Source organism: Manacus vitellinus, unplaced genomic scaffold (genome assembly GCF_001715985.3).
Source record: "Manacus vitellinus isolate BGI_N305 unplaced genomic scaffold, ASM171598v3 scaffold_24_pilon, whole genome shotgun sequence".
Classification (NCBI taxonomy): domain Eukaryota; kingdom Metazoa; phylum Chordata; class Aves; order Passeriformes; family Pipridae; genus Manacus; species Manacus vitellinus.
The window spans coordinates 3,047,571-3,191,000 of record NW_021939798.1 but is presented as its reverse complement, the minus strand read 5'-3'; the positions used below and the strand labels follow the sequence as shown (position 1 = coordinate 3,191,000).

At 45.2% G+C, this 143,430-nt stretch overlaps 2 protein-coding genes across 2 annotated transcripts in view; both read left to right on the top strand.

The window, feature by feature from the left end:
- Positions 1-25,052: 25,052 nt before the first annotated feature.
- Positions 25,053-128,806, top strand: LOC103755234 (protoheme IX farnesyltransferase, mitochondrial). Its single transcript, XM_029960064.1, has 7 exons — positions 25,053-25,104; positions 27,166-27,290; positions 28,927-29,245; positions 36,851-36,975; positions 93,832-93,902; positions 112,895-113,127; positions 126,507-128,806. Exons 1-7 carry the CDS (start codon positions 25,053-25,055, stop codon positions 126,953-126,955), a joined length of 1,374 nt encoding a protein of 457 aa, XP_029815924.1. The 3' UTR covers positions 126,956-128,806.
- A 12,352-nt stretch (positions 128,807-141,158) lies between these two features.
- Positions 141,159-143,430, top strand: part of LOC103755235 (heparan sulfate glucosamine 3-O-sulfotransferase 3B1) — a 26,706-nt gene continuing 24,434 nt past the window's right edge. Inside the window, 5 exon segments of the mRNA XM_018073407.2 lie at positions 141,159-141,188; positions 141,190-141,327; positions 141,330-141,372; positions 141,375-141,439; positions 141,441-141,523. Of these exon segments, the coding sequence (XP_017928896.2) occupies positions 141,159-141,188; positions 141,190-141,327; positions 141,330-141,372; positions 141,375-141,439; positions 141,441-141,523 (359 nt within the window).

The following is a 143,430-nucleotide window of genomic DNA, read 5'->3' as shown; positions in this document are numbered from 1 at the left end:
ATTTATTAGAGTTACTTTGCCCAGAGTGTTTTTCTCTGGGCACAGAGGGAAAGGAGAGATGTTGATCTGTGCAGGTGTCCCCGGGGGTGGCTTTCCTCACAGTCCTGCAGTACAGTGAAGGGGATGAGAAGGCTGTTTATCATCTCTAAGCCAGACCTTTTGCTGGGTAATGCTGCCTCCAATTTGAAAATGAAGTCAGAGATAAGGCAACCAGGGTCCTAGCCATACCCAGGTTTCATGGTGGTGTGTTTCTATGTCCTTGGTCCGTGCAAGAGCAGCTGCCCTGAAGCTCGGGGCTGTATCATCTCTGCTTCAGCTGAAAACTAACAACAGAGACCTCAAGACTTCACTGAAATATCCATCAGCCCCTGCCATGGGCTCTCAGGCTGCTCTTCACTTGGGGGCATGTAGGCACACGGGTCAAGAGAAGGTTCTCCCACCTGCAGCTGCACCTCAGAGCTGCCGCCGCCCCTTTCATCTTTTAAGTCCTGTAATGAAAATAAATATCCCCAGGTTTATAATAATGGCACGGAATGGGCTGTTTTGATGATATTAATTGCTCAGGCTGTTGCAGCACAGGTTCACAAATCAGTGTTTCCCCAGTGAGTGGCTCAGCCTCCCTGTGCACGTCTAAACAGATGTGACCTTGATGAGCACAGATACGGGGGGCTCCAGGAGAGCCTGCAAGACAAATGGATGTGCCCTGGCAGATTTATGAGAACTTATTCCTCAGTGTAGAAAAGTCTATCTGCTTTCACCTACCTGCTCCTCCAAAAGTGACTTTTCCTGTGCACAAAGCACGAGCAATCTGCAGAGCTGGTGACAGTGTCAAGAGGTCTTTAAGGAAAAATGTTTCCATGGGGCTGGAGCAAAGTGGAAACAGAGGTGTGATTCATGCAGAACAAGGTGTTCTCATTCATTTATAGCAGCCTGCTCTCCCTGTAAATGATATCCTGCTCAGACAATGTGGGTACTTTCTCTTAATCTGTCCCTGCATCAGAGGAGATCTTGGATCTCTTCCTGTGCAACTGAGACTCTTTCATTCCATGTCACCTTCTGTCATGCCAAGAAAACCCACAGGTTGAAAGGGGTGTCTGTAAACACGTGTTTATTGAACCTACTGGTAAGCCAGCCCCTGAGTCATCCCCTCCTGCAGCTCTGTGTTTCAATTCTTCTTACTCTCAGGCAACAACATCAAGCTTTCACCAGTTCCTGATGAAATTAGGGACTCTAGAAACCCAAAGACTGTGGGTATGTGTGAGGGAGAGCAAGATAGGAGGTCTGCTTGGGGCTGAGAAGAAAATGCTTTGCCTCTTTAACCCCCTGAAAAGAAAGAGCTGAAGTAAATCCATAAAAGCCAATGACAGATAGGCCTAAGAACAAGAGGCTTGTTGGCACATTTAAAAATTCTAATTAGCATCACTGCTGCTGGCATGTGGGTTTTCCAGGAGCCCATCTGGTCCCAAGGGTCTGGAGATAGCCTAAATGAGCTATGAAGGTCCAAGTACTGAACAGGACATGTTCTTCTGCCACGTGTCCCCTGGAGTCCCTGTCTCTGGGAGCCTCCTGCAGCAGCACCTCACAACTTCAGAGCCCATCTCCTGGATTCAAATGCAGAGTGGTACATCCTCCTCATGGTCAGTACTGACGTGGTCTCATAAACATTAAGGGACCATTATGATTATCCAGGACTTCTCTGGACTCATTCCTGTTTGAACCACAGCATGGAAAAGCATTCCCTCAAAAATTCCTGCAATGGAAAAATCTACCTTAACTTTCAAAAATTCTTTCAATAATTAATTATGGCCACTGCTAGGGATTAAAAAGGAAAAAAAAAAAGAATGCATCTTGGGTTTAGTCTTCATTTTTTTTAGTTTCAGCTCTCAGACCATCTGAGGAGAGCATTGATAAATGGCTCAGGATAACTGTGGTTGAGTGGATTTTCCACCGCTACCAGGACAGAGAGGTTGGTCAGGTAACCCTCACTTGAGAGGCCTAATTAGGGTGATGGATGGGGTTATAAAAGGTTAAGTCTCAGCAGGAGGAGGTAGTGCTCCTGGAGAGGGAAGAGGGGATTTCCTGGCTTGTGGGACTCTGACACACAGCTTTGGATGGAGGGTGGCTGAGGTGTGGTTGTCACGGAGGAAGGGGTGAGATTGGCCATCTCTGAGAGGGGACACAGCCAGGGCTCGTGCTGGTGTGCTGTGTGTTGGGAGAGAGAGGAGCTGAGGAGATTGGGCTGGGGTTCAGCAGACTGGGCTGCCTTTCCAGGGTGGCTGTGCTCCCAGCTCGTGGTGAGTCCTGCCCGCAGTGCTGAGCGAAGGTGTTTCCATCTCGGCACCTGAAAGTAGCTGAAGGACCTTCTCTGCTCCCCACCCCAGCTGAGCCCTGCAGGGACACCAAGGGCTTCAGGAAGCACCAGAGAGGGATGTGAGAACACAGGGAGGGGCCAGGTTGTTGATCACAGAGATGCAGAGAACTCCCAAGGTTTGTAAACTGGGAATAAGACTGGAAAGAGCTGCACTGGTCTCACAAGGCAGGTGGGAGGAGCAGCTTCCCATTGCACACAGTTTCTGTGGACTCTCAGCACACACCCACAGTACCTGAGCACTTGCCTCTGCTGGGCTGACCCCAACCTTGCTCTGCCAAGGCACAGTAGCAAAGGTAAGAGCAGGAAGGGAACTTCTTGCACCTCATCTTCCATGCAAAATAGCCCTGGATCCTATGATGGTGCAAGCATGGGTTCTGCCTGCCATGGCTGCATCCAGAAACATTTCTCTAATTTGTTGATGTATGCGTTGCCTCTGTAGCAAAAATCATCCCTTCTAAATCCATGTTTTCTATATTTTTTACTGTAATATCTGTGGCTGATGTTAATTCACCCCACCCTTGATTTGAATCCTGGGCAGTTCATTCTCTTGTGGAAGAATTCTCCATGTACTAATTCCACCATGTTGTCCTTACTCATTGTAAAAACCAGCTGGTTCTGACTGCTGCAACAAGTAGCCCAGCAAGAGTCAAAACAGGGCAGGACTTCAGGCTGGATAATTTCCTTAATTCCCCCTTTTTGTCTTTAAACTGAAAATATCCCTAATTAACACTTTTCCACTCATGAAGAATATTTAATCCCCAACAGGCTGCAAGTTCATCAAGCGAGGATAGAGACAGAGCCCTTCCTTACAACCACTGTGCCTTCCATTTGTGAAAGTTTAATTATCAAAACAATCATTTGTCCAGTGTTGAAAAGCTGTGAGGAAAGAAAGAAAAGTCAATACATTTGACCTCACTTCTGGGAGAGAAGCTCCTGGGAGTCATTACAAGTCAACTGTGAAAGTAGCAACACACTGATTTTAATGGATGAGTCTGAAACAAATTCTTTTCGAGAGCCAACATTCTTCTGTCCTTCAACCCACACCTGAAGGAGCAGGGAATGGGGGTCATCTTCCACAGCAAAAGTCCTCTGCTTCCTTGGGTACCTGAGGAGAGAGCAGAAGGATAAGTGGAAAATAATTCATCAGACCTGCAGGGAAACGAAGTTCGCCAGGATTTCCTCCCAGTTGCAAAGGCAGCAGCAATATATTCAAATGTGGTTAAATGACACACTCATTTTTCTCACTTAGGTTGTGGTTCTGGAAAACATCTTGGAAAAGCACTTCAGCATGTGCTGACGCTTAAACCTGGGTGTGAACCCCGTGCAGGCTTGTGAAACTCAAGCACGTGCTTGCAGATAAGCAGGGATCCACTCAAGTGTTGTCCTGATTAGGGCTTGTGTTTAAGTGGCTCCTTGAGCTGGAGCCTCTGGCTTTGAACAGGCTCTCCTATTCTTTGTGTGCTGCACAGAGAGAACTAACTAAATACTGGCTTGTTTTCTCTAGCGCTGACCAGAACCACCCCAAGCACCAGGGCAGCAGACATAGGCAGGAAAATTGACTCTGATCATCCCTGGGGTCATTTAACTAAAACACACATTTCAGTGGAGCCAAGTGTTCACCAGTGCTTTTCAACTCCCATGGTGTCAAAACAATTAGCAGATCACAGCAGCACCGAGTCATTGGTGCTCCAAGGAAAGCATCTGGCCAACACATGGAGATTTAACACAGGCACAGAATAAACCCCTCCACGGTGCCTGCAGGACAGCACAGCTTGGATGATTCCTGTGTCACAGTGCAGGTTGTGCCATTCAACTTAACCTTTTGAAAAGAGATCACCGCAGAATCCAAATTATGTATTGATATAATAAACCTGCTTTCCGTATTACTCCTGTTAAAATTCACAGAATACAGAATATTCTGCATTGGAAGGGACCCATGGGGATCATTGAGTCCAATTGATTTAACAAGCCGGGGTTTTTTAGATTTAAATTGGATATTAGGAAGAAATTCTTCCCTGTGAGGGTGGGGAGGCCCTGGCACAGGATGCCCAGAGAAGCTGTGGCTGCCCCATCCCTGGAAGTGTCCAAGGCCAGGTTGGATAAACTTGGAGGAACCTGGGCTGGTGAAAGGTGTCCCTGCCCATGGCAGGGGGTGGAACTGGATGGTCTGTAAGATCTCTTCCAACCCAACCATTCTGTGATGGTTCTAAATCCAAGCCCATTTCCTGGTAGTCGCATCCTTACCTCGGCAACTTCAGTAACTATTATTTGATATAAAGGAATTAACACTCTTGAAGGTTGGTGGAGGAAATCGTGGTTGTCAGATTGGGAATGTGATAGAACACGATCATTTAAAAGGCACAGGCAGGGAAGCAGTGTCTGTGTGGATTAAAAGTTAGCTTTGGAACATGGTCATGCATCTGACATTACCACATGGAAACAGAAAAAAATGGGGGTGTGGGTGATGCTTGGTGTGCTTTTAGGCTCTTTTGTTAGGGAGGACTACAAACCCCTGTGGTAGCAGGGTCAGTGTGTCTCCAGTTAACCTGCTTGTCCCTGTTGGAGGCCTTGCAATGGATTCATCAGAGAGATCCAAGGACCCCAGTGCTGCTACAAACAGGGGTGTTGCCCCAGAGTTCCCTGTGACTGCAGCAAAAAGTGTCAGACTGGGTAAATGGCAGCACCAAAAGCACTCTGTGAGTGGTTCTGGAAATACTATTTCCTCATAATGAAAAGAAAAAGTTATCTCATTATTTTGCTGTAGTGTGTTCTTCTCTTGATGCTCAAAAGATGTGCATCCATGAGTGGAGGGAGCCTCTGTGCTCACCTTGCATCACCTGGGTGACTTCCCATGTTGTTCCCATCTCCAAAGGGGAGGAAAGGCTACAAGTGACCTCCAGCATCTCCCACCAAGCCATTTACAGAAAAGGCCAAGCAGAGAGCACATCTTGTGAGATATATCCTAAAAAACTTGCCCATCAAGAATAGGACACAGATGGATTGTCAGTTGACTATAAAAGTCCCATTCAGTCAGAAATGGATTTCAATAATCAAGTGCATTTTTGACGCAGTTTTGGACCTGGCTGAAAAATGTTCCTTTTTATTTTATTATATGGCATTTATTAACACAGCTCTTAGCTATGTTAATGCAACCCCAGTGGTATTTGCATGGACTCCTAACAGACACTTCTTGTGAACTCCACACAGCAAATGTGACCAGGAGGAATCTGACCCAACCAACCTTTCCTTTGCAATCAGCTTGGGATCCAAACCAAACCTCTGGTGCTCCCAGCATTGCTGCCCAAGGAACCAGGCATCCTCCAAATAAATACTGAATTGCAAATCTGTGGCAAGTTGGGAATAAATCTGCCTCACCTGAAGTGGAAGAGAAGGCAGAGTTCAAGGCTGCCACTGAACTGGTGGCCAAATGCCAATCCCATTCAGTTCAGGGCAGTATAAAATGATTCATCTGACAGGCTGACCCACTAGGTTGGGAAAATAAGGCCATATAACTCTTTCCTAAGTCTCACAGCAGCAGTTCTGTGCCCTGCTGAATGGCATCCATCTCCCTCCATGGGCCATTCACTCATGCAGAGCCTGTGCAGGACCTCAGCCACACTTCCAAAGTGCTGCTGCTATTCACTGTTGCTGGTGGTTTTTATTTCCACACCTCTTCTCCACGTACCTCCTAGAGCCCCTCATTTGCAGTCTCCGAGCTTCCTTGCTCACCTTCCCCATTTACATATTTGGCTTCGCTCAGATGCTTTCCAGACTGCTTTGGGGTTGGGTTTTCCCCTTCCTCCTCTCCCTGTGTGAGCAGTAGCACACCTTTCCCAGCCCCATGGCAGCAGCCTGTGCCCATGAGCAGCAAACGAACAAGGACGTAAAACATGCGTGGGGAGGAAAGTCATTACGAGATCACACACCAAAACATTTCAGATCTGGATTTTTTTTTAAAAAAAGCCACACATGCTTATTTCCTCACTCCTAAATCCTCCTTCTTGTGTGCATTAGGGGTGCACAGCAGGCAGTCCTGCTCTTTGGAGGAGCTGGTGCCCACGGGTGAGTGGCAGCAGCACCGTGCAGTGCCCGATGCTCCCGCGGCCACAGCGCCGTGGTGGCACATTGTTGTGGGTCCCTGCAAGAGAAGCACAGGGATGGCTGGGCACAAATATCTCCTGAGCCTTCTGGGAGCTGTGCTTGAACAGCTCCCTCTCCCATCCCAGGCCCTTGTACTGTTGTTGATGCCCTATTGCATCCCACTGCTGCCAACAGAGCCCATCCCTCTGCAGCTCCTGGGGCCTGCTGTGCTGATTTCATCATTTCACCTCTGAAATCCAGATTTTGACACTCTCACTCTACACTACAACTCCCTTCTGCTTCTGCATCTGCCTGTAAAGCTGAAGGCTTTGCTGTTTATTTTTTTGCGGGCACCAGGGCAGATTTATCCCTGACAGAAGGCGCCTGTTCCCGGTCTGTCCTCAGGACTCCTCTGTGCCCTGCCTGTCTGCAGGACTTTACCTTGCTGTTTTCCAAAAGTGCAAATGCTACTATGTTGGATCAGACTGGGATCTGTCTAGCCCAGCATCCTGTCTGGCACCAAAGGCTTTGGAGTCACAAGAAACCCCAAATCAACATTTATGGGCCAGCAGCCCCGTCCCCCAGTCTCGCCAGCGATGAGAACATTCGGTGGCCCTGTCCTGCTCCACTGCTATTTTTGCTCTGCAGTTCACACTGGAACCAGTGCAATTTTAAATTCTAATCCTTGGATACTAAGGATGCAGTAGTTCTCTTTGAAAAGATTTACTACTAATCTCTCTGGTGCCTGTGACAAAGGATGGTTTCTCAGCATTACCTCGAATGTTAAAATATTAATGAGGGAAGAGTTTGGTAGCTGGCAAAGGCTGCCTGTGCAAGCACTGGAGATGGACTTAATGATCTCTGTGCCTTTGCTACTGCAAAATGAACATCTTACACAGGAGAGATTAGACAGACCTGACACCTTTAATAAAATATGGCCTGTATTTCTACAGATGTATTTAAAGTCATTTAAATCCTTTAATGTTTTATGAAATAGCAAAGCTTTGTGTGAATCTATTTAGAATAGTCTTTAAGCACTGCAGTAGGTTTTATTTTGACCCAGCTCCCATTTGTAATGTGCTCACTCTTTATATCATGTTTATATATATATAATTTTTTTCCGCCCAGATGACTTTTTGAAATGAATAAAATGCCTATAAAAGGTGCCTGGTTGATAGTGCTACAGACTATAGCCAAGAGTTTCCAAATGGGCTGCCTGTGGGAATCTTAAATCTCCACTTATGGGCTGAAACAAGCAGCCTGGTTTTCCTCTACTCTTGGCATCAGTGTTCCCACCAAGCCCTGTCTCTCCCAGGTGTCACCTTGTACCAGGACACGGCCACTGTGAGCACAGATGTCTTTGAAGAGAGACTGGCAACCCCCAGGCAGGGCTTGGTGGCCACTCTCAGCCTGAGTCAGTACCAAAGGTGGTCCCTAGGAGAGCCTGGGGGTCTTCCCTGAGTATCTGCTTTGGCTTCCCCTGGTTTGGGATGAGGACAAAGCTGCTGTTCTTGAAAACTCTGAACACCCCATCTGTTTGTCCCCAGTGCTCAAAGGGGGGAGGCAAAGAAAAGAAAACTCCAAGTTCCTTCCAGCATCTCCCTGCTGCCCCAGGACTCAGGACATGCTTTTGGTGGCACTGTGCTGCTTCTGTTTGTGCTGCAGCGTGAGATGCCAGGGAGGTGCATCCCTGCCCCTTGGGGAACGCTGGCAACCTGTTCCTGAGCAGAACACAAACCTTTCAGCTGCTCCCAGAGAAAATTATGGCTCTGAAATGTCCCGACATGCAAAGGAGGGCCTGGAGCAGAGGAGCTGCTGAGCTCAGCAGGATGCTGAAGGCAGCAGAGGAGCCCTCCTTGCCACAGGCATGACCAGCCCCAGCTCAGCCACCTCCACAGGTCACCATCACCCCTGGGCTGTGGCAGGAGAGCAGAGAGGGTGCTGATGAGAAGGGTGCTCACCTGAGCTCTCTGAGATCGCTGCAGAGGCCACAGCTGTTTAGTTCAAGGGTTTGCTGCTGGGGTCTTGGTACAGTTTTGAACTGCAGGAGTGGAAAGCCTTGTGCTTTGGGACAGGGACTGGAAGGGGAGAGGAGAGGCAAGAGTGAGCCCCTTGCCCTGGAGATGGCTTGACCCCCCACTCGAGGAGGCAGGGGCTGTGCTGTCCCCACAGTGCCCTGCCCAGGCACCCAGGGCTCAGCTCCATGGTCTGGCCTTGGTGACAAACCACTGACTGAGCAGCTCCATGCTGATCACCAGGGCTGTGGGTCCTCACCCCTCCTCACCCCTCTGCCCATGCAATACTGGGCCAGGTGGACATCAGTGAATAACTGATCTTTTAGTGCACTGGTTATTCTACAAAAAGCCCTACAAAAGCTCCGTGGGTTCAACTGTGTTCCCAGAACTCAAACATTTCTGTTTAGAAAAGGAATGTAATGTGCTCTAAAAGCTACGTGAAGGATGGGGAATCTCCCATTTCCCTGCAGCAGGTCAGGAACGTGGGAGATGAGGTTCAGTTCCCACGACTGCCTGGTTACAATCTGAACCCTTTTCTCCCACAGAAGGACTCCAACAAGCAGACCATTATAGTGCATGCTCAGGCAAGCTCCATCCCATCATGGCACCAGTTCCACTTAGTGCAAAGTATTTACCTGGTCTCTGAGACAAGGGGCAAAAGGATGTGACTGATCCTGTGGGTCTCTAGTTCTGAACTGTCCTAGGAGGAGATTACACAGTCCAGGTGTCCCCCTGGCACACAGGACACCTGAGCTGGGGCTGCCCACATCCCTTGTGAGCAGTCCAAACCCTTGAGATGCTGGTAAACCAGCTCTCTGTTTCCCACACTCCTTTGAAGCCAGATTTGCATTTAACTTGCTTTTGTTACAGTGCCTAAAATGAGCCCTTTTTTTTTTTTTTTCCAAGAGGGAGCTGAACGGAGCATTGCACAGCCACACAGTTTTGGTGGATTGGCTCAGGAGAGCAAGCTCTAAACTCAGGCTTTAGTTACCTCTGGCCAAGAGGTGCATTTCCAGTGCTGTGAGCTGCCTGTAGCCATATGGGCATGTGGAGCTCTGGGCTCCAGGACTAGAAAGAAGTGAGGTCCCCCTTGCATGTGAATGGGTCAAACATTCAGTTTTTTCCTCCAAAAGAATCACAGAATGGTTTGGATTGGAAAGGACCTTAAAGACCTTCTCATTCCAACCTCCTTGCCATGGGCAGGGACACCTCCCACTAGCCCAGTTTGCTCCAAGCCCCGTCCAACCTGGCCTTGGACACTTCCAGAGATCCAGGGGCAGCCACAGCTTCTCTGGGCAACCTGTGCCAGGGCCTCCCCACCCTCATAGGAAATAATTCCTCCCTAATAGCTTATCCAAATTTTCCTCTTTTAGTTTAAAACTGTTCCCCCTTGCCCTATCAGTAAAGCACAAGTGACATCCGATCTGCAAACACAGATGACTTTAATAAAAAGAGAGGCTCCTGCCAGTAATACCACTCTTGTTTCTGCAGCTTGTTGCAACATCTTAGGATAAAAATAAATATATTTATTTGCAGCTGAGCTTATAGAGGGCTGCTTTATGTAGGAACAGCCTCGGTCTTGCAGGCCAGTTATGGCACAGTCGGTGTGTTGTAAACGCCAGGGCAGTGGGTTAACAGCTCTGCCCATAAAACCAGCTCAAAGCCTTTCCCTGTTGCTGTGCTTTTAATTTCCCCATTCAGAGGCTGGGGAGAGCAAAGGCAACCTGCATATGGAAACTTTTAATTAAACTACTAATATAGACTCGAGTCATTTCTGGTGGAGCTTTAAGTAGTCTGTGGGAGAAGTGCTGAGTTGTGGGAGAGGAAGGCAGCGTTTGTCTCCAGCCCTGGAATTTGTCCATTCATCAGTCGTCCCAGGAGTTGAAGCTGATCCAATTGCATGTCAACAACATTGGCCATGCCTCATTAGAAATCAGTTGTAAAAAGTTTTTTAAAAGAGCATTAATTCATCTTGTTTCTTTTTTTTCCCCCTCCTTTGCTGTGGATTTTCGTCACCCGTAGTGAGAATTTTAGGGGAAATTGTTTTGGAATGGCTATTTTCCAGGGCGGACAATTTCTTTTTTTCTCTGGTAGAAATTTGGGCCAGTCTTTTTAAAAATGAGTATCTAAAGTCAGGCTTCCAAACTGACAGTCTGATTTGCAAGTTGAACAACGAAAGGACATCAAAGGAGCTCAGCTGGTCGGAATATCACCCACTTCCCGAGGTGCATTGCCATGAACTCTGGAGTTCCCTGTTTTTATAGCTCAGCTCAGCCTCGGTGATGCAATAAACCCCTGATAAATGGCTCCAGCCAGATTTCCTGAATTTTCTTTGTGACACTGACTCCACTGCAGAGACAGTGTATCAGGTTACTGCTTAGGGTCGGTGCTGGTTTACTTTATCTTCCTTACACAGGTATAAATGGATCCACCAACCCTAAGGAAATAAAAGGGTGCATTTGCAGGGCAATCTTTCACACACCTTCTCATCTCTGTGCAAATGACCATGATGGGCTTTTTGCTGGTGGCTTTTCTCCACTGAAGCTCCATTTAACTAAGCAAAAAGGGCTTCTAATTTACACTATGGGATCAGACCCAGCCTTAATTCACTGGCATTTTATACTTCTGTTAGTTGCTCATATTCATCCAAGGGCACCTGAGTCCTCCTTGTACATGAGGAGGCCAGAACCAGACACTCCCCAAGTCAGGGGGCTGGGAGTTCCTGCGAGCAGCAGTTGGCTTTCCCAGCACTTTTCGATGTTCTGAATGTATATTCCTCATACTGGCATGCAATGGAAGCTTTCCTGATGCCTTGTGTGGAAGTGGGAGCCATCCTCACCCCAGCCTGGGGAGAGGAGGGAGCAGTCCCTCTCTGCCACACAGCATGGGAGTTTTCCAGGTAGCAGGCAGGACCCCTTATCTATCTCCCATAGACACAACACCACAAAAAAATCTCTTTCACAAAGACATGGAAGAAATCAAATGTCACCCAGAGCATACATCCCAGAGCTGGCTCCTGGCCGTAGGCACTCACGTGGGACGTGCCGTGCGAGACTGTGAGTGCTGCTGAGGCACTTCCCTACAGCTGGGAGAAAGTGAACCATTATTTACCATTCTTTGTTCCTGTTTACATTCAAAAACCCCAGGGAATTATTTTGTTAAATGAGTAGTTGCTGCTCCTCAAAGAAAATATTTAAGTTTCTATAGCAAGTGTGTGCTCCTTACACACCCAGCCCGTCTGGTCACACCCCCACGTGTTTGAACCCATTTTCACTCAGCTAAGAAACAACCTTCTGTTCCTTCTGGAGCAGGTATTAATATTCTCTGGCTCTGGCTTACAGCTTATCTTTGCACAGCAAAGAGGAATTCAGCAACTATCAGTTTGCTACTGGGATTTCTGAGCAGCCACGGGACACCTTGGCCTAATAGAAGGTCATCGCACTGAAAGGCAATTTGTTTAGGAAGGAACAAAATAATTCAGCAGGATGGGGAGTGGATTCAGGAGAGAAATCTAAAACTTTAGCAACCTGAAGCTTCCCTGGCATTTCAGAAATTCACAGTGCAGAAACAAAAGGCTGGGTCTGATGTGAGGGGCAGGGCTGGCAGAGGGGAGCAGAGGTGGGCACGAGGGCTCTGCCAGCCCCTCTGTGACCTGGGCAACTCACCCAAGGAGGATTAACAAAAGCAATGCCGTGAACTTGGCTCTGCGTGGGAGCTCAGCCATTAGAGGTGATTTTGAACTCCCCCATGAGACTCTTCTTGCCTTACCTCCACTGGAATAATGGGAAAAAAGATATTTCCCTTCTGGCTCATCTGAGGCTGTAAATGCTTTGGGACAGGCACTGTCTCCTGCTGTGCCTGTGCCACCCACATCAGATCTGGGCCACCACCGGGTCCATCAGGACCGAACTAAATTACAGGAAGGCTAATTAATACTAAATGACTGCAACAGTTACAATACTGTGATACAGGAGGAGAGAATTAGGTTTCAGACAGGTAGTTTGGGGAGTCTGGTGAGCACAGTGTGCTGGGAAGGACAAACTTTTCAAGGGAAGGGGTGAGTGATGGTCCAGGAGAAAGTAGGACAGATGCAGAGCTGCTGTCTGTTAGCCCAAATCCTGCAAGGGGAGGGGGATACACCTCTTTGTGCCAGTCTGTTCCCATCCTTAGGGATGTTTTTACATGGAAAGAGGAAAATATGACGACCAAGGAGTGGCAAAACAGGGAGACTGTGGGGAAGTCGGAAGGAGCACGAAGTTTTCCAGCAGGAAGGAGGATGCCTTGCCAAGCAGGGGAGGCTTTCAGGGAGATGGCAAGGGCAGCTGGATGAGTGACTGCTCCCGGAGGCATCGGGAAGGCTTTTAGACATCTATCATGGGGACACAAGAGGCAAGAGGGAAAGTAGCTCCATCAATAAATAAGGAGGAAGATTAAATTAATGGGGGCTCTGAAATGGCTGAGCAGCTGAACTCCCTTCTTAAAAACCAGTCGTTAACAAGAAAAATAAGGGAAAGCAGTGCTGTGTGGACTCTGACTGATGTGAGCAGCCCCTGCAAAACCTCACTGAGGTGGAGGAAACTTGTCCTCTGTGCTCAGGCTCCTATGTGTGGTGCCTGAAGTTAATTAGTGTGAACACTCCATTCTCTGTGCCCTTGCTCCCCGTCTGTAAAGGGGCGATAACAGCACTTCCCTCTTCCCTTGGTTTTATCTGCTTGATTTTACTTATCTATGGCCTGGGCTGCATCTTACGCTGTATTTATGAAGCACTCAGTGCCATGTGATCCTGATCTTGGCTAGAGAGCTTAATTCAGGTAGTTTGTAGTGAGAATGGAAAAAAAAAGCCCTGGCCAAAATCAGGACGTTCCCTCCCGGACACAGCCCACAGACACCAAAGCTGGATTTGTGGTGCATTTCACGAGTGCTGAACTGTATTTTAAAACACTGTCATGAAATAGGCTGAAATAAGTTCAGAGGGTTTTTTTTTTTTTTTATTTAGGAAGGGAAAGTTTATGATAAAAAGCTGAATTTATGGCGTAGTTCTGAAAGGAACATTTACGAGGATTTAAAAAACTCAGAAAGCTTCCTTAATGCCGTAGTAATGAAGGTGCCTTAAGGGATTTAAACTATGCAGTAGCCAAATTCAGGTCAGATAAAGTTGCTGTTAATGATGCAACTCCTTCAAGTTTCCCCATGTAACAAAATTAGGCTTGAACTTCACTCATTTTTGAAGAACTAAGAAAGAATTGGTTGGAAAATACCAAAGACAAACTGCTTGGACTGCACGGAAAATTACAAAGGTCTCCTGAAGGTGAACGTGTGACCAAAAAGACCTGGGCAACCACCACATATAAATAAGTCATGTTGGCCTGTTTTGAAAACAAACAGTGCCTTGACAACCCAATGCAGGACTGGCTAATGAGTGGTGATGGCCAGACCAGTTTTACTCAGTCTCCCTATTTGCTACAAATAAGTGGAAAATAGCTTTTCCTTTACAAAAATCTTTCTCTCTGTTGCTCCAGCTCTTACCTGGGTGATGTCCCTCTGTGAAGTGTGGCTGTCCCCTCCCTGTTTCTCTCTCAGAGGTCCAGATAGGGCAGCTTGGTGATTATTAGTTCTTAAAACCAGGGTAGTTATAAATGGTCTAATGGGCAGAGCACTGAGGGGTTTTCATGGTATTTTATGTGAATCTGAGCCCTCTCTGTGACAGGGCTGATGACACTGAACTGAGAGCTCTGAGACTCATGTGCTACACAGAGGTTGCTTTTCTTGTTACACAGTCACCAATCTCTCCACACCATCAGGTACCACATCATGATGTGGTCACACCCAAAATCAGTTCTGGTTTCAGCAGGTTTGTCTCATTCCAGTTTTAATGGACACTAAACATATTTGCAACCAAGCTTCATTTTGATTCAAATGACCAACAAAACTCTGATTTTTTTTTTTTACCTCTTTTCCTTTTTATTTTTTTTTCCTCTCTTACATTTAGAAGGGATGGAGGAGACTTCTGAGGCATCTTCAGTAGCTTCCTGTGCTGCTGTGCAGTTCTCCTCAACCCAGACATTGTGTTTCATATTTCATGTAGCTCAGCACAGTGGCTGCAAACCAATACTGTGAAAACTTTGTGATCCACCAAGCTGATGAGGTCGGGTCCATCAACTCCCTCCCTCCAGAATGTGCATAATGAGTTACTCTGAGAAAGCAGCTCTCAAGAAGCAATTTTTGCAGGCTTTACTTTGTTTCAGTGACCCACAAAGCTACCAACCCCTTGTTCAGACGGGGATTTGGTGAGTCCCAGGAACTGGACATCCAATATTGCTTGTCACAGCACAAAACACAGCTCTTTGCACCTTAAAAGAAATTTTAATTATGGATTGATAGACCAGGCAGGGAAGAAATGTCAGCCTCTCTCAGTGAATCAAAGCATTCAGCTGCACTCACTGTCTTGCGTTGCTTTCCACCAGGCTGGGCCAAGCAAAGCCACTGCTAATCAGCTGAGAGAACTGCAAATGTTTTGAAATACTGTGGATTGGGAAAAGCCCATGATTTGGGCAGACATGAAATATTGTGTGTAGATATAAATAAATATTGTTCCCAGCTCAGCCTCTGGCTCGTCTCCAACATGCCACAAATTCATCAAAACCTGAATGGGGCAGTGTGTTAACAAGTGCCTGACAGACTATGAAAACTGCCCGGGGGGTGCACATGCTGTACTTGACCAGCTCCCCTTGTTTGCCAAAATTAACCCTTGGAATATGGCAGCCCTGAGCAGAGCCAGCCCCCGGAAAACGAGGCAGGATTTGCTGTGAGCTCGGGCTCGTCGCTTCGGCGGCGTGCGGGAGATGGAGGGTGGGGGTGAGTTACATTGAGCTTCTCTCAATATCGATGTGAGAGCTGCCAGAGGGAAATAAAGAGCCCTGGGTGGAAGAGAGCTCTCACCCTGATCAGAACAGCCCACCTTGTTATCTGCAGAGCAGCAGGGACAGATCTGCGATAGCTAAAACTTGACTTTTAAAACCCGTGTTCTGAATTACTGAGGATCTCAAAATGGCTTATCTGTAGGCTGCCTCTTTCATCTCTTGCTATTTTTAATAGCCCATTATGAATCATTTTGATATGTTCATAAATGTTATCCTTTCTCCACGTTCTTTGCTGTGGTTGTCAGCTGCCGAGTCTAATACAGGCATGGTTAGTTGGGCTGGGATGTGAGAGTTGCAAAAAATGATGGTTGGGCTGCATGATTTATAACAATCCTGACTGCCCTAAATGTACACAAATGAGGAGAAAGTGTATTCTGCTTTTCTATAATCAAGACATCTCCAGTATGCTTTCTTTTAGGACGAGGGAGGTGCTCAGGTCCTGGTTTGTCTCTCAGGTAGATGTTCCCCATGGGCTCCAGCTGGAGTCAACAGCACCCCCACACCTGTTTTGGGACAGGCAGGAACCCAAACAGGCAGCCTCTGAATAACTTGCCTGGTACATAAGCCCCCTCCCCTGTTGAGGGGTTTCTGCACAGTCTGCCAACATCTCCATGAGACATTCTTCCATGGGGGCTCAAAGCCAACAAGGAAGATTTCCAGCACCACTCTCCTCCCTGGAGCAGGGCCACTCAACCTGTACCCTGCAGCCTTCCCCCATGTGTTATTCCAACCACAGGCTCTCCCTTTCCTGAGGATCTGATGGGAACAGTCTGCAGGCAGATGAATTGTCCTGACCTTGACAGCCTTCTCCTGGTATCAGCTTGCTTAGGGCCTTGGATCTGCAGCCTGTGGGCCACAAACAGCTTGTAGAGTTTGCAGTCGATAGGGCACATATGGTATTTCTCTAAAAAAAGAGACTTGCTGTGTCTTGGATGTATTTTGTGACGTAGAGATCGACTGAAAACAAAAGCAAGGCATTGATTTCCTTTGCCCATGTAGCATCCCAGGCTGCAAGGTGCTGGGGAAGGACACAGATTACAGCCAAGAGCACTAGGACTGAGGGGCCTCTCCTGCACCTCCAGTTGCCGACTCTGATGTGTTTCTCTTATGTGACATTTTTTTCCTCGGAAATTAAATTGATTCTCTCACAAATCAGAAAATAGAAAACATTCCTCCCTTCGCAGTGAGAGGAAACACTGGAGTTTCTCACTCTTCTCCCACGAGAGACTCATCTAGCTTAGCACCCAGGAGCAGGAGGGAAGCCAGACACCCTCCATGTCCCATCTCCCACCTCCCATTTGGGAAGGCTGTGCTCACTGGTGAGGTAGGTGTAAAGAAATCATTGCAAGGAAGTGCTGCTTCCTAGGGCTTAACCAGGCAGCAACTAACCAGCCAGGAAGGGAAGGCATAAGGGGAATAAGATGATGAGTGGTTACAACCTCAATTATGTTCCACAGCTGAAATGCAAATCTTCCCCTCACACCATGCCCTCATACCCTGCTTGGGCACAGGCACTGATTCACAGGAGAAGTGCCAGTGTCTGAGTCACCAGGACCACTTCTTGCAGTGCTGTGGGTTTTCCCCAGGTATCAACCCAAGTAATAACATGAACAAATTTTGCTTCACTGGTGCAAACCTTGCTCAACTCTTTTCTTACCTGGTGAGAGGCTGGCAGCCCCAGGGGGTAAGGAGAAGCTTGCCCACCTGCCATGTGCTGCAGGGCAGTGTGGGGATAAAGCCTGAGCAGCCCTTGCCTGCAGCACTCCCTGTGTCACCAGTGCCACTGTCCCCTCCTTCTGTGAGCCCTTCAGTCTCACACTGCTGAGAAGCTGCAGGGGCTACATTAACTGCACCAGGATCTTCCATCATTGCACTCAGGCCTTTCTGAGGTGAGGATGAGGTAGGCAGAGGAGCAGAAGAAATCCTGCATGGCCATGGGGCAGCTGGGCTTTCCCTAAGAGCAAAGCTGCTCCACAGGGTCACAAAACAAAACAGTGCCCTTTCAGCATGGAAAATGGGCATTAAAGCTCTCCCTAATCTGACTTTGGGTGTTTTGCTCAGAGCTGTAACAGAAATAATTTATGAAATCCTCACATCAATTATATAATGGCATAATTGCAAAGCTCAGGAGTGTTGTTACCCTTGCAAGCCCGTGATTTGCACCTATGTGTCTGGTGCTGCTATGACAGCAGAAGGGTTTTTTTGCTGAATTCAAGAAACCCTGGTGCTGAACAACTGTCCAAACAACCTGGAGCTAAGGGGCTTGTGATGCTTCTTACATAAAGGCTCGGAATAGTACAGAGCAGGAGGAAGTAACAGGGACCAGGAAATGTGCTGGAAAGCTGTGAAGTCTGTGAGACAAATAACTGAGGGTGCTGAGGAAGCTGAGCTGATGTTCCAGGCACGGCTGGCACAGGAGAGGACACGTCTCACACACCCCAAGTGGAGCAAGAACAGGGTTGCCAGCGGGGCTGCAGTCACAGCTGTCACTGGGGTGGCTGAACAGCTCCTCTTCCCTCACCTCAATGACAAGTGGACAGTTAATTAGGGATGTGTGAGTGTTACCAGTGGATCTGGTTCCATTTGCATTTAAGTCAACAGAAGCATTTATTGATTGGCTTCAGTAAGAGAGGGTTTGGGGTTTAGGTTTCAGGATGAAGTGTATGGATGTGCAGAAACTGGACAAGAGGAAACGGCCTCAAGTTGCAGCAGGGGAGGTTTAGATTGGATATCAGGAGAAAATTCTTCACTGAAAGGGTGGTCAAGCATTATAATAGGCTGCCCAAGGAAGGGGTGAAATCACTCTCCCTGAAGTGTTCAGAAATCCAGAGTAGGGTTGTGTGGCTTTCTCACACACTTTGGGCAGTAATTCAGACACTGCAAATTGTCCTTTCCTGACTGGGGTCAAGACCTGCACTGGTGGGAAGGCTTAGAGAGCTGGCAAAGGTGCCTTAGGACAACCATGGTCTTCCACCATTGGGTAAGGAGGAGCAGGCTCCAGTGGGCAGAAGGACAGGATTCACAGCCACTGTCATGGATCATTTCTCAGAGCCATGCTCCTCTTACAGTGTCCATCTCCATTCCCAGCCCTCCAGGCTCACAACATCCTTGAAAGCCTGGTTGGGATGGCAACAAACATGGAGAAAAACTTCACACAAGCAGCTGCAGGGGACAGAGGCTGTGCTGAGATACAGGGGACAAAATCTGTTTGCTCCCTCTTTATTTCATTTTGGAGAAAGGGTAGGAGAAAGAAGCTATGAAGATTTGTGAAGAGTCACCCATGAAAGAAAGCATAAGTGAAGGAACTCCGTCAGTGGAAGTAGAAGTGAAAGAGCAGTGCCATACTTGGACACACCAAAGGAAAAGCAGGGAGATGCCTGCTGAAGATTAATGGGGGCCTGATGGATCTACTCAGTCCAAAATTTACATTCAAGGATCGGAGACAAAGTCATTCAAATGAGGGCAGCACAGAGTAAGAATTGCTTCCAGGAGCTGGAGCCCACAACAACTGAATCAGGACTGTTTGGGCATCATTTGAAGGGAGGAGGAAGCTGAAGCTGTTTCCTGGAGCTTGGCACAGGAGACTTCATCATGCTCAGTCAGCCCCTGCAGAGGGATGGGAGACAGGGACTGAGCAGGTGGGTCCTGCAGGTGCTGCTGCTGCCAAATTCTGCTCAACTGGGCAAAAACACCACCAAGGGAGAAGAAAAATGAGGCAGAAGAGCACTCCTGCCAACCTGGGTGCTGCAGGGGGGTTACACCTCACCAGAGCAGGGTGGTGGGCTGATGGGGACAGCAAGAGGTGGCCTGAGGGTGGGCGGACAAGAGTGATGGGGCAGAGGGAGGAGAGGAAGGAAGGGCCATCCTGTAGGACTCAGCACCCACACATGGCTCCCACTGAGAGCTGGGGTGGGCAAACCCAGCTGTGCTGGGGGATCCTGGGCTGTGGGCCTTGAGGAGCCTTGGTGCCTCAATCCCCTCTGTCGCTGCTGGGGGAGATCTCAGAGCTGTAGGCAAAGGAGTGAGCAGGGGGTTATAGCAACACACAGCTTTGCACCTGGTGTGAGAAGCTGCAGGCACTGCTGGGCTTTGACCACTAATGGCCATGTCTGTGGAGAAGACAAGCCTGCTGCCAGCCTTTCCCAGGATCAGGCTGGAGGGCACTTCCCCAAAACAGTTAATGTGTGTGCACCAAGCACTTCCTGAGCAGTTGCTGAGTACAGGAGATCAGTTATGCAAGCTGTTTCTTCAGTTTTAATCTGATTTCCTCCCTCTGCTCTTAATAAATCTTATTTTTATTAGATCTTCTGAGTCCTAAGCAGCTTGGGAATTTCACATAGATTTTTCCAGGAAAAGAAAGACCTCTGAAAGGAGGCATGAAAAAAAATACAGAAAGGGGCTCTGGAGATATTCAGGCAGCATTTCTCAGCTGAAAGAGCACAGGACACAGGTCCTTTTCTTCAGAAAGTAATTTTAAGGGCAAAGGGCTGCTGGAAATAGCTATTGTTGATTCTGGCTGAGAACTTTAAGGGATATGAGGTATCCCTGCTTGTCAGAACCAGCAATGCTAGTGAGAGTTAAAGAGGGATTGCTGATGTGATGGGGAACTGCAGGTTAAGGAGTTCCTTGGTGGACCTGTGTGTCTGTTTGCTGCTACCCTAAAGCAGGTTTTGCCATTTATTAGGGGTGATTCCCCTCATGCTGCCTTCAGTAAGGTTCACCCCCAGTTACCTGGCCCCATCACCTACATGTTTGCACCAGATTTTACATCGACTCCAAATCTGATCACAGCTGAATTTACACCAGACCTCTGCAAAGCTCTACCTAAGGAAAGGCTGGAAGTTTTTAACTTGAAGTGAGAGATTACAGCTCACAGTCCATTGCAGGTGGTGAACAAGCAACACAGGGTTTGCCAAAAAATGGCATCCCCCAGGGTCAGCACAAGGGCACCTTGGACAGCTGGGAAGAGGCAGCAGTTTCTAACTTCTGCTGATTTCCTATGGTATATTTGAACTCCACTTTGGGAAAGGAATCAGTCTGGCACAGCACTTCAGAAAGGCTACTGAACCCTGATCTACCAGGAATGCTATTTCATTTATTCTTGAAAGCTTTAGCTGCTCCAAAACACTGGAATCAGGATGGTGGAAAGGGTTTGGGAGTTTTGATGTGGGATTTTTTTTACCTGCTACTTTCCACTCAGTTATTTGCTGAGGACAAGTATTTAAACCATGGAATAAGCATGTTTCAGGCTCTCAGTTGGTACCAGTAGATTTTGCTCCTGGTTGTAAAATGTTTTTTATATAAGACTAAACTTATAGATATAGAATCTCAGACTCACAGAAGGGCCTAGTTGGAAGGGACCATAAGGATCATCTTGTTCCACCCCCCTGCCATGGGCAGGGACACCTTCCACTAGCCCAGGTTGCTCCAAGCCCCATCCAACCTGGCCTTGGACACTTCCTATGCTTCAGTCTTGCATTAATATACAGCTTGTGCCTCACAATGCTGAAAATCCCAGAAAACCCCAAATCCATGGCACTACAAGTGACTCAAAGAAGTACTTAACTGGTCATCAGGATCACTGGGAGTTTCTCAGTCACTGAAGCTGGGACAAGCCCTGACTCAAGGAGATGTAGCTGAGGTGTTGAGCAGAGATCTTTGGCTCAATACAGAGGCCTTAAGCAGTTAATCAACTTTCTACCATCACAGCCTGGCCTTTAATACTTTCTTAGATCTTTTTATCTGTTATTTCTCTGTTTCTGTTATGTCCCAGTGCCCTTCACATTGGACACTATTTCTTCCTTTACATCCTGGGCCCTCAAAAAGCAAACAGAGTTGGGCTCTAACTGACCAATTGCTCCAAGCTCCAGCTTCCCCCATGGTGTACTACTAAACTACACCCCAGCCACTGTTCTGAAATGATCTGCAAAGGTTACCACAATAACAGCAGGATGCCATCTTATTTATTTTTCTCTTGGCTTTTAAAGTTCCCTATCTGAAAGTACATCAAGTCTCTGTGGAGCTCTAACATCAATGCCATATTCTATGAAGCAAGGAAAATATAATATTTTTACAGTCGGTCTTTAAATCATTTTCTGACAACAAATCAATCTTACAAGAAGCCTTGTTGGTGTTATGAGTAAGAGAAGGAGAGATTTTGAGATTAAAGTAGAATAATAGTTTGCTGTCTCCACAAATTTATCCTTTCGTGTATCAAACCATTGCATTCCGCTGCTGAGCTCTAATTAAGCCCCACCAATCAGATTTATGATAGTGCTAATAGGAAAAAGGATCGTATAACGCTGTTAATATGTGCTCTATAATTAACATTAATGGCAGTCGTGTGGTTAAATGCCCCTCGCATCACCCTGAGAGCAGACCTGTAGGGGCAGGGTTTATAACCAAGGGAAGCACCACAGATACTGAGGAACTGCCCCTCTTGGCAGTCAGCAAAAAGTTAGAGATGCTGCAGGAATTGTTCTGCCCCACAATGGTGACCTGGTGACAGGAGATGAGTGTCCTGCAACCCCACAGCCCCCCACGTGGTCCTGTGACGTTGGTACCAGGGCTTTTATGAGCTCAGTGGTGGCAGCTGAGCAGGGAAGGTGCTGGGAGCTCCCTGGGAGGGCTGGGCTCCCCTTCCATCATCTGTAATCCCTGGTGCTTCCCAGAGCATCTGGTGGTGCCAGCTCCTGTGGAACCAGCGCTGTGCAGAGCTGAACCTTCAGGAATGAGATCCAAAGCTCCTGGAGCCCTTCTAGGCTGAAATACAGCTTTGACATTTGGACACTTGTGTCCACTAAAAATCCTAAGATTACTTTTTTTCTCTCTAGGAGCAGTTCTAGTGGCTAAACCCAAACGGGTATGTGACATTCCGTGCTCCTTAAATCATCATTATTGTTTCAAGAGGAGGTATTGCTCTGTCTCGAGGCCCATGGATAACATTCTCCTTGATTAGAAAAGTAGTGTTATACCCCCTCTCTCCAGGGGTGCAATTTATTGCCCAAGTGAAAGGCAATGAAAATCATTAAACCTTAAATCTCAGCCCTGACAGAGAACACTCGACTCCCTCAACCTTTTCCTCTCTGACCCAAACTGCCCTAAAACCAACCATCAATTCCAGCCCTCTATGCAACCATTGTGTGTGTTTGCTGTGTGATGTTTGTTTTATTTTTGCAGGTGTAAATTTGAGGGCAAATCTGGGGAAGTCACAAAAAGTAGAGACACAAACAGGAACTGTGAAGTGATATATGCTCAGTGGTGAGAACTCCGAGTAAAACAGGATATTAACTGTAAGAAATGTGAAGTCCTAATTTCTCCCCAGCTCCCCAAATAGAAGGAGAGTGGAAATAAATGCTTCAAAGTAGGATATTCTTGGTGAATTAGAGTGAGTGTTTTCATTTTATCTTCCTAATAATGATTTAAGATGACTTTTGCATGAATTTAAGCACTATAAAGAAATGAAAGCCTGGGAGGAAGATGGTTCTGAGGAAGATTTCCATGATAAAATATGGAGAATGAATTTCAAAAGCATTTAAGTGACTTATAGCCTACATCTCCTGAACTTAAACTCTTAAGAGAAAACATTTTAAAGATGCCTGGGGGTGCAATTATGCTTTACAGCTGGAGCAGACCTAACCATTCCCTTCCCTTTTTGTTCAGACTCCAGTCCAAGGCCCTTCCTCTGTGCCCTACTCCAGCTTTCAACCTGTCAGCCCCTGTGCAGGGCGAGTACAAACAGTTTAACCAGCAAAATTAGCAATTTGTCCTCTGCAGATCAGCAATTTGAGTCAGTTTAGCACAGGATCCAGAACCCCCAGAACGTGTCTGAGGGCAGGATGAGGTGACAGCTGGGTCAGTTCTTCAGCATGACCCCCCTGCAATGTGTATTTTCAACCAAGGAGTATAGAAATCAAACTTTCGTCTTCCAAAATTACTTTACTAACCAAATACAGATTTGATTTGATTTTTTTTTTACCAAGTGTTTGGCTATTTAAAGCTCGGATCCTTTTGGGAACGAGACTCCATAGAATGAATTTATTTTTTCTTAGCCCTCCCTTGGCTTTTTTACAAGCATGTCTCGATGCCCCCACGCACTTCTGGTCACCCTCTCGCTGTGTCACGGACACCACATCCATCTGATGGGGATACCAAGTCCTGCCTGGGGCTGTTCCCTGGGGATGAGCCCAGGGATGCAGCAGAGGGAACTGTCTCAGTGCCTGGCAGAGGCCCTGAGGATGCTCCAAGCAGGGCTCCAGGTGTTTCCTCATTGCAAAGGTGTCCGAGGTCTCCTGTCTGGACCCAGTTCCCACCTGAACGCTGTCACCTGTCCCTGTATCCCAAGTCCAACCCCCAGGGTCACTGATCGGTTCACTGGGTGGGAAGCTACTCTGGGACTTGCTCTGCAGGACCAACCTCACCCACATCCCCCCCAAAGAACTGCTGTTCTTTGCCATAACAACTTGTTATAATAAAAGTCCTGAATTCAGTTTACTTTTGGAAACTTTTTGTTTTACATTGTCTACGTTTTCACTGTTTGTTCCTCCATGGAAAAACTGTGCTGACCACACAGAATGTAGAATGGTCATTTACATTTTCATCTCAGTGTTGATGAGACATCTCACGTTTTGGACTTGGCACAACTGGTTTTGTTGCATATCCATAATTTTCTTCTTCATTATGTGCAGTGCTGTGTCCAGTTCCGGGCAAGAGAGACAAGGAGCTACAGGAGAGAGTCCAGAGGAGCCCATAAAGGTGATGAGGTGTCTGGAGCATTTTTGATGAGGAGAGACTGCAGGAGCTGGGCTTGGTTAATCTGGAGAAGATGGAGAGGGGATCCCATCAATCCATACAAATATCTCCAAGGAGTGTCAGAGGACGGTGTCAGACTTTCCAGTGCTGCTCAGTGACAGGAGCAATGGCCATAAATTAAAACGCAGGAAGCTCCACCTCAACATGAGCAAGAACTGCTCTCCATGGAGGTGGCAGAGCCCTGGAACAGCTGCCCGGGGAGGGTGTGGAGTCTCCTCTCTGGACACATTCCAGCCCCACCTGGATGTGTTCCTGTGTCACCTGCTCCAGGTGACCCTGCCTGGGCAGGGGGCTGGACTGGGGGAGCCCTGGGGGCCCCTCCCGACCCAAACAATCCCGCGATTATTTAAAAACAAACAAACAAAACCCCCAAAGCAAAACCAGGGCATTTATTTCGCGCCGGAAAAAGAGCCGGATGAGACGAAAGGAGCATGTCTTTGGCTACTCTGCCGTGCCACTTTCACGTGGGAGTTTCAAATTTAGGTGTGTAAAACTCTCTGTAGCCCAGGGGCACGGCCGCCCCTGACAGCAGGGACAACCCCGGGACAGCCGATCCTCACGGTAAGGACAGCCCCGGACAGCGCCCCTCACGATAGGGACAGCCCGGGACAGCCGCCCCTCACGGTAAGGACAGCCCCGGGACAGCGATCCTCAAGGGCCGGACAGCCCCGGGACAGCCGCCCTCACAATAGGGACAGCCGTCCCTCACGGTAAGGACAGCCCCGTCCCAGCCCCGGCCGGCCCCAGCAATGGCCGCTCCGCCTCTTCCGCGCTGACCCGGAAGGCGTCTGGGGGTCACGCGGCAAAGATGGCGGCGCCCAGGCGCTGAGGGAGGCCGGCGGAGCAGCCGCGGCCATGAGCGCCGCCCGCGCCCGCCCGGGCGCTCGCAGGTACCGCGGGGATGGCGGTGGGGGGCCGGTGGAGCGGGCAGGGCTGGGGACACCCTGGGGCTGCTCTGGAGAGTCATACCCGGAGCGTGCATGTCCCTGTGAGTGCCGTGCGTGGGGCATCCATGTGTGACCTTCTGTGCGGGGATACCTGTGTGTGTCCTGTATGGAGCATCCATGTGTGTCCTTCTGTATGGGAATACCTGTGTGTATCCTGTATGGAGCATCCATGTGTGTCCTTCTGTATGGGAATACCTGTGTGTATCCTGTGTGGGGCATCCATGTGTGCCCTTCTGTATGAGGATACTTGTGTGTATCCTGTATGGAGATCCTGTGTGTGTCCTTCTGTATGGGAATACCTGTGTGTATCCTGTATGGGGGATGTGTGTGTGTCCTTTTGTAATAGGGGTACTTGTGTATGTTCTTCTGTATGAGGATACTTGTGTGTGTGTCCTGTATGGAGATCCCTGTGTAAGCTCTTCTGTATGGGGATAGCTGTGTGTGTCCTGTATGGGGGATCCATGTGTCCTTCTGTAGGGGGGATCCTTGTGTGTGTCTCTCTGTATATGGGATCCCTGTGTGTATCCCTTTGTATAGGGGATCCTTGTGTGCCCTTCTGTATGGAGGATCCTTGTGTATGTCCTGTATGGAGATCCCTGTGTGTATCCTTCTGTATGGGGGATCCCTGTGCACGTTCCTCTATGGGGGATCCCTGTGTGTGTCCTGTATGGAGGTCCCTGTGGGTATCCCTGTGGGTATCCCTCTGTTTGAGGGATCCCTGTGTATGTCCTGTATGGGGGTCCCTGTTTGTATCCCTCTATATAGGAGATCCCTGTGTGTGTCCTTCAATATAGGGATCTTTGTATGTGTCCTGTATAGGGGTCCCTTGTGTGTGTATCTCTCTTTATGGGGAATCTCTGTGTGTGTCCTTATGTATGGGGGATGCTTGTGTGTGTCCTTCTTTATGGGGAGTCTTTATGTGTGTCCCTCTATGGGGGATCCCTGTGTGTGTCCCTCTTTATGGGGGATCCCTGTGTATATGGGGGAATCTCTGTATACGTCCCTACATATGGAGGATTCCTGAGTGCCACACTGGACTCTATCCTCTATGTGCTGTCCCATGGCAGCTTCTTCCTCTCAGTGCTGCTTTGCCAAGATAATTTTGTCAGTAGTATATAGAGATAGTAGTGGAATAATGCTGCTATTCTACAGTCCTACAGCCCCAAGGCTGACAGAGCTCGAGGAGTGTTGGGACAATGCTCTCAGGCACATGATGGGATTCTTGGGGATGTCCTTTGCAGGGCCAGGAGTTGGGCTCTGTTATCCTTGTGGGTGCTTTCCAATTCCACCTATTCTGTGACTCTGTGAAAATACATCTCAGGGAGCTGAGAGATTTGGAAGAAAACACAAAACGTCATTAGGGCATGCTTACAGTTTGGTTTGGGGCCTGTTGTGAGAAGAAGGACATTGAGGGGCTGGAGTGGGTTCAGAGAAGGGAACAGAGCTGGGGAAGGGGCTGGAGCACCAGGAGTAGCTGAGGGAGCTGGGGGGGCTCAGCCTGGAGAAAAGGAGGCTCAGGAGGGACCTTCTGGCTCTGCAACCCCCTGACAGGAGGGGGGAGCCAGGTGGGGGTCAGGCTCTGCTCCCAGGTACAGGATGAGAGGAAACAGCCTCAAGTTGTTCCAGAGGAGATTTACATTGGATATTAGGGAGGATGACTTCAAGGAAGGGTGGGCAGGCACTGGCAACAGGCTGCCCAGGGCACTGGTGGAATCACCGTCCCTGGAGGAGTTCAGAAAACGTGTGAATGTGGTGCTTAGGGACATGGGCTCGTGATGGTTGGACTTATGATCTTAGGAGTCTTTTCCCTCCCTAATGATTCCATGATTCTGTGATTCTCCACTTTCAAGTCTTTACCCTACAGCAGTGAAAGTTTCTCCCCTCCCGACCTACCCTGAGTCCCATTTGTTGGGGTGTCCTGTGTCACAGCTGAGAGCAGACACTGAATTAGGAGCAAACTCAGTGGCAGAGGATAAATGTGAATCTAATGTCATCTTTTTTTCCTTTTCTCCTTTAAATAGGACTGTTTGTGTGGCGTCTGAAGGGCGCTGGCACAGGGCACATCCCGTGCCCGTTCCTGCACCTCTGCCGGGCAGCCAGCGACAGGTTGATTACATTTCAGTACTTTAACTTTCTCAAACGAATGGTAAGTCAGGGAGGGGATTTATCCCGTGTTTCTCATTCATCCCAGGTCAAAATGGAGAGTAGTTGATAAAAGCAGTATTTTTCTTACCAACCCAACTCAGGTGATTCCAAGCGTCTCATTTTCTCACTGAATGGGATTTAAGGGCTTGGTATCTAAAATCCCTGAGGCTGGACAGTTCCTTGTGCTACAGAGTCTCCTCTGCTTGACACGAATCTTCCTGTGCCTTTGCAGCAGGACACTCATCTCCTGCTGAAAAACATGAACTGCAATTGTTTTTAAACTGTTATTTATAGAAATGCTAATAAGAAGGTCACATCTTGGCCAGCAGTCCTACAAGTGGTAGATGGGACTCACTTGTGGAGGAGGTGTGTTGTGAGTTAATCAGTTAATTTAAATCAAAACTCCTGAGCTCGTTAAGTTAATGGGTTTCATTTACAGTGTGCTGTTAGTTTTAGGTATTAAAAACCGCTGTAATTATCATTCAGACCTTTGAAATTGCATCTTCTCCTTTGACCAGTTGCATCACATGTAAGTGGATGGTAGTAAAAGACTTATTTTTTTCTTCCCTGAGTTGTGGTCTCTTTGTTGCACTTTGGAGCTTCATCTATGACATGTGGGTAAGACTTAAGTCTTACAGTGACTGCTTTGCCTGTAAGGAGCTTGTACAGCTGTGAATCAATAAATGGGGATCTTTCCAGGCTTCTGGGGTTACCACCACTTCTCAAATACTTATTTGTGCTGCTGATTTGATCTGTATTCACATCACTCATTCAGAGTTTCATATCCCTCTTACTCATTATAATTAATGTGCACTCTAAACCAGGATTAGTTGAAAGCTCTGTCTTTTTATGCCTCTTGTGCTTGAAATATAGAGAATATTTTGGGGAAGAAAATGGAAAGGAGAAGCTAAATGGTATTTTTCTTATTCTGTATGTATTCTGAGACCTTTAAATGAGAGGAAACAACTGTCTCCTAACTTTATGTTCAAAGTATGTTCATTTGAACTCCTGTTGAAATTTGCTGTCTAGTTAATTAACATAAAGCTTGGCATAAGTAGTAATAGAGTAATGTGGGAGATGATTTTATACCATGGCAGGTAGATGGTATTTTCTGGCACTTTTCTGATTTCTTTTTCATCTCTTAAAGATGCAAAAATCAAGTGCCTGTATGGGAGACTGGAATTGTTATGGGCACTTGTGTATCTCCCTATTTAAAGGTGAATTTTATTTGATCACAGGTTGGATCTGAGGATCTTGGAGGTCTTTTCCAACCTTAAAGATTCTATGAATTGACCAGTTGTAAATCAAATGGTATTACCTGGTGGTTTTGAATATGAACAAAGGGTTTGCTATTGAGGCTGGGGGGGGTAAGTAAATTTAACCAGAAGCAATTATCCAAGTTTAAGTAAACATTATTGATGCAGTTGTGAGTTGTAAATCTGCTTTTGTGATATTGTGACCAACTTCAGAAGCCTTTTTGCTTACGAAGTAAGTGTTTGAAATTCAGGCTCGCATCATGGGAAATAATTCTCTTAAAAATGAGAATATTCCAGCAATAATATTGGTGGTGTTAACAGTGTGAAATGGGTGGAAATATCTTCTTACCTATTCATTTGAATATCTGTCACTGTATTTAGTATGTAACCCAGCACAACAGAGACCTCAGCCAACGAGCCAAACCCAAGTCGGACCCGGTTGTGACTCCTTTTCACGAGCTTCAGCAGCTGGATCAGGACAAAAAGGTTATCCACAAGATTAGCCCCGTTTCACCTGCTCATCAGCCTTGGCCTGAGCCATCAGGGAGACATGAGCTGAGAGAAGTGAAGTCACCTGCAGAAACTGAGGCCACAGCAGTGAGAGCAGAGCCCAGAGAGGACAGACAGTGGAAGGAGATGAAGCTGCGGCTGGATGAGCTGCCAGGAATTTTGGCACGCCTGTCCAAAATCAAGCTCACAGGTATCATTTTTTTTTATCACTTCTGTGCATCCTGTGTGATAGCAGAGTTCTTAAGCACGTTACTGGTACAGTGTGGCTTTTCCTGTGATAATTCCCACCTTCCTGATACAAAATTCCATCTAATGTGTGCTGGGAAAATTGTTTTGTGGAAGCATTTGATAGTTTTCCCATTAAATTTTAAAGATAATGAGGAGGAGCTTGCATCCTGTGTCAGCTAGCTTTTGGAAGTCATAAACAAACAGGTATTGGTACAAAAACTACAGTGAAACTAGGTCAGGAAGTGAATTTACAAATATTGTATTCAGTGTTTAAAGTTGTCTTATTTAAGTTTACCAATATTCCGTCTTATTTACATACCTTTCACTTTCGTACTGCTTGTTGTGAGATGAGTATTAAAAGTCCCAACGAAAGATAATCCAAATAGTTTCCTGTATTACAAAGAAAAATGTTTGAGTCTGACCAATTGAATTTTATAAAATAAGATATAATTTACTTTTCAATCAGTACTAGTGTTGTCTCTTCCAACCAGCAGTTTGTTCAGCAGTTGCTTTGCTGCCTTAGCTACATTTTGCCTTGTTCTGGTAGTAATATTTAACAACTATAAATTACTCCTTTGCCAATAGGTAGTGCTATATGTACTTTTATTTCTAAGGGCACTCTGATGATCTGATCATCTTGTCTACATCAATTCAAGAGCAGAAATGTAATTTCCTGAGTTCTTACCTTGGTGCCCTTTCCAGTGCGTGGAATAAATTCCTGATAACAAGACTGTTCTTTGCCATAACAATTTGTGAATTCAGTTCACTTTTTAAAACTTTTTGTCTTGCAATATATAAGTTTTCATTGTTTGTTGCTCTGTGGAAAAATTGTGCTGACCACATGGAGCGTGTAATGGTCATTTACATTTTCATCTCAGCGTTGATGAGACATCTCATGGTTTGGACTTGGCACAACTGATCTCGTTTGTACATCTCAATTTTCTTCCTCATTGTTTTTAGAAAACCTCAGGGCATTTATTTTGTGCTGGTAAAGAGGTTGATGAGATGAAAGCATGTCTCTGATAATTTAGCATGTCACTTTTATATATTAGCCTTGGTAAATTCAAATTTGGGTGTACAAAGCTCTCACTAGCACATTCAGCAGTTATCAGGCTTATTTGCAACAGCTTTGTGGCACATCCAGCCTCACTTATTGCCTCATCTTTCTTTCTACATTATACAGGGCTTGCCTTTTTCTCCCCCACACTGTTCAGTTTTAGTAATACTTTGTTTCTGTAGGGCTCACCATGGATAGCTTGTAAGAGCTGTATGAACAATTAGCTCTTCTGGCATATTTTCAGTGAGGTGATTTTATTTAAGTGGTTCTTATGTGAACTTGAAGGCTGTGCCAGCTACTGGGGTAGAACTAAATTAAAAATTCTCACTAGATCCAGAAATGAAAAGTTAAAATGCCACGATTAAGGGACCAGAGAGAAAGAAAATGAACTGTCGTTTTAAGCACTTGATGTGTTTGTTCTTATGTTTGCTGACATTCCTGACAGGAATGCTCAGTGTGACCACATCCTGATGTTGCTGGTGCTCCTCAAAACAGGAGTTTGAACAACTGCAGCAAGATGCCAGAATGTATTTACTGGGAGAAAGTAATTTCATGTGATGCTTTTTTGTGTGGCCTCAGCGTTGCTGCAGAACTCTTCAGCAGTTTCCAGTAGGCTCTATTAAATGCAAAAAGCAATTCTGACAGGCAAGCACCTCTCTGGATTTAAAATAGGCTGTAGGAGGCAAAGGTTAATGAATTTCATTCCCTTCAGGACTGTTGTTTTGAGATGTAAACTTAACTGCTCATTTCTGAACAGCTGTAGAATTTTTAATCTGACTTCCAGGGCTGCAGGGGAAGGGGCTGTGTCTGTAGCCTCTCTCTGCTGGCACTGGAAGAGTTCTTGAGCCAGGGGAAGTGTGGTGAACTTTGTACCTGTGGAGCAGGTATAGAGAGAGACAGAAAACCACCTCAACCACTTTTCTCATTTTGATCTCTGTGTATTTGGTGTGGAGATTTTTTGGATGTGGGAAGTGTAAAAGAATAAGTTGGATGAAGAGGGGTTTGTAGGAGGGGAGTTCATTTGATGGTCTTTATTGATCGTGGGGTAGCACAGGAAAGGGGCAGGAATAATACTGGGTGTAGTGTAGCAAGGAAACAGGATTAGCTTTTCTTCCAACATTTAGACAAATTATATATTCTGTAAAGAATATGGTGGAGTCATTCTTTGATTGTATTTTTTTTTAAACAAGAATAAATTCTCTGAGGTCAGTGTTTAACTTACAAATGACACACAACTGAGTTCCTTTCACCCATGAAGTTCTGATAGATCTCATATCCTGTGTGGTTTTTTTGGCAGACTCTTTATTTATACTTTTTGGAGTATGAAATAACAAAAAAACAAACTCTGCATTATGCTAAAATGGGACTTCCTTATGCCCTGTTCTTTTCCCGCTGCTGAAGGAAGGGGATTGTTTGTTTGTATTCTGAACTGTACTTCACCTTTGAAAGGAAATGAGTTTAGCTATTTCCATACCCTCCTGCTTCATGTAAACTGCAGCTCTTGTGACTCTGCCATTAGAAGCTCTACCTTAAAAACAGGAGTAGATTTTTGTTTATATTCTTTTGCCGTAGAAAACAATTAGGGAACTTTTAATTACTTGTCTCATAATCTGCCTTTTTGGGTTCAGTTTCCATCCATTCCTATCTCTGTGGTGTTCTGTGTTGGCTGCTCTCTCAACAGCTGTATCCTACCATCCAAGCACTTGGAAAGCTAATGCATCTGTCTGATAGGTTTTCAGAATTATAAATGTCATTGTTTTCAGCTTGATCCCAAAGTTGATGTGTTATGTAACCTAAAATAGGAGAGAGACACAAGGTATGGGAATAGGAGGAAGTTCTAGTGATTTATAATGCACACACATGAAGAATTTCAGGTTGTCTCATCTTCTTTGCTTAAATCTAAACTTGAAGTTAATGTTTCCTCTAGGGATTACAGATAAAAAACTCAGATGAGCTGTATGCAAACACACAGGAAAATCCCAATTCGGTTTTTAATTTGGGGGAACTGTGATGAAGGCATGGTATGAAAAAGGATGAGTGTTCCAGGTTGCCCAGGGAAACTGTGGCTGCCCCATCCCTGGAAGTGTCCAAGGCCAGGTTGGACGGGGCTTGGAGCAACCTGGGCTGGTGGAAGGTGTCCCTGCCCATGGCAGGGGGTGGAACTGGATGGGCTTGAAGGTCCCTTCCAACCCAAACCACTCCATGTTTCTATGATGTACAGCACCTGATGTGTTCAAGGAAAGACTGGACATGGCACTCAGGGCTCTGGTCTGGTTAACAAGGTGTTGTTCAGTCAAAGGTTGGATTTGATGGTCTCAGAGATCTTTTCCAACCTGATTGAATCTGTGATTCTGTAGCACCTATCTGAGCAGTGGATCATCATGGGTGGACAAATATGATAATTTATGAGCATCTTCAATTTTGAAAACTGAACTAGAACATTTTTTTTTTTATGTGTCCTCTTATAAGAAAATAACCCTGTCTCTTCTACTAGAAAACAGCTGGAATTAATTGGCTGTATTGCTTCTGTCTGGATTTGTGTCTGTGCAATAGTGATGCTTTAGCACAAAAGTGCTGAACTGGAAATCAGAAGCCTGGGATATTTGATACTGTTTTAAGATGTGACTGTGCACATCCTACTTCATCTCTTGGCTGTTGTGTCTTGGTGACACAGTGACAGAGATCCAGCTTTGCATAGCCTTGAGTGTTACCAAACAACAAATAAGGGGCCTGTGTTGTGTTTATAGGTTAAAACTCTGGTAACGTTTTTTTTTTTTCACTCTAGTGAAAAATCCATTTGCTTTAGTGGAGTTTCCAGTATGTTCCCACTTTATTCTGGAAGAATAGCATTTATTATGGCATTTATTCTTTAAATGGTAACTTCAGTATAACCAGAAACTTTGACAAAGATGTATTGGTGGATATTGTTCCAACTATTACTAGTGCACGTTTATTCTCAGTTCTAAATATATTTCATATACTTGTCAAAGTAGTTCTCATTTTGTGATTAATATGCCAGTAACTATTATCCCATCAAAGAAACAAAAGCTGAGTAGTGGTAGCTGTCTGGCAATTTATTTTCCACGCTACCAGAAAAACTAATGAAATAAAAATAAACCCTTATTACAGTTTATTTTTAGCAGATCAATTTAAAATTGTTGGATGGATGTTTGTAATACTGCACTTGAATTTTATATGATATAATGCAAAGGTTATGTGCATCAAAGCTTTGATATGCCCTAACAAACCTGAGTTTATAAAGGACATGTTGGTCAGGTGTGTAGCACAAATATTGGTGCTACACTTGGCTTTCCAGAAACCAAAGTGTGAAAACTCTGGAAGGAAAATTCCATCATTTTGGAAAGCTACTTTCCTTCAAGAACTGTATAAACACTTGCTGTAAAGGAGTGAAATTGTTTCCTAAATTAAAGTAGAAATGCATTTGCTTTTGTCCTTCCGTGTGTGCTGATATATCACCAGTATAGGAGTAGAAGGGAATTCTAAAGCAGAATTGATTTGCTTTGGCTCTCTATGGTTTTATTTTGGCTTGGCTGCTTTTTAATAGGAGGTAGGCAAAATATGGCAAAGTGATTCACATGCTATAAATACAAATACAGGGATTTATAAAAGCAGATCACATTGTGATGGAGTGGAAAAGGAATGTAAAGAACACACTAGGCTTTTTGACTGTATTTTTATGTTAGAAACATTATAATTCACTCTTTGTCACCAATCCATTAGCATTTTCTTTTTCATTTACATTGAAACGGGAGACAAATGTCCCCTGTTCATTTTTGTTAAAGCTGAAAATGTTTAAAGGGCTGAAAATTAGGTTTAGGCTGAGATCATAAGTTTAAGTCTTGGCTTCTTTTTGAAGAGTGAATATAATGCCAACTCTCATCAAGCCTTGAAAGGATCGATTCCATCTATTATGCAATAAGGTGAAGTTAATTTGGCCCCTAAAGCACTAAACTAACAGGGATTAAAAAACAAACAGAGTCAATGACCTCATTCCCTTGATGTGATCTCAATTAAATATACTTTTCCTCCACGAGGGAAGTTGAAGAGTAAATTATTGCTTCCACAGTTAAAGAAAATAAACTTCCCAATCCAAAGGGAGCATTTTCCTATTTACTGCTGATGTGTTGCACTGGAATATCTGGGCAATGAGGGAAGCAGGGAGTGCCTGGTGTGCAAACCCTGCCCAGACAACAGAAAATACCTGCTTTAATGGGATAGGGGAGAGGATGTGCTGCAACCTTTCTAAATGAGCTCCTGATAAGTCAAACTGAAATGACTGGCTGAAATTAATCTGGAGAAATCAATGGGGACTTTAATTAGTGCTGTAGCTGTACAGTATTCGAATTTCTTTGGGGTCAGGGTAGTGCTAATGTTACACTGACTGTTTGCCAATCCGCTCCACCTTTCTTCTCCAGTAAATGAGCTGGTGTTTTCCCATAATAAATTGGTGTAAAGTGCTCTCTAAGATAAGTTTTAATTAAATTCTTGTCTGGAAATGAGTGTGTGATTTATTATGCAAAAAACCCGAATGTAATCACTCTTGGAAATGCAAACGCCACCGTTCACTGTCATTTTCAGGGCGTTTTTTAACTCCTCAGTTGTACCAATGCAGTTCATGTTCTCCTGTGCACTCTGCTAAGAAGTTTGGAAGCTAAGGTGGTGTGGTATTTATAGAATAAATGGGTCCAGTCTTTCAGAACCACCTTCATGTCTGTTTGTCTGGTGGGCCAGCAGAACCTGTGGTTATTTCAGAGCTGCTCAGAGGGTAAAGCTCTGTCACAGATCCTCTGTATTTTAGAAGTAGCCTGGGACTCCATAACAAGGCTAAAGAATTAATGCTTATAATTATATTATGTATGTTCTTATAATAATATTCAGTCACCAAGGGATTTTAATGCTTAGAGAAAAGTTTTGATGAGCAGCAAGTTTTCTTCCCTGTGTTTTTAGTATTAAATCCTAAGGTTCTTAGGCAGGCACAGCTCTTAAAATGAGCACTTTGCATCCTTGCTGGCAGGTCGCTGCCATGACATTTAGTTTTTCATCTCAAGTAACACTGCTTAATAGATAATCCAGGTATTTTCAGTCAGCAAAGGTTATTTATTTGTATTTAACTTCAGACAGATGGTAGACTTTGTAGGACTCAGGAAGATGAGAACATTTTGATACTTTGATTTGAGCTGGCTGAGTTCTGGAACATGCAGTTACATGCAGAATATAATTTAAATACTTTCTCTTTAATAGCTATTAATTTCAGATTGTAAGGCTCAAGGTCATGAGGAAGATATTCCATAAGTGTGCTGACTTTTATAGTATAAGAAATTTGCCATGTCATATTATTTCTTGCCAAAAGTGAAGTTTGTGAGACCTGTTATTTGGCAAATTACAATATTAGAATTGAGAGTTAGGTAACTTTCATTTTAGGGATGTAATTTGCAGTACTGTACTAAAGTTATAATTTTGGATGACAAAACTGAAATGGATTTTTGTGAATGCACTCAAATTTTGAGACCTTTAAGTGCCGTTGGGTCTATGAGATGATGTGATTGTGCCTTCAGCCCAAAATGGGCAAGTCAAGTGGGAGCAGAGATGATGCAGTGAAATTACTGTAGCTACATGCCCTGAGTCTCCTTTTAGCTCTGCACTGCTTAAATCCCTGCTATAATTTGATATAAAATATCATTTGGGGATTTTTCTTACTATTTTTCTTCCCCATTAGGCTTTGCAGTGACGTGTGAGTTACTGGAACAAATCATGTCCTGTACATGTTGAGTGGGGCAGTTTGGTCCTGGGGCAAATCCATAAAACAGGGAATGAAGAAACATAAATGAGGCTCATCTGACACTTGTCTTTTTGGTTACCCTCACCTTTCCCTGTTTCAGCTGACACTTTGCAAAGGTTAAGGACTCATCCCACAGGTGTTGCTGTTTAAGTTCTTTTCTATCTCTTTTTCCACCTTTTCTTTACCTACCAAACCTTAGATTTCAGGACATCCTTTTATTATTCAAAAGAATTGATAAGTAACTAAGGTTGAGACTGAAAATAATACATAATCTGGAGGGCAATCAACTGGCAGGAGCTCAGGTGTTGAACAAAGTGTATTTTCTGGTGGGTTCCCTGGTGGGCTTGATTGCCCAGCCAGCAAAGCTCAGCCTACTCAGATTGAAAAACTTGATTTCATCAGGATAGCACATCCTGTGGAATGTTTACTGAGAATATTCTGTGGAGCTTTTTTGTTCTCACCTCTTCTACTAATGCACTGATGTTTCTGGGTTTCTTGTTTCATCCCTGACAGTTCTTCTGATTTTCGACTTCTCTATGTGGAGTATTAATATTAATTGTACTCAGTTCCTGGAGCTACTGTGAGCCATAAAAGTGGCAAAAACTTAATCTGCACGTGGGTTCCTAAAGTTTGAAAGCCTTATTTATAGTGTTGTGCACAAAGGAGGTGGTTTCTGGTATTCTCTGACCTGTGCTCTCACTGTGTTGCAGCTCTGGTCGTCAGCACCGCGTCCGCCGGCTTTGCCATGGCCCCGGTCCCCTTTGACCTGCCCTGTTTCCTGCTGGCCTCCCTTGGAACTGGCCTGGCATCCTGTGCTGCCAACTCCATCAACCAGGTCAGTCCATCCTCATCTGTACAGCAAACTGGTGTCCTCCTGGCTCCTGAAATGCTGACTGGATGGCTGGGAGTGCTGTGCCTTCAGCTGCCGTGGGAGCTCGGGGCTGCTAAAACTGACACCACAAAAGGAGTGTGTGCCTGGGAATTCAAGGGGAGTTGCTAGGCATGGTGTGTTTACACAGAATGAAGTTGATGAGGTTTTAAGCCTCCCAATAATAATGTTTATCTTCGTAATACCGAGCCTGGATCATTGAAAATGACAGAGGAAGAACTGGGTAATTGGAGTGTAAGAATAGCCAGCGGGGCTCCAGCCTCACGGGCCTGGTTCTTTGGATGTGTTGTTGCATGACCTTGTTGGATCTGTGTAAAGAGTGGCTCAGAGCACCTCTCTAAATGTCAGTAGTGGGACTTTGGTGGGGTTTTGCCCAGGCTGGAGTCAGGGTATCTCCTGCACATCTGCAGAGGTACTGAAAATCTCTGTCCTGTGGAGGTTGTTCCATGATGATGTTCCGGGTGCCTCAACTTCCCTGCATGTGTCAACATGCCTGTGGAGCTTGATGCTGATCTCAGCTCTCCTGCACTCCAGCTGTGAAGCAAAGTTGCAGTTGGGCTCTTCCTCCATCCCAAAGGAAAGCTCAACCAGTGAAGAGGTAACAACACTTGTGTTGAACAGAGTTACAAAGCGCAGTAGCCACAGTCACTCTCAGTTGTATAAATATGGCCTGGAAAAAGAAGCAGCAGTAGCAGTGATGGGACTTCATGTTTTCAGCAATCACTTGTGAGTCCTGAGACCCCAGTAATGGAAGTTTCCTGGTTGACTCACCTTGTTTGATTTGGGCTCTGATGTTTACACCTTGGAACACCTCAGTTGTAGGCACTCAGTGTGATTTTTGGGCTTGTACCCATCAGCACACTTCTTGTTCAGCCTGAAGTAAGTCCTGTTTGTTGTTTTTACAGGTTTTACTGTTTGTTTTCACTGAGCTTAAAACTGGGACAGGCAGCTAACTTTGTGTCTGTTTTCTCTGCAAAATTGGAAGGATGCTGCATGGGTTTTACTTGCTTGGAAATATTTATGTAGCCTGCCTAACTTGAAAACACCTAGGTAGCCTTAAAAAATAATTTTAAGTAAGTCACACTATTTTCTGAGGAATACATTTGGTTATCATTACGTATTTTTCACACAAAGGCTGGGTAGAAAAGCTGTCATAAATAAGGTGAAGCTTTCTTGGGTTTTGATACAATTTTAGAGGTGTGCTTTTTACCTCCCTTTTTTGCTTCACTGCGTTTTTAATATTAAAAAACCCATTTGTGAGTTATCCTTTGAAATATTTACTGTCACACTTACTTCACCTTTGATATGCATACTACTGGACTGAGAGAATCAATTATTGCTTATTTAGATTTTCCTGTGCAACTTGTCCTGAGATTTTGATAGATTTTCCTAGAGGTGACATTCACAAACAAATAACTGGTTTTCTTTGTTTCAGCATCCACGTGTTGCTCAGTATATTTTGTCCCAAAAGCTGCAATTTTTTAAATTCCCGCAAGCCACTTTTTAAAATATTGAATTACTTGGGAGGACCAGGAATCCTGTGGTGTAATATGCAGCTGGACACTTCTGAGCCTTGTTGGGATAGGAAGGGCAAGTCAGGAGTGCAGTAACTTTGTGCTTGGGCTCGTAATTCACTAATTATTCACTACAAGTTACTCCAGCCTCACAAAGCGTCTTTCTCAATCTCAGCTGAACACTTTGAATTTGCACATTTGCTCATGTTGAGCCACTGTGCCTGTGTAGAGAGACCTTCAAGGCAACTGCTCCAAGTAAAGAAAATAAAGGAGCAGAGTTGGTAACGAAGCAGAAGGAAGGAGCTCTGCTCTATGACCTTGTTTATCAATGGGTCCTTTCAGTCACTGAGTGTCCCTCTGCCGGTGTTGCCGTGTCTGAACCGGCTGGGAATTTAATTTTCCATAAATACTTTAAGCTGGGGTATCCGTCTCGACCTTTGGGAAGGAGCACATTTGACTTGGAACTTCCTTTATTGCTACTTTGCTCTGTCCATTGCTCCCCATACGCATCCCCTTCTCTGGCAGCTCATGACTCATGTTTCCCTCGGTGCTCCTTGCGATCCCTTAAGGACCTTTTTATATGATAACCGTCTTCCCACTTCCCACAGTGCCATAAATCTGTACATCTTTAAGGGCAGCTCATCTTTCCCACTCCTCGTTTCCCTGATAAATCTGTGTGCACGATTTACAGTCCCCAAATATGTCGTGGGAAGGTGAAGTGTCGATTGTGTAAGATTCTTGCCCGTGATTTAGGACAGGATGTGAGGAGCCTGGTCCTGTGAAAATGTAATAAGGATTCTGTAACACTCGTGGAAGTATTGATACAAACTTTTAACTGTTCAAATTCTGTGATTTGGGCTTTTTTTAATCCTTTTTTCCTTTTCTCAATCACTTGAGTTTAGCAATCTGGTAGGAGCTGAGAGGGTTTTACCCCAAGTGAATTAAGCTGAATTAACTATTTAAGTTGACTTAATTAATGAGAGTGAGCCAGGCCTGTGCTAAGTAATGCACAGAGACCAAAGCATTGGGTTGGGTTTTTTTCTTTTATAAAATTCATCTGAAATAATCTTCGAATTGTCACTTTCTCCTTGATTTCAGATGGTTGTATGTCATACTTTAAACCTATTTTTTCCTGACTGCAAGAGCCAGAAAGTTACAAAAATGTGCCCAAGTCGAGGTTCTTGCCTCACTTTCACTGTCTTTAACAAGAAAGCAATAAAAAAACCTGATGTAAACTGACGACTTTGTATTTTTTAATTGTTTATAGAAGTACAATCTGGATATTTATCAGCCAAAGGTGTGTGTTTACAAACAAGTTTCACAACCCACAAATTCTGAATTCTAAATGTGCAAATAGAAGGAGTGTATTTTCGAGGCGATTCTGTGAACTTGGATAATGATTTTTAAGAAGCTGGTGACTTACTGTTTTTGTGACTTGAGAGTGAAAAGGTTGTGTTGGAAAATACCCTGGAAGATACGGACAAGAGGTACAAAGGGGAAACGCGGTGCCCGTTGTACAGCAAGGTCCTCCTGGAAACATTTGTGTAGGAAACGTCAAGAGAAGAATCTCGGAATAATTTATGTCAGACAGTAGTTTGAGAGGAGCAGACTCTGCCAGGCTGGTGGGAGATGCTGTGAGTTCTGGGGATGTGGCTGAATACCGGCGGGTTTCCCTGCGGAGCGCGTTGGGCCCGCGGGCTGCGCGGGAGGAAACCCCCGCGGGAAGGTGCCGGGGAACAGATAGGGTTTTATTTGCCTTGTCCTCCAGCAGCAGTTCTGCCTCTGCCTCACCCCTGGCTATCACAATACTTCAGGGCTGTAGCTCACACCTCATCCAGCATCGCCGGGGCTCCCACAGCCGGGGCTCCCTGGTTCTCTTCCACATCACCCGACACCGCGTTATGTCCTCCGGCCCTTCGGAATTGTACTACAACATGTCACCACTTCTCAGTCCCACCTGCTAAAACTGCTTGCCTCTTTTTTTCTTTTTTTTTTTTTTTCCTTTTCTTCCCTCTTTTTCTAATGGCATTCTTTCTTTTTTTTTTTTTTATTCCATCCTTGAAGTAACTTAAAATTATTCCGGACAGGTGTTTTTTATTGGTGTTCTGCCTTTTGAAAATAACCAATATCTTACAGTGGGGTTTAATTAAAAAAAAAAAAGGCACTTAATGCATTTACCAAGGAATAGGTTGAGACACATTTTGTCTCTACCATTCCTAAGCTAGCCAAAACCTCCAGAAAATCTCATTAGAAGGGCTCAGCCTTATTAATTGCAGTTGTGGTAAGGAAATAGAAATATGTTCTGGGGTTTCATCTTATAAACACTGCACGATAATTTTTAATAGAACAAACAATTATTCCTAGTCTATCACTTTTATACTGTCTGTATTCCTAACTCTTTCAGGCTTGTGTATTGGTATGGATACACAATAAGTGTTGTTCCTTACAAGTCACAAGACAGAATAACCAAAACTTGGTTTTCTGATTGGGGAAGACCAATTTTGTAACTTGTTTTTTCCCCTACTCCAGGCTGTCATAGAAATAGAGCAGGAGAAAATTATATTACGTTAGTTGATAATCTTTTGCTTTTTCGTAGCTCTGGTTTTTGATGATCTTTGAAAGCTGACTCAAGTTTCAAGGAGTGCAGCCTTACATTTATATTAGGGAGAAAACATGTCATTTTTGAAACTTCTAAGATAGTCAGCTCTGATTTATGGAGAAGGAGATAAAACATGAAGAGATGTTTACAACACAATACACGGCATTAAAATGTTCAAGGAATCACATGCACGTTTTATATGTCAAGTACATTCCTCTGTAACTGCAGCATGGTTAAAAAGTGGGAGAGAGCTCCAAAGATGAAAGCAGGATGTTTAAAATGGTTTGAATTTAGTAACCGAGAGATAAAATGATGTGCTTGAGTTTGACTGATGGTACCTTGAAAAGGAAGCAGGCTGGGCCGAGTGTCTTAGCTGAAGTCAGAGAGCTGAAGATGAGGAGTACAGTAAATATGTGAGGCAGCATGAGGGAACAAATGTAAGTTAACATCCCTGTCCCTTCGGGGTCTGAGCTGATGGCTGCGTTTTGCTCTTAATGTCATCCTGTCTTGACAGGGGTGATCCCTTAGAAATGTGGCTGTAATGGGTGGGAGGGATGGGTTTGGTGTTAAAATAATGGAGTGAAATTCAGGGTCTCAGTTCAGTTGCCAGCCTATGGGCCCTGTGTGTGATCTTTGATATTAAGACAAACTGTGAAGGTCATTTGGATGCTGCAGTGATGGGCACCAGGCTGAATGAAGTCAAAATAGAGCAACCTTTTCTCCAGTTTTTAATCCACTCACTGGATTATCCTCATTGAAAAAAAATTCTTCATTATATCTTGTCTAAATCTCTCCTCTTTGACTTTAAAACCATCAGCCCTTGTCCTGTCACAACAGGCACTGATAAAAAAGCCTTTTCTCATCTTCTGAGTCTTCTTTAAGTATTGAAAAACTTCAGTAAGGTCTCCCTAGAGCCTTTTCTTCTCCAAGGTGACCACCCCCAGTTCTCCCAGCCTGTCTCCAGAGCTGAGGGACTCCAGCCTTTGGAGCACCTCCATGGCCTCCTCTGGATCTGCTCCAGCAGCTTCATGTCCTTCTGATGTTGGTGACCCCAGGGCTGGAGGCAGCTCTGCCCGTGGGGTCTCACCTGAGCAGGACAGAGGGGGAGAATCCCCCCCTCTTCTGCTGCCCACAAAAACCCCTGTTGTAAGAACTCTGTTATAAGGATTGAAGCAATAGGAAAAAATAACCACCCCAAGGGTTATTTTAACAGGGTTAAAATAACCACCCCAATGCAGAGAAACTGGTGGTTAGTGATAGATTGAAGAAGTGGAAAAATAAAATAGCAGGAGCCTGGCAACCCCTCAACCCCCTTTCTCTTTATTCTCAGTAAAGAAATTCAACACAAAAGAGAACAGTTCTTTTTGTATTTGCCCAAACCAAGTGTGTTTTTGGTGTTATCTCACTGTGCTTAGACTTGTCCTACCAAATAAGTGTTTTATTGAATGTCTGAAGGCATGGAATGGGAACTTTTTATTCTGATGCTTAACATTTATTAATATGCTCTGCTCTGACCTGGAGGAGCTGACCTCTGTCAGATCATCCAGCCCACCTCTACTCAGTGCAGGAGCTTTTTCCCAAGTAATCTCTTCAAAGTTCTGTCTCATCCACTTTTGAAAGCTCTGAAAACTTATTTTTTTACTCTTTCCCCTCCCAGATAACTGCACTGCCGTGTTGGAACCGGAGAACTGGCTTTAAACGCCAACAAAATTCTCTCCATCCAGCCTATTTAAAAAATGAGATACTCGAATGATTAAAGTGATTTAGAAAGAGCCTAAAATGACTTTCCAAGGTCTTGGCTTTCCAGCTCCAAATATTTCATGCCTGGCTCATAGCACCTCTCCCCTCCTGCCTCCGGAGTGATCCCGCTGGCGGGCGGGGAATGGGAGCGCGTCAATCAGCCGCACTCCCGGTTGCTCATTTGGGATTCACACCTGATGCATCTCTGTCTGCCTCTGAAGTCCCTTTGTTTTGACTGAGCCCGGTGCCTGCAGCAGCCGGCCTGGCCTTTCATCTGCCCCCCCCAGCGATCAAACGGCTGTCAGGAGGGGTTATTAAAACCTGGTGCCGGGCTCGGGACTGGCGGTGGCGGAGGCAGCCCGGGATGGAAATTACAGTGGATAATAAATACAAGAGAAGTCTATCCCGGGCTCCAAAGTGTGCTGATGTATGTGCTTTGATATTTTAACTGCTAGGCAGCCTTCATTAGTTGTCGTTGGAGATCATAACTTAGGGCTCCGACAGATGATCCATAATTGCAGCAGTTGGATCAAGTCAGTGTGGTGGGATCCTTGATGCCGAGTGGGAATGGCTCAGCTCGGGAGGATGGATCTCGTGAGCTGTGAAAATGATGGGCACTAACAAGAACCAACTTCGGAAGGGACGATAAATTTCAAACGCAGAGATTGTCTTTGCAAAGCATAAATGGTTTGACCTACAACAGAAACTTGATAAAGGAGTTTGGGAAAACATTATAAATTAATGCAGGTCGTTGTTGGAAGAATTTCCTCTTTGCTCATGTGTGTCTTGTGTGAGTGTGGTACTTGAAGGGTCTTTGAAAGAAAGTGGATGGTTTTCCATAGCTCTGAGGGACCCCAGTCACCAAAGTGTGATGTTCAGCAAAATTAAGTATAATGACACCTTTTTTACTACTTTGCCTCCCTCTGTGGCTCTCATTAATAGCATAAAGCTTCAGATTTTAGGGGAGTTCAAATCAAAATGTTTTGATTTGATTCTTTCTCTTCTATTACATCTCATATCAAAATCCAACAAAAACATAAATAGGGGATAAAAAAATGTATTTAATTGTGCCTCTTCTTTCTGGCTCATCATGCTTCCTGATTTATAAAGGAATTTTTTCTGTGGCAGCACAAAGTCGGTCCCATTGTTAACAGGCAGTTGGTGGTGGGTGCTCATTTTTTTCTCCCTGGTTACATTTTCTGGTGAGCAGCTGATGTCCCAAATGAACACCAGAAAGGGGGTGGTAAAGGGGAGTTTTTGGTGTGGGGGCTGCAGGAAGGGAACCAGCCCTGTGTTCCTCTGTTTTCTTTCTCTCCAGCTCAAACTGTCCTTTCATCCGAGCAGGCACTGGTGATGGACATGGGCTGGGGGTGAAGACACAGGAAATTCCTGTTGTTATTCTGAAACACCAGTGTGATGGACAGGAGCTTTTGGGTGGTAACTGCAGAAACCCCTTCTGTGCACACAGACATCCTCCAAATGATGTGTTTGGATGCAACAGTTTGGTCCCCTTAGCACCACACTCACAGGTTCCCTGGAAATACTGGGGGGCAAGCGAGGTAGGGGGAAAAGAAAGGAGTCATTTACCAAATGATGGATTGTCAGGAATACTTCAGTGGTGTGGGGTTCCCTTTAGATCCAATGCCAGATTTCCCCCGGAAGCCCTGATCACAGGCAGAACAAAGGAATTTCAAAGGACTGAAATGATGGAATGTGGGGAGAGGACTAGACAAAAGGGAAAACCTAGTGCTTAATAAGATTTATCTGGCCTTTTGATCCATAGGGGTATTGCCTTTCTAAGCTTAGAGAAGGAAAAGTGAAAATAACCACTTGATATTTTTTTGTCAGTCTTTAACTACGTGTTTTGACATTTCCAAATAGCTGAGAATTTCTCCAGCAATGCAAGTATTAAATTCTAACCTTATTAGATAAGTAGTGAAATGTCATTTGCCTTTTGTAATTTAAATGGTGCCATATTCATCCTGTTTATTGCCTTGAGTTAGACTCCTGACAGTTGCAGAAACAGCAATCCAGGACCTTGTGTACTGTGCAGTACAAAAAAAGAGCAAGAACGTGGTGAAGTACAACTCACAAGGGTGAAGGGAAATTATTTCCTGGTTCCCTGAAACCCTCTACCAATACCATTTCTTTAGGGAATAACTCATTGAAACACAAACCCAGAGCATTCCTAGATTCCCTTTCCTTTTGAATTATTTTAGGGTTCTCTTCAAATTTTCATTGTTAAAAAGTACTGCATAACTGCCATGAGTCCAGATTCTACTCTGTCTTCATTTTGGAAAGGATTTATGTGCAGTAAAATGGAGTAAAAGTCCTCTTGCTTGAATTTTGCATGACTGCTGTGCTGCTGAGACAAAGTTTTGTTCTGCTTTGACTTTGTTACACACTCTGCTCATCAACAACTGTGGCTGTGAAGGCTGGGAGAGAGCTGCAGCAAAGATTGGTGGGAGCAAGTAGGACTGGAGCAAGCACTGGAATGTTCTTGTTTGTATAGGCTGCAAGGTGTTCATTTATCTTGTGTGGCTTTTGACTTGTTTTTTCCCAAACTGCAAGATTTTACAGGAAAGTCCAGTGCAAAGTGGATTCTTCTGAGCTGATGTGGCACAGCTCAGGGGTGGGGTTGAGGCAGGCAGGTGTCCCATGAGAATCATCTCTGTTGTAGCCGAGTAGGGAGAAGGAAGAGTCATGTCTGGGTTATAGGGAATGGGATGGGGAGGGTCTTTGGCACACCTTTTCCTAGGAAAGGGTGGAGGAGTGGTTGGTATGGATGTTCCCACTGGAAGTGGAAAGGACCATTCTTGTGCAGTTGCTGGGACTGCTGCCACTGTGAGGTTGGAGAGATGAAACTCTTGTTTTCTGGGGACTTTTCATGTGAGGAAGCTCAGGAGGACCTTTTAGGTTTCTGTAGGAGCCTGGTGTATCCAGATGCATCTGTGGTGAACATTTGGTGAGTGTCTCTGTAGCCCATGCAATAATTAATACTGGAAAGTCTGATGACAGTGTAGTAAGAAGTGCTTAATTCTTTCAATTCTTCTTTCCTTTGTCACATGAATCCCTTTCTATTATCTTTAAATAGAATTTCACTGTCCTGGTAGTTTGCACAGATATCACAGTGACATAATTGTTTTGATTTTTCCTTCAAACTCCATAAATAGTTTGTTGGAAAAGCACTTCTAGGATTGTCAGGGTAACAGGTCACGGAGAACATGACAAGGCACTTTCTGACAGAAGGGATGCACCAATGGCTGGGTTTGGTTCCAGTTTGGAAAACTCCCTGTTGTATACAATAGTTGTCTGCTCCTCTGGCATTTAAACATGAACTTTTTGAAGTCATTGTAACAGGTCTGAAGTAGAGTCTGCAGGTCACAGCAGATACAGGTAACAGAGGGTCCTTCCCTTCATATCTGTGGTGGTAGCACAGAATTTTATAATTTAATATCTGTATTGCAAGAGTGTCTTGGGAGTCTGGTGTTTTTTCCAGCGTAAGAAGGTAATGATGTGTGTCCAGCAGAGTTTGCAGTCTGGGAAGTTACAGAGTGTGAAAGTATGTGGGTTTGCCTCTAAAAACCAAAACACTTCTCTGAGTCACACACTTTGCTTTTTCAGGGGAGCATAGAGAGAAGATTGAAAACCGAGCTGATTAGTGTGTGGAAATCAAAGAAGGTAGTTATTGTCGTGAGAGATGTAGTCTTGAATGGAAACAAGCTGCATTAAGCATGTAAAAACTCAAGGACCATCCATCTTCTTTCTGGACGTGACTTAACTGAACCTTGGAAGTGCTGCAGGAAGTATTAAGATTTGTCAAAGCTTGTGAGTGTTGGTTCAGCTCCTGAGCCGCGTCAGCCGAGAGCCGGCTGAAAATCAACCCGCGTCACATCCCCGAAGAAACAAGAACCTCATTGAGGCTTGATTTATGCTGATTAATATTCTTACTCATAGAATGCTTCTTAATTTTTCCCTGTATTGCTGCTCACGGGTTGGGGTGGATGTTGCTCCAGGCACTGGCAAGGTATGTTGATTCTTGGAAACGTGCCTACGCTGCGCAAGGGGTTTCCAGTTCGTGATCTGCCTAATTTATGGCAGGATGAGCACACATGGCATGTACAACACCCTTGTTGCCAACTCTTGGGGCATTTGTCAGTTGTCCTAAAAAGATCTCTCTACCCACAGTTGCTGACTGCCGGATTTTTTTTGTTTGAAAATTCTTCATGCCTTAAGTACGTGGGCATCTGACACATTCCTTGGGAAGGTGTAGATTATATGTACATATATTGCTCCACAGTTTCTTGGATTCTGGTGGGAAACAGCCCGTCCAAATTACACCAAAAAATTCAGCAGTATCCCCAGTGGGATTATAACAGTGGTATGAATAGAAAGCTGTAGTAAATTCTTTTAGACAATTTTTATTTGTAGTGTCGAATAGCCATTTACCACTAAGTGACTTTTTAAGAGGATTCTAAGCATAAGCTGTTTAATGAACGAGTAAACCACAGCTCTGGGCAGTAATCCATTTCTTCTGGCTTTTATGGGATCTGCATGGAAACCGAAGGAGGAGGTTAGTTTTCAATACCAAAATCATTAGGTGCATCATCCAGATTAAAAAGCTCAAGACATGCTGGAAGTATCATTAAACTAAGACAAGAAATAAAATGGGACACGTGGATGGAGATGTAAGAGTTATAGCAGCTTAATAATATAAGCTTTGACTTTAAACCAAACGTGTCTGCAAATCTCTGAGGTTTGGTATTCTCAGGTCACTAAAGGCTAACTCTGCCTGGATCTGTATAGATTATGTAAATTTTTGAAGTAAACCAGACTTCTAGAAGATGAAAATCTGTCCCTATAATTCTCCTTTTAAGACTTCTTTCTTATTACAGTCGAGATTTATGTTGATGCTCCTAACAGAGACATGACAATCCCTTGTAACTTCAGAGAGTACCATAAAGGTGCTGGCATTTGAGAGCAGGCTGGATAGTTCAGCTTCAAACTCATTTTTATGTTCTGAAATCAGATACTTTTAAAAATAATAATCTTTTACAAGCTGCATTAAGACTTAGAATGCCTTGTGTTTATTAAAGGGCATTAAAAGCAAAATATTATCTTTGAAGGGCATCCATTATAAAAGTGTTTGTCTGAAATGCCTTAGGCAGCAAGGATTGGGAGTAGAAAATAAAGTTGCAGTGAAGGGAGGGCTCTGCTGTGTTTCCCTTGCTGCTTGTGCTGGTTACATCTGGATTCCCAAAGTCTTCCTCCTGTCCTTCTCGGATGCTTCCCAGCAGTGGGAGCTCCTTCTGCTCAGCTGAGTTTTCCTCACGCCAAGGAAAGTTCCCGTTGGTTTGAGGATAAGTAGCAGAGCCCTGTCTGGAAGGGGCAAATGCAAATTATCAGCTGGCAGAGCTCCAGCCCTAATGGGGAGATGCTGAACTCCGATCTGTGTGTTGAGCTCACATTCCTCATCCTTGATTAAAGTCTTGGGGGCGAGGACCACTCCTGGTGGAAATCATTCGTGCCTCCCCTGTAAGATGACGGTTGACTTCAACTCCCTCCTGATCTGGATGTTTCTGAAGTTTCTTTTGAAGTGGGGCCAAGAGGTGATGCAGATGCTCATGAGCAGTGCAGGTTTTGTAGGGAGAGTTAAAGTATTTTATTGGAATTACTGCGACAGTCAGAGAAAATGGATAACCTGTGAAGGACAAACTTCCTTCAAGTCGTTGTACAGATGTGGTCCCACAGCTCTGGTCATATCTAGGACTAGTCTTCTTGGAGTCTAAGAGCTATTTTTGTGCTGGGATTGTGTAAGAATAAATCAGTGGTATTAATACAGTGCCATAATTAGAATAGCATTAAGTAGGTGACAGGCAGAGTGTGATGAAGGTCTGTAAAAACACAACTGGCAGGGAGAAGACATTTAGGAGATGGTTATTTAATGTCTCTTGAAAACAAGAATGAGAGCTATTAGCAAAAGGCAAGTTAGAAATGAACAAAAGAGGGTGGTCAGGCACTGAACAGGCTCCCCAGGGCAGTGGTCACGGCCCCAAGGCTGACAGAGGTCAAGGAGGGTTTGGACATCGCTCTCAGGAACAGGGTGGGATTGTTGGGGTGTCTGTGCAGGGCCAGGAGTTGGACTGGATGATCCTTGTGGGTCTATTCCAGCTCAGGATATTCTAAATGCTTTTTTTTTAATCCAGAAGTTCAACCTTTGGATTCACTTGACTCCCCAAAGCTGCTTTGCTTTGGCTGCTGCCACTGTAACCTTTTGTGCTCAGAGAGCTGTAACCTTTCTTTTCAAGTCTGGATTTTGCTGCAAGTGCTTGGGTGGTTTTCTTGTCTCTTCTGTTGTGGGTTGTGCAACCTCTGTGGGGTTTTTTGTGGTTAAAAAGAGAGGTAGGAAAGGCTGATTTTAAGTATTAGTCCCAAAGAGAGAAATAAAAGGAAGAGCCAAGTGCTTAAATGCTTTGGAATGAAACATATTTATCACAAATCGCTCTTTGCATTGCTGTAGAATGGGAAGAATTGTTGCTTGGGGATGCTCTTGAAGGATCTGCCCTTTTCAGTGGGATCTAGAGCAGAACAGTGAGTAGAAATGGTTGGTTACACCTAAAACTAGGCTTTCTCCCTGTTTTCTGTTTAATTCTCTGTTACTGCTGAGAGGATCAGATTTAAGCTGTGCTTCAGGCATTCACAATAGAAGCATTCCCCCCTTCCTGCCTTGCCACTCCTTCCAAGAAGATCTCTCCATAGGGGCCAAAACTGCAGGATATTTCCTTAAGCCACTCTCTGCACGGATCAGTGTCTGTTCTGGTGCTGCTCTGGTGACACAGATTCCGTGTGTGATTGTGACTACCCATAACTTCCAAAGAAAGCCCTCAAAGGAGTTACCCCTTGACTTTGCAAATCTGGCTTCAGATTTGCAGCTCTGGTGCAGAAGACGTTTTCCTCTGTGTCTCCAGACGCTGGGGGTGTGTTGGATACAAACCCTTGGGTGTGTTTTTTTCCAGTGCCTGGGGGTTGTTTGTGATCGTTCCTTGTGCAGGCGACAGTCACTGGCTCTCAGAAAGTGGCAGTAATTGTGATAATGTAACATAGAGCTCCTCTTTGTGAAATTCAAGTCTTTTTAACATCACCACCTTCAAAGACAATAAAAATTCCAGTCTGCATTTATCTATTCCCCTGTGAGGAGTTACTGCGGTGTATATTGTATCATTCCATGTGAAATTCTTCTGCTTAATAGTCTCATTTATACACAGTTGTCTGAGGTCAGTTTTCCATTTTGCAGTTGTCAAACAGCTGTCAAATTAAGAGACCAGATCCAAAAGTTCATTTACATTTTATGCCATTCTTTGGGTGCCTGTTTCATATCTTAATATAACTAATGATTTATCTACATATCTTAGTTTTCTTTCTGCACTTGTTTTTCACAGATGTTCACATCTTCCTCTCCTCTTCAAGAGCAGCCCTTAAAATAAAGCTCGTGTAACTTTTTATTTGTTGAGGCTTTTCATTATACAGCCAAAGGAGGACGGTTCTGTATTTTCAGTGCAGGCAATGAAAGTGAAAACAGTTTGAATTCTGTCTCATGTTAATGATAATTTGAAATTTGACCTGGGAAACAGAATAATAAAAAAAAGTTTTAAATATGCTGCTAGAAATTACAAAAGAGATAATCTGCATTTCATTCATTTATCATTGGTTTTGGTCAATAATTAGCCCAGCTCTTGATTTCCCCCTTTAACTTTAGATTTCTTGTTCTTCAATAAACCAAAATAAAAAGGGCTTTGTTCACAAATCATCTTTGTAGTAAAATGTATTCATTTTTCATCCTGGGGAATATCAAAGGCTATCACATGAGTGAGAACACAGAGACTAAATTGGATACTATTTGTGGTTTTGTAGGATGATGATTCTTACGTCGCTGAGTTCCAAGCATAAATTTATATGTGGAAGATTTAGGGGTTGTTTTCTTATTTTTTTCCACTGGTGTAATGATCAAAGGAATATCTCCATACATGCCATTGATGTCTTACTACAAAGTACTTAAATAGCCCGAGGTAGTCATCTACTTTATAAAAATTCCTTAAAGACAGGTAGGACCCTTGGGTGTTAAACGTATCCTTTTGAGCTCGGTGTGTTTTCAGGGGAGGAAGGCAAGAGAGATTCTATTACAGGCCTGAGCAGTTCTCTGTAGAGCTGAGCTTTAAAGGGCTCTTTAAAAAGTTGCCTTAAATTATGGTCACTGGGGGAAGTTTGTCTGGGATAGGCAGAGAACGTTCCTGTGCCGTTCCAGCGTCATTCCCAGACCCGAGCACTGTAACTTGGTTAACTCTTTCCAGCTTTGGGGGGAAATGTTCTGCTCTACACAGATGTATTTGTAGCCACTTTACATTCTGGAAAGAGGCAGTTTCGAGCCCGTTGATGGTCCTTTGTGCCAGTTGCTTCAAGCCCCTGTGCTTGGCTAAGGAAAGGGAAACAATATCCGTGCTATTTGCTGCATTTCATAGGCATTTCATAGGCAATTATTAGTCTTTTCAGTTGATGGGATCCGCATTGGGATTGTAATAAAACACAAGTCAATGTGAAATTGGATGCAGACTAGGAGAGCAGATAAAACCAAGTGAAAATTAATGACAGATGTAAAAGTTATTGGTAATAACGTAGTCATCTTTTTACAATCTTTTTCCAAACTATATTTTTATTTCAGCAGATGTCACTTGAAATCTTCAGAGTAAATCATCTCTTTGATTTCAATTATGATCTTCAATACAGAAAGTAGCTTAATTATGATGGGTTCTGACTTATTTATGAACAGGTTTTTCCATTTGAGGGCAGCACACAGATCCCAGGCTGCTGAGTTGTTCGGAATGGCAGGATGCAGAGTGCTCCAATAACTATCCATAAGTCTATTTTTATGGCTTCAGATGCCACTAGTATTAAATCCAGAGTCCACAGAGCATCCCTGGAGCTGGAGATCTGTCACTGTCACAGGTGGGACGTGGGGAACAGTGGAGTTGGTTTGCTTAACGTTCTCTAAGTAAAATTTGGGAAAACTCAACTGTTCAGTGCTTGTTCAGTGCTGAGCATAAACAGCACTTCTATAGGTAACTGCAAAAAGCCTTCCCCTCTTGTTTTAAATCATAAGCAAGCTTTCTTTTCTTGTTTTCTCCCATGCCAGATCAGGCCAGAGGGCTTTCTGATCAAGGATTCTCTCTCCATCAGGAATCATGGATGCCCCTCCTGTCTCAGACCTGTTGGGTCTCCCCATTAGTCTCTTCCTGGCCCTGTTGGCAGCACTGGGAGGAGGATGCTGGACGTGGGAGGTCCCAGGAGCTGAGACTTTCTTCTCTGACTGGGCAGTACTGACCAGCTCCCTGGGTGCCTGCAGGGATGTTGGGCACTCCTGGAGAAGTCTGGTCAGTGCCTCCAGCTCTTCCCCCCTCCTGCACTCTTGAGGCTCCCTCTCCTTTTCATCATCCCTTGAGCTTTCCCCACCACACTTGTTTGCAGTGGAGATGGAAAAGGCTCTTTTCCTTTAGAAGGTGAAAATCTGTAACAAAGTTATATGGTAGTAGATTCTTAACCTTCAAAACATCACAGACATGAGAGGATATGTTTTCAGAAGACTTTCCAGCAGGTTTTGTGTCAGGGGCTCCTTGAAATAATGATGATGTCTTTGTATCTGTGAAAACTTTTCCCACAGATTTGTCCAATTTCCCTTTTTAGCACTGGGAGAGGCCATGACCCCTCACCTCCCTGTTGGTTCCCTGTGTCATTTATGGCATTTTTCATATTCTTCCTCTCTTGCCCTTTTCCAGGCTGAGGAAAGCTGTTCCATCTTGGTTCTACTACATGGAACCTGTTCCATACCTGTGATTGTCTCTGTCTTTACTTGGTTTATGAGCTTCTCTTTGGGAAAGGAGGACTCAAACTACAATCCCAGAGGGTGGAGACAGGGCTACAGGAGGGAACAGAAGGGATTTGTACAGTGGCAGTGTATGTGCAGGGCAGCATCCCTCCCTCAACAGGCACGTCCCTGCATACACACGTACTCTTAGTGAGTGCAACTGAGAACAGCAAATTTCATTAATCAAGTCCTTAAGATAATTAAAATTTAATAAGACCTCTTGAGACAGCAATCAATCACAGCAATCAACTATCTGTGGTATGGTGCCTCTAGCTTTTGTTTTTATTTTCTTTTCTTGCTGAGATAATTTCTGAATAGTGACTGACTTTTCCATAGACTCATCTATTCTTACCCTCTGATGTCCTTTCTCCAGGAAAATGGAATTCATTGGCTTCTTTTCCACACTGACATTTCTCCACACATACCAGCCTTTGCCTCTCATTTGATATCCACTCACCTGGTATTTTAAGGTACTTCTGCAATTCTTCACTGTCAGCTTCCACATTTAAAGCTCTGAACAGCCTGATAGGGAAGCCAAGTGTTCTGTCCATCTGAGCACATCCCTTTCTTGGGTGAGATAACACCTGGAGATCTCATTATTGGGAAGTACATGAACCATCTTTCCCAAATGGAATTACCCTGCTTTGAGGTGTTATAGAGGGAGGGTCACTACAGCCACCACTGTCTCCTGTTCATGTTAGGAAGAAGACGTAGCATCCTTTGAAGGGATGCCATGGGTGTGTTGCTCAGGAGGGGATTGCTGACAGTGCCCATCAGCCTGGTACAGGTGGTACTGGTGACCCAGTGAGACCCCTCAGCCCAGGACAGAAAGGTGACCTTGGTAAGACCCCTGTTTTCAGCCCTTCCTGTTGGTTTGCTTCCGTGAGTCTGAGCTAAACAGGTTGGCAATTCCATTTGGAGGGCCTGGAATTTCTTATGTATTGCAAAGACATTTAGGAATGTTGTTCGAATCTGTAGTTCATGCAATTAGTAACCATATATTTGAAGTTAGACATGAGTTACACACTTGGATACCCCACATTCTCAGTGTGGTGGTGTCAGTAAGAGATCTGTACAGGCTGAGCATGTGCAGTTTGTGCTGAGCTTAAGCAGAGCCAGCTGGGAGGTGTGAGCCCAAGTCTGCTGCAGAAGACAGGATGACTTTGGGCAGCCTCACCTGACGAGAGTGCTCTGTGCTTTTGCTGCTCAAGTGGCTGCAGGGTTTGTTTTGACACCTGGCAATATCAGTATATTCTTTCTAAACCACTGTTGTGAAGTCAGGGGAGGGAGGTTCAGCAGGTTTCAGTGTGGTGATTTCAAGGTTAGCCCATCACTCGAGGGATCCAACACATGCTGCATGTGGCTGGCTCGAAGGATGGCTCGCTTCTGCTGGTGAAATCAGGCTTTCTCCCAAGTCACTGCAGTCTTTTCCTTTGTCCTCAGTGCCCATTCCAGGATGGTTTTTATTTGCTGGAGGAAATGCACATGTTTTCAGCTGCCTTCCAGAGTGTTGCTGCACTCACCCCGTCTTTCTCACCCATGTGTTGACTTTTCCATGAGGCTCAAAGAGAAAGTGCCTCCTCCCCTGCCCAACTGTGCTGAGCAGTTGCATCTGTTTCAGATCTGAAGGATCACTGGTGTGCTCACAAACTTGTCCCTTTTTTTCTTCCCCCCAAACTATATAATTTGTTCCAATCCAATGCTTTTGATTTTTTTTTCTATCTGCTATTCTGTACTAACCTGGAAGCAAAGAGAATTTTAGAAACGTGTCCTAGCTACCTGTACTGATGTGCCCCCAATATATTGTTTACCATATTTGTGTTCACAGTACCCTTTTATCTCTTTATTTGCCCCAGACAGGCCCAAAACTGAAGCTGAATCAGTGTCAGACTAGTGTGTGAACCAACAGACCGGGTAGAAAAATTCTGTATCTATTGGTGACCAGCTGACAGAGCAAAATTAACAAAAGCATCAAAAAAGTTTAGACATGTTAGATGGACTGGCTTTATTTGTTATGGTTAATTACTGAAATTAAAGCTATTAGAAAGGCAGGAATATTTTCTCTCATGATTCATATGGTTTGGCCCTGAAAATTCAGAACACAAACTGGATGCTGATAAATTATTTTTAGCACAGGTCATAAAATTAACAGTACAATTTATATAAAAAGGTATAAATTAGAGTATTTAAATGTTATTTTTATGGCACGTTAGGTGGAATTATTTTAATGTAAATGGTTTATTTCAAGGAAACTGTGAAATTGATAAATAAATCTACTCTGTTCCAGTGCTAAACATGTGAAACGTAATCTTCTCGAGTCTTACATCCACAGATCCGTGTCCTTGTGTTTGCAGTAGGATGTAGGTGCTACTAATGTGTGGAACAGGTGCACGTAATTTAGCTGTAGAACCAGTCAAAATACCTTTAATCAGTTTATGTTAAGTCAAACCATATGGGTCCATGGCTGGTTTTCTCCTGCTCTCCCCTCGGTGCCTTTGTGGCTCAGCGTCCTGCAGGACCCAGCAGTGGGATGGAGGGAGGACTTGGTTGCTGAAATGTTAATCTTTGTGCTCCAAAGTAACAGCTGCAGGTACTGGAAGTGCACAGTGATTTGTTTCAACTTTTCTGCTCTTACATACGAGTTAGTTTGGGTTGTGAGCAGTGCCCTGAGGAGCACAGACAGAAACTGGAGTGTTCCTGGGACTGGAGAGCTGTTAGAGACACTTCAGCATCAGCCTGTGTGAGAAACATAGCCAAGGCTTGAACACAGAGAGAACTGGTCTGATCCATTGCTTTCAACACCGAGTTTGTGATATTTTAAAGCAGATGGAGTGAAAGCAAAGCATAAATATCCCAGAAGATGGGAACGCTCCCCGTACGGGCCCTTCCTGCAGTGGAGGAGTGTAGCAACTAGAGAACAGCTTCTCTGCTGTCCAGGGCATGGAAGTGTTTTTATGTGGGTAAAAGGCAAGTTGCTTTCTCGTTCTGGAGTATCAGTTTTGCCAAAGGCCTCTTGAACTGGGACAGAAACAGATTTGCTGGTGGACCGGAGCAGAGTGAGCATCTGACAACACTGAGCATCTCCTGAGCAGTAAGTGCCTTTGGCTTGTCTTCTCGTAAAAGGTGGATTTCTTCTTTAAGTTGTTGGCAAGGATTTAATTTTTCAGGCGCTGTGTTTGGCCTGTATGTCCCCTGTTAGCTGGTGGTGCTGGGGGGGAGGTTTTCCACGGGATTGTGTGTCTGGGTGGTCCTCCCAAAGCCGTACCCAACGTCCCCACGGCAGATCTTGTCAGCGCGGGGCCCAGCGCCGCAGATTTATCTCGTACCACAGCACCAGGGCCAGGGAGCTGCTCAGGGACCCTGCCCACAATTAATAAAACTAACTTCTGAAGCTGTCTTTTCCTTTCCTTTTATTAAAACAATTGGGAATGTCAGGTTTTTCTCCCTTTGAAGTTTAATTTCAAGTTCATCAGCGGTGCCAGTGGCCTACATTTCTGCAGATCACAGCTTCGAGAATCAGACGATAAATTTACTCCTGAGACGTTTGTAGAATTTGTTTTCTGGAAAGCTAACCTTAATTAACATTTAGCTTCATCTTTAGAGTCTCCTCAGCAATTAATTTCAAGCAAATGCATACAAATAAAAAGTTCCTTTGGCAGATATTTAAAATAGCCATGGTAGTAAGTACACCATTAAATACAAAAATACTGTTAAAATAATTTTCAAGGCAGTTTTTATGCATTTTTTGTAGCCTTTTATTTAAAGTAAATATCTCCAAGCCATTCATTTAATGACTCATTCTTTCTTCTGCTAATAGAGTCTAAAAAACAAATGTTGGCTAGTGCTATTAAACTACTTTTAAGAAAACTTAACTTGGGAAGCTAGAGAAAATATATTAGATGGCACACTTAGGCAGAGTCAGAGAGACCAAAAACCACGAGATAATTTCAATTAAAAAATTACAGGAAAATAGTTTTAGTGGCTGGTAATAGTAAAAAAAAAAAAAAAAGGAGCCAACTGAGCAGCAAACAAGGCAGAGCTGTGCGAGAGGGAGCGTGTACGGGAGCGCTGGCATTTCTTTTGTGAAAAGATTTCATCTTTGTTCTCTGCCCTCTGAGAAGACTTCAGCTCGAATGTTCTGGCTAGCAGAAGACATCGGCTGTGCTTTCAGCTCCCGGGCCCCGTCAGCACTGCCGCCGGGCAGACAGCAGCACTAATCACGTTAAGCCCCGGGCTCCCCGCGCCGGGCCGATGCAGAATTCCCGCATTGTTTGCGGGGTGCGGGGCCGGGGCGCGGGGCAGGGTGTGCCCAGCCCGGAGCTCCCTAAATCTCGTTGGTTACACCTCGAGCAGGAGCCAAGGCGTCAGACAGCCCCCATTGAAGGGTTTGCCTCGCCGGGGCAGTAAATGCTAATTCGGTGTCAATTAGAAAAATGCCAGTGACGGGCACTGCAGTTAATCAGTGGTGCTTCTGTTGATTCATGGCTGGGGGGGGGGGTTCCTGCTCCACATATTTTGTGCATCTCTCACCACTTTGCTTTTTTAATTTTAAGCAAGTTGAGTGCGTTTTGCTGTTCCGTGTCCATTTCAGATGCTGCCCCAAGTTTACTTTGTGCAATACGTCCTTCAGTCACCCGCTGCGGTAAATCGTTGAACACCTTCTCCTTAAACTTCAGTACAACTCTTGTATTTGAGCATTTTCATGAAATTTTATGAAATTAAAATTTAATATTATGGGATTGAGTGTCAGAAATGTGTGGCAAATTCTGCTAGGTGAACGTGAGTGTACTTTACTGATAAATTTACTCCAATGAAAAGCGAATCCTGCTTTAAAACTGCATCCCCACCTTAACTTTCGAAGCGTGCAAAATGTATCTCACAGATACGTGTGGTGCAGTCTGGCTTTTTGATTTTCTTTTTCTTTTTCTTTTTTTTTTTTACATTCCTGTGAAAACATTGTTTCTCCAAGTTAGCCATGTGTTAACCTCAGAAATGTTAGTTTTATGGGTAGTGTTGCCCTCATAAAACAAAAATGAATGGATAACACTTTAAAGTAGTCTGCAGAGGAAAAGGAGTTTGAAATAACATTCTGCTCTGACTTTCTTGACTAATTTAAACTACTGTTATATTTTTGGTTAAAGGTTAATGTTCCTTTAATTGGCCTTTTAATCGGACATCTGTGTTTGGTTGGGGGGGGATCGCATCGAACAACATGCCCTTAACGTTCCCGTTTCTCCCTGGAAATCCTGAGGGATTCTCTGGCCTTTCTGCAGTGTGCTATCTGAACTAATTGCCTCCATGCCTGGAACAGCTTTCTGCCAACAAATAGGATAATATTTTAGAAACTAGGTAAATTCTAGCACTGACTTTTCGATCCTTTGAATGGCAGCGTGTCTGAGCTTTCAGGTGCTCTTTGGAGTTGGTTTGGGGAGGGAGAATATAAAAAAACCAGCTTTAATTAGCAAAATAAGATTTTAATTAAATAGTGAAGGCATGTATTTGATTGTATCATGTGGAAGGTCTGAGAAAATGATTGATTTTTTGATGTTTGAAGTCTATGCCTTGTGCAGTGCTCCGTTCTCTTGCATGGGGTGGTGTGTTCATTATATTCATATTTGTTTTAGCCAAGACCTGCTTGGAGAGAAATCAGTGGCAGATTTACTCTGCCTTTAACAGGAGTAGGATTGATCCTGCAGAGCTAAATATGAATATTGTTATATGCTACTAGAAAACAGGAGGGCAGCAGACCTCAAAAGGAGACATCTCATAGTGAAAGCATATTTAATTCATCCACCCATTGGCACTGCTGCAAACATGGGAATGGCTTTGATTTTATAATTGGAGTAATCAAAAGTGCGAGGAGACAGTCAACTTAATTTGATTTTTTTCCCTTTTTTTTTTTAAATCTCTGAATACTGATGTGCTTGGTGCATAGCCAATTTTGGTTTCCCGTTGAGAAGCGTGTACTGCATTTTCCATTTGATTGTGTAGGTCTTTCTTACATTAGTAGGGGACAGGGAAATGTTGGAAAAGAAAGGCACCATGTTAGCAGGGAGCCTCAGTAATTTTGTAATGCCTGAAATAACTTCTAACTGACTTAATGCTATTTATCTGTTACGGAATAATAATCTCTCTGTAACATAATTAAAACATGAATTAAATCATTGCTTGTCCAAGAAGATGGAAAACTTGAGAAAACGGCATGGTAATTGCTAGAAATAGACCTTTTAGTTACAAAAAAAGCATTTTGTGGTGCCTGTATTTTTATGCCTGGTAAACACCCAGGGCTTTCTGGTTTTACAAACCTGAACGGTTCTGCTTTGTCTCACAGATTTACGATTTGCTTTGTGCATAAGCCCTGCGTTTCTTATTGGAATAACGATACATTTATTTTAGGCAATATGGGGCCCTGTAAAATAAACAGTTTTTCTTTAGTGCAGTAAATAATAACAGGGGGAAAGACGCAAATGCAAGACCCGCTCAGACGCTCTCACAGTTTCCCTTTGCGGTACCACAGACACACATCTGTGTGTTTGTGTGGGTTTGTGCCCACTGTGAGAAGTTCCCTTTGCGCTGTGGAACGACACAGGGCCGTGATTTCATCCTCCATGTGTTTTCTGTCCACGGCACCGTGGCCCTGACAGTGGCTGGAAATCCCACTCCACGTTAGTTTATTACCAGTCCACTACTGTGCAGTGTCTGATTTTTCTCCAGTGCCAGAACAACCTCCGGGAAGCCACATGAAAGTTCGGTTCCCCTTCCCACGAGTGTTCTTAATTTATTCCGAAGTCACATTTCTAGCAGTGGGCTGAGGCTCGGGCGCTGTGTGTGGTTTTGGGATTACAGCAGCAAACCACAAAGACAAAAAGCTGCCGGCCCAGATCCCGCAGTTCCTGGATGCAGAGCTCACTGGCTTCCCCCGTTTTCTGCTGTGGAGAATTTTAAAAGGATTCTGTCAAAATAACTTAGGATCACAGCCTAGGTCGTGGAGTGTGGTGGAGGGAGAAATGATTTCCTGAATAGTTTGGAAATCTTGGTTAAATAACTGTTGCACGTTGCTGGGGTGTGTTTTTTCCTCTTCCCTGCTCTGTAGGTCTGCAGAGGTTTGTGGAGGTGCCCACTGGAGCTGAGGGGTGCATGTTGTGCTTGCACGGGCTGGATCGGGGCTGGAGCTTGTTTCAAACTGAGAGAACAAAGTTGGATCCCGGATCCCAAATCCAGAATGGGAAAAGTCAGTGCTTCTGGCAGTGGGATCCCTGTTTGCAATAAAAGACCCAAATGCCTCCTACACACACTGCCAGAAATGCTCTGCCAAGTATCTCACATCTGGGTGTTTGCAATACATTTTAAAACTAAACATTTATTTCAAGATTATTCTTATGAAATTATCAGTTGCTGGTTCAGGGAAAGCCTAATTTTAGTGCTTTCATCCTGTGCTGTGGGAAATCCTCTGGTTACTGGAACAGGTAGTGTGACTTTATTGTTCCAGCAGTAAGTAGAACTTGTTACCTGGACAGGAGAAGTTGACACAACACATATTCAGAAAATTCATATGAAGTTTTATTTTTTTTTTAATTATTGAATTAATTTTTTTACAAATAAATAATTTTAGAAGTGCTTTTTTCATGTACACAGTGAGTGTGGCAGAGCTGTACTTAGCAGATGAACATTGTTTTTCTCTTGCCTGCTGTCCCACAAAGCCCATGCTGGGGGAAGCTGCCCCATCCAACCCTCTGAATTTGTCCTCTCCCATCCCGGGTGTCTCTTGCTGAGCTTGCAGCAGGGCAGCCAGCAGTGTTGGGATGAGTTCAGGGATCTTTTCCTCCAGCAATGTGAGATGTTGAATCCATTCCTGCGTATTTTTCTTTGACAACCCTTGCTCCTTTTGTGGCCTCACCGGCGGGTGTCTGAGCAAACCAACCTTTCAGGTGCTTTGATATCTCTCGTTGATTTAAACCTCCAAGACTGAAAATCATGAGCTGGCTGGGTTTGAATCCCCAAACCTGTTGCCTTGCAGGGCTGATGCCTGCATCCCACACTTCCAGCAGGGCTGAGGGCCTGGCAGCACAGGGAATGTGTGCTCAGGGAGCCCGGGGAGCGCAGGATGAGGGGGAACGTGAGCAAGGCACGGTGCTGTGGGCAATTATCTGGGCTGTTGGGTGGTGTCAGCTTTTAATTCAAGTTAACAGGGTTCCTGCATGACACTTGCAAAGTTATATTTAGACCACACTGGCGTATATTGCTTGCAGGACTTTATTTTTCTATTTTTAATTTATAGAAGTGCTCATCTTCACATATGGTAACATTTTCTCATTTTCCAGTAATATAGCAGTTTTGACTGTTATATTATACAGGATATTATGGATTACATATCAGTCTGTACTTTTCATAAGAGCCAAGATCTCTGCACTGACTCTGACTATTTTGAATGGTTAATTTGAACAATCTTAGTGTGTGTTTTTGAGGCTGCTGGGAGGGACAGATTACAGCAAACCCTTAAATCAGAGGTAGCTCCATGCAGAATGAAGTGCATGGCTTCAAATTAACAACATTAATTTTCTACTTCAGAAGAGAAAGTTCCTTCATCTGTGCTCTAACTCATTTATAAAGTTCATTTTCTATGTGAGAGATAGTATTGTAATGCATAAAAGATGCACCAGAGTATTTGTCATGGAGACTGCTGTGGTTTTGCTTCACTGGGTGCTCACTGGAACAGGACTGAATTTCAGATGAGAGCTGGGTGCTCACTCATGTTTCCTTACAACAACCATGGTGCAGGATTAAAAACAGACCACCTTGTTTATATCCTTAGATCAGCTCTGTTTATTACACCCTTACGAGTTTTAATTTACTAACATTTAGGAATCCAATCATTTAATCGCAGGGGAGGAATTCTGAAAGTGGTTTAAAGGGGATTTTAAGCTTGGGACGGGGTGTGTCTGTGTAAATACTCGTGTGTGTGTTGTTAGGAGTCCGTACACGTGCGGTACCAGCCCGGGTTTGGGTGAGCTCACCTTCACCTGCCCACTGAAGGACCAGAATGCTGAGGCTGTTCATCCTCTTCCCTTCATGCCAGCTCTTCCAAGGAATGAGCTGGACTGGGAAGATGAGTCCATTTGGGAAAATATTTTAGACTTGAGGGCTCTGCAGGCAGAGCCAGCCGTGTGTGAAGGGCGGTGGTGGCAGGAGTTGAGGTCCTTCACTCCCGGAGCCCGTCCCGACTTCTCCCGTGTTGTGCCAACGTGAGCTCTGCCCACCCACAGGCACAATATTAAACAGCTTGGGGGTTATTGCAAACTTTTCCAAACCACCTGGCAGTTTCGTGAGCCTGGTTCGGCACTGAAACCCAGAATGGCCAAGGATGATTCGGGAGAAAAATCTTCAGAAAACTTTGCAGTTCTAGGTAGCTTTTACTATATTTTTGCATCTTCCCTTTCTTTTCACACCCTTTCACACCGTGGCTTGTTGCCTCTGGGCTGGGGACAGTGAAGCCTCTTTGTCTGCTTTGGTGTAATTTCCAGTGAGAAAATCAAGCTGTTTTATGGGAAAACTCTGCGGAGAGGGTGTGTAGGGAATGGTGAAGTTAATGTTTATTTAGTTTGCATTTAATAATTGCTTTAAGAATGAATTTGCTTCAGATTTTAAAGAACTTTATAAACTAAACTCGCACGCTCTTGGCAAAGAGGCAATTATCTAGATTGTGTTCCTCATCATAGAGTGGTTTTTTTCCCTTGGTGTTTTTTTTTTCCTCATTTGGGAAGAATTATTTGTTAAGGATGAAATTCCATTTAAGCTGACAAATGTTCCTAAGAATTAACTTAAAAAATGTGTGAATGTAAGTATAGTTCTTTAAAGAGGATGGCATTATAGTGTTTTTAATGAATGTAAAAGTTGCATTCTATTACTTAGAATGCTGCATGGAGACTTCAGGCTCTGACATCTTTAAAATAAACAGAAATGACATTTAATCAACCTCAGCTCTATTTCATGTAAACATTTATCTGGAAAATGGGGTTTGTTCTTCTGTGGCCACTGGCTGGGAGATGTTGCCATCCCTGCAGTCTCTGCCAAAGGTTTATAAGAATTAAGATTTGAACATGAGGTGTTCAGGTCTTGTTTTTCCCCTTGATCGAGCGGCGTGTCGAGATCAGTTAAGCAGAACTGCTGCTGAGCTGAGCTTTTAGCACACTGGCTTAGTGTGGGATGCTGGTCTTCCACCAGCCAGGAGCCTTTAACATATTCGGTCTGTGGTCCATTAAAAATTGGGGATGGAAATCCTGCTGGGCCTCAGGTAGCTTGGAGAGCATCTCCTTGGGGCTGCCCCATCATGTGTGTGCAGGGAAGCGTGAGCTGAGGGGTTCTGAGAGGGGGGGGTGTTCAAGAAGTGGTTTTGGCTCTCCAGCAGTGGAGATGAAAAGCCAATTCCTCTCCCAGACACGGTTTCCAAGTGCAGTGGGGCTCTGCAGGGAGCCTGGGCTTGCTTTGTGTTCACCTCTGCAAAAGTTCACCTGTGCTGCACCCAGGAGGAGATTGGGCTTGTGGAACCTCTTAGTGCTGTACTACAGGTGGGTTTAAAAAGCCCAACAAACTTAAAGCTCTGAGAACCAGCACTGAAAATAATCACAGGAAATTTCCCAGGGGAAAGTATGTTCTTAGTGGCAATTTGGTGGCTGAAGTAACTTTGGATTCCTGGAGTGTAAAGTGTGTAGTGCTGAGGGACCTGCTCTGCTCTGCAGAGGGAGGAAGAGGGGCTTTTTTATCATTCAGGTGGAAAAGGTATGTCTAAAATGCAGAGACACACATTCACCAGCTACCAGCATCTCATCATTCAGAAGTTTAACCCTATAGCTGCCACCGGGATAAAAGAGAAGAGTTTGAATTGCAGAGCTGCAGTGGCTGCCCTGGTTTGTCAGCCAAAAATGGGTTTGTCATGGCTGGAGTAACACCTGAATCTCTGTGCAATTTTAGGTGTGAGTATTTCAATCACAGCTAATCTGCTTTTGTGCTTCAATTACTCTCCTTGAAGCTCCTGTTACTGCTGTGGAGCAACAAGGAATTTTTATCTCCATTCCTGGAGTAATACATTGATGACATTAAATGGAGGCATTTGAGTGATTCAGCTACTCAACAATATTTTTTAATCACTGAAATCTGGATTTTTGCAATCAATCCTCTTATCCTTGCTTTCTGTTGGATTGATGTAGCTGTTACTTTGGGGACTGGAATCAGAGGAGTTATCTTTTGGGTAGACAAGTGATTGATTTCAGGCATTAGACATTCACCGAGACATTATAAACATTTGCCTTTTCCTACTTCTGCTTCGAACGACCTAAAGCCTCTCCCAAAAAGGTTAGTTGCTTCAAAAAGCTACCAAAAACATCTTTATGCTTTCTCTGACATAATATTTTCCAAAGGGGGGGTGGCTGGGCAGTTGGCTGTGTGGAGTAACCTTTCCTCCTCACCATATGTGCACAACTCTCATTATACTCGTAGGAGAGAACTACATGTGCATGGAGGAGAAAAATAGGTCCCGTGTGTCAGAGCTGTCAGGAATTTTTTCTTCCACTACATTGCTTTGCTTTCTTTCTACCTACAGGAACTTTGCAGTTTTTGCACCTTGTTATCCGCTGCCTGTCAAATGTCACATTTTCTAATTCCTTATTCTCAGAGCTGCCGTGAAGGTTTCGGGAGGGTTTCTCAGTGCTCTGTGTGTGTGTGTTGCTCTGAAAAACCTGCAGCACAACACGGAATTTCAGCTTTAGGAGGAGAGAGAGGTCAGGAACACAGCAAATACAATGTTGTTTTTATAAATTGTTCTTTTTTTTTTTTTATCTGGAATGACACACCTTTCTGGTGCCCGCTCAACACTGAACGTGCACAGTGCAGCTTCTCTCCCCTCTCCTCTTTGTTTAAAAATGTGACACACAAAAATCTAAGCTATAAATAAAAATCATCTCTCCAAGAGTGTTTTAAAAGCTATTTAAAACATTCGTATAAATAAAAAGCAAGCTGGTGTTTATTCAGCATCTTTGCCCTCCGAAGAACGTTGGTGTCTTTTCAGAGAATCATGCATTTATGGAGGCAAGTAGAGATAAGTTTCAAGAAAATATTTGGTTTAGTCAGGATCTAGATTCAATAGGAAAAATGAAGCTTGACAGAAGAAGAGAAATATATTCCTGAGGGTGGAGGTTCAGTAAGAGCATTGTGTCACACACAGTGTTTTAAATATTTTTTACAATAAACGTGGATTAGTTTTTTAAAATAAGTGTGAATTGTGGAAAGCAAAGCTTTCCCTCTACTGTCACTTTTCTCCCTTTTGCTTAAAACTCTTATTATTCTGTCTGACAGCCTTTCATATTTTTCTCTCTTGCTTTCTTTGCTTTCTCTCGCTTTTCTTTGGAGTAGATAAAATAGGATTGGTTAAGAAAATACATAGTGTCTCTAACTGTTGGTGTTGCTTGAGTGAGTTCGTTAACTATGGTTGTAATGTTGTTCCTGCTCTGGTGACCTCCTTAGACAAAAATGCAGTAGTTACTTTTAAAAGTACTTTATCTGTTTTTGCTGGTTTGACTTCAGAATTTTGGGAAACTGGTGATGGATGTGTCACCCATTGCTGCAATTGCCTGTGGAGAGCTGAAACCACCATATTTTTAGTTAAATCCACTACGTGACTCGCAGAAGAATTGATCTCATTTGGGATGGGAAATACAAGGAAAAAAATCAGTCCTTAGTTGTGTTATCCAAGGTTTGGACTCGACTGGGGACGAGGCATAAGCTGTTGTTTACTAAATGCCTGCTGTGTTTCGAGCTCTGCATTAGTATGACTTAATCCTGCTTTTTATGCCTGTTTTAATAATAAGCTTTTACACTGATCACTACTGAGCCTCAAAATCCTTCCCAAAACGTGGCTGTAATTTTGTTGGGGAGGGCAGTGAAGGTCCTACCTGTGCTGGTGGGACTGTGGTGGCAGGACCTGCCCATCCGTGTGCTGCTGGCAGTGCTGGTGGCCATTTTCATCAGTAAATAGTTGCTAAATGAACGGAATAAATTAACTTCTGCACTTTTTTAGGGAATCTATGGCAGCACAGCTTGGTGTTGTATGAACAGCCAGAATTCTTGGGCAAGGTGAAGTTCCTTGGGCTGTAGGCAGGGAGAGGAGCACCCCTGGATGGTGAGATGGCTTCAGACCGTGGAGCCAACAGAAAAATCAATACCATTTCTGGCCCTTAATCATCATTTGCAAAGGTGAGAGAGGTGCCCCCATGTAATAGTGCTAATTGCTGCAGAGAGAACCTGCAGTAACGTTTTGCAAGAAAAGCTGGATTGAGAGGGAAGTCAATCTAACAGGAGGCTTTATGGAAACACAGCAATTTCATACATATAAAATTCTTTTTTTTTTTTTAGCACAGTAGTGTTGTGAGACTGTGTCTTTTCAGTGCTGGGGGCTTGGTGGAGGGTAACCCTGCCTACAGAAAACAGCTCTGCCTCGTACAGGTCCAGCTCCACCTCTGTAATGTCTTTAAACCACTGCTGGATCCCGTGGAATTCTGCTGGTTTTTATCTAGAAGTTAAATCCGTGTGTTACACTCACATCTGCTCTTATATATGAGATTTCCTTTAGGTTTTACAACCCATCATTTATCCCGATGCTTTATGGACACCTTGAAAATCCAAACGTATTTTCTCATGTTTGAGGCCCAAAAAATTTTATAAGAAACTAGAGAATTAAAATAATGGCTTAAGCTGCCTTTGCAGTGTGGCTAGTGTGAAATGATTTCTATTAATTCCCACTAACATGAAGCTTAAAAATTATAGTTTCTGTATCTCAGAGCGAAAAAAACTTCAGCAGCGCCTTTCCCGTCATCTGGTTTTCTACTTCTCCCCTCTCTATCCAGGCATGGCTAAAGAAATTCCAGGAGGAAAGCATGGATGTGAAGGGGCATGAACATGTTTGCCTACATCAGGGATATCTGTAAAATTTATAATCTTGAAAAATCAATGCAATTCAACCCAGAAATATTATCAGATTACAAGGAAAATGATTTTACTGAGGGGGGGAGTTGCTGCTGCTGTGTCTTCTAATCAGTGATTGAAAACTGTGAACAGTTTAATTTTAAGATTTGGATTCTTGCAGTGTACAAAGCCCTTGAAATTAAGAGGTTTTGTTGCCTGCAGTGGAATTGTTTGTCATGCAGCTTTAGATGAGTTAAATCAATAGCAAAAATCCTATATTGCAGCGTAATTTAATTAGAATTGTAAATAATTTGGTCGAAATTATAATTCATTATCAGTTCATTAACGTGTGTGCTTGTATGAAAAATGCCTTTAACTAAAGAATCTTTAAATAAACCAAACCCTTTCTGTCGAGAAAGAGCTCTGGGAATTCCATTAACTAACAGGAGAATTTTGTTCTGTATCTTCTCTGTCAGCAACTTGCAGCGCTTCTCAAAAATATGTGAAAATCTACTGTTCCTGTTAACATCTGCCACTTAACGTTTCACATGTTCTGCTGTGTTATAAATAATTTATTCTATGGGTACATTTTTATTTCCCCCTAACGATTGTGTGCAGGGGATCACGCAGGGAAGGTGCTGCGTGGTGCAGAGGTGGAGGGGGTTTGGGTTTCCAGGGGTTGTAATAGTGTTGTAGGGCATAAATCCCAATCCAAGCTGAGCCCGTAGTGATCTTTTAATTTGCTTTTGAAGTGATATTTTAATTGACTCCTGTTAGCTTTGAATTCTCTTATGAAAGACCATATATTATTGATAACTCTTTGTTCCACGTCGTTTCATTGGCAGTCTGTAGCTGTTTCCAGTTGACTAAGAGAAAGAACTGCCTAATGTGGAAGCTGCTGTGGTTTTCCCATATTATTTCTTGCAATGACCAGTTTTTTCTTCGAGGTGTTCCATGTTTAACCTTATTGCTCTTCAGTTTGAAACCAAGGCTTAAAATTATTGCGTCTCCGACAAATGAAAAATTTCATTCATCCTTTTCCCTCGCCTCGTAAAACTATTTAAGGAACCACAAAGACTTGGCCAGGGACTCCGAAATGATAAAATTCATTGCAAGATTAGAGAATTTATATCCAAATCTACATGTTGATTTTTAAATACTCCTAAATTAGATCCATCTTTTTGTATATACAAAGAGAAACCCCCTTCCCCGCCGAAGCCTGGGCTGTAAATCACTTGCCGTCCGTCTGGCCAACACCTGATCGCACATGCCATCACCAGGAAGGTTTCAGCACTGTTCTTTATTATTTAATGATTGAAATACTTTTTTTTTTTTTTTACCTGCTCCCAAGGGCCAGAAGATTTATAATCCTTTGGGGGCCCGTGGAGCTGCAATATTTCCTTTCACAGTCGCTCCTACTCCGATTGCGAGCGGTACTTGCAGGGTAACTAATATTGTTTCCTCCTCCTACACTTTCCTTTTCCTGAAGTCATCAGATAACCGTTTGTTTGCTCTTATGTGCTCTTGCAAGAGCTCTAAAATTCCAGTTTCTTGACTGACCAGATTCCCTTTCAGATTTCACATGGTTCTGGTTTGGAGGGAATGCCGGCGGGGATTTGCTTTCGAGATCGTGCTCCCTCTTTATCCTCAAATCTTTGTTTCCTGTGCCTTCCTCTTTTGCAAAGGGCGTGTAGGAAAAAGCTGGCTACAGTATCCTTAAAAAACATCATGGAATTAAAAAAATAATTGCTAGGAAATTGGCCTTATATATGAGATTTTTTTTTTTGCTGTCTTGCATGCAATATTAGAAATTTATGAGGCTTTCTTTCGCTGGAGTTGAAAACTGGGAATCTGATGAGCACAATAATAGTTGTATTTTATTATTGTCTTTAATGATATAACTACAGAGCTTTGCATTAAATAATCTTCAGCATTTGAAATAAATAATAGTGCTTTTGTCTATATATAGTGTCTGCAGATAATATGCTAGAAATATTTACAGCAGCTTCTGGACACGGTCATCAAATATTTTAGCAATCCTCTGAAAATTCCTGTTGCTTAACATGATGTGCTCTTTCCCTTTTTTGTAAAGTCTTTCAAAATGAGAAAGAGAAAAAAAGAAAATGGAAAAAATGTGAAGAAAAGTAATATAATGTTCAACTTGGGGATTATCTCTGGGAGTGAGGCGTCATCTCTTGGAAAATCTCATGAGATCAATGAATTCATGCAAAATTGAACACCTTGGTTGAAGCATTTTAGGAAAATAGGTGCCAAAAAAATCTGAAAGAACTGATGAGACTTTTTTTTAAAATGCTTTTAAATATTGTAATCAGTGTTTGAACACCAGAATAAGTTATCCTTGAGCTGAGATCACTTTGCATGCTCAGGAGTGGGTGTAGGAGTGTGTGGTACTTCATTTCAGGATATGGGAAATCGTGTGTCTGTATTAGGGGAAGAGTTCAGCATCATATTATATGTTTTCTTGAAAGAACGAGCTTACACAGCAAGTGATTGTGAATTCCATCAGTTTTCCCTTCTGCATCCTCAACAAACATTGTTATTGGAATCCTGAATCCCATAGATTTGTCTGATACTGTTTTACTCTTCAGTTACATTTTCAAACTTGTGAGCAGTGGTGCACGTAAACCTCATTTATTTTTAGTATTTTATCTCTCTCAAAATCTGTTCTCCTTCCTTCCACATCGTGACACTGATCCAACCAAAACCCCGCTCTCGCAGCCTTTTTTATTTGATTTGCATTTGGAAAACTGGAGTCCTAAATATTGTTTCGGGTAATTGGAGGACCTAAAAAGCATAACTTATTAAACAATTCCCTTCCTTATTTTGTTACACTAATATATAGAATTTAATGTGTTTTTTCCTGTGGATTTTTTTTTCCGCCGCTTATAAATTCAAGCGTTAGTATGTGGGACGGACTCAATTTCCTCGTAGCTTTTATGGGTTTAATTACATTTGGGGCCTTAATTTGGTTTTAAAAATCCTGGTTCCACACTTGTGGAAACTGGAGAAAATCAATTTTTCGCAGTTTCTACTCCTTGTCCAAACTGTGGTGGTGCACAAGGAGACTTCCTAAAATCCCAGTGAACCTTTACCCTCGTACTTTCCACTGCCTTCGTCGTACCAAGGGATGTAAGCAGAGACACGGATGGCTGAGAGCAGCTTTCCCTCTATTTCAAGTGGAAACATGTTTGTTAGGGTTGTTTTTTATTTAATTCAAGCACTGTTTGAGTCAAATATCTGGAATCCTGGATGTGAAACCCGATTTTTTCAGATCTTGGTTCACTTTAATTTGGGGATAGCAGGGAAAGGGCTGCTGCAGCTCACGTGGGGCTGTTGGCTTGGGAAGTGTAAATGCCTTGAAAAGCTGAATTCAATTTTGTTTGTGAGGGTTGTTTTTTTATTTAATTTCTTTTCCAATCCACTTTGAGAACTAGAAAAGGTTTATATTGCTCTCCTGACATTGCTCAGATCCTGAACGAGCGGTGTAGTCCGTAGCTCAGGTAATGGCTGTGAAAAGTCATGGATTTTTGAAGTTGTTTTGGATATTGGATTTCAGGCAGTAAACTGTTTGCTGCTGCTGGTAATTCTACTGGTTGTTTTAGGCAGTGTTTATGTTTTAATTCTTAGACACAGGCTTAAATTAAAGGTGTGTATGCCTTATTTTCAGGCAGTAAGAAGCTCAGCCTGTGGCCCCAGGACCTGATTCATGCCGGGGGCACCTGGGGCAGGTCCCACTGCAAATGGAACAACCTCTCCCTGCCCTACCTCTTCTTTTCCCATCATTCTGAAAGGTGGCAACGCACAAATGACTCTTCCAAAACACAGAAGCTGTTCTGATACCACATCACAGGATTTCACAGGGTTTGGTTTTTTTTCTTCCCTAATTTCCTCCCATTTTGAGAAGCAGGCAGCAAGCGGCACACAGGCCAACTGGGATACTGGGAAAATGCTCAGCATCCTATCCATTATGCATGGCAAGTGTCCTTCATGCTGGGGGACACATCAGCAGTTTCTGAGCTTTCAGCAGCTCCTCCTGTGGTCCCAGTCCTGCCCGTCTGTCACGCAGCCTGCCAAGGTTGCCCCATCCCTCTTTCATTTGATATGGGCTGGGAATGACAGGCAGGGCAGCGAGGGCGGGCGGTGGGACTGCAAGTACAGCTGCTGAAAGCTGTCAGGATCTTGCCAGCTCATCCCCTAAATGAAGACCTTCCATCGTGGTCTTTCTCCATGGCTGGAGACTTTCCCAAATCCACCACGTGCTTTTCCAGAAGCCCCGAACAGGAGTCGCTGTTTGTAGGGATGAAAAGCACGGCAGAGATTTTCCTTTCCGTGCCTTTGGCGTTCAAAGGCATCTCTGCTCCGTCTCCTCCCCTCACACCCTGCAATTGTTCAAAGCCACCTTCACGTGTCCCTTTACATGGTGATCTCACACTTTGCTTTTCCATTATTTACTGCATGCCATCTGTTCTATGTTCTGAAAAGTTTCCCCAGTGCTGTTGGACAGCCACGTTCCTTCTCTTTCCCCCCCCATCCCTCCTGATCCCCCAAAATTCCCTGTTCTCAGAGCACAATTTGAAGTGAGCTGTGAGATTTCCCCACCTCCTGCTCCCATTTTGGGTACCCTGCTAGGGCAAAGCCCTCTCCTCCTCCCTGTTAGTAACAAGTACAGTGCTGACAGTTACAAACCCTTTCATGTTGCCAAGAGTCACGGGATGAGTTTATAAACCACTCTGTCAAAAAATAAAAGCTAAAACTTAAAAAAGGCAATTTGTGTTGATGTAGTATCAGGGCACGTATAATTTTTTACGTTGTAAATGTAGTATTAGGGATATACATTATTTTTTACACTGTAATCCAAGGCAGTAGTAGCTGGTTCCCAGTGTGCAGTTCCCTTCTAAACTTATGACATAGTTACAGGACTTTTGAGTTGGAAAAAAACAAACCAAGGAAAGCCCCCCCCCAAAACACCCATCCTACGTGGTGTGCTGGGTGTGGTAATGGTACAGCCCATAACAGGGTGAACCCAGACCTCTCGTACCCATAAAAAGAGATGTCTTGTCCCAAGACCTTTATTCATTAAACTCTGTTTATCCTGCCTCCCCTATTCACCCTGCGGGGAGAGCTACTACACGAGTAGTCCTATTTTTAATAGGAACATTCATAAATAAATTAGCCTCAGGGGAGGCCAGGGAAGAGGTTACATCTGTGGTTGCAGATGAAGCAGTTCCAGGAGGGCAGGATGATATTATTTACTGCCTGGTTCGGTGCTTCTGCTCGTTCCTTTGAAACGCACAGAACTCCCGCCGGCTTCAGCGCCGCTTTGCAGCTGGAAATCCCCCTTTAAAACGGGGGCAGTGCACAATCCTGCACTTTTGCTGGAAAAGGGGCACTTGGTTGAGTGCTTTCCTTCCCTGTGTGCCCCAAGGAGGTAATGCCTGTGCTGATGATAAACCCAACAGGTGCCAGGGCTGGTGGGTGCTGCAGCCAGTTGGCTTCGTGCCGGCAGAGCACAGTGGCTATATTGTGTCTCTAGGTTTTTGTGTGCTTCCATGTCCTTCTGAGGGATGGTATAACCCAGTTGAAATACATACTTAAACTCCTGAGGGATTAAGTGTGTTTCCTTTGCTTTACAGTTCAGAATTTTACAGTTTCTTTGTTTGGGGGTTCTCAGATTGCTTAATGATTTTCCCCCCCCCCCATTTTGCCCAGATGTGTGTAATAGCAGTATTTGAACCTTACTAGGTTTGCCAATTTTATTACTCAACATATGGTATACCCTTTTATTTTTGTCTAGTATATCATTCTTCTGCTGAGAAATCCCTTGGTACAGGCTTTTTCCTTATTATTCTTCAATGGGTTGGTTTGTAACTCGTCTGTACTCCAAAATTCAGCTTTCTGCTACTGATTCAAGGAGACAAAATGTCAGATGTTTTGCTTCTGTCTGAGAAGTATTGTTTAAGCTGTCGTTTACTGGAAGTATCACGATCAATTTGTGTTAAAAAACCGCTTTCCCCACCTCTCCCTGGGAAGCTGTTGCTCTCTGATGTAGGAGGAGCACAGGAGAAGGCTGGAGATCAGCCCAGGAGCACGGGGTGCACCCACAGCCCACAAGTGGCTCCTCCATGGGTGTTGGCCAGGCTGGAGAACCCAAAATTCCATTGCTGGTGGTATTTGGGGTCCACCTTCAGCCCAGCTTAGATTCTTGTAGAGGTTTGGGGGATCACCTCGAACTCATTCCCAAATCCAAACTTTCCTCTCGGCCACGTAGGGAGGTCAGAAATGGGACTCCCACTGTTGGTTTCCCATGATGCAAAGAGACACCCTTTGTTCCAAGCATTATATCTGCATTTTAAAGCCATTAATGAGCCCTGCATGTGTGGCTCATCCTTACATGTTTATTCTGTATTTATAGTGACCAGCCTTTGCAGAGAATGTGAGCAGGGATTGTTTTCCTGGTAGGCTCAGGAGCGGATTCTTTTGTGGTTTCCATCTCTATAACTCAATTAAATGGCATTAGGATAGACTTACATCAGCTGAGTTCTCCGCCCGCAGTCAAAGTATAATTCTTAATAATCATGGTTTTACAAGTGATTTTTCTTTGTAAAATTTTATTAGTGTTTTTTTTCAGAGTGGTTTCTTAAGCTTTTCTTCCTCTATAGTAAAATCTGCCTGTGAGAGAGTGCAAACTAAGAATATTTTGTTCGAGAGTGAGTCAGAGGCTCAGAATAATTTGTAGTCTGCTGAAAGTATCCCTGATGTCCCATTCACATGATAACTCTTGTATAAGTTTCCCAATTCAGTTGTAAAGACACAAATCACTTCAATTCTATAATTTGTTTCCCACGCAATGGGAATAACACATGGCTTTCTCTTGGCAAATATTTCGCTAATGTTTTTATCTGGGTTTGGAAATTATAAATTGCTGTCTGGTGCTAATTGCTGTTAATAACAATAATAACAACTGCTCAGGTAATCTTCCATATAATGAGGAATAAAAATAATTTCCTTAAATCATTCCTAATATTCACAGTGGAATGGTTGTCATGTTGTTATATGCCTTGAGAAAAGGGATTAAATTCTGTGCAGCAGCTACCAAGGATGTCAGTCGTGTATCAGACAGGAAGACCCAGAGTAAAAAAATCCTTTTATTTTCTATTTCTATAAAGAGTGGGCAGAACAAGTTGCCCTCTGTTTTGCTGTTAAAATATATATTGTCCAAAACACTAATAACATCCAGCCCCACTGGAATTCAACTGTTGACTTCCCAACAGTCCAGTTATTTGGGAGCTGATGCCCAAACCACTGAGCTCATCCCCAGCATGATTAATTCCTGACCTTTCACCACAAATAGGTTGACTTATGTCAACTTCTTGGTTACCATACTTGGGTTATCCCATTGGTGATACTTTTTGGGATGTCTGCTGGCTTTCCCTGCTGTTATTTCCACAGCAGACACCCAGGGTTGGGGTTTTTTGCCAGACTTTCCTTTCCTACAGGCATTTAAATTAATAACTGTAAATGTAAGAGGCTGGTTTGCTCACGAATACAGGGGATGAGATGAGCCATAAAGACAAGGGATGGGGAGCTGGATGGTGGGTTTTTAGCCATAATTCAGGCAGATGTGGAGGCAGAGAATTGGAATCCAAAGTGTATTTAAAATAAAACACAGGATATACATGTACATGTATTCATATATGTGTAAAATATACAGACAGGATATATTTTTACTCCAATAATAAGATGAAAGATATTTGAAAGTGTTCTGGTTTTAATGTGTTTTTGGAAGTCCTCCTGCCAAGCTGTGTGAGCAGGCAGGATTTTCCCAGCTCAGATTCTTGGGAAGGCTTATCCCCAAGTGCTGGTGCAAAATCCTGGATTTCACCACAGATTCTTCCTGGCTATTGCCACCCAGCATATATTTATAAATTATTTGGTATGAAAAAAACATAAAATTTGAATTTAGAACTTTCTTAAATCAGAAGTGATTCTACTTAATATAGTTGTACACCTTTATATTTTTAATTAGAAATACTAGTGGCTGCATTTGGTGGAGACATATTTTGGGTTGGAGATGTATTTTGGGTTGGAGACCTATTTTGGATTGGAACCTATTTTGGGTTGCAATTGTCTGGATTCTGGGGGTTTTCTGTGTGTATGTGCATAAGTTACAACCTGTATAAGTGGTGGTAGTGCTGCACTCTCCCAGGAGACATTGAATTCCCATCTGGATATTGGTTGGTAGGATATAATTTGTCTCTGATAAACTATTCAAGGCCAGGCTGGATGGAACTCTGGGCAACCTGGTCTAGTGGAAGGCTTTCAACTTATATAATTTATGAAAGAAAAATCCAAGAGGATTCATCCTGTTGGATGGGACATTTCAGTTTTATGATGGGACATCACGCTGGGATCCCGGAGTAATCCTGGCCAACACTGTCCCCATCCCTGCTGGTTTCACAGCAGACATTGCAAATTGCTCCATGAATTTATGTCTCCCCAAATCCAGCTTTTCTCCTGGTTTTCAGTAAATCTCACAGCCACTGCAGCCTCCCCAAAGGTTGCTCAGTAGTGGACATTTATGGGAACGTTCTCAAAAATAACAAAAGACTTGCAAGTTCCTGGAGGTGCCTTTGGATTTTGTCATGATTCAATGTGCCATTAGCACTTTTATTTACTAATATCACCCCATCTTACACACTCTTGTGTAGCTGTGCATTTATATATATATATATATATGTCTTTACAAATGATGACAAACCAGGAAAATAACTGAGAGTTAGACTGTTTCATGAAACTTCCCAGCTTGGGAGGTTTTTTCCAGCCACAGGCAGGATCCTTTTAAGGCACTGGGCTCATTTAGATTAAGAGGTGATGCTTGGCCTCAGTGAGTTCTGGATTTAAATAGGTAAGTGTGGGAATGAAAAAATAGGAACATGAAGTGACTTCTTCAGGATCACTCTGTGGGCTATTAATACCTGACCTAGGTTAAGAGCCAGGTTAATTCCTTTCTAGTTCGGAGTTTTATCTACTCTTGGATCAAGCCTGAAGGTTTCTCAGGCAGAAAGAACAGAAAAGGAAAGAAAAAAATTTCCTTTTCTTAGAGCATGACTGTGCAGTAGTGTGAAAAAGGCAAATCTTGACTGTCTCAAGCAAGGCATTTCCATGGAGGTTGGGAATTATTAATGCCATTAGCAGATAGTCATCTGGAAAACTGCACTGGTCTGGTCTCTCCCATATGCAAGAAAAATTAATTCAGATGGGAACAGGTGCTGAAAAGGACTTGCTGGGATGTGGGAGGGAATGAGGAGCCAGACTTAGAAGAGGTGGCTGAAAGAGCTTGGCCTGTGTGGCCTGGCAGGACAAAAGCTGGTGTGGGTCTGATTACTCCATAAATATATCCAGGGGGAAGTACCAGGAGGGAAGGGACCTGGAGAGCAGTGTTGGCGAAAGAACTAATGGGCAGAAATTAGCTATGTTTAAATTTAAACTGGAAATGAGATTAAGATTTCCAGCAATCATAAACTTTTGGGGAATTTATGAACCAGTGGTCCCTTGTGTATCCCACGGTTCCTGTGCTCCAGGGACAGCTCAGCCCCATCCACTTTATTTGGCACAGGGGGACTCTGTTCACCCCTCTCTTGTTCAGCCTCCTCAGGAAGGTTGAGTCACTTGCTCAAGGTTTACACCCAGCTGTTTGAAACAAAAAATTCCCACAAAAGCCTGTCCTGTTGTCTCGTCTCATACCAAAAACGTATGAATGTTGTTTAATAGGCCCATTATTTGCCTGCTTATTTCTCTAATAAAGACTCGTGCCATTTGGAAATGTTGTTTTGGGGGGATTTTTTTCCTGTGGGTGGCCCTGACTGAATTTAAAATGGGTTATATTTGCATTATGCAGAGCAAGATTCCAAACAACAGAATCTGTCCTGGTTCCTCAGCCCGAAGACCTGATGGACCTGCCCGGACCAAAGAGTGTTAACGGTCTAAAAAACCCGAGAGCTTGGAGGAGCTGCCCTTGAGCCCCTTGGTTGTGCCCAGGGTGGCATTTTGGGGTTTGTCCAGATGAACACCGGTGTGTTTGAGGATCCCTGGCCCCTGGCAGAGCTCGGAGCTCTCGTCCCTCCCCGAGGGTCTCCCCGGTGCCTCCTCCGCAGGCGCCGCGGCTGCTGCTCGCGGAGACCCCGGTGATTGATGGTGCCACCTAATTTTAAATTGCAATTGAAGCCTATTAGTCTGTGATGGCTAATCAGAGTGAAAGTTGTTTTTTGTTGGCTTTTATTACTCATTCCACTTTGTCCATATTAGTTACAGGCATAATGTGATTGCTGTTCTGCCTCGCCGATACACGGCGTTCCCGAGGGATCCCCTTCACTGAACTCTGGATTCCTCTGTACAGCTTGACAGGTTGCTGTTACAGCCATAGAATGCTTTTAATACTTTACAGTTCTCCATGCAAAGAAACTTTTTCTTATTTTTGTAGGTGAGGGTGACATAAATGTTAATGTGCCTCCTGTTAGTTGATATTTAATTATGAAAGCATCCGCTGGAAAAATAGTATGAGCCTGGTGTAATCAGCACTGGGGCAGACCTGCTAATCTTTTCATTTGGTCTAGACATCAAGGATGCTTTGTACTAGTCTGGCTGTAGCCTGATAATCTAAGACCTTCTGGACTAAAAGTTTCGGGGCTCTTTATGAAGGGAAAAACTCCTCCATAAAACCCCTTAGGTTTGCTTATTCCTCTCTCAGCTGATAAATGCCTGTTTGATTAGTTCATGGAAAAGGTATTTGGATGAACCTGACCGTGGAGGCAGCTTGGCTGTGTGTTAGTGCCTTGATGTCTGGGAGAGTGGCAGCCTCTGGGTGTCAGGATGAGGGTGCTGCTCCTGCCTCCTGTGGCTCTTTGAACTCAGATAATTCTGATTAAACAGCGTTTCCACGTTGCTTTAGAAAAGATTTTTTTTTTAATTAGTTGCGTTCCTGAAGAGATCCCCGATCCCTGGAATTCGTTCAGAAGTGAAAAATGTGTTTCCTTGTGCTTTTCTCCTCTCTTTATTGTTAAATAGCAACAATCTTCCTTGCTATCTATTTTAAAACAATTTAAAAACTCTAAATAAGCACCAAAATAATTGCCAACAGTCTGTTTTCTCAAATGTATCCACATGCCTATTGTTCATGCATCACAGCCCAGTTTTCTTCTGTAACATGGTTTGTGTCAGACCTTGGCATCTTTAATTAAGGACTGGGTGGGAGGGCAGCAACCAGAGAGGGAGGGAATCACCTGTAAAATGCTTTGGGAAAGTCACTCGGGGTCAAAACAAAGAAATTCCGTCTCAACAGTGGCCAAAACTGAGTGCCTGAGGAGGAGTATAAGAATATAAACGAGGTCTTATATTTTTGATGATCATTTTAGTTCTTTGCATGGAAAAATGTAGATTTTATCTCGCCTGGAAGGGTTCCAGTGCTGTCTAAAGAAAAATCACTGTCTGAATAAAACCACTGTCTGGTCTGGCACAGCTCTGGGAAGTGCTGGTGCAGCTCATCCTGGGGGAAGTCAGGATGACAGGACTGCTGGGATGAGCCTGGACTCGCCCCTGCTGGGGCCGGAGCAGGACGGGAACAGCTCCCGGTGTGCCCCTGTGGTTGCACTGACCTGAGATAAAACCCAGGTGCCCTGTAATCTGGTGCTACCTCAGAAATAAACGACCATGACATTAAGAAAATCTAAGCTGGGAATGCACAGTGGGAATACTTTTTGTGCCCTGGGTATGAAGGCAAACCCGGGCTGTGCCTGGTGTGGAAATGCAGGCGAGGGGGGAGATGGAACCCCGAGGGGCTGAGATGGAGCTGCATTGCCAGCCTTGCTGGTTCTTCCTTGGTTTGATTTTGTGCTGATTTCCTGTAGTACCATGGCTTGGTGACAGCAGAAATACCAGTGTTCCGTGTTTGGAGAGTTTCAGGAAAGGTGTGGATACAAATCTCCTGCACTCCCAGCCCCACTTGCCTTTTTTCCTCCCCCAAAAGAATAAAATGCAGGAGATTATACTCTCCTTATTTGTGGAGAGAAAATACAAGAGGATACAGCAAAATTAAATAACAGTTTTCTTTTGTCTTTGCCAAATATTAAAAAATGAGGCAGGGGAAGCGACCCTTTGAATTACATCTCTATTAAATATATAGAGGTGGGGAGGCCCTGGCACAGGTTGCCCAGAGAAGCTGTGGCTGCCCTATCCCTGGAAGTGTCCAAGGCCAGGTTGGACAGGGCTTGGAGCAACCTGGGCTAGTGGAAGGTGTCCCTGCCTGTGGCAGGGGGTGGAATGAGATGAGCTTTAAGGTCCCTTCCAACCCAGACCATCCTGTGATTTCATGATTCTGTATCTGCAATACAGTTTTTTTTTGAACACTGGAACTTCTTGGAGCACCATTTTATATCCTTTCTCTAATCAAAGGCTGTGTTTGCTAAGAACTGAGAGGTGCTGGGCAATGGGATAGGTGACTGAGGTGAGGTTTGACTGAAGGACTCTGCAATGGGAGGAGGAACACCTTAAGGAAAGGCTCAGGTCTCGACTGGGTCTCCCTGTGACATCTCAGTGCTCGCAGCCCACCGTGCCTTTCTCTTCTCTTTAAACTTATCAGATCTCGGTGCCAGATTATCTCCCTGCCAGCTCTTAGAAGCTCAGCTTAGTTGTCAGCAGCTTGTCTGCTAATAGGCACAACTGTTCTCCATCAAGGCTGTCTGAGCAAAGCATCTGGAAATGTGGAAATTCAGAGGAAATTTCGCTGGTGAAACCCAACGGAGCAAACCCCAGGCAGGTTGGGAGAGGGAGCTGCCAAGCTATAAATATTTATGTACTAAATGCATATGCTGGTGCGTAAATGAAGTGGTTGTAAAGCCTGTGAGCAGTCTTCCAAACCTGCTTTGGGTATGGTTTAGTGTAGAAAATATATTTTAAGCCTTCATTTGTACGAGTGTGTGTTTAGAGGGACAGTTGCCAAGGAGTGGAGCAGGGGCGGATTCGCAGCGGCGGCTGCTGGGACCAGGCACTTGGTGCAAAGTTCCCTTTGCCTGATTGCAGTTATTACATTATTTACCTATTTTTAGTTCTCGTTCCTGGGTCCACAGTTAGAGCTATTTGTGTAATTTCTGATGGTTTTTCGGAACTGGAATTTTTTTTCATATAGTGAAACTGAGTTATACTTCAGATTTTCACCACTCTGTAAAAAAAGTGTAGAGTTTAGCAGACAACTGTATTTATGAAATCACACAATTCTGTCAATTATTTTCATGATGTGTTCAGTGTTTAAATGACCTGTAAAATATAACTAGATTTATTTTAATTTTAATACTTCTACTACATGGATTAAATAAGTAGGTGGGCTGAGCATTGCCTTCTGCAGCAGCAGTTTTGGTTAATACCTGTGCCCAGCTATTCATAATTTTCAATGGCTATTTTCATGTATTTTTTTTTCCCAGTGCAATATGCAGATATAGCAACCATGTGCTTTTATCATTTTATTTCAGCCTTCCTCTATAAATCTTATTTCATAAGGGGCATTACTGAGTGTTGCAATTCATTTCACCACTTCATATTTAATGATTATCATGTAAAAGCATCTTGGGACTTGTCTACACAGGAACTGCAACGTAATTAAATGGAGGGATACATTTAAGGACTTGCCTACCTAGGGAAATTCATTTGAATTTTAGTAGGATGTGAATTTTAAAGCAGATTGTTTCTTTTTCTTGGGATGTCTTTTATGGGTATTTTTGTTTGGGAATAAAAGCTCCTTCTTGCAAGCTTGTTTTTGGAATTGTAAATTGAGTGTTTTTCGGGTATCTGCACACACTTTCCTCACAAAGAATTTGAGATCTGACCCAAAAGTAGATGTTTCACCAGATATTTTTTTGTTTTGGTCATAGAAATATGGCAATGCTCATTTTAGTTCCAGTTTGTAATGATTTTTTTTATTATTTCAAGAGTTTCCACGAGAGTAATAGATTTGATTTTGCAATCCTGTCTTCAGAGGACCTAATAGCTTTTTATTTTTTATTTTTGTGTGCGTTACTGTGGATTTGTAGTGGGACTGAGTGGCATCACATACAGATCTGGGCTCTGGGATGAGCAAATTAAATTCTTTGTTTGATCCTCTACTTGCCTGCTTTGATCAGTGGTACCTTGACACTGGACTTTCAATCCTTTATTTTCTTCTTATCACAGAATCCTGGAATGGTTTGGGCTGGAAGGAACCTTAAAACCCATCCAGTGCCACCCCCTGCCATGGGCAGGGACACCTTCCACTGTCCCAGGTTGCTCCAAGCCCCATCCAACCTGGCCTTGGACACTCCCAGGGATGGGGCAGCCACAGCTTCTCTGGGCAACCTGTGCCAGGGCCAAACCACCCTCACAGGGAAGGATTTCTTCCCAATATCCCATCTGACCCTGCCCTCTGACCTTGGGAAACCATTGCCCCTTGTCCTGTCACTCCAGACCCCAGTAAGAAATCTGTACCTGGCTTTCTTTCTTTACATATATATTCTTACTTTCCTAAATAAATTTTTTGATCCGTGATTAGATATTATAATGCACTTCCATTATCACAGAAAGATTTTCCATGATTCTGGGTTTATTTCCATGGAAAGGGAACACAATGTGAAAAACTCCCCCAACACAGAGTATGGCTTGCACAGTGTGCCTCAGCCAACTCTCCTGTTGAATCCAGATGATTTTGTTCCTTTTTTCCATGTGGTTGAGTAAAGCACTATTCCCAACTCTCCAGCTTTAGCAAGACCTGTGTAGTCAAAGCTTCCAGATCCCCATGGTGGCACTGCCTGGAAGGAGCTGGAAACAGTCCCCCCAGAAGCTCTCAGGTGAATATTGGCACCCAGGGGAAATCAGGCCACTGAGGTGCAGGGCTGGTTATTTTTTTTTTCCCAATAGATACTCAGAAAAATTCATATTGGGCTTGCACTCAGCAAACAAAGGTGACATTTGAGGCACCTGGAAGACAAGAGTGGCATTTCCGTGTCAATATTGAACACTGCTGGGAGTTCACTGCTCTGGTAATATCCATGCCAGGAGCTGCAGGAGCTGGAGCCCTTTGGCTGGGCAGGGAGTTCCTGCTTTAATAACCTTTCTGGAGCAGGAATGTGCAGTTTTCCACACCTGCTTTGATGTGGAGGAGTGCTGCTGTAGCTTCACTCGTGAGCAAGAAGCCACAGAGGGTTGCAGGGGGCAAAGGCTGCCCCAGGTTTGAGTGGAAAGCACCAATTTATTGATGCTCATGCACTGCTTAGGACAGGTTTTACTTCTGGGTCATCCTGTTTCTTATTATTCTTTTATTTTAAGAATGGCCTCCTGGGATAGAGAGAATCATCCTGTCTCCTCCATATCTTTGATTGCCTTTTGGCAAAAATCTTCCTGTTGCCAGGAGCCAGGATTAAAATGAATGTTGTTTAAGCTCCTAAAGCTTTTGAAAGGATCACTGTCACAAAATAAATAAATTTACGCAAGTGAATAGGTCATTATACCTTAAAAAGGAGGGAGGTAGTGCTGATTTGGTGTCTTAATTGGTTTCCAAGCTAAAATTAATAGTGTGTGGAATCCCTCTTAGTAACATGACTCAGAACTATTTATTTTTCAACTCCTCTTTTAACTCTAGCTGAGATTGATGGGTGGGTTATCTTAGCATTTGGGAGATGCAAGCAGTATTGGAATGACAAACATTTCTTGACAGCTTTAAGAAGATGGATGGTGTGATGCCCCTGCAACAGGTTTGGGTGTTTGTGCTTTCTAGTGGGTCATCGTGAGCCTCTTGCTTCACTTTCCTTCTTAACGAAGGGGAAGGAAAGGTGAGACCTAATTAAGGGCTTGGAGGTGTGTTTGTAACGTGACTTCTCGGTGTGCAGGTTTGTCTTCCAGCCCTCAGCAGAGGAACATAATGATGGTCATCCCCAGTTTGTGGTTTGTGCATTTGGCTTTTAAAAAAGAAGATGGTCACTGGATTTTGCTGCAGAGCTGGTGCTCAGTGATTAACTGCACCTTGGGTGTCTGTTGTTATGTTGTACCTCATTACTCCATGGGGCAGATCTGCACATTCTGCATGAAATGATGGTTTAAGGAAGAAAAATCCCTTACCAAAACTAACCTACTCTGGGCAACATCATTAGGCTTGAGCAGAATCCTCATGCACAGAGACTTGTGAGCATCTCTTTGATCAACAAAACTGTGATAGCCTTAGGAGGAGAGAATGTCTTGAAAGTGTCACACACGTGGCATCACAGATTTGTGATGCTAACAGGAAAAAAAATACTTTTTTAGTATATTGGGAGTTTTCTCTTAAGTTCTTTACAGATGGGAGAGAGGAGAGTGACTTTTCTTAATTTACTTGATTGCCAAGATTTAAGCTGAATAAAAATATTGTCGTACAAATGAAGTTACAACATTGCACTCATTGTGGTGCTTGCTTCTCTCCTAACATTCAAAACTCTTCAGAATATTAAAAAATGGGGTCTTTTGGCCCTGAGAGCCCATGGTGGAGGGGAGAGATGAGGCTGTTCTCTTGCCAGCACAGTATAAATCCTGAAATCCCCCATAGAGATCCCTTGCTCTCTTTTCAGACATTGGAACAACAGGGAAAAGTTGGGGTTTTAAATTTTATTGGAAAGGGGAAACTTGTAAACTCTCTCCTGTAGACCTGATAGATTCCCTAAGTGTGCTGTATATAGAGATGTGACTTGAAACCCTCCCTGATAACAGCTCCTGATACTTTAAAGGAATAATTCCTGAGGGGTGATTTTATTAAGAGGTTTGAGCTGTGGGTTCCGTGGCACTTGGACAATGTTATCGTGCTCAGACACGTCAGTAAAGGCTGATGCCACTTCACACCCTTGTTCACAGTTAGGCTTTTTTACTGGCTGTGTTACAGCATTCCCACATTTCATCCATTGTGGGTTTTGGGGGTTTGAGTTGTTTAATATCCTGGCCAGAAGGAGCTGTAGATTTTCCTTTTGCCAAGTACAGCTGGACCACAGCAAATTCTCTTTCGCCAGTGCCAGTAACTTCAAGTATAAAAGTTAATTTATTTCCAAAACTAAAAGGTATTTTGAATAAGTAATTTAGATGTTTGCACCTACATAAATAACCTTTCCCTAGCCAAGAGCAGGCAAGCCTTGCTGCTTTGTGTATGGTGCTACTTTTGTCTGTGTTGTAAGAAGAAAAGCCTCACTAACAGGACGTGTCAGCCATGAGCAGTTAAAGCCAACACGTCTCCATGTGATATAAGAGAACAGTTTATGGATTAATATTCGGGTGCCTGGCAGGAAGCACATTGCAGTGGATTAGTATTCTTATCATTTGAGTGACAATTTATAAAAAGCTGATTAAAATGACCTGGATCCGGGACACATGGGTTGGAGCCAGGAGACGTGTGGAAGCGATTTAAATCTCACCTTCCCACTTGCCTGCTCTAATCTCCTGGGCAAGAGCAGAGCACAGTGAGGCTGCTTGATTTTATAGCTCTCTAGTCACAGGGGACTGAGAAGCAGCTGATACTGGTGGTCTGGGGGGCTGTGGAGTTACCTGCTCCTTCCACAACTGCCCTGGCCAAAGCCAGGAGCTCAGGATCCCGCTGTGGTTACTACAAGAAATAAAAGCTTCCCAGCTCCTGCCTCTGCTCTCATTCCTCTGGAGGAGATTCCTGTCTCCTGGTTGACTCTGGATCTCCTACTTGACTTAAGCACTTGCATTGTGGGCAGCAGAAATACTTCCCCAGGAGTTCCCCGAGTAACAACTTTATTCCACCACAGGAATTTGTCTAAGCCATCTTCAGTATCGGATTTTATCTGCAGTATTGCTCAAAGCAGCTGCACTGTGTCCAGAGGACCTGGCCTGGTGTATTTTAGGACATATAGTAACTTAAACCAGATACTGACCTTGTGCAATTCCTATCTTCAGCAAAGAGGTTGTTATTTGAAGTTTTGTTTGTTTTTTAAATTATACGTTGCGCTCCTGGCACGCTGGCGTCGTGACAAATATGATTTAATGCAAAGGAATCTCGTGGAGAAAATGGCCTTGTGAAGTGATTCAGGGGGTATTTTGGTAGGGCATAAAGGTGGTATTTTTCTTCAACTCTAATACTGGTTCCTAAAAATATACAGAAATAAAATAGTTCCTGGAGAAAGCATATTACAGATGTCAGATGCCTCTGACATCCACTTATAATTCATCATTAGAATCTTGCAGAAGTAGGGACAGATTTGGGGTGATCAGAGCCCAGTTGTTGAAGTGTGTGGGGAAGGGAAGTTTTCCTTTCTTAGACCAGGTCAGCACAACCCAGATAAATGTGACTTCATTGCCTTATCTCTGTGACCCTGGAGAGAGAGGACACTTTAACCCCCTCATCGTTGTGGTGCTGCTTCTCTCCTGGGGGAGGTGATGTACCAGCACAGTGGGGGAGCTGAGTCACAGCTTCACCCTTTCCCTCCCCCGTTTCCATGTCCAGGATGCACAGATCCAGTGGCACAGATCAAAAAAATGAAAATATGAGAGGGAAATTAGCTGTGCTTTGGGCCAGATCAGGTCGTTCTGTGGGTGCAGTTGGTTGGGTGAGAACAAGGGAAGGGCACGAGGTGTGAAACACATTTTTTAACCATTTTCATTTTAAGATGAAAAGGAAGAGCCCAGAGGTGACAAAATCCATAAGAAAAAGTTGGGAAGGCTTTGGAAATTGCCTCCTTTGGTCCATGAGTCCAAATGCAGCGATGGGCAAGTGCCCTCCTGAAAGTGGGGCAGAGTGAGGACCTGGACCAAGGAGCTTTATTTGTGGATGCATTAATTGTGAGCTGAACAAAAAGGACTTGGTGGTGGTAAATATTTCATACTATTAGAAGTCCCTGGCAGCTGGCCAGGAAGCAGTATTTCTTCCCATGGAAGTTATTTCTCCAAGGTGGATCACATGAGGTAAAGCCTGTCTGTGGTATCCAGCCTGCATTCCCCCTGAAGCCGTGGCTGACCTCCATGAGGCCTCAGGAATACGCTGTTGAGGTGGCTCACAAAGTCAGCAGTTTTCAAAATTGAACAGCTTATAAGGGCCTGGCTTTATTTTTATTTCATTTTTGTTACAGTATCTTCTCAGCAAAATATGATTTTCAGGAGAAGAGCCAGGCTCGTGGGTGGTCACCCAACCTGTTTCTCATTTACTAAACCAGGACATTCACGTCTTTTCTCCCTTTTCAAGTCTTGGACATCAGGTGCATTGAAAAAAATGAGATGAAATGAGCTGGTGCATTGGTACTAAAAAATTTGATTCTAAGATAAAGACAAGAAAAATTTGTTTATGGGGTGAAATAGTAATTTGATGCAAATGCTCTGTTATTTAGTTCAAAGTTATTCACACAGCTGAAGACCACATGAAGTCCTTAATTATTATTAATTCTTTGCTCAGACACATGTGGTTCCAGGGGCTTTCCTTGCACCCTCACTGCTTTTCCCCTGGTGCCACAAGCACATCCACACCTGCAGAGCCAGTGGTTCATCCCAGTGGCCTGTTTCAGGATGTGTCCATCCTCCTCTCCTCTTTCCTGACCCCTCACTGTCGGGACGAGCCCCATGGATGGAGCAGCAGCTTTTAGCTTTCCGAGCTCCTTGTAATGGCACTTGTGATATCACCAAAGGATCTTGTTTGGCTGAAGTGCTGATGAAGAGCTGCAGGAGCTCAGTGACCACTTGTTCTGTTGGTCAGAGTCACCAACAGGGTTTGGATGAGCTGAAAGCCAGCACAGAGCGCTGTGCCAGGAGCGCCAGCAGCTCCAGCCCTGCTGCCACTTAAGGGCACTGAAATAAGTGCAATGTAAAACCTAAAAAATGCACATTTTGGGGTGTCTCTGGAAAGTCACACACTTGTGAGAGGGCAAGGGAATAACAGCACGTCACCTCTCGAGCTCTGAAAAGCAGAGCCAGCAGGGCAGGTCAGTCCGAGGTGACACATGGCTGCTAATTGAAGTCTGTGAGTCTTTGCTTTCTCCATCCTAAAAATATATCTCTGAAGTGACAAGTATTAACATTTTCTTTGCCATTTCCTCCTGTTCTATTCCCTCTACAGAGCAATGAGGTTCTAAATGCTGGCTAATAAGAGGAATGTGTTTTTTAGGGGGGGAAATAATAAATTAAACTGTGGCAGATGCTTAATGTAGCAGAGCTTTGTGGGTTCGTGGGACAGTCTGGGGTTTCACTGCCCTCCTCTATCTGTAGAGGAACATTGTAACATTGTTCAGGCTTGCATCAATCTCATTTTTAATTAGAATCTTCTTTGAAATGGAAAATATTAAAGCAGATCTATAGCAAGACTGGGAACTGCAAAGCCAGAGGGCTTTCAGATACTGCCTTAAAAAAAAAAAAAAAGAAAAAGCGAAAAAGCTATTTCTAATCCTTAAAATATTTGCCTTGCTTTATTTTCATATCTTGAAGACAAACAGGTGCTGTGTGCCCTTTATGATTCTCAAATATACAATCTCCAAGCCAGCAATCTCTAAAGCCTCCCCTTGTTTGTACAATTAGGGTGGGATTTTCAGAATCACTCTGTGTTGGTCTGTCTCTGCTCTCATTGAAGTCAAACTGCCACTGACTTCAGTGAGAATCGTGTTAGATCAGTGCATGGGTGCTTTTGAAAATCCTTCCCTCTGCATTTTTTTTCAGTCACATCTGTGTACAATTGAGTAAAAAGACCTTTGTAATATGCTTTAATTATTCTTTGTTGTTTTCATATAAAAGTGATTGAAAGGAAACCAGAAGGAAACCTATAATAATAATGTTGACTTTGATCTTATTTACCATAAATTATATGTTATGTTTTTCTTCTCCGCTTATGTAATTATATATTCCTTTATGACAATGTAAGATAAATCACCGAAAACATGAAGAATAGAAATAATTAGTTAATATGGAGGGGAAGAGCAGTCGCAGAGGAAGGAACTCATGGTCTGATGGGTTTCCAGTGCTCCTTACAGCAGCTTTCCTTTGGCTGCCTGGGAAAATCAGGAGACTTCATGTGAAAGGCTAGTGCTGAAACCTGAGGAATTTGGAGTAATGGCTTTCTGGGTGTCACCTTCCCAGGAAACCTCAGGTTATTGTCCAACTATCCAGGCTCTGCTCTGCCCCTTTGCGCTCTCTGCCCAGTTTTGGTCCACTCACATCTCCTGAATTTGTGCACCTCTTTGGTTTCCACCCTGTGTTTCAGTGGTGTTTCTGGTTAACTGCTTGCTCCTGGGCAATGACAAAGAAAACCAAAGAGAATCAGAGCTTACTGTAGTGCAGAGGAGTTGGGAAAACCCCAGAAGCACCTAATTCAACCAGACCAATATTTGCAAGACCTGCCCTGAACAGCCCAACTTCCCCCCTGGCTGGAGGTGTTCAGTGGAATGCTCAAGTGGGGAGCTGTACTGGGTTTTATTTGTGTGGTGTTAAAAATGTTTGCTTGGGTCTGTGGCAAGAGATTTTAGCTGAGGAGGAGCTTTGTCCACCACCTGTAGCTCATCTCCACCTTCCCATGTGGTGCATGGCACAGGGGATTTTGGAGCCCAGCAGCACTTCAGTGCAGGAGGAGGTGACCTTTGGCAACAGCTTCATCTCTTTGTTCACTCATCAGTGCTGTAGGTTCACCTGAACTGCCCTTCAGAGAGAAATACAGAGATCCAGGGGACAATTCTGCTGGCAAAGAGCACAAGGAAGCCTTCTCAGTTGCAGGGGTGGTTTTGCAATGGCAGGACCTCTGAGTTGCCTCGAATTAAATTGTCTTTTAATAGCAGGGTTCCATTCTGTCTTTAGACTCACGGACTTATCGGTCCTGCTGTAAATATGTGTTTAGCATTAGAGTAAAATGTTATGTCAATACATGGCACACTGGGTGCCTGTTCCAGCCGCCGCTGTTCCCACCACGTGTCACCGATTAGAGCTGGGCCTGGCCGGGGGCCAGGCTGGTGCTTGATACACTTCTAAATCCAGAGTGGTCTAAGAGAGATGTTTATTAGCTGGAGTGTGGCTGATCTGTTTGATAAACTCTGTGGCATATTGTTCCTCTTAATGCACTCTGTTGGTGTTTTTGTGTGAACAGGAGTGGAGGTGTTGGACTGCCATGGTTCAGGAGTTACAGTCCCTCCCGCAGGAATGACCAGGGATGGCAAATGCAGTGTGTGCTCAGGGCTTGTGTCTGCTCCACTGGCCTAATTAACTGCTAATGGTCAGGTCACTGTCTTGGGAAAGTTAATAGGTGGTGTTGGTGTTCTTCCCACAGAGGCTGGTTGGGCACTGAACAGGGAATGGTCACAACCCCAAGGCTGCCAGAGCTCCAGGAGGGTTTGGACATCGCTCTGAGGGACAGGGTGGGATTGTTGGGGTGTCTGTGCAGGGCCAGGAGTTGGACTTGATGATCCTTATGGGTCCCTCCCAACTGAGGATATTCTGTGGTTCTGTGAGCTGATGGAAGGAGCAAGAGGTCTCCCTGTGAAGGCACAGGACACCCTCTCACCTTTCCCTGACGTTGGTCCTGGAAATGCTGACATGTCATAATGCTGTCTGCATGTGTGAGGTGATGCTATGGAAATCTTACCTTAGTCCTAATAAAATTATTAATCTGGGGGATCTGAGTGCTCATCTACCTCCTGCATGCACTTCTGCTTCCAGGAAGCAGCTTGAAATTAAACGTTCTTTAACGTTTCACTTGAAAACAAAGTGGAAACCAATGTGCAGAAGCTGAAGGACAGAAACCCCAGGGGTGTAAACAGCTCGGAGCAGTAATGTGACAGCTACTCTAGGAACTGGGAGATGTTTAAGATATAATTACTGTATATTAACAAGATGAGATCTGCACAAAGAGCCTGATGAGCCTGCCAGAGAAATAAACCACAAAGTACTGGCTGGCCTGATTTATTTTTTTTTCCACCGTCATGTTTTAAATGTTCATGCATGCTGATTAAAATTTAGGTTGGGGTCTGCAGAGCTCTTGCCAAGTTTTGTCACTCAGGGCTTTTTAGATGCTGTAGATTTAACCCTCTGTCTGCCCTTTTGGTGGCCAACTTCCCAGATACCAAGGGCAGATAATATTCTGCCGTGTCCAGCTGAACCGATGCATTCAGACTTCCTGAGGAAAAAGCCTCTTGAGTGCTTTTAAAATATTTATTTATCCAGGAGTCATCTTACTGAATTTACTCTTTGCTAAAACAGGCAGAGCTGTGTTGGCCTGGCATGAGATAATATGTTTGACTTCACTCTTTCATTCCTATGGAATGATATTTGAGATGCACTTTTTTTTTTCGTTTTTTCTAGAATATCAGGGGAAAATAATTTCGAGTGGAGAGAGAATTTTGCTGAACATCTGGGAGCAAAATGGGAAAAGTTTGATAAATGGCATCTTGCTGACATGTAATAGCAACTAGCTCAGTGAAGGAATCTAGGGCATTGCAAATAAAAGGATTTTCCCTAACTGTAGTTCAGTTGGAAATGTAGCTCCGTGCGTACACTTGACAGTAACAGATTATTCCGATTGTCAGATTTAAAAAAGCGAGAAAATTCAGACTGAAGTCATGCAGTAATCTTAATTTCAGGAGCAGCCGTGTCTGTGTGTAGAGACAGACATTTTTTGATGACTTAAGTCAGCAGAGGAGATTCTTGTTCAAAATTTATATTCTATTCAGAGGTTGACTGCTATATTAAATATATATGGAAATATTTCATACGCTGAGCATGGCATTGTCGGGTTATCCTGTTAACTGCATAAGTTTAAATTCTTTCAGGTGTTGACTGTCCAGCTGTTCTTCATTGTAGTCATTTGGTGTTTGAGACACGTGACGTTTAAAACTTGCACATTAGTTTGATTTTATCCATCACACAGGGATACCTTTATCCATGAGCTTAAGCGCTCTCAAATGAGCCAGAATCTCCTCAGACACACAAGTTTAAACTGGAAGCAACTCAGAGCAGTCCGACTTTGCAAACAGAAATCAAAACTGTGACTTATAAGAAAACCCCAAGCATACCCAAGATATTTTCCAGAGAACAGACTTGAGCTCTATAGAATTTTTCCCTTGTATTGCTCTACCAGTCTGATGTCAAATGACATTTTTTTCTTCATTTACTGTAATTGTCCCTGAAATGTAACAGTGAAACAAAGCATTAGCAAAACGCTGAGCTGTCAGGAGCAATCACTGCCGGCGGATCCGAGCGGGCGCTCTCCCCGCTCCGAGGGTGCTCCTTGCTGTTTCCTAGGGAGGTTCTTTGTGAAACATCCGACACTTCCAGGGCACTGTTGTAGTTGTGAAGGTCCAACCGCTGCAGATCAGCCACAGCAAACAGTGGACAAGAAATTCCCTGTCATCTGCCTGCCTAAAAATGACTGAAGAGCTGCCCAGTGCTGTGTCACAGTGCTCAGGCAAAGCAAAAGATGTGTGAACCTTCTCTTTCTTTCTTTCTCTCTTTCTTTCTTTTTCTCTCTTTTTCTCTCGTTCTTTCTTTCTTTTTCTTTCTCTCTTTCTTTCTCTCTTTTTCTCTCTTTTTCTCTCTTTTTCTCTCTTTTTCTCTCTTTTTCTCTCCTTTTCTCTCCTTTTCTCTCTTTCTTTCTTTCTTTCTCTCTTTCTTTTCCTTTCTTTCTTTCTCTCTCTCTTTCTTCCTTTCTTTCTCTTTCTCTCTTTCTTTCTCTTTCTCTTTCTCTTTCTCTTTCTCTTTCTCTTTCTCTTTCTCTTTCTCTTTCTCTTTCTCTTTCTCTTTCTCTTTCTCTTTCTCTCCTCCTTCTTTCCTTCTTCCTTTTTTCCTTTCTTTCTTCCTTTCTTCCTTTCCTCTCTTTCTCTCTCTCTTTCTCTCTTTCTTTTTCTCCCTTTCTTTCATTCTCCTCTTTCCTGTGAGAAACTCTTGGCTGAGCAGACTGAGTTTGCTTCAGGAATATCAATAATAAAATTGGAAGGCTTTGAGAATTGGTAGGGATTGTAGTTGGGTTGGGTGCTCCCTTCCAGACAGAGGTTTACTGGGAGCAAAACAGTGACAGGACAAGAGGAATTGGCCTCAAGCTGTGCCAGGGGATGTTCAGACTGGGCATCAGGAAGAATTTCTTCCAGGAAAGGGTGGTCAGGCACTGGAGGTGGTGGAGTCTCCATCCCTGGGGGTGTGAACATGGCACTCAGTGCTCTGGGTTGGGGGACAAGGTGGGGATTGGTCACAGGTTGGACTTGATGGTCTTGGAGATCTTTCCCAGCCTAAATGATTCTGTGATTCAAACCACCAGCCAGCTCTGCCACACAGATGGAAGCAAAAAATTCTAGTGAATTGAATATAAACTAGTAATTAAATTCTGCATTGGTGTTTTACATTTCCATGCCTTTATATGGCACCACAGATTGAGAACGTTGTGGGCTGTGTTAGACAGGGTGATCCATGGGTATCCATGGGTATCCAATCCCTACTGCTCTTGCAACATGTAGGAGCAACAGCAGAGATTCCCAGTTGTTATATAGTCATTACTTCAAGGCAGTAGGTGGGGAAAGTGGTTCCATGTGCCTGAAAATGGAGCATCTTTCCCTTGATATCCACCCATAGGGCTGTGAATGGTCCCTGTCCATTGATGTTCCCCTGGGAATGCAGCCCCAGTAAGCAGCAAGACCAGTAATGTGACACTGTCACAATGAAGATGTTTGTTAATTGTCTCTTTTGTAGCATAAAATGTTAAATCAGCTTGCTGGAACAACACAGATTTTATCATGTATTCATTTATCATATATAATCACCTAAAATCTGGCTGCAGTTTGGCTACACTGAGCTATACTGTCAGTCTGACTCCTTGGAATTATGATTTGTTATGGTGCTTTTCCTACATATTCACCATAATTGGGATCCTACCCCAAAACCTCAGACGTAACGTCAGTAGAAAATATTCTCTGTATAAACACATCCTACACTTTCTGTAAGTAAATCCCTGCTTGGTATTTGTGTTGTTATTTTGCACACGTAAAACTGAACGGCTCTGGAGTTGCCTGGGTGGCAAAGTGGGTTCAGCTTTTCCAGTAATATTCTTATTAAAAAAAAAATAAAATCCTCCAGGAGCCTGCAGGAATTCCAAGCAGATAGTGACTCCTGAATTTTCCCATAGGCCACGTTTAAAGTCAAATTAGGTGGTGACATTAAATAACACCATATGGTGTGTTCACTCCCTGCTGCTCCAACTGGAGACTCGGTGCAGTTTCAGTGGCGTTTTACAAGGGGTGATTGATTTGGGGGTGGGTTATGGGTTCTTGGAAGTCAGATGATCTTGGAAAAAACCTTGGTGTTTGTCTTTTAAAGACCAGAAGAGGAAAATTTGCAAGGGCTGTTTGTGTTAATGTAAAACTGGGGGGCTCAGCCTGGAGAAAAGGAGGCTCGGGGGGACCTTCTTACTTTCTACAGCTCCCTAAAGAGGTTGGAGCCAGGTGGGGATTGGTTTTTTCTCCCAGATAAGAAGTGACAGGACCAGGGGAAATGGCCTCAAGTTGTGCCAGGGGAGGTTTTGATTGGATCTTAGGAGATTTTCTTCACTGAGAGTGTGGTCAGGCGTTGGAAGTGGCTGCCCAGGGATGTGGTGGGGTCACCATCCCTGGAAACGTTCAAAAAATGTGGGGATGTGGCACTTGTGGGTGTGGTTTGATGGTGGTGGTGCTGGGTTTGTGGTTGGGCTGGATGATCTTTTCCAAGTGTAACAATTCCATGATTCCATTGTGTGTGTGCACATGTAATTGTGTACATCTAAAAGCTGTGTCACACCTGTCAGGAGCGGGATTTGGAATCAAACTCTGCTTCCAGTGATGAACTCCTGGGGTCTTGTGCAAACTCCTTTTGTCCTCCAGGTGATTTTCTTTCTCAGGGGCTGCCAAAAGCATCGGTGCAAACTTATCAAAGCTCCAAATTCACGCTGTATTCCTGAACCTTCAAAAATAGAGATTAAAGCGCCTGCAGATGCAGACAGGACATTCCACACATGGCATGTTTTCCGGGATCCTTTCATTTTGATTGTTCCTTTCATTTTTTTTTATTTTTTTTTTTAATTACAGTTCTTTGAGGTCCCGTTTGACTCAAACATGAACAGGACAAAGAACAGGCCGCTGGTGCGAGGACAGATCAGGTAAGGCACTGCACACCTGCTCTGGCTGAGAGGAAGGAGCTTCATGCTGCTTTTATCTGTTTCCAAGTTTCCCTCCCTCTTCAGATGACGAAAAATAGCACTTTTAAGGCAAAAGACGTAAGGAAGAGACGCGTCTCTCTCTGCTCTTTGCTATTTCTTCGTGTTTATAACTTTCATCTGAGGAGTTTGGGCAATCAGCTGTCCTGGAAAACACGGAATTTCTCAAGGCAGCTGAATTTCCCCTCGTGTTACATATTTCTTTATGTGCCACGAGATGGCTACGTGCGTGGTGTGGTAGCACACAGTTATGTTCCACTGAACTTCTCTTTTGTAACAATAAATCTTCAGAATTTCCCATCTTAGAACAAACACAAAGATGTATGTTGTTTTTAATAGTCACATTTATCTCTTGGATCGCAGATATTCGTTTGAGACTCCCAGCAGAGGTACCTACAAATCATTTTCTTTAGTGGTTTGTAAAGGCCCTTGTGTTGTCTTTGCCTATTTAGCCGGGTGAAAACTCGAAATTGTGGCATCTCGTGGAATTAATGTGAAAATTTGTCATCATTGAATTTATCATAGTCCATAAGTAAATTCCTCCCACCCCAAAAGGCAAAGAGATTTCCTTCAAAAAAATAAACCCGCTTCATTCCCTCTGTTTTTTGGATTATGTATCGGTTCAGTCTCTCAAAGGCTGTTTGCCAGCTAAAAAAGCAAAGTGAAAAAGAACATCAAGGAAAAAAAACCTCTGACTTATTTGCAAACTGAAACTGAAGGCCCAATTCATAAATGATTCAACAAACAATTTTAGTATTGCGTTTCCATGATTTGTGCCAAGGATTATTTATAACAAAATTATGTTTTCCCTTAGGCTTCAGCGAACAGTTGGTCCTATTTCTTTCTGTGTTTTATCCATCACCTTTGGAGGACTGAAAAAAAAAACCGTGATAGATGAAATTACAAGAAAATTGAGACAAAATAGTAAAGTGAACCTTGGGGGTAAATTCGCTCTCGTGGTAAATAGTTAGAGCACTTCAATAAACTTGTTCTGATTTGTTCTCGGAGATGGTGCTAATTACAGATTCCTGAGCTGAGTTAATTTTATTTAAAAACATATTTTAGGGACCACTGCAGTGAGGGCATCTGTTGTACATACAGTAAGTCAGGCTTAATTGTGCAGTTCAGGAGAGCTGCACTTCTGCTCCCTTCCATGTGGTCCTTTAGCCCTGGGAGAAGGAACACTTGTTAGGAAGAAAGATGATGGGGGATGGTTATTTTTATTATTTTTTTGTGTGTGTTTATCATAGTCTACTTGCATGGTTTGCAGTGCTTCTGGAGTCAAAAATATAACTAGGAAACTTTCTGTCAAGTTTTGATTCAGAGAAAGCCATTTATTTTATGTTTCCAGTGTCCTTATGTGAACTTCGCTGTCGTCTGAATGCACCACAGATTGGCAAACCCATATTTCATGGATTTTCTTGCTTCTCCCTCCCCTTCATATTTGCTTTCACCACAAAATGGTAATGCTGGGGACTTTGTGTAATCACTCCTCAATCTATCTACCTGACTGTCAACAGCTAATTTAAAGTTCTTTAAAGTGTCACTTCCCTTGAATAATGCTGCCCTCGCTCCCTGCAGACCCTGGAACACGCAGGCCTTGACTGGGGTTATTTCTTCTGCCAGAGGAGAATAATCCAGTGCAAGTGATCTAACCTTGTTACGTTTTGCCACATATTCCCTGGTGTTCCTTGAACTCTTTCCTTCCTGGCTGATTAAATAAAGCCCGTAAATGGTTGTGCTAAAACCAGGCAATACCAGACGAGACAGGGGTGGATAAACAGTACGTAAGAGACTGGTGTCTTGGCTCTGGGAAGGGACCCAGAGAGCTTGGGGTATGCATGGAGTTCTTGCCCAAAATTTGTCTGACATTTAAGTTTTGACATTTTCTTCTCTTTAGCTGCTTCATTTCATGAAATACTTGATGGTTTTTTAATTCTGCTGCATTACAACATCTGTGCTGTCCAGTGCAAACGAGGCATCATCTTCTGACCTGTCTTCATTTGCACTGTTTGTAAATATATTCTGATTTCCCTCCTTTTTTTTTTTTTATCTTTTCTTGCTTTCTGTTTATTTGGCATAGTCCTTGTTGCAGAACTGGTCAGTGTGGGTAGCAGTTTTTGTCCTGAGCTTGACATCCCTTTTGAAGAGAGGGAAGGCTGTTAACTCTCCATCCATCACGTTGGCTCTGCAGCTCCTTGGAAAGGCTTTTGGGGGTGGCTTTGATGTGAATCTTGCCCACTGAGAAACTGCACTGAGGCCAAGGAGAGTTTTTATAGGGGTTGTGCCATCACATAGAGGATTCTTAGATGCTTTGAACTCAGGCCAGAATCAAACTGGTAACCCCCAGTGAGAGGTCCTTGGAGTTACTGAATCATCCAGTCCTGGGATGAGCTGGAGTCTCCATTTTAGATAAGCTAATTCGTGGAACTGGCTTGTTAGGAAGTGTTTTGCATTTGCAGAGAATTTATTTCCATGTGTTTCACTTCGTGGCCTCCATTTGCAGCCTCAGCCCCAAGTCTGTTTAGGTTTAAGACCAGCTGTCAGTTCTAACTGACCTTATTTCCAACCTTTCTCCCCTTCCTTTCTTCCTGAAGTCTTCAATGGGAGAAAGCACCACAAGCCCCTGTCTGGGGGGGTTCATTTCCCTGCATACACATTCATGTGGTTCCCAGATCCCCACATCAGCCTTTTCTGTGAGTTACTGAGGACTTGCAGCTTCTTTTGGGATCAGTGGGGAACCTCAGTAGCTTTTAAAGAAAAGCTCAGTGGCCAGGGCTGCACTGTGGGGTGTGGATGTCACCACGGCCTCAGAGGTCTGGCTGGGGACAGTGTCATGGTCTTACTGGTGGCACTCAAGAAGTGTCTCAGTTGGGCAGCTTTGGCCTGTCCATTGCTCCCTGTGAGCCAGTTCAGCAAACATCTCTGGAAGAGCAATTGTCCTCCATCCTTAGTGAAGCATCAACTTGATGGCTGAAACAGTTATTTAGAGGCTCAGTGTGCCCCTGCTCTATATTTTATATCCTTTAGCCTGGACAATCCATGCAGGCACTGACACAACAACTCTGCAGAGCTGAGACTGCTCAATGTAGGCACTGGAGTACATTTACCTTATTTACCAGCCCCAAACCCACCTCTGGTGCCCCCCGGGGAATCTTCTGACACTCCTGGTAGATTTGTGACAAACAGCACCTGATAGGTCATTGACTGCTTGCTTTACAATGTCCTATTTAATTTGTAAGGCTCTGAAAAAATGTTCCCTTTGAGCAATGAGACGTAACCATCCTTATTCTCTATTCAGAGGGTAATCAGAGACATCCTGTTGCAAAAATAACAAGAGTAGACCCAAGCACAGCACGCCACTGAGCACCATCCATCATTCCTGCCTGCCCACATCTCCTCCTCCCTCCTCTGACCCCTCAAGTCTTGTTTGGAAATACAAACAGCTTGAGATGTTCTTCATACTTGGGCTGCAGTGTTAAACTCATTGAGTGCATTTGTGTTCTGCATTATAACAACAGCTGATATTGGTTTTCCTGCTATTGAATTGGTTTTGTGTCATTGACAGCGAAACATTTCATGTGCTCACACAACCTCAGATTCAACTGAAATGGCAACAGCTTTTTCTGGTTTCCTGTTGGGTGTGATTTATTCCCTTGCTTTTTAAGGTAATGGATTTAATTTTCCTGCAGATTAATTTAAATAAATCTCCAGTATGAGCTGCAGTAGCTGAGGGAGCTTAACCTGGAGGATGACAAGTGTCCTGCTTCATTATGTTGTACAAAGTGACAGTTCTGATTGCCCAGAACTGCACTGTGAAACTCCTGTGAAAAAGTGGCTGTTTTATGAACTTAGGGTGCTGCTGGATCTGCTGTGTTAATCACTCATAAAAATCTTCAGAGCTGTACAGGAACAGTTTTTCATTTTAAAGATCCTGGGCCCTCGAACAGCACGTTCTAAATAACCAATTCATGGCCATGTGGACACTGCTCAGTTCTGCTCCTGTGGTATTTTGCCCCTTTCAGCTGTTTTCTGTGCCAAGTCCTTTGGCTTTGGCCTCAGCAGTGGCTGCAGTGGCTGCCTGGGAGTGGGGCTGGGGCTTCTCCCTCACTTCACCTCCAGGTTTCTTGTCACCTGGACCATGCAGGGAGCCTCAGAGGATGGTCCAGGCTGGAAGGGATCTCAGGAGAGCTGTGGACTGATCTGCTCACAGCCAGGGTTGGCTCTGGGTCTTGTCTCAAAACCCTTCAATATAATGGCTTTCAACTGGAAAAGAGTAGGTTTAGATGAGATATTAGGAAGAAATCCTTCCCTGTGAGGGTGGGGAGGCCCTGGCACAGGTGTCTCAGAGAAGCTGTGGCTGCCCCATCCCTGGGAATGTCCAAGGCCAGGTTGGACAGGGCTTGGAGCAACCTGGGCTAGTGGAAGGTGTCCCTGCCCGTGGCAGGGGCTTGGAACAAGATAAGCTTTACAGTCCCTTTCAACCCAAACCATTCCTTAATTCTAAGATAAAAATAACATGCTATGGAATTTAATTGTAGTCTCATTATGCTGAATATTTACACTCAAGCTTGCTTTTCCACATGCATTTAGGTCTATTAACATGGCAGAAGAAGGCACAACACAGATAATGCCTTGGATGACTAACAGAAGTAAATCTCTGTGTTGTCTGGTGAATATTTTTTCCTAGCATCCCATTAACCTCCTCCCTTGGCAGTGCCCAAGGAGCTGTATTCTGTCTATGGATTTCCCACTCATGACCACAGCTGATGGTTATTGCAGTTAATGGAGGCACTAATGCTTCTCCTACTTGTTGACATTTCTGAATGGAGCTTTGATTTGGCTCAGTTTAACCTGTAATAAGCCAAACTCTTGAAGAATCAGACCAAAAAGAGCTCCTGTGCTAGCAATGTTTCTCACCGATGACTTATATTTATGAACTGTAGTTATAACTGCAGATATGTAAGTTGGACATTCATGGGCACATAGAAAACTGCAACATGTCAAACTTTAGTTATTCAAAAACACTTCCTGACTCAAAACTAGTTCTGTGTAAAGCTGAGTTTTCCCACTCAGTTGCCTTTAGCAGACCTACAGTTACAAGTGTAACAAAACCAGTCCGGGCTGAAAAAATGTGTGTGCATTTGAAAACAAAATTCCTGCTGTAATCACTGTGGATAACTCAGGGTAATTAGCTTGATTCTTTGCTTGCTAACACTAATGCAAATCAGGAGCGTTCCTACTGATGTTAGTGGAGCTGCACTGATGTAAGTGAGGGGAAATCCATGTCCTGGGCTTAGGCTGAGACCTGCATTAAGCATTTCCCCAGCCCTGGTTTAAGCCAGAGGTTTAAAACCTCCCCAGGGGTCTTGGTACAACTTGGGGTCCCATTTAGAGCTCAGCCCCTGCTTAGGTGTTGGCTCTGCTCCCTTGGGTGGTCATTTCAGACAGGTTTCATTCTACTTAAGTTAAAACAAATAAAACAAAAACTCCATAAATCTGCAGTTCTTGGAGAATAATCATTTCGAAGAGATCAGATGCTCGTTCCCTGCAGGGGAACATTCTGATATTTTGTTTAGAAAATACCTCATTTTAAAGGGACTGCCCTGAGATCTTTTTGAATGATAAAAATGTTTCTTTTTTCAGTGGGAGGCTTTCCTCTTGTTTAAACAGGGCACAATTCAAAGCAGACACCACCATGGCAGCCTTTTCAAGCATTTTTTATCCTGCTTGTATTCAGGCTTTATTATTTGAAAACAAGTAAATGCATTCCTTCCCCACCACCACCCTCCTGCCTTCCTTTTTTTTTTTTTTTTTTTTCCACCCTGTGTTTTCCAGAAGCTGTCATTGCCTGTGTTTGGTAAACAAGAAATTAAAAAGGCAGCTTTATATTTTTGACATGTACAATTGCTTGTAAAAATGTACTTCTTGCCTTTTGAACAGCGGGGTATTTTTTTATTTTTTTCCTGGCACGGCCATGTCACGGAGAGGTGTGGGGGGGAGAAACCTTGAGGCTAAAACATAGTTTAATGAGAATAAAACCCACATCAAAGGATGGTCTAATGGAATGATATAATGCTTACTGTGTCACTTTCCCAAAGGGGATATGGATGACAGTACTTATATTTCAATTATCTATTCACTGCCTGCGTGGGATGTTGATTAAATGGTTCTAAGGTATTAGAGGCCTTTTGTAGAATGCACAGAAAAATGGTGATACTGCACATTATCCTCAGATCAAAATGTGTATTAGCAGGAAATTATATAGCTCTAACTACATATATATTTTGTTTCTTAGGGCGATAAAGAGGGTTGTTTTATTAACTCTGCATTTAAATTCGTTTCAGTCGAAACGAAGCAATTGCTGGTTCTCCTGCCGGGGCCTCATTCTGCCACAGCTCCACACAGACATTCCTTTGCAGGCAGCTCTGTTTGGTAAATATAAATCCTGCAGAAACACTTGACCCCTCACGCCTTGCTGCTTTTCAGCTCGGCCGAGGGGCCTTTACCCCCAAATTATTTCTCTGAATCTTTAATTGCGCGCGGGACGGTTGATAAATCGGGGGACGTTGTGCCTCGCCCCCCAGTAGGAAACATCCCAGATGCTCATGTATAAACCAGGAGTCACGGTGCATTTGGCTAAATAGCTGCTCCATCTGCTTGTGGGGAAGGCTGGGGAGAAGTGATACGGGCTCCTAATGGAGTTGTCTTATCCTCTCATGTCAGCTCCTCGCCGGGGGGCAGAGCTCTCGGAGCCAGAGGGGACCGAACCATTGTGCACTAATCCTGCCACCTTTGTGTCCAGTATGAACAGGCCTCCTGGACACTGATTGGAACCAGTGCCTCCTTCCTTTTTTAGCTGGCTGGTGATGAGTCATTTTCTCCAAAGGTGACGTTAAAGTGAGTTTTTACGAAGGAGCAAAATCAAAGCTCGAAGCCCGAGATCCTTCCCCCAGCTTTGGGGCAGGTGCTCTCCTGATGGCTCTTCTTCCCATGTTTGTCAAACATTTCAGGTTCGTGTTTGTAAATTTGGGCTTAATGCAGTCAAAACCCCAACACTTTGTTCCCTGTATTAGTACTGAACCTTATCTGGTTTAACCACAGCAGCATCATCACTCACCCCGTGCCAAGTGGTGTAGGAAATGTCACCGCTCAACAAGTCCATTATGGAGCTGCCTCTGATTAGAAGCTGCTATACCCTGAGATCTGTTTACAGTAAGTCATGTTAGAAGTGCATTTCTCTTTGTGAAGGACAGAGTTTATCATGTCTCATACAAGTTATAACTTACACGTTATCAGCTTCACAAGTCAGATATAAAAGAGGTTTTTCTTACACTTTAATTAGCTGTGTGAACACAGATGCTTGCTCGCTGGTCTTTGTGACTAGAAAAGCTGCATTCCTGCAGTTGAGATATGTGGAGAACCTCTTTGATATGTTTTATTTTTTATTCTTTTTTTTTTTTTTTGCTAGGGACGTAGAATCACAAGGAATATTAAATTATAAATCATGCTGGAAAGGAGTGTGAGCCACAGTGACTCCTATTGCTGCCTCTGTGACAGTAATTACGTTCTGTTCATGCACTCTGATGGTATAGGAAGGGATTTTTGGTTTGGTTGAGTTTGGTTTTCCACTGAACATTTGTAAAATAAAACTCCTGATGATAGTTGTGGATAAACGACCAAAATAGTAATGCAGAAATCCCAAAATCATAGAGTCAATGGCCTGGATTAGAAGAGACCTTAAGGATCACCTTGTTCCAAGCCCTCTGCCATGGGCAGGGACACCTTCCACTAGCCCAGGTTGCTCCAAGCCCTGTCCAACCTGGCCTTGGACACTTCCAGGGATGGGGCAACCACAGCTTCTCTGGGCAACCTGTGCCAGGGCCTCCCCACCCTCACAGGGAAGGATTTCTTTCTAATGTCTAATCTAAACCTACTGTCAGTGTGAAGCCATTTGCTCTCGTCCTGTCACTCCAGACCCTTGTAAATAATCTCTCTCCACCTTTCTTGTCATCCTCTGCAGGTACTGAGAGGCTGCAAATAGGTCTCTTCTCTTCTCCAGGCTGAACAATCCCAGCTCTCCCAGCCTTTCCTCCCAGCAGAGTTGCTCCATCCCTCTGATCCTCTTGGTGCCTCCTCTGGACTCTCTCCAGCAGCTCCATGTCCTCCCTGTGCTGTTCCCAGGGCTGGAGCAGCTCTGCAGGGGGGTCTCACCTGAGGGGCAAAGGGCACAATCCCCCCCTGCCCTCTGCCCACGCTGTGGGATCAGCCCAGGGCACGGGGGGTTCTGGGCTGGGCCATGTCCAGCCTGTCCCCCACCAGCACCCCCAGGTCCTTCTCCCAGGGCTGCTCCATCTGCTCATCCCCAACCTGTAAAACAGAACCATCCCCGTCCTCTCCACCTCTCAGGTGGACATGGCAGTGCTGCAGAGCTTGCTCTGGGGATGCCAAAGGCATGTTTGCAGTGGTGCAGAGAAATCTGCAGATGGGCAGGAAGGGTCTGGCTGAACTTGCAGTTCCTCAGGCTCATCTGCTCCATTCTCTTCCACTCACTGGATTCTACAGCCTGATCCTGCTTCCACTGCAGACCTTTGCTTATTGTCCTGCCCTCCTGTAGGGAATAACTTAATTCCTTCATTTTCCTTGCTCCCAGGAATGTATTTAGTCAGTGTTCATGTGCTGAGATGACTGGACTATCTTTTTTCTCTTCTATTTTTTGAAGAACAGGTTGACAAACACTCCAGAACTTCTGTTTTTTCCATCTGAATAGGATTGTGATCTGACCTGAGACTTCTTTACCCACTGCTTTCCAAACCTTGGCTAAGGGCTCAGCAGAAGCACGTGTGAGATTTAATCACTCTAAATCACAGAAAAATGTTTCTGGAGAGACCATATTATCCATCCTGTTTGTCAGCTGGTGTCTGGCTCTTAAACAAAGGGAGAACTGAGATTTTGAAGTAAAATGAATGGATCACTTAACTGCCATGTTGCAAGGTTAGGTTTGTTAGGTTAAAGAGGAGGATTTAGTTTAAATATTATGGGGGACATTTTTCAAATTTACTGTAGGTTTGTCTTGTAAGCACTTTAAAAAAATATTTACATTTTCATGACTGCAGGGAAGCTGTGAATATTATTATTCACCCTTTCACTCCTACCTAACAAAGCCATATACCAAGGAGTGCACTGACGCTCTGCAGGGTTGCTCAGGGTTGTTATGATTAACATTCTGGTGTGGATAACAAGTGTAATAAGAGCATAAACATTTTGTAAGTGCAGGTCCTTTTCATCTGTAATTTTTTACTTCCAAGTGAAGTGACGAGGCCCAATTGGAGCTTCTGCTTAATAACAAAGGGCAGCATAAACAGTTTTCTTTCTGTCTGAACGTGGTGTTTGTAGACTGCAAATCTCCCTGGGGTGTGCTGGGCTATCTCATCCCAAAGCTGGGGTGCTTTAGGATCAGGCTTGGGCAGGCTCTTGAACCCATGAACCATGAAAAACCACATCCTGGTGTCATTTGCATGGAGTTAAACTGGTCAAAATGGGAGCAGGAGATGCTCCATGCTGAGGGTGGGACTCCTGATTCCTCTTTCTTTGGCTGAGTTGAAATTCCTCTTCCCTTGTCTTGGCATCCAAGTGGAAACTTTCAGCAAAATCGATCAAGCCAATTTTGATTTACTCAAGCATAAAAAAGAGAGATGTGTCCCTCTCAGGAAGAAATGATTCTTTTAAATCAGCCCTGTTTGTTTATGAGAGTTTTAAAGCCCCTCTCTCTGACAGGGGAGACAGAACATCTGCAGCTCGGGTTCTTGAGGAGTGAGGGGAACTAATTGCCCCAATTTGGTTAAAATATGGTGTTGATTATGCTTTTTATACAGTTGTGATGCACAACCGTGGCAGGGCAGCCTGGGCTCCATGCTTGGGCTGTTTTTTCTTTGGGAGAGAAATGAATTGACACAGGCAGGGGATATTTTATCCTGATCTAGATTTATTTACACTAAATACACATTTGAGCAAGTATATCTGATAGCAAACCCTGAGCTGGTTGGAAATGTAGAGCCAAAACCAAAAAAGGCAACTCCACCATGAGACTCAGCCCGGGATAGGTGTTTATCCATCACTGAGCTCCCTTTATGCCAAGTTCTCACTGTACAACATTCCTTGGGAGATTTAGACATCACTCACTGAATCCTTCCCTCTCTCCCTGTGGATGCTCCAGCTGTCATCCCAAACCACCTCCAGGTTGGTGCTGATGGGCCTGGCTGAGCCCTGTGGACAAAGGAAAGGTATTAAGGGTGATTCCTTTCACAGAGATTTGCATTTTAAAGGGGTTTATTTGAGGTTCAGGTCTGTAAACTCTTCCTCTGCAGACACAATGTGCTGCACTCTTGATTTAAGTGTGTTTAAATGCTACCCATTAACCCAGCATGAGGCTTTTTGGGAGCACCTACAAGTCTCCTGTCCCCTCTTAACACCGAGTTCCTCCTCAGCTCAGATTTTGTGTTACGAGTTGGGTTTAGAACTTTCCCACTATTTTCCTCATTTTTTTTCTTTTTTTTTTTGTTTTTCACATTTGGGGAATACTTACCAGAAAGCAAATCACAAAAAGCCACTTACAAAAACATGAGCAGGCAGAACTGCAACGATTTTGTTCTGGCAGTCTTAAAAACTGTGTGTTACACCCAGTTAAATGGGATTTGATAGAAAATTCAGTACTTGTAGTACATGTAGAGCCTGATCTGCCACAGCAACATGTTTTTGGGGATGAGGTACCAGACATTGACAGAATGTAGATACTACTCCTTAACCTGTGAAGACTAAGTTAAATAATTCATTAAGGAAAAAAAAAAAGACTTGACAAAGCTCCCCATTTGTTTGCACCTCTTAAAGGACATCTTGTCTGTCTGCAGTGGTAAATGATAGACAAGCTGTATTCTCATACTTGCAGTTGATGAGGAAAAATTGAATTCCCAATTAAAAGTGTAATTTAGTTTCACATTTTAGTTTTAAACTACCTCATCCTTCATCCCTTGTCATGACTCATGAACTTTCTTGCGTGACTACAAGAGAATAAATGAATGTCTATTAAGATCTTTCTCGATGTTTTTCCCTTAAAACAGTTCCATTTTAGCTCATTGATAGGTATTATTCAATTTAATATAAACTTTGCAAGTTTAAGCCTCAATCAGCAGGTTCTTGGGCTTTTCATAATGTTCAGCCACAATATACCTGTGAAAGAGAATATCAAAGGTGAGAGTGTGAACTGCTTGTGTTCAGTAAAGCTCCTGACTGATGCTGAATTAGAAATATATGAAAGAAATAGAGGTCTGGCAGTACGTCCATTCTGCCAATGTTAAAGCTATTTTTTTTCCTTTTAATTGGAAAGAAATGTCTCCTTGAGACTAATCCCATCTGTAATTCAAAGTTGTAGTGGAATGTAAAAATATTTTGCTTTGAGTCCTTAAAAACTGCTGCCTCAAAACTATACTAATTAGGGGTCATGTGTATTATAGAATTCCAGAATGGTTTGGTCTGGGAGGGACCTTAAAGATCATCTAGTTCCAACCTCCCTGCCATGGGTGGGGATGTCACCCACCAGACCAGGTCATCATGTAACCACTTTGATTTAAAATTTCACATCAGAATGTGGATTTTTATTTTTTTTTTTACCAGGTACATCCCCAGTCTGTCTGTAGAGCTCTTTGGGAGTTTTATCTAATGTTTTGCAAAAGAAAATTAGGATCATTTTAGTAAAGTCATCAGCGATGAAGCTACTGATCCAGGCAGTGTTGTTCCAGTTTCAGCTCCCATTAGCAGTGTTGTTATTATGATAGAACTTTTACAGCTGACAATGGTCATGAGTATGGTTTTTATTACTAAATATATAAATATGCAGCCTGAAAGGATTTGTGTGGAAAGTTAAAATTTAATTTCGGAGTTGGGAGATTGCCATCGTTCAGCGTTCTGCCACGATTACTGATTGCTTTTGAATGCTCTGGGCTTAGAAGCTGCAGGAGGGGATTTTTTTAACCTTCCATCAGAAATAACTTCAGGGACGCTACCGGTGCTATTTGGGGCAAAATGTGCCTTTTCCAGCTTTCTGGCTCCTTTTTGGCAGTCAGCTGATGTGGCGGCACTCGCGCCAGGAGACGACCCTGCTGCTGGTTCCAGGCACATGTCCATGGGGAAGCAGGGCTGGAAATCCCACAAAAATGGTCCAGATATGTGCTGGAAGATGGCCCTGCATCCCCATTACCTGAGTCACGGGGGCAGGAAGGTTTCTATGAGCCTTTGTAACGTCCTTGGCTACTTGTGCCTCTTCCAAGTGGGATGGGATTGTGGTTCATGACCTTCCATAAGTTTCTTGGTGGATCTCTAAAAGCTGCTGAGGAGGGTCCAGCAGTTCTTGGGTGCTGATCTTAAAAAAGGTAAATATAAGTTTTAAAAACCCCTTGGCTGATGCTCCCCTGGCTGAGGGAGGTGCCCAAGCCATAGCTCAGTGTGACAGTCGTGGTGACCACAGGCTCAGCTCCCGCCCTGGGACTTGTTTTTGGCAACTCCTAGTGTTGCCTGGCTGCAGGAATTGAGGAGGTGCCAGGAGACGAGCAAAGCTGTGGAGAAAGATGGTTTTCTGCACGGGGTTAGGTGGGAATCCCCATGGACATCCTCTCCTCTTTCCTGACCGTGGGCTCCTGCGGCCACAGAAACCTTCCAAGGGGTGGGACTTGCTTTGTGTAACCTCTCGTTGCTCTTGGAAAAATGTGAAACCTTCAGGGTGATGCTTTTGTCTGAGTTTGTAAGTGGCTTCAGAAGCCTTAAGAACTTCCAGCTGACCTGGAAAAAATTAGGAAGAAGAGGAGGGGGCTTCCTCCAGCAGCCTTGTACTGACGAGTAGTCTGGGGACATTTTTAGTACCTACAGATTCCAGAAATAATAAGCAACTTATGATGCTTCCTCCTGAAATCTGATTTTAATTATGGCCTTGGAACAGCGTTCAGGCACTGGACTCGTATCTCAGGCTGTGATGGGGAAATGCAGTTGCAGATGAGAATCACACTCGTGTTCTTTGTCTGCCAAATCCCTTCTCCCGAGCTCCCGCTATTTCCAGCCCGTCTGTGCGCGAGCCTGGTCCAGGCTGTTCCTCTTCTTATTGCAACAAATTGTTTTGACACTGTATGCAGATGGAATTTGAGCCCAGAGTAGCAATATTGAGGTTAATCTGAGCTGTCAGTCTCACCTCTGTTGTCTCACACTGTTTACCTGTGGAAGATGCTGAAGTCAGGGATAATTTAGGACTGTTTCTGTGTGTGAGTGAGGGGAGGAAGCGTGGTGGTCCTGCTGAACCTGGGTCTTGGATGGCATGGAAAACTCACCAAAAACCAAACCCAGCTTTAATCTCATCAAAAAATAAGTAAATTGCAGTTTGATTAAAGGGCAGAGTCTGTGCAGAGCATTTGCTGTTACTGAAACCCCATGCAGAGGAATGTGAGGATACATATTTGGCTTCATTTGGATGTGGAAATGACTCTAAATAAAGTTGCTTCTCTTCCCACCCTCCTTCTCCCCCAAGCCCATGCCTGGATTCATCCTTCACCATCCCTGTCCTGCTTATTTTAGATCATCACCCTGCATTTGGCAGAAGGGATCCCTGGCCCTGTGGCCCGAGGGACAGTTGTCAATAATAATGAGATCTAATACAGCATAATCAACTGGGAATTTAAATGTTCCAATCCATTAAGGTATTCCAGGCATGCTGCAGCTAAACAAAAGAGCGTTGTTGTTTGGGTTTTTTTTTAGTTTGCCCTTTTAGAAGTGGGTGACGTGTCTATAAAAGGTTTTTGACAGACAGGGAGAAGACAGGATTTGTTTTATTACCTTTTGTATTAGGCTTTGAATCTGATTTTCAAATATAAGCACTTATGCTTCACCTGAAAAACACACAGCCAGTCTTAAATGGTCACTTACATTCAGGCTTGTGCTTTTATGTAAATATGTTTGGCGTGCCCAGTTTCCCATTAACACAAGGTCACAAATTAAGTTTCTTATGTATTTACATAACATCTGAACATGAATTGCACACCACTGCTGATTGCATGAATGTGCCTATTCAGGATTCATATGGGCTTTGTGTCTGCATTTGTATGTGAGTGTCAATCTATTCACAGGGATAGGTTGAAGCATTAGATGCTGATACAGGAATTTTCCATATTTCTAAATATTGAAGGGTTTTAAGAGGGAATTGTGTCTTGCTCTTTGGTTGTTTTTCCAAAAAAAAAAAAGTTTTTTTTAAACTTATTCCTGCTTTTTAACACTGCTTTTTAAATTGTAGTTCAAACTCTGCTTTGCCAGTCATCTTCACAAAGTGTTTTGCCAAAGACAGCACAGAAAAGCCTGTGTAGTAGTGCCACTATTGATCCTTAGAGACATTAAGCTTGCTAATGCTGCTGTGAAATAGGTAAAATAGTACATTAATTTTATAGATGGGCAAATGCTTTAATTTGTTTTCCCCCTCTCAATTTTTCCAAGTAAGGCTGTGAGTCAATAAGTACCATTATCCATGGCTCTGGAGCCTATTAAATAAATATATTTCCTGCACATGTGTGTAGGATCGTTATTTACGTATAGCCAGAACATCTGTAAGTGGCAACTAGTTTGGAGATTATTTTATTGCACATGAATTAAAATAGGCTGCTGCGTTTCCCAAAGTCTCCTCACGCCTCTGGATGAGGGTCCACGTGGATGCCCTGTGGTCATGTGTGCAGGGGATACCTGAATAACCCCCACATGGAATTCCTCCTGCCTGCTCCCCTTCCCTCCATCAGCTCTGGGGTGTCCCTGACCAACAGCATCTCTCCAGACCCCTCTGTGTCACCAGAAGTTTTGAGTTGAATGAGGAGAAACCTGAATCTCTTCCTCCTGCTCCTCCTCTTGGATGCTCTCAGTGGAGTGTGACTGGGGAAGGTCTGTCTTGGGTGAACTCTTTGGGAGAGAAATGACAACGTGTTTTCTTTGGATCAAGAAAGGTTTGATTATTGACGGGTCAAGCTGAAGTTCTCAAAAGCTTTTAGTTGAAGGTGGATGTCTTTCAGCACTCTTATTAGGCAGATTTTGGCGTTTTCATTCCCAGCAGAGAAGAAGAATGAGGCAGAAGCACCAGGTTTGGGTTTTCCTTTAGGAGGTGCCCTGTGTGGTGACATACTGGGTATTTTAGAGCTGAAATTTGAAGAGAACTCGTTTGGCACTTGCAGTATTTTTCCAAAGTCTGATTTTAATCAGCCAAATAACTGAAACCAACTCCTCCCAAGAATCCATCATAAAACCTAGTTTCTTACTCAAGCTGTTTGCTTTCTGAGCTAGCTCCTTGGCCAACTTTCCAATGGAAGATTGCCTTTTTTTTCCCATGGGAGCGATTCCCTCGGCAGAAGTGAACGCCCAAGTGAAATGAGGCGTGTGGACCAGCATCTGCCACCAGCCTGCACTCACTGCCTGGGATGGTTTGGGCATGAGGGAAACCAGCAGAGACCCCTCAGCCACTTGTGACCACCACGTGAGAATTCCCTGGCACTGGTTGCCCAAGGCTCCTGTGGTGCACCCTGGGCTGTGTGGTGGCACGAGGAGCTGTGTGGACATCAGGTGATGGGGCAAACCCAGTGACAGCTCAGCATCACAGGCCCTTCTCCTGCTCCAGAATGAGATCCTGGGCTCCTGTGGTCCCTCAGTGAGATGTGGGCAGCCCAGCAATGGGCATTCATCAAATCAGTGAGTCTCACCCCACATACCTGAGTATTGACAGGCCTAATGTGAGCATGGAGATGCATAATGGTCCCTAGGAGACATCAACCAGAAATAAGAATACCCTTTGAACTGCTGGGATTTAAACCTAGCCTCATTCTTGTCTTCTTAAAATCCTGGGAGTTATTGAAGGAGAAAGAGCAGCACCAGGGACTGAAATCTCACTATAATCTCCTTGAATGTTCTCTCTCTCCCAGTGAGGAGTTGCTTATACTTCTCCTAGGCCTTATAAACATGATATATTTACATGAGAGTGATTTGAATTCTCCTCTGCCTCATGTTTCACCATAAAAGCAAACTCCTAATTTCTGGTTGCAGGGTCTTTGCACTGCCAAATACTATTTTAAGGGGCAGAACTAACCAAGCTGAATCATCAGGTCACAGTTTGACTTTCTAATCTCAGCTGGAGTTTTAGGGACAGGGCCCTTGTAAGTCAGACAGTTACTCTTTTTTGTTAAGGTAACACTGGAGAAAATGAGAAAATATGATGCTTTCAGGGTGTCTAAAAGTAAAATAGTTCAACTGCTTATGAGGAACAACCCCAATGACTTGATGTCCTCCTGTGGGAGCATTAGGACTGTTACAGGCAGTAACTGCCTCAGGTTGCCCAGAGAAGCTGTGGCTGCCCCATCCCTGCAAGTGTCCAAGGCCAGGTTGGACAGGGCTTGGAGCAACCTGGACTAGTGGAAGGTGTCCCTTCAGGGAGGTGGACTGAGATGAACTTTAAGGTTCCTTCCAACCCAAACCATTCTGTGATTCTGTGACTACGTGCTGTGCCTCCAGGAACTTCCCCTGAAGAGGCAAAAAGGAAGAAAATGAGAAGCAAAAATGTGTTTTCGTCTGCCGGGAACAAAGCAACTTTTTTGAAGGTCTCGGCCATGTAACTTCACCCTTCCCTTTTGAGAAAGCCTTATTTTTTAAAGGTTTTTTTCTGATCCATTGGTTGGACATGGATGTAGCAGACATCTGGGATCAGGGCTGCACCACAGGGCGGTTGGTGCTGCAGGGAAGTGACGTGGGAGAGAGGCAAAGCTCTGGCTTTGCTCTCCCAGCCTTCACCTTCCCGTCCCGTAGGAGAAATGAAGGGCTGGTGCCTGCTCGTGGTGTGCAGTGTTCCTTTGAACTGGAGACATGTAGATAAGCCCTCACTGTTGATTAGTGAGAGAAGTGCTCGTTGCATTAGATCAAACTGTGCCCCCGTTTGTGCCCCCGCAGGGCCGACGTGGGCAGCCCGGCCCTGGAGGGTCACGCTGGTCTTTTGTTGCCTGGAGAGTGTATTGTGTGAATCTGGTGTTTACTGTCTGACTGTATTTTATTCAGGAATCAGTCAAGATGGATTTGTTTAACCAAGCCCAGTCAGGCTTTCACTACAGAGGGCCAACATCTACAGAGCACTGCAGTGTTTGTAGCCAGCGTTGGGGCCATTTGTGGCACAGATTGTGCTTTGCTGCCTCTCTGCAGAAGAGCTCCACGAGCTGCAGAACCAGAGGGCACAGCTCCCTGTGGCTCCTTCCCTGAAAAAAGCCTCAAATTTTACACATCTCCCTGTCAATGGATGGCAATGACACACCCTCCTTCTACCCTGATGTTTTAGTAACTCCGAGTGGGAAAGCCCAGTGCGTGCTTTGTTACCTAAAATCTGGTGATGGTTTTGAAAAGCTGCATAAAATGTCAATTTAATTCAAACTAAAGGCAGATCTTCAGCGTGATGTTTGCTCATTTTAGTTCTTCCAGGTATTTAGGATCTCTGTACCACACTGGTCCAACAAAGGTCTTAAATATCAAAATTTGAATGGTAGGATTTTTTGCTGATAAAACTCCCATAAAATTCATCCCCACCAGCAAATTTTTTGTTATGAGGGCTGGAGCAGCGCTTGCAACATGTATTTTAGGGTTAAGGATTTGGCCAGAGGGCAGAGGGATTGTAGAACACAAAGGCTGCATGGTTTTCAATTAGACAAGAGGTGTAAAGCTGAACTTCATGCAGAGACCTTTGTTGCAAACACACATATTTTCTGCTCCTACGTGGATTACAAGTGTGTATTTATCCACATGGGTTATTAAATGCTACTCATTTAATGGCATTTTCCTGCCTTCCAGAGGTCCCCCACACCACATTATTTCTTAGAGGCTTTTAGTTCTCTCTTCCCATCATACCAACCACCTCGAGCAAGCACATGTGAGGAGATCCCCACCAGCAGATCTGGCACAAGGGTCACAACTAAAGCTTCCTTAGGGTTGTGTCATGGTGTTCTCTGTGTAGTGTGGGTTTGGTAGGCAAACAAAAAATCCTTGTTCTTCCTATTTGGATGTTTATTGTGGAATTTATTAGCAGAAGTTTACATAGCTCCAGCCTCTTTCTGTCAGATTTTAACAGGAGTTTCCAACCTTCCCAGAGCTCTCAGCTGATGTGCAGTACAAATCCACAGAAATAATTTGCATCTCTGTGGTTTGCTGCTTTTGGCCAAACCTAAAATATCTTCAGTTAATTCCAGTCCTTCTTAGAAGATAATCAGTTTTGATTCTGTTGCCAGCATTGCTTTGGGGTGCTCCCCCTGCTCAGCTCAGTGCATCAGCTAAATGGGAGTGTGGAACATTCAGCCTCTTTTTACAGTAAAGCCAAAAAATACTTTATTCCTGTTGATGTAATTTTGCAATGATTGAATGTACTCTTTTTCTCATAAATGCTTCCTAATTTTGTGTCTAACCCTGTTGCATTTCGAAGGATCCCTTGGATAGCTGCAATCAGTTAAAAATCTGACAAGCTCCAACCCTTTTCATTCACTCCAAACCCTGAGTGCTTTTTCCAGAGCTTAAAATTTACTAAAATTAAAGTGAAGGAGGAAGATATGCTGGAAGCAGCAGTTCTCCATAAGGGCTAAATACCTGCAGAGCTTGGATTTTATTTGGTGAACACGGTGATCACCAGATGAAGAATCATTTCCATTGCAGAGCTGTGGGACGACTGGCTTAACTTTTTAGAAAGGCTTTTCTTCTTGGGGGTTCAAATGGGAAAATTTGGCCTGGGTGAGGAAAAAATTAACAAAAAAATCTTAATTTTAGGGAGGAGGCAAAAGGACTGGGACAGCAGTCATTCTCTAAGAGCAGCTCTTGCTCAGCCTGTGTCTCCATCCCTCTCCCCACAGCCCCCTGCTCGCCGTCTGCTTCGCCGCCTCCTGCGGAGTGCCAGGCATTGCCCTGCTGACTCTGGGAGTGAACCCTCTCACAGGGGCCCTGGGAGCCTTCAACATCTTCCTCTACACGTGCTGTTACACCCCCATGAAGAGGATGAGCATTGCCAACACGTGGGTGGGAGCTGTGGTCGGGGCCATTCCCCCCGTCATGGGCTGGACCGCGGCTACCGGGAGCCTGGATGCTGGTGAGTAGGAATCCCTTCCATCAGGGGGAGGGGTTGTAAGGGTGACTAAAAAAACCTACTCAAAAGGCAGTAAACTTTGTGCTTTATGCTTGTTCACCTGACCAGGCCAGGTTGGACAGGGCTTGGAGCAGCCTGGTCTAGTGGAAGATGTCCCTGCCCATGGCAGGGGGTGGGATGTGATGAGCTTTAAGGTCCCTTCAACCCAAACCATTCCATGACCCTGTGATAGTGCTCCAGAAGCAGATAAATTCTGGTAACATTCTCCTTATGAGGGCAAACCTGAGCTGATAAAGCAGCATGTCCTGTTGGATGTGTGTTTAGACCATCTTAAAAATATCTAGAAGGAAAATAGCATCTTATGTGTTCACATGGAAGAAAATGTTACATAATTTCAAGATTAAAACCGTATCCAGTAAGATCCAACTTACAAGGAACTTTCAGCTGGAAAATTCCCAGATGTGTTTATTAAATACTGTCTTTCTACAAGCCAGAAAATGTCCTGGGAAGATTAATTTATTGGTGTATTTCTTAATTGCCCATTGCTAAACTCTAAGTTATAAATGTTCCTTCCCTCCTCCTTGAAAAGCAAACGAAGATTTCTATTTTAGTAACTGTGAACCATTTTTACATCCCTTGTAAAACACTGATCTCTTCAGCAGCTCAACTCTGACACAATCAGGGCTTGTTTTTCCTGCCAGCTAGAAACTTAAGAATCAAAGTGGCTCCACAAACTTATAGTCTGAAGAAACTAATGAAGTACAATTAATAGGTCTGTTAAGAATTGCTTTAGCACACACTCGTCCCACACTGGGGCATATTTAAGGCTTGAATAATACTTCCAACAGCAAGGCTTTTAACCAGAAATTATCAGAGTTTGTGCAAAATCTGTTCTTTAGGCACTTCCTAATAAAAGTCAGTCTGAGTTGGCTTTGTGTCCACGTGTTCCCATACAGATCTAACCCAGATCTAGGGTGAAAGATGGTGTGGGGCTTTTTTCCAACACGTGTGCTACTTCTGCTTCGGTTGGACTTGGTGATCCTAAAGATCTTTTCCAACTGTAACTATTCTGTCTTTCTGTAGAATTAATTGAAAACACAAAACATATAATTTTAAGACCTTTATCATTCTGGCTGCAGATGTTTAGACCTTGGATCTAACGCTGTTTCGGGATTTCTGTGTTGGTTTTGGCACCACCCTGCAGAGTTGATGTCCAAGGATGACTTTCACGTGCCTGTGCAAAGTCCAGGCTGGAGGAGCTGGAGTGCAGAGCTGCATCTCACCAAAAGCTCTCGCTGTAGAGGCTGCAGTGAAAGCCCAGCACATTAAACTGGCCCTGATTGTCATTATCTTTAATTTGTCACGTTCCAACTCACTCTTTGAGACCTGTTTCACAGAGAGCTAAGCTGTCCCTGTAGGGCAGCAGGGAGCACCACTGGTGTCCCAAGTGAGCTCTGCCTCTCTAATTTACAACTAAATGTGGTTATGTGTCCCTGTGCCAGCTCTGCTGGGGAGGGGATGATCTCTGGCAGTGATTCCATCAGTGGAAGATGATCACTTTAAACCACCCAAGCAGACTTTTCCAGAACATGTTAATCTGTGCTGGTGTGTAGCCCGTGTGTTCTGGGTACCTAAAACTTCCTGCAGTCACCTCCCAGTCTGTGTCAGGGAGGCCAGGCAGGTTGTTTGATAGAGAAAGAAATGTTATTGAGGTGATACTGTTCGTTGTAATGAAGCACATCTGGGCAGAGTCCAGAAAACAGGGACTGAAATGTAATATTTTAGTGCATTTCAGTATTAAAAGAAATGGAAAAAATACCCCAACCCCAAAGAAACAAACAAAAAAACCCTCCACAAACACCTCTAAGGAGAAAAGAGGTAAATGTAAGAAAAGGATGGCAATGTAGACTATGATTTTCAGTGTTAAACATTCTGTTCCTGTGCCTGGCAGGAATAGAAAATCCATGCAGGGTACAGGGGGGCATCCATGTGCATCCATGCACAATGTGCAGACCTGAGTCCCTTCCCCAACCAGCCTGCCCACAGTTGCTGAACTCATTAATAATGTGTAATTAGTGTGGAGACTTAACCTAGTTTTAGGTGGAGGTGTGAAAATGCATTTGCACCTCGTTTAAAAAAGAAAAAAAAAAAAAAGATCATTTCACTGGATAACAAAGAGGAATGTGAAGGAAGGGAGGCAGGAAACTAATGAGAAGGAAGGTTCTCACCACTTAACTGGTGGTTTTTTGAGTTTACATTTTCCTGTGGATTTTCTCTCCTTGTAATCTTCTCACAGCAGCCACATTGTTGTACATGCTGCTGGTTGTAGTGAAAACAATATTTAAGTGTAGCCCTTTCATTACCCTCAGAGGGGGGAGCCAAGTGTGGCACCGTTGTGTGGTGCCCTTGGACAGCTGTGCCTGCTCCCTCCGGGAGCTCCACAACGTGGTGCTGCTGCGAGATCCTCGTGTCCTTTGGGAGAGCTAACAGAGGGAACAAGGAAGTATCTCAGACTGGAACAGCCTTGTTTTAATTTGTCCTCATTTTATTTAGGATTTTCTCGTTTCAAAGATTAATACCTTGGCAGTTTCTTGCACGAGAAACAAATGTCACGGATAAAAACGTGCAGTGGTACAGATGCTGTAATTTAGAGAATCATCATACAATCATAGAATGGTTTGGGTTGGAAGGGACCTTAAAGATTATCCAGTTACAACCCCCTGCCATGGGCAGGGACACCTTCCACCAGCCCAGGTTGCTCCAAGCCTTGTCCAGCCTGGCCTTGGACACTTCCAGGGATGGGGCAGCCACAGCTTCTCTGGGCAACCTGTGCCAGGGCCTCCCCACCCTCTGAGTCATTTCTTACGCTATAATCTTTGGCAGATCTCGTGATGATTCCCAAGAATTCTTGTTTCTACTTCTGCCCCTGATAGGGAACTTTAATTATATGCTCTTAAACCTGATGGAACATCTCACCCCCAACCCTGGATTTTGCGCCAAAGTGACTTAGGGAAAACCTCCCATTTCAAACGCGAAAGATAAGGTTATCTCTGGGAAGATGTGGAATTCTTTGTTGTGGGTTTGGGGGGTGTGTGTTTTTTTTTAATGGCAGCTGTTTGAGACTGATGAAAGATCAGGAATGTTAACATTTCCTCGCTGGGGGAGCGAGTGCAGGTGAGACGGTCAGAGGTGCGTGATAAATGTAATTTATCACATGGATATCACTGCCACGGATCTGGGGTATTTATGCACAGCTTAACTGCCAGCCTGTGATTTGCAGTAACACGTTTGCTTCCTTGAAAGCAGATTTCACTGCTCCTTCGTGGCCCTATTTGTTTCTGAAGAGATTTGTTTTTCTAGCAAATCGAGAAACCCTCAAATTATTTTACAAGGGAAGGACTAGCAGGAAAATAATGAAATTAACTTAAAGCTTGAAGTGATAGCATAGAGAGAGGAAGAGAGGTAAAACTTGGCAGTGTGTCCTGTGCTGGATCCTTCTCCTGATGGGATCCACGCTCAGGAGAGCTCCTGGCTGTGCCACGATGCTGCTGAGCCTGTGCACATGGATCACAGGAAGGAACAGAGCTGTTTATTTTGCTGTGCAAGAGGCACAGTGTATACATGCTTTAAATTACTTCTTGTGTTGCTGGTCTTCCTCCCCAGACTAATGCTGCAGCTTCCTTGTTAGAGATGTTTGTTGTCCATTTGAACTTGTTATTTCTAGTTATCAGGAAAAGTGAATTTGGGGTGAATGTCTCCAAGTGCCACCACCCATATTTTGCCTTATACATTTTCACAGAATATAAAACAGTTTGGGTTGGAAGGGACCTAAAAGATTATCTCATTCCACCCCCTGCCATGGACAGGGACACCTTCCACTAGCCCTGGTTGCTGCAAGTCTCATCCAACCTGGCCTTGGACACTTCCAGGGATGGGGCAGCCACAGCTTCTCTGGGCAACCTGTGCCAGGGCCTCCCCACCCTCACAGGGAAAAACTTCTTTTGTATATCTAATCTAAATTCCCCTCTCTCAGTTTGAACCCATTACTCCTTGTCCTGTCATTCCAGTTCCTGATGATCAGTCCCTCTCCAGCTTTTCTGTAGCCCCTGCAGATTCTGGAAGGTGCTGTGAGGTCTCCACAGAACTTTGTCTTCTCCAGGCTGAACATCCCCATCTCTCCCAGCCTGTCTCCATAGGGGAGGTGATCCAGCCCCCTTAACAACTTTGTGGCTTCCTCTGGACTTGCTCCAACAGTCCCATTTTATGTTGGGAGCACCAGAACTTTTGCAGTTCTTCCACCAGCTGAAGGTGGATCCCGGCCGGATCGCGGCTGGTGAGCGGGGTCGGTGTGGGGAGCGGAGTAATGCGGTGCCACGGAGTTCATCCAAACCACCCAGCGAGATGGGAGTGACAAGCAGGGCTCCTCAGCCTAATGTGCTTATCAGTTAAGGGGATTTATTCGGAGTAGGTGGCGGTGGCAGAGCAGATAAGGGCCCTGGGAGCTCGGCAGACACTGCAGAGCCGTGGTGGCCCAGGAGCCATAGGTATTACTGCACCAAAGAATGTTTATCTCAAGAGACTGTTTAGTTTATCTCAGATGCTCCACTTCTGGTCTCGCTTTCCTGAAAGACATCTTGTACTGATTTTCTTTCGTTTTCAGAAATTTAAATAATTCCTCAGGCTATGGAATTTATAGACTCAGTATCAATTGTAATCATGTGGAGGCTGATTTTTAAATTGCCTTTACTTTGTAATTCAAATTGTGTTGTATGGTAGACATTAATTATGTCAGCCAACATCTATTTACAGAAGGGGATTTAAAAATGGGCAGTTCTTATCAGCTAGTGACATTTGGCAGATGGATGGTTTCAGTAACAAAAAAAAGAGAATAGGGGAGGGGGGGGGCTGTACCCAACCTGTCAATGGCTGGAGTCTCTCATACCTTCCCTGGTGGAGCACTTGTCTGCCAGGAGGAGGGAGAGCAAAACAACAGCTTAATTGCATGCAAAATAAGCTTTGAAATCTTTGTGTCCCTTCTAGTTAAACACTTGGAGCTTTCAAAGCCCCTTGATGTGGGAGCAGGTCTGGGAGCGGGGCAGCTCCAGCATCCTGCCGCCAGAGCAGAGGAGGCTCCGGCTATAAACTCCCTCTAGTAAACTCAGCTTTTCAGGGTTTCACTTCTCAGATGAAAGACAGCAGAATTTGTGGTCTGTTCCAGAGGAAACAGAGATATTCATGTCACTGACATATGAGAATTGGAGCTGTGGGCCCAGGAGTGTGCTTTGTGGGGGTAAAAACTGTAAAAAATGAGGCAGAGGGACAATACTAGTGAGCAGCTGGTCTGAATTTAGGACAAAAGCCAGTGGGCTATTTTTTTCCCCCTTTCCATCTTCACCAGAGACAAAAGAAGTGGCAGTTCCACTGCTGGGGCACCTGGGGACCGACCCCACGAGTTCACAGGCAACGCGCCCTTACCCCGTTCCCTACCCCGTGCGTGGCTGATGGGGCACGGGGAGGAGCTGGGCTGTGTGACAGCCCCTGAGCCCTGGGGTGTGTGACACAGCACCCACAGGGAAATCAGGACAGGGGGGCTGCAGGAGGGAGTCCCACCCTCAGGCTCGTGGGAGCCCTGGTGGAGCCTGGAGGAGGTGGCTGACGAGGAGCCCCCTGTGTGGCTCTGCAGGTTTGGAGTCCTCAGCTGAGTCTGGTCCTTTGGCAAATACTTCCTAGACATATTTTTGCACAAGACTGTATTATCATCTTACCCACCAGGCTCTTTTTTTATGGCATCTGTTGCTGGGGTGAGCTGAGGTACAGTGCTGTTGTTTTTCTCAGCCTTGCCTGTGTAATGAAAGGTGTTTCCCTGCGAGGCTTTTGGCTGCAATAACCTGCTGTGTGTCACACAAGGAGTGTGAATGCCCGTGTGTATCCATGTGCACACCCTGTACCTGAGGACATCTGGCTCCCTCCTGTTAAAGGCAGTGGCCAGGAACACTCCCTCGAGGTGTAAAACCCCGCAGCCAACTTCATTTCCTATTCCTGGTGGACACTGAGGATCATCCCTTTGTTTTGCAGACAAGCCAAACACACGGCCAACATCCCCTTCCCTTTCTGTGCTGCCACAGAGGAGTCTATCACAGCCTGAGACGCTCCTGTTCCACAGGCCTTTTGTGCCATCCTTCAAAAGGAACAGCTATTGAAACCCATGACCATGAAGCTTTTGAGTTTTCCAGTGTTTTCCCCCTCGCCCTCCGTTTCCATGACCGTGTAACCTTGAAGGGGCACAATGTGGGCCGGGCTGCTCATCCCGTGCTGACATTGGGACCATTGTCCCAGCCCAGGGACCTTGTGTGGGGCTTTAGAAGTGATACTTTGCCTTTTTCCCTCTCAAGGCTGCTTCACCACTCCCACGGCATCCAACACAAGCCAGAGCATCTGCTTTTGTTTTCCAGTGGAAGCAGAAGTGCCGGTTGTTGTCGGTTGTTGTCCTACTGTAGTGCTAATGAGGGCAAAGCAGAGGGGAATTGCATCAGTTTGGTTAAGGTTGGTGACTGGATAATTCCCAAAGGTCTTTGTGTTTGAGAAGGCTTCATAATCACAAATTAGGATGTAAATTTTGAGGAGCTAATCCCTTTCCTACTTCTAAAGACAGTGGGCAGAATTAAATAGCTGGTAACATTTTTCCTCAGGAGTGATTATATCTTGACCACTTGTAACTGCAGGCCAGTTGATTTAACCCAGCAGTCATTTCCCACCACCAGAGCAAGCTGAAGCACAGGCAGCAATGATTGCATCTTCCAGCTTTCCTTCACAAACAGAAAATGCCACCAAGAGCTGAACAAACCAGTCCTGTTCCAGTGGATCAGGACACTACAGTGTGTTCTGGCCATGACTCTCCAAACCACTCAATCTTTGTACCAGCTCCCTCAAACAAGCCTTTACCATTACTGAACCTGCAGTGGGTAACAAGGCTTTCACAAGACTTCAAAATCTTTCTTTGCCCCCATAGCTGCTGCATAGTTAGAAATCCCCAGAGAGGAGACTTGTGAACAGGCACAGAAGAAAGGATAGCAAATAAAACTTTGGGGGACGTACCCAGTACATCTCCTGTGAGTGTAACATCCTGTAAGGCTCATGCAGGACTGCAGTGAGGGGTTTTGGACTGGTTGTGTTAAATTTCCCGCAGCAAAGGTGAAAAATGCAGCCTGAGACAGCGCGGGTGCTCCAGAGCAGGTGGATACAGCTGGGCCAAGTCAAGTCTCTGAGCTCTAATCTACCTTGTCTGGATTAAAGAGGAGTAATTTGTTCAACATCTTCTGAGGGAGGAGAGCCAGTTGTGCGCTATCAAGTAAAACGGTGTGTGGTTGTTTCCTGCCTACGATCCATTAAGAGGCTGAGCTTACACTGCCAAAGCCTTCCCCTCCTGACAGCAGCCAAACTCGGACCCGTTTCCTAGAGACAAAGGGCCGGTGCTTCCCTCTCATAAGTCAGAGCTACCGAGGTCTGGAAATAATTTTAGAATTCCTTCACATTATTCGAGGCTGAAGAATTACTAAAATTGTGCTTTAAGCAAAACAGCATTCTTAGGTTGCCAAGGCAGTAAACACCAGCTTTGGGAAATGCAGTAAGATTTCAACATCTGTTTTGGAGCTGATATTTAACTATTCCATGTTTATTTTAATGCCTGGTTGGCCACTTCCCAGCCATACATATGCAGCACCAAAGCAAGAAGACAGAAGGAGCGAGTCTGTTCTTCAACTGGTGCTACAGGTTAGCTCCTCCTTCCTCATTTTTTTTTGTTTTATTGATTAACTGGGTAGGTGTTTGTCCTGTCTGGAGCTTGGACATGATATGAGAGGTTTACAGAACACTGTGCAGAAGGAAGGCACCATGTGTTGTCTACAGAACAATGAGAAGGATGAGAGCACGAGTTGTTCCTCTGTTTTCAGGAGCACAGTGTTGATAGAGCAGTCCCTGTAGATAACCTTGGACATGTTTGCCTTGACTTGTGTGGACAGGCCACGTTCACCTGCCCACCCAGGCTGGTCAGACTCCAGCTGGCCCCACTCCAGGGGCTGGAGCTCCCACCAACACACGCTGTGCTCCAGCCTGTGCCCACCTGTAGCTCAAGTCCTTCTCTGCCCTTCAGGAGCTTGTCTTCACACATTCTTTGAAAAGCTTCAACTGGACCATCCTCATTTAAGGCCTCATTTAAGGCAGACAGCTGAAACAGTTCCTCTGTGAGTGGAGCCATCACTGCCCTGTGTGCCAACTGAGCAAGGTACAAAGCTCTTTGATGATGAAAGGTGTTGCCAGCATGAAAGAGGCACGTTTCAAATCATTGCTAAAGAGAGTGGCATCCTCAGCACGAGACAGTCAAGCAGGATCCAAACATTGTTCCTGCCCTTTAGTGGATGAGAAAGTAGGTTTTCAGGTCTTAGGTTGCTCTGTTTGCTCAGGACAAGTTCTGTTGGCACTGATGGCTCAGCAGCTGCCCATGCCCACTCTTTCCTGAGTAGATGTATGGACTTGAACAAACTCTCTATCCTTTACAGGGGAAATCTGGGGGACTGGCAGTAGGGTCTGGATCTTTTCATCCCAGTGTCACTGATGCTGGTGTGAGCCCAGGATGGGCAGGACAAGGAGCTGTTGGTACCTGATTGCTCTGCTCTCCTCTCCAGGTGTTGACCAATGGTCAGAGTTCATGGCCTGCAAGGGTTGACACCCTAAAACCCATCAATCTCCTGCTCTTAAGTGCTCTTCCTACCCAAGGACTTAGTCTGGCCTAGGCTAAGGACTGGGCTCAGGCACTGACAATGCCCCTTCACCTGAGATTTGGACCATCCAGCAAATGAGATCATCATGAATTTCTCTAAAAGGAATAAACCATGAAATTTTAATCAAAATTTAGGGGTACCACATGTCCTTCTTGACACTGTGAAGAGCAGAATCTCAGAGGGGATGCTTCTTGCTCTTGTAATTCTGAAAATTAGACTGTCAGCTGCTGTGCTTTGCAAACCCAGAGTCATAACAGTTGCTTTTGGAATTCTCATCTCACAATTATTTCCAAGCCTTTCCCAAATTTATTGAGCCTTAAAACATCTTGCCAAGCAGTTTCCAAATGACTTTGGAATTTAATGTCTTGTTTGTTTTAGGGAAAGTGCAATTTATAAAGTTTCAGTATTTCACTAGATAAAAATATATTTACAGAAAGAAAGGACCATTTTCTACCTCCTTCTACACCAGTTGACATTTTGGCTTTATCTTAGATATTAAAATAAAATAAAAATCTCAGCTTGTTCTTGTTTATTAAAAAGAAGGTCTATTACTATTTAAATACTTCAAAAAAGAATTTAAGAAAGGAAATAATAGCTTAACCTTAAAATTCATGAGGAACAGTAAAACCTGTTATTTATCTTTAGCTCTGGGGGTGCTTTAGGACCTACCTGGGTCTCTTCAATCCTGGTACTTTTGAGATGATTTAAGCCAGGGCAAAGTGATTAAAGAATAGGAACTCAACAAGAAAACATTTTAGACCTATTTTGCATGCAAGAGTGAAAAAATTCTGGAGACCTAGGTCCTGTTTGCCTTAACAGATTTCATTTATTTCCAAAATCAAACAGGACTCATCTGCTGAGTTACCAGGATTTGTAAGTGTCTGCTGCATCTGTCCCAGGTTCTCACACTTGGAAAGGTGAAGAATTGGTCACAAATGGGCTCAATTGCACCAATTAAGAATTTGGCCTAAAAGGCCAAGGTTTGTGATGTCCACAAGCCAAGTACTTGTGGTCCTGCAGTTCATGAACTCCTGCGGAAAAGCTGAGAGATCCGAGTTCCTGTCAGTCCCTGTGCTCAGGGTTTCCTGGGGAGGAGCCTGAGCTGATGGCTGTCCCCTGCCTGTCCCCTGCCTGTCCCCTGCCTGTCCCCTGGGTGCCCATGCTGCCCCAGGGTGTCCCTGGGTGCCAGTTATCTCCCACTGCCCAGGCAATGTCTCTGCTCCGACATCCAGCTTTGCTTTTGTGAACCCTGCACCAGCTCCACGTGTTCCTGTTGGGAACGACCTCGTCTGGTGTTCCCTTAATTATAAACTCCGTGGGGAAAAGGGAGATTTGCAATTATTAAGCTGAGTTCCCAAACTATTGGGAACTACACAGAGGCCGCAGAGTAGGCTCAGCTCTGTTTTGAACCAGGTTAGTCTCCAGAGCTCGTCTCGCTGTAATATTGCTTAAAAACACAGCTGACTTAATTATGACATAGTTAACATTCATCTAGTAATTAATGAGCATTACAGTGTCTGCTCTGGGCTTGACAGGGTTCCTACTGTGAGCTCATTTGATGGTGGATTGTACTGTACCGTGGGCTGTGCTTTGCCAGTCATCAGTCTTACGTGACACTTAAAAATCTCTGACAACCCGACAATCTCCGCCTGGGCCGAGGAAATTACAGGATGTCCCAGCACATGGGAACCGAACAAAAAGATCGGTCACTTCAAATCCTCATAATGGCCTATTAAATTGTTTTACTGTTCAGCTTCTCTGTAAAATATCAATTATCTCAATGGTTGTAATGTAATCAAAGTCATTAAATTCCAAAGGCTTGCATGTAAAAACCAGAGCTTTGTAAATGGGAATCCAGCCTCAAGTAGTTTGGTTGGTCTGTTTGTGTTTAAAAGTTTCTCCAGATGACTTTTTTTTTTTTTCTTCTTCTTCTTTTAATGGTGTGTTACAGTTAGGGAACTGTTAAAGGGGTTTGTGTGTTTGAGGTTTAGGGTGTGTTTTGAGCTTGGCTGCACACAACATTTGAACAATTGAATAAGCAAAGCCCGTGTTAGAGCCCAAACGCAGGGACGCGGCACATGCCGGATGAAAAGCCGGCTGGTCCTGAGCCGTGGGAAGCAGGGACAGCCTCAGCTCCAAGTCCTGGGCCTGGCTCCATCTGCTTAAGCGTCCTCAGCTGATGGATAATTGCAGCTTACCTCTCCCTAAGTTCTGAACGTCGTCTCTGGAGCACTTCAGATGTGGAACTTGAAAAATACTCCCCTCGTAGGTTTATCACGTTCAGGATCTTGCCTCCGGTAACGTGTTTTACAAGAGGTAGGAAAGAGCTAAGGAATGACTTATGACAGGAACATTTTCCCTGTTGTTCCTCCTGGTGTAGGGAGAGCTGCTCCTCCAGTAAGTTTTATTTTGGTTTGTTTCAGTGGATCTTCTCCCTTCCATTTCATCAGAACTGAATCAAATCCTATTTTGTCAGGGCCAAAATTACTTTGCTTGCCACGACTTTCTGAAATGATTGGTAATTTTGGGGTACACCATTTTCAACTGTCCTAACAATTGGTGGGTTCCAATTTATAGAAGGTGCTAAACATGCACACCTGGAAAGTTGACTTTAGTAGGATTGAATAGCTGGATTTGCAACCTTTTGGGCCATAGTCCAGGAAATGAAGTGACCTAATAGCCACCTTCCAGTTCCTAAGGGGGCCTAAAAAAAGATGGGGAATGACTATTTGAAAGAACCTGGAGTGACAGGAAAGGGAGGAATGGCTTCAAACTGCCAGAGGGCAGGGTTAGATGGGATATTAAGAAGAAATCCTTCCCTGTGAGGGCTGTGAGGCCCTGGCACAGGTTGTCAGAGAAGCTGTGGCTGCCTCTGGATCCCTGGAAGTGTCCAAGGCCAGGTTGGACGGGGCTTGGAGCAATCTGGGCTAGTGGAAGGTGTCCCTGCCCATGGCAGGGGGTGGAATGAGATGATCTTTGGGTCTTCTAACCCAAACCATTCTGGGATTCTGTGACATACCCTGTATTTCATGGCAGACAATGTTGTACTGAAAGCAGCACCCCCAAGGTATGTGTATCTGTCTCTGTGCTTCATATAATCAACTTCCAGAGGCACAGACTCACTTCAAAGAGCATTTGTAACTCATTTTAAAAAGCAGTGAGATGGGTCTTTTATACCACTGCTGGATTTATAAGCCACTGGAAACCACCTGCATGAAATCTAATGGAGCATTCCCTCACTGGTGATAAGATAGAGGGGGAAAAAAGGCTTTTTTGCAAACTGAGATTATTAATATTTGCAAGGCAGCACCAGTGTAAGTTGGGCTGTTTGAGACAAGAACTAGGCATGCACAGCCCCAAGGAGCAGATGGAGAGGAGATGTGAACCATGAAGCTGTTCAGAGGACTCAGTGACTTGTTCTTTGTTGGAGTCCAAGCAGCCACTGGAGAAGAAATGAGTGTCTGGGGAAGAATTGAAATATATTAACCTGTGTGCAGAGAAGTGTTGCTGTTTCTGTTTCTCTCAAATCACTAAGAAAATGCTGCACTCGTGGCTCCAGTTGAGAAGTAGTTTCCATAGAGAAAGAGCTCATGGAAGCAGGGAGATGCAAAGAAAGTGTTAATGCCAGAGCAGAGGGTTTGGGAGCTGGGGAAACAAAAGGAAAATCCAGGAATGCTCATAATGTGCAACAGCCTTGGGGGATTTTTTGTGTCTTCAGACAAAATTAGTGAAGGGAGTTTAGTCTGAGGGCCTCCTGGAAGCTCTCTGAAGTCAGCACATAAGCTGCTCCTGCCTCAGTAAGCCCTGTGCTGTGTCCCAGGGAGAGCTGTGGAAATGTGGTGCTTCCACAGCTCCTTTTTAATTGGAAGAGTAGTTAATTGGTGTGAACAGAGTTACTTGATCAAACTGCTTAAAAGTTTCTGCAGTTGGTTTGAAGGAGTAAGAAGTTCTCCGTCTCCTGCCACCTCATTAGCAGCTTCTGCCAGTTCTGCCGCCCGCCCAGGTCCATGATGGAGTTTCTCCCATGCCAGGAGCAGTTCCCTCCCTCCCACAGTGGGCAGGCAGAGAGCTTAGCCATGCTCCAGGCTCCCAGGGTGCTGGTGTGTGCCCAGGTCTCAGGAGGAGCAGCTTATCCTCCTTTTGTGGTGTCACTGAGCAGGGCTCTCTGTGTCTGTTCGAGTGGCTCTGCCCAGTGGCTCTTCTCTGGATGCACCAACTCGGGAACCCAGGAGTAGAATCAAGAGGCTTCCAAGAAAACAGCCTCTTGCCCAACTGTGCTTCATTCCCACCAATTCCCTCAGGTAGAGACTGAGTTGGTGCAGAAACAAATTAGAGGTGGTTCGTTATGAGGAAGTGACTTGCTGAAATGCTTTGCAAATTAAGTGCTCCAAACCCAGACAATCCACCATGCACAACCCTGTGTGAATGCCATTAAAACCAGAGGTTCCTTATCTCATGGAGCTGCCCTGAGCAGTGTCACAGCTGCCACGGGTGCCACGTGTGTGTAGTGCTGGCAGCAGACAGCCCATGGCAGCCGAGTTCTGCGTGTGGCACTTCTCGCAGGGACCTTCTAACTCTTATGTCCTTCTCTCTGCCCCATCCCAGGTGCTTTGCTGTTAGGAGGGATCCTTTACTCCTGGCAGTTCCCTCACTTCAACGCCCTGAGCTGGGGCCTGCGGGAGGATTACTCCAGAGGAGGATACTGTATGATGTCTGTCACCCACCCGGGGCTGTGCAGGAGGGTGGCTCTGCGACACTGCTTGGCCTTAATCGGACTGTCGGCGGTGGCTCCTGTCCTCGACATCACCACGTGGACTTTCCCCATCATTTCACTCCCCATCAACCTCTACATCTCCTACCTCGGCTTTCGGTTCTACAGGGATGCAGATCGCAGCAGCTCCAGGAAGCTCTTCTTCTGCAGCCTCTGGCACCTGCCCATGCTGCTGCTGGTCATGTTCACCTGCAAGAAATCGGCCCTGGAGAAGGAAGACAAAGGCGACCTGCTGGGAAAGGGGGAAAGTCATGGGAGGGCTATGGAAATTAGATTGCCTTAAATGTCGATTGTATGTTGTCCTCGTGACACATCAGGTAGTTTATTTTAGTAATCACAGTGGGGAATCCTGTGGGAATCTGTTTGAGGAAGAATCGTTCGTGCCTAGCGACCACTTCATGCGATGATTTTCTGTTTTCTTTTGCGAGGGAGTAGCCAGGAGAGCTCAAAGCACTCAGGGGCCTCAGGCCCCTTCCCTCATCCCGGACTAGGATTTCACTTTGGGGTGGCCTTCTGAAGTCCCTGTGAGCCGTGGTCTCTGTCCCCGTGGGTGGTGGGGTTAGTTAACGAGTCACATGCGCACACGTTTCCCCGCCAGCACTGGCAGCCTTGGCGAAGCCGTCAGGGAGCGACCCAGGAATGATTTCTCACCCTGCTCCCCCAGCACCCCCTCCTTTAATTTAAGCTTTGAGGCACACAGTGGGTTGGGGTTTTGTCTCAATCCCCACCATCCCTGCGCTGGTGTCACACCAAAACCCTCACTCTCGGGGGTGTTTTTCAGTCAGTTGCTTTTCCCGAGGTTCCCCTTCACCCCAGTAGATTTTTGGCTTGCATACAACTGGCACAGTGCTAAAGGAGAGAAGAAAACTGCCTTTCAGCACAGCACACACCAGCATTTAAACACCCTCCAGGTGAAAGCTCTCCTGTAGCACATCCCTCAGACACACTGAGCCATTCTGCTGAACTTCCATCACAGGGAACTTCTGGGTCCCATGTGGTTTTACATCATCAGAGTTTGAGCCCTGGGTGTCAGATCTATAGCTGGTAAAAGTCACCATTAGTGTTTATGGCAGTGAGGCTGTGAAAGGTGGAGGAGGTGGGAAGCAGATCCCAGAGTCAGGTGGCTGTAAGGATTTTCCATGCTCATGTGTCTTGTGCCAGCGCATTCGGTCTCGGCGTCCTCTCAGCAGCCCTGGACTGGCATCAAGAGTTTGAGCTCTATTTAATGTCACACTGTGGTGGCTCAGAGAAAGGCTTCACTTTGAGGGTAATTAATAGGTAAGGAAACACATTTACAGAAAAAAGGTTGTGGATTTAGCCTAATACTGTAATGTTCACTTGCTGCTGCAGCCTGTGTCCCTCCAAAGCAATTACTGTGGAGGGTCTCCCGAGGAAAGTGCATTATCTCTGTTATCTGATACACTGAAGAACATTTCTGGCCACGGTGCTTGTGATCCTGCTGCAGGGCTGTGGCTCACCCTCAGCCTGCCTGGGGCTGGCTGTGACCTGCTGGGATGCTCCCAGACACAGCAGCACCCAGGGCAGACAGAGACGGGATAGTTTATTGCAGTAGTCAGTGCCTGTTACGACTTGATGTGTTCCCATGCCAAGATTTCTTTCCCATGTGGAAAGGGGCTGGGCAGCAGGTTGAGCATCAATCCAAAGATACAGCAACACCTGAAATGGGAGACACTGTCTCGAACCTGATCCCGAGTAAAATCCTTGAGGAAAGATCACAAATCTGCCACCACAGGTGTCTCACACTGACACAGAACCTTCCCTGGCTGCTCTTGGGATCCAAGCCTGACTCCTGGTCTGGGTTATGCTGGTGTAAATCAGGAGTGACATGGTTTAACCTCTGCTGTGCTGGCAGAGGTGCTCTCAGGAGCAGGGCCACCTGTTTTATGTGGCTCTTAAATAATTGGCTGCGGGGTTTGGTGACTCTGGAGTGATTGCAGGTGACAGGCTGGAGTCCCCTCTCACTGTCTGACAGGTCTGTTGTGCTCAGGTTACTGTGGGCAGCACTTCGTGGAACTGTCTGGAAACTGTTCAACTCCTGAATTTGTTTTAAAAATGCATCCAGTCTTCTCTGCAATAAAGTACAGACTGTACAAAAAGAGATGAACACTCCAAATCTGGTTTATAGTGTCCACTTATGATTGGAACTCTGGTCCAGTTCAGTTAATTGCAAAGGTATTTGGTGGTTCTGTGGCACTTCTCACAGCAGCGTGTTCTTGATCACTGCAAGAGCTTGTGAAATACTGATTTATTGTGCAAGCAGCGACTGAAACTAAGTTGCATGTGAGTGGAAAGGGTTTGTGCGAAACCAAAGAGCTTGGTCAACCTTAAGCTGACAGAGGAACCTGAAAAGAGCAAATGGCCTACAAAAAAAGGCACAGATTTTGCTCCCAGAGGCAGAAAGTGGTGCTGAAGCAGGAAGGTTGTGGTTTTCTCCTAAGTCATTCCAGAGCCAGGCTTCAGATGGCCTGCGAGTCCCGGGTGCTGTCCTGAGGAATTCCATTCTGATTAAAGGTCCCAAGGACATGCCTGTGGTTGAGCTTGTAAGAACAGTCATCTTCATTTCTAGGGCCAAAATGTGTAACATTCACGGGGTTTAGGGCTAAGCAGGAGCTTTGTAATCATCCCTGAGTGTCTGCAGAATGCAGGTCACTGAGCTGCACCAACATCTCCACACCCAGTGAGTCTGGCCTGGAGAAAAAGCATGGCTTTAGAATCAGTGGATCTGGGGTTTAAAGGTAAGAAATACTTCATAAAATAAGCTTTTCTTTTGCCTAGGAGCTGTTCCCTGCTCTGCTACGAACTAGCCATAAACAGATGAAGCCATCTACTGCCATTTTACTACCTTTTGGGAGTGTTGCTGTTGCATGTGCTTTGAAAATAAACACCTGGCCAAACTGAAGCCTTTTTTGCAAATGGATAGTGCAGCAGGTGCTCTCAGGTCTCCTTTTCAATATTGCTGTTGCCACTGTGGAAATTAAAAATCCTGAGCTGTCTGCCCTCATCCAAGGGTGTTTGTGGTCCCTGTGAGGATTAATGGCAGCCTTACCCCCTCCAGCACTGCTAATATTGCTGCCCAAATCCTGCAGGGAAGGAAGCAGGTGAGGTGCATGAGATGCCTTTCCATGATGGCTTTGCACAGGAGATAAAGTTGGGCTTCCTACATCTCTCTGCTTGGCCCTGCAAGCATCAGTCTTTGCATGGCTCCCTGAAACAGCAGTTCCTGCTTAAAATTGCAATGTTTTTTTTTTCCTTGTCTCATTTGGAGAACTTGAATATGGGTTGGTTGTCATCCCCTTATCCTGATTACTCAGGATCTCCCCCTGAACTGGTCCTGCAGAATCACTGAGTGGTTTGGGTTGGAAGGGACCTTAAAGACCATCTCGTTCCAACCCCCTGCCGTGAAATACCTGGTCTCCATGTGGCAGTGAAAAAAACAGCAGTGATGTGCCCTGTCCCTCCCAGCCCTGGGTCTGCTGAGGGGTCCCATCTCGGTGCTGCTGTCACAACAGGCAGCTCTGCACCACTGGGAGCTGGAGTAGAGCTCATGTAGGAGTCTGGGCCAGAGACTCAAGAGGATGAAGCTGGTTTTAGTCTGTTTGGACTTTAAACCTTTTGTGTGGTTTTGTGGATAAAAAAGTAGCCCTGGGGCTCAGGGGATCTTCATTCTTTCCAGACCTCTGCAGAAGAAATGCTCTCCAGCTGTGAAACAGGGATGGAGGTGCTTCACCTTGCTGGAGGAGGGAACAGCTCATGTCTTTGTCAGCCCTGGCCTGTTATTCTCTCCATCAGTGCAGGGTGAGCGCTGGGTCAGGCTTTGAGGAGCATTGCAGAGAGCTGGCACTGGCTTCCCCCACATCCCTGCTTTGCCCTGACCTTCAGCAGATCTCTGAGTGCAGCACTGACCCCGTAGGGTGCGGTGAGGAGCCGAGTGACACAGCCGGGAGTTGTCCCGAGCTCTCGGGTTTGCAGGGAGCCCCCAGGTCCCATGTGAGCTCCCACACAGTACCCTGACACTGCTGGCATCCCAGTGCCCCTGACTGCTGGCATCCCAGTGCCCCTGACTGCTGGCATCCCAGCGCAGCAGCAGTTGGTGTGGCTCTGCTCTTTGTTCCAGCATGAATGAGGAAACCCAATCCCGGCGCTCACAGCGCTTTCCCGCTCGTTTCCCCCACTGAGGGTTTTTTTTTCTCGCTTCCTGTATCAGTCTCCGATATAATCTGCCCCAGCAGAGTCACACATTCACACTCTCCTGGCTCCAGCAGCGTTTCCCACTCAGCCAGGCCACGGCACTTCAAGGCTTACACAAAACACACACGTCCTTTTCAGTTCCGAACGATCCCAGGAGAGCAGGAATGGAAACAAGAGTGATACTATTAGAAATCATTATCATTACAGATAGAAAGCATGTTGTCCTGGTTGCTCTCCAGAGGTGATTAGATATTCCCTCTTCCTTGGAAATGCAGGCTGTCTGCAGAACACTTGGCTATTAAAACAGAGATATCAGCACTGTTTTCCTCCCGAGCAGCTCTGCTGGAGGTGGTAATACTAGACAGGCTGTCCCCAATGGCATTTCTAGTCATGGAATTTCTTAACCAGGCAAAAAGCCAGCCCAGTCAAGGGCTCATGGGAGGCAGGATGCCACTTGTGCTGCCCGTGGGACCTTGAGTTGGTTGTTTTGCCTCTTGGAGCTGCTATTTCTTCTTGCAGTCCTGGCAAGGTCAGTGCTGCAGGGCAGGGCTTGGCCCCTGTGGGTGCATGTGCAGCACTTGGCCATGCCCAAGACAAGTCAGACTCTGGTTGTAATGTTCATCATCTCCCTAACAGAGAGGGTGTTAGTTTGGAGTCAGAGGTGACAACTGAGTGGTGAGGTCAGAAGTGTCACTGGTGAGGACACTCCTCTGTGAGATCCCTCAGACTGGGTGGTTCCCTCGATGTGTTTTAGTCCTCTCTGAAATAAATGTGCTACAGGTTTCTAGGGCTTTGACATGAGGTCTAGTAAGCTTTGGAGCTGCTTTCCAGACCCTTCTGTTCACAGAATCACAGAATAGTCAGGGCTGGAAGGGATCTCTGGGGATCCCCCAGTCCAACCTCCTGCCCACACAGGGTCACCTGGAGCAGGTGACACAGGAACATGTCCAGGTGGGGTTGGAATGTCTCCAGAGAGGGAGACTCCAGGCCCTGTCTGGGCAGCTGTTCCAGGCTCTGCCACCATCTGTGGGAAGAAGTTCTTCCTCACGTTGAGGTGAAGCTTCTGTGTCTTAGTTTATGGCCACTGCTCCTTGTCCTGTCACTGGGCACCACTGACAAGAGTCTGGCACCATCCCCTGACACCCACCTTGGAGATGTTTGTGTGCATTGATGAGATCCCTTCTCAGTCTTCTCTTCTCCAGGCTAACCAGGCCCAGCTCCTGCAGTCTCTCCTCATCAGAGAGATGCTGCAGTCCCTTAATCATCTTTGTGGCTTCCACTGATCACGTTCTCCCTGACTCAAAGGAAAGGAGTCCTGTTGAGCAGGGCATGTGCAGGGTGTCCCAAAGCCATTTAAAGCACTGGCAGAGTAACCTGTGTTTCAAAGAGCTGGCAGGAGCACCTCTCCTCAGCTCCACCTCACACACTGCCTGTCACCTCTGCTTTTCTGCTTCCAGACTTTAACTGTTTGCACTGAAGATTTTCCAGCCTGGGTCGGTGCCTCAGGCTGGGATTTAGTTTCCAGTGTTTCAAAAAGGCACAGTTCAACTGTTTCACAGAGCAGGGTTGGCAGAACGAGCTGTTTTCCCACAATGTGGAGATATTTTTCCTCCTGTTCCCAACCAGTTCTGGCACCCCCAGGCCTTGGAGCAAGAACTGAGGGTTTGGCAGTGGGCTCAGGTTGGTGCATTCATCCGTTCTGGGAAGGTACTGGGTGTTACCCCAGTCCCTGAAAGGTCACAGCTCCCAAATTCCTGACACCTCCAAAGAGATGCTCTGAATGTGGTGGTCCTGGACCATCCCAAGGAGCTGGTCAGGAGCTGCTGTCACAGTTCCCATGCTTTGGGGGAACACAAGGACTGAAAAGAGGTGCTAGAAAGGAGGGTGCTTGGCCCTCACCACTAGTGCTGGAACCATTGCCCTACATCCATACCTGTTTTCCCATTTTTCCAGGAGCCCTTCTTCAATCCTGCCCATCGAGTGAGGCAGAGTGTGGTACCCCAAGGTTTCTATGTGTCTCCAAAGTGCCCCAGGGACTGGGGCAGTTCAGTGGTTACGGCTTTTCCCTTGGTTTCACTGTCCCAGAAACATCCCAATGTCCTTTCTGCCCCCTGCTCCCCTTTTTAACACTTTCTATTTTAACTACAGCTTCCCTTTGATACATTTTTTCATGGAATATGTGCTATAACGTGCATTGCCTGTGCCCCTTGGTACTGCAGCTGTAACTGGACTGTCTGTTCTTCAAGAGAAACACAAACCATGGGGAATTTCCCCGACTGATTGGGAACAGCAGGGATCTGATCTCCCACACTGACCAACCTGTCCCTAACTGGGACCCCTGGGCACATCTTGCCCATCTTGGTCATCCAAAAAGCAAGAAGAGGGAAGAAGAGAGGGGGCATCCCTGCAGGTGGGGTGGGGAGAGACCAGACTGGTGCCAGGGGAGCACAGAGCTCCCAGCCAGGCAGGATGGGCTCCACCACTGACCCTTCTCAAAGCACAGGATGCAGACACACACGGCACTCAAAGCTCATTTGCGAGGAGGTGTCTGGCACAGGGATCTGCCTTTTGTTTTCTGAGCAAGGGGGGAAATCAAGATTTGTGCGTCTGGGAGATGTTTGGGATTTTTTTATTACTTTTTTTTTTTTCCGGGGAGAGGAGGCACTGTATCAAATTAAACTTGAAACGGAGATGCAAACGAGGTGATTAAGGTGTTTCCGCCGTGCTTCCAGGGGAGCTGCTGGACGGCATCCAGAGCGGGGAAGGGAACAGCCCGAGTTCATCAGCCGAGCTCCGAGGTTCGCAGGGACACTCGCAGTGCGGAGCCGCCAGGGGCTGGGTGAGCGACACTCTTGGCCATCCCCGCACTGAAACACTCCCAGCAACACCGCAGGGACACCGAGGGATGCCGGGGGCAAACGGGATGCCCGGGGCCACTAGTCACCGGAGTCAGCAGCAGAGAGAGGAATATTGCTTAGATGTCTTCTCCCCACTGATGCTCCTGACCTGCTCCTTACACACATTGCATTGGCTTTCACGGGGAGCAGGGACTGGCAGGAGCTGGGAATACATCGGGAGTGAGGCTGATTAACCCTTCTCGCCTCCAAAATGAGCCGTGGGAAGAGTGCAGAGGAAGCATCTGCAGACAGATGTTCCCGTGGTGTCTCTGTCCTCTGCTCCTCCCCCGCAGCTCTGTCCCCAGGCCGAGCAGTGTCTCCAGGGCTGCCAAGAGATGACAAACACTTCTGGTTTGGGGTCTGTCCTCTGTGCTGTCCCTGATGCCCGAGGGGTGTGACCCACAGGAGTCACCCAACATCTGCATCCCACGCTCCCACCAGGAGCAGCAGCGCTGGGTTTCCCGCAGGGATTGCTCCGTGAGGGTGTTCCTGAGGTGCCCGTGGGTGCGATGAGGAGCCCCCCCGCTGGAAGAAGCGCAGCTGTGCCAGGTACCTGCGGGGCTCAGCCTTGCCGGGTCCGTCCTTGGAGCCGTGCCCGTGCCAGCGGCACCGTCTGAGCCCGCAGCTCGGAGCCGTCGAGCCCGTCCAGCGCCGCCAGCCCTTTCCATCCTTGTTTGTGGTGGGGACTGCGGGAAGGCCGTGCTGGACGGACGGACAGAGGGACACGGAGCGCTCCGGGCGGCTGGCGGGCTGTGCGGGCTGTGCCTCGCTTGTCCGCAGTGGCCGGGAACTCCCTCTGTTGACTCCTCCTGAAGTTGCACCCCTTCATCCAGCGGTGTCCCTGGCTCTGGTAATAAATAGCACCTTCCGTAATGTCTGTAGCCCTCACTAAACCACAGACCGGACTGATTATTGCTGCTTTTGTAGCCTTTACAGAGCTGTTTTTATTTATAATTGCACCCCGCTGGTGTGTTCATAATGATTTTCCCGGCTGCGTCCCATGCGGTCCGGGGCTACAAAGCCACATTTTCATAGTAGCTGTTGTTGGTTTTAATCACTTGTTATTCGGATGATGTATTAATAGCAGTATCTCTGTGAAGCTTTAGAGTGTTTTCTTTTTCAAAACATTTACAATGAAAGCTAAGTGTTAGCCCTAATAAAACACGTGTTTCCTTTGGCTCCCTCCTCCAGCGATGAATCCAATTAACCGAGCGCTCCGAGCAGAGCCCGTCTCGCCCCGTCCCGTCCCGTCCCTCCCCAGAGCCCCTCCTGAACCTCTGATTTAAAGGTGTTTGGGACCCCAGCGGGAACAGGGGTGCTTGAAAGGCCCCTCGTGGTCGGAGGGGTGTGAGTTTGTAATTGCCCATGTGCAGACTGGGGGAGCCTGCAATAATCCAAACCGTGCTTTGCAGATGTTTGTTCGCGCCTCGTGATTCTCCTAAAACCCAAATAACCCCTCACACCTTCTTTCCCAGAGAGGGAGGGCAATGAGGATGGGTGGTTGATGCTCCTGGGATGAGAAACCACTGGTGAAACCAGAAATAAACCCAGAGTTGCTGCCTCTTGAGCATCCTGAGCCCGTGGGTGGGGAGGAGTGGGGCAGTGCTCTTTGTTTTAGCCATTTATGGGGGGGGAAACTCCCCCACAACAAAACGTATCTTTGCTGGAAGTGGTTTAAATGGAACACTTAACTCACTGGGGCCACTGCCTTTAATTTCATTCAGAAGGGGACTGTGAATGGACTCCTCACCCACTTCAAAAGGCCGTGGCAGCGTGTCCGCTGCGCTGCGGGTCATTCATGGACACTACAGGAGATGTGAAAACATCTGCTGGGTCCAGGCCTGCTCCTTTCAGTACAGTTACTCCCCTTGCTAATAATTGTCTGTGTTCTGTCATCTAGAAAGGGACTTTGTGTGCCTCCCAGGTATTCTAATGCTAATTTGTTTAGTTAAAAAGGAGAAGAGGCTAAACAGATGTGAACCATTTGGTTAGGTTGTAGTTCATTTGTTAGGAAGTGCAAAGGATTCTTGGCAGGATATTAAATATTACCTTGGCTGCTCACAAACACTTCATATTTCAAGAGAGGAAGGGAGGTAGGGACTGCACTCCATAAATCAGCCTTTTCAAAGAGACAGAAAAAGGCAAACATTTGATAAATCTGTGTCATTATACTTAGAGATCAAAGGGGGTTTTACATATGTATTTATGCAACTGGCAACCTAGGAGACAATAATAACAAACATAGATCTCTGACAGCTTTACAAAAATAAAAATTAGCCGGTTCTAATCTGTAATTATCTGGGAACTGTGCGAGGTAGGAGGTTGCTCACAGCGAGCTTGAAGTTGCTAATGCTGAGACGGTGAGCGAATGTCAAGTCATTCGAAAATACATTAGGAAGTTCCATGGGCAGGAGGTTGCCCAAGCCACTGGGTGGTAGCAGGGCATGGCCACTGCATCTGCAGCCCTGGTGTCATCCACAGAGCCCAAACAGGGCAGGCAGGAGTCACCAGAGCCAGGAGTCACCAGGGAAAGCAACATTTCCCCATATGCCTTGATGAAAATCATTCCTTTATGATGGTAATATGTAATAATAAAAATCATTCCTTTGTGATTTTCCAGCAGGTGATTTAGCAGGAGTCTACCTGAAGGATCCCTGAAAGCAGGGAGATTTCCATCCCTGGGCTGTCTCCAGGGTTACAGCTCTGTGTCTGGTACCTTCCACAGCCCCACATGGCATTGTTGGCCTGGGGAGCCCTGACACTATTCCCAGGGGTTGGTCCATTCTGTACAGCTCAATAAATAGAGAACTGGATCCAGAGGCTCAGGTAAGTCAGGGAAGAAGCCTGACAAGATCCCAGAAGAGGTTTGCGAGCAGCAGGAATAAGAGCAGGGCCAACAGGGGCTGCAGTGGGTATTGCTTTAATCCAGGACAGAATTTAGCAGAGGAGTTGAAACCTCTCCAGAAGCAGCAAGAGCCTTCACATCACCCAGAACACAAGGAGGAATCCAGTTGCGTTAAAATAATTCCACGGACAAAGCAATGCAGCCACAGAAATTAGAGAAGGAGAAGTAGCATTATGTCATCTCTCCTTTCCTTCTGGCCAGTCACTGGCCTGATTTCCTATTCTCTTGTGCTGGTTTAAAATGACTTCAGCAACTTGGTTTCTGCTTGTTCCCATGGGAAACTTCCACAGTCTATAGATTTCACTGGTAGGAAACTCTTCTTGACAGTCAGACTATATTTTCCTTTACTCAATTCCATCACATCACTCCTACTTACGCCTCCTCGGAGCACCCTAAACGCTCTTCTCCATTGAAGTCGGGGCAGTTATGTGAGCAGTAAATTTGGCCCGTGGCACTTGGAGAAATAGATATTAAAACCCCAGGGACGAATTAGGGAGCGAGGGGAGGGAGGGCAGTGGGGGAAAGGAAATGGTTTCAGGTTGAGAGAAACAAGATCTCCTCTTACATCTGTACAGTGGTGCTGCCCAGGGCCCCGGAGGGAGCACGCCTGGGACGCAGCACCAGGACACTGCAGGAGGCAATGACGTCCCTGGGATGTGCCTGGGGTGACCCTGGGGTGTCCCTGAGTGCTGGTGGGGTTACAGAGCCTCTTGAGGGCTCTAGGGCAGTATGTGGCACTTGGGCTTGGGTGCAAAGGGGTTGCATAAAGCCCTGGGCACTTGTCTTGCCCGTGGTTGAGCTGTTTTGAGTCCCAGGGCCTGTCACCCCCGGGGTGGCCCAGCCCCACTATTTGGGATGGTCACTGGCTGCTGGTCCAGCAGCCCTGACCCACAGAACACTCCCTGCAAGCTGTGCCTCCGTGGGCTAACATACATGTGTTCTTCAGGACAAAATCCCAAATGCCCTGGGCCCTTTCCCCCCAGCTCTCACCTCACTGTCGTGGCATCAATATGAGTCCAGCAGATGTGGGCAGGGATGGAGAGGAGGCTGCTGACAGACACACCAGATTTGTCCATCAGCAATCCTCAGCTCCCCTCTGCTCTGGAATAGCACAAGGTGCACTGCAAAGGGCATTCATGGCAGAGAGGAGGGGAGGGGTCTGCACCACAGATTTCTTAGGGGAGAAAAAGTGGAATAATGAAGTGCAGGACCATGGGACCCTGCAAGGGGGCAAGGGCTGGGACATGGACTCATGACTGAGGAACATCTCAGGGTGCTGCAATAAGGACAAAACCCTGTTATAGACACATGTGGATGGAAGAGGACACATGAAAACATCCAGAAGCCCCACACCAAAGCCCTACATCTCAGTGTGCTGGGTGCTGTATGTTCCCCAAAAGGGGGTGGTGTTGGCTGGTCACCTCGTCTCTGATCAGGTCACTGCAGGGTTACACACTCCAGATTGCCTCCTTTTCCCATCATCATGCACTTGATTAACACCATGAAATGGCAAATTACTTTTCTCCAAGCACAGCTATGACCAAACTGCATCCTGTCTGGATTGGGACCAACAGCACCCTGGCTTGATTTTTGGGTACCTGCTCCTGTTTGTCACCCCAGCAGGACAAGTTCCTGCAGATCTTTAAAGAGCTGTGTGTGAAGTCTTTGTCCTTCAAACATGTGGATTTTCTAACTGGGAAGAGAAAAAGCAACAAGGGAGAACTCAGCATCAGGCCAGCAGGACAGGATCAGCACTGGGAACTGCTGCCTCATGTCCGACTCCAAAAAGCACCAGAAAGCACATGGCTGCAGGGGTGGGTGTTGGTGAGGTGAGGTGAGCCCACAGAGCTGCCCCTTCCTCTGTCTTGCTGAGGATTTGATCACAGAATGGTTTGGGTTGGAAGGGACCTCAAAGCTCATCTCATCCCAACCCCTGCCTTGGGCAGGGACACCTTCCACTCTCCCAGGTTGCTGCAAGTCTCATCCAACCCAGTCTTGAATACTTGCAGGGTTGGGGCAGCCACAGCTTCTCTGGCAACCATCTTCTCTGACTGAAGGTGTTCTGGGTTCTCTGCTTTCTGCCCTGATTGAACAAGTGTGTTTTGCACCCTCCAGGCCCATCTCAGCAGTGTTCCACTAAGTGCCACCATGACCCCTTGTCAGGAGCTGCACTTTCCCAGTGCTGTCTGTGTAATCAATCAATCAATCAGTCATCAAGAAATAGGATCTGGAGACTGTACCCATGCAGCTCAATTAGTTATTGATTAACCAGCCAACCAGCAGGACAACCACTCTTATGATTGCAGGGCACAGAGCAAACCCAGCTGTGCATTTCTGTTCCCCTGCCCTTCTAACCCTGTTTCTTCAGGAGGTTTATGCACACGTTCTCCTGCCACAGCTGCTGCATGTGGGATGTTAAATGAATTTTGGGAGCCAAGAGTAGGTGCTGGGCCTGGCTGGAGCCCTCTCTCAATGTGGCAGTAGATACAGAGGAGACCTGTGCCCTGCCCAGCAGCCTGTGGGTCATTCACCCACAGCTGGACACAGTGGGTCAGTCTGGAGGATGGAACCACAACTGGTTCCCAACCTGCTTGCCAAAACCTCCCTCACCCACCCCCCCTGCTCCAGGGTGAGCTCAGCCCTCCTCCTGATCTACCTTTCTTTGGATGCTGTTTCTGATCACTGACTTGCCATTCCTGGGGAAAAAACTCCTGACGTCCAACTGTTGAAGATACAATTACAGTAAAACCTATCTTGGGGCTATTTTTCTTAAAAAGCCAATCCAACTTTTACAAGCTACAGCTGACATATATTAAAGGCTTAAACCAAACTTTCCGTGACATTTTGTTGATGTTACCCTGGCTGGTGCTGGTGGATGTAAGGAACAAGGAGAATTATTCCATCTGAAGGGTTTCCCTCTTAGCTCATGGGTGTAGGAATGTGCAGTGGAGCAACCTGTGCGTGGAAGCTGCAGGTTTTGTGTTTGGAATTGCACAAAACATTGAGTGCAGAGGTGAAGAAACCTGGGGGCAGGAGAGGCAGCCTGTGTCACCCGTGGAAGGGTTGCTGCCCACAGCTGTGATTCATGCATTGCCTGGAACTGTCCTCTTTAATTCCCTTCACAATTACCCGTCTGGGCCAGCTGGCACAGCTCTGCCAGCACACACAGGGAAACTGGGAAGCAACTCCTCCTGCCACTGCACTTCGGCTCTGCTTGGTTGGGATCACCCTTCACACCACAGAGAGCCCAGCAGTGCTGTCTATTTTCTCTCACAGCAGAGGGATTCTTTGGAATTGTTTGCTGTTGACTCTGCAGCTGAAGTACAAAAGTTCTCCTTGCATCATCCCAAAATCTGCTTTGCAAATACCTGGTCCTGGGAAGGATGGGGGCCAGTGACACCAGAACTGGTGGCCCAAGCTCTGTGTTAACCCACTGAGCTGCTTTTAGAGAAGTCGTACACTTCTCAGGGTCTTATTTATCTTATTTTCCTTTATTTCCCCTCAATCTTTATTTTTCCTCCTTGAAAAAGCAACTCATCAAAAGAGTGGGTAAAACACTGAATCACAGAATGGTTCGGGTTGGGAGGGACCTCAAATGCCATCCATGGAAATCCCTTGCCGTGGGCAGGGACACCTTCAACTAAACCAGGTTACTCCGTGCCCTTTCCAGCCTGGCTCTGAAAACTTCCAGGGCATCCACAGCTTCTCTGGGCAATGATCGAGCACCTCATTGTAAAAAATCTCTTCCTGATACCTATTCTGCCCTCCATCAGTTTAAAAATATTATTCCTTGTCTCTGCCAAGAAGTTTTCCCCCACTTTCCTTAGGTGCTGAAAGGCGGCAACAGGGTCTCCCCGGCGACCTTATTATCCCAGTATATTGGGAATAAGGAGGAGGAAAAAGTGACTGAGTTGCCGCCAACACCGTGACGCCCCAGCTGGCGATTCCCTGCAGCCCTGGGGGGACAGAGAGCGGGGAATGCACAGCACACAGCCCTCGGCGGGATTCACCCCGTGCGGACCCAGCGGCAGCCCCGGGACGGCGGCGGCGCACCGACCCAGCCCCCGACGGTGCGTCCCTCCCCGCGCACCAACCAATGAGTGTCATCCCTCTCCTGCTTCTCCCCTCCCCGTCTCATTATGCACCGCCGTGTGTCTTGTGATAGGCTGCCGGGTTTCTCCGCCGTCCCCGCCGCCGTGTCCGCTCCCGCCGCTGCCTTCGCTGCGCTGCGGCGGCGGAGCGTGCGCTGGGCGGGCGGCAGCGCGGCACACGGCGAGAGAGGCGCTGGGGCCGTTGCTGAGCCCCCACGGGTGCCATGAGGCGCCGGCGCAGAGCCGAGCCCGAGCCGGCCGGGCCTCCAGCATGCATCCCGGCGCACGCCCGGCGGCACATGGGGCAGCCGCCTGAACCGCTGCACTCGATGTCCCGTCGCGCTGCCGCCCGCTGAACAGCGGAGCTGCTGCTGCTCTTCGATCATGCTCTTCCTCTGGCTCTACATGTTCTACTTCGTGCGCCTGTGGTTCTGGTGGCCTGCGCCTGGCTGGGCGCCCGCGGCTCTCGCCGCAGCCGCCCCGCGCCGCCCCGGACGGGGGAGCCGGGGCGAGGAGAGCAGCACTGGAGGAGCACGAGGCAGCGCCCGACGCCCGCCAGCCCCAATCTCCAGCTGTCTTAAACGCTCCGGCACCAAGCGCTGCCTGCGAGCCTCATCATCGGCGTCAAGAAAGGGGGACGCGGGCGCATGCTGGAGTTCCTGCGGCGTGCACCCGCACGTTGCGCGCCGGTGGCGCGCAGAGCCCCACTTCTTCGACCGCAACTACGAGCGGGGACTCGCCTGGTACAGGTACGGGACGGGGGGCGGGGGGTGCCCCTGTCCCGCCCTGGCCGCCCCGGTGCGGGGGTGCGGGCTCCGGAGCAGCTCGGGGAGCGCCCGGGGCCGAGTCCACTCAGTGCCCACCCCAGAAAAAAACAACCCCTCAAAAATATAATCAACCCAGCGCGCAGCTTGCGCTCCCCGTTAGTCCAGGCGGCGGCGGGCTTGAAGCGATCCACACCGTGTTTGATTCTTATATGAAGGTTAAATATCAGTTTAATATTGTTAAACGCTCTTATTCCGCCGTGCTTCCAGGGCTTTTGCTGGAGCGGTTATTTGTCCTCCAGCTCGGGGTGTTGCTTGGGAATGAGTGGTGTCCCAACCGCGCCGGCACGGCGAGGCGAGGCCGCAATTTGAGGGGATTGACCCGTTTGGGTTTTTTTTTACCCGGTTGGGGGGAGGTTGACCTGGTGTTCTTTTTTTTTTATTATTTTTTGTTTTGGATTTTTTTTTTAACCAGTTTGGAGGGCATTGACATGCTTGGGGATTTTTTTTAAGGCGTTCGGAGGGTTTTCGACCCGTCCCGGGAGCGCAGCCGCAGCCAGATAAAACTTCCTCACTCCCTCCCCGCTCTCCGTCCCCGTTAACTTTCTCCTACCCCGCAATCATCTCCGGATCGATGGCCCGGGGTCGCGATCGCCCGCCCGGCGCGGGGCTGCGGCCGCGGGGGGGAACGGGCGCGTCGGGGACGGGACGAACCCTTTGGCCTGGGAGAAAATTATAAATCCCTGGCTCTCATCCTGCAAGGATGGATGCCGTTCCCAGTGGTTTCGCGAGGAGCAGCCCCGTGAGGGGTGTCCGTGTGCCGATGGGCTCGGCGGAGCGGGAGGCGGTGGGTGCGGAGCAGAAGCGCTGTCGGGCACCGAGCGCGGGGCGAGCCGCGTTTCGGTGTCTTTTCATCCCCTTTCCGATTGAAGTTCCTTTATCGGGAATATTTTGAATATGTCTTTCTACTGAGTGTTTACAGGAATGCTAAAGGAGCAGAGATGGAAACTTTGAAGCCAGATGGGAGCTGTGAAGTTGCGAATTGTAACCTCTTTGTAGTCTTGAAACTCCCACCCGGCAAGTCCGATTAGCTTTATGTCTCTTTTTTTCAATGTTGCCATCCCTCAGCAGTTAGTGAAATGAGTGCAGGATAAGATCTGGCGAGGAGGAAGTCGTTTTTGAAAGCTGTTTTCGTTTTAGGAAATTCTGTCAGTTTGGTGGAGGATGCAGTGCGTGGTCCCACAGCGACCCAGATGAAACCTTTATAAATCCAGTTGGGTTTAAAAAAGTGATAATCTCGCGTTTTGAAGGAGAACTTGCATATAACAGACCAGAAGACCTGTCAGGATTTATTAGCAAAATGGTGTTGTACGTGTTGAACTCTGTTTTTAATTAGGCACCTAAATTAGACCATAAAATGGTTGATTAATCTTTTACAAGTAAGAGGTGGAAGGGGAGAAGGAGAGAATAATGCTTATGATCACGTTCATCTGTTATCCCAGAGGCAGTGGGCAAAAGTCAATATTTAAAGGATACACATTATTTTTAAATTTGGACAACAGGTATCAAAGTTGTGTTTAACTTATTAAAGTTTCCTCTTCTCAGCTGCTGAATTTTAAGCGGAGTGGGCCCTATCCCTGCAAACACATTGCAGTTTCTCGATAGTATTTTTGCTGTTTTAGCTGAAATACAGCAAATCTTGGGATCTAAACGATGATATTCCCGAGCAGCCAGTGCAAGTGATGCTGAAAGTCTTGAAATCACTGGAGTGTGATTCACCCCAGGACGGGAGCGTGTCTGGCTGTCTGTGGGACAGGGACCAGGGTCGATTGGGGGGGACTAAACAATGCAAAATACACGGGGGAGGATGAAAACAACAGACAAGCTGTAAT

Excerpts from the sequence above, each read along its gene's own strand:
- LOC103755234 (XM_029960064.1), top strand. The coding sequence starts at position 25,053 with ATGAGCGCCGCCCGCGCCCGCCCGGGCGCTCGCAGGTACCGCGGGGAT. Across the intron at positions 25,105-27,165 it reads CAGGTACCGCGGGGATGGCG|GACTGTTTGTGTGGCGTCTG; the intron begins GTGGGGGGCCGG and ends TCCTTTAAATAG. Across the intron at positions 93,903-112,894 it reads CTGGTGCGAGGACAGATCAG|CCCCCTGCTCGCCGTCTGCT; the intron begins GTAAGGCACTGC and ends CTCTCCCCACAG.